The sequence below is a fragment of the Arvicanthis niloticus genome, chromosome 9, assembly GCF_011762505.2.
Source record: "Arvicanthis niloticus isolate mArvNil1 chromosome 9, mArvNil1.pat.X, whole genome shotgun sequence".
NCBI classification, from domain to species: Eukaryota; Metazoa; Chordata; class Mammalia; order Rodentia; family Muridae; genus Arvicanthis; species Arvicanthis niloticus.
The window spans coordinates 31,091,357-31,234,548 of record NC_047666.1 but is presented as its reverse complement, the minus strand read 5'-3'; the positions used below and the strand labels follow the sequence as shown (position 1 = coordinate 31,234,548).

Below are 143,192 nucleotides of genomic sequence, written 5' to 3'. Positions count from 1 at the left end.
CCGGGCGGTGGTGGCACACGCCTTTGATCCCAGCACTTGGGAGGCAAAGGCAGGCGGATTTCTGAGTTCAAGACCAGCCTGGTCTACAAAGTGAGTTCCAGGACAGCTAGGACTACACAGAGAAACCCTGTCTCGAAAAACCAAAAAACAAAACAAACAAACAAACAAAACAAAACAAAACAAACCAGAGATATGTCCAAATGAGTAATGGGCCATCTGGTGTTCTTCCACCTTTCCCCCTTTTGGGCCCGCTTGGCCTGCACAGCCTGCTGATGTTCAAAAATGTAAAGTAACCAATCATGTGTACCCATGTGAAAATCTCCCACTTCCCCCACCCCTTGCCTATAAAAGCCCTAATCCTTTGAACCTCGAGGTCAACTCCTCTGTCTCCTGAGTGAGATACGTTCTGACCCAGAGCTCTGATATTAAACTGCCTCATGTGTTTGCATCAAGCCAGTCTCTCGTGAGTCCTTGGGTGCCACCCGAGACTCATTTGGGAAAGCACATCGTGGTATAATTTATAGGTGGTGTCCAACAAGTAGGAAAGAATGAAGCCTAGAGGGCTTGCCCCAATAAGTGTGGTTTAAAGGGATTTTTCAGGAGATATAGTGACAGTGTTACCAGGGAAGCGGAAGTCTTTGTAAATGAGAATTTTAATTTTAATTCTGTAAACTATCTGCACATGATAATTTTAATATAAATGTATGTAGTGAAAGACCCCTGAGAGGGGAGACCCTCACTCAAGTCTCGGGATGTCATGGCCACCCAATAACTCACAAGACACTGATCTAGATGCAAACAGCAAGAGGTTTTAATCTGGGAACCAGCCGTCTGATGATCAACTCAAACTCATGCAGGAGCAGAGGAATTGACAAAGCGGCCCCAGGAGAGGAGGACTTTTTAAAGTCCTCACAAACCAGGAGGGTTGAGGGGGTAACCAAGGGAACATATCATAAAAATAGTGGAAAGTCCCAGCCCATAATTCAGTCAGTCATGTGGAAAACATCCTGTACACACATTTTTCTCAAGAATGCAATCTTACTCAACCATTCACCAGTGGTCAGCTAGTTCCTGGAACCACCCAGATGACTTGCATCTTTCTTTTGGTCAGTTAGTTCCTGGAATGTGTCTCTGTGCTTTGGACCTTCCCCACCCACAGGTGGGTTCTTTTCCATGAGGTCTGAGGAATGTTAATCAGCCTCTTCCTTCCTCTTCTGAATGTTAAGCCAGCAAGTGTCTCTGACTCAGGAATAATGTACTCCTCCCCAATGCAGAATGTATTCCGGAGCAATGAATTCTAAGACCCAAAAATCGCACATTTAGTCCTGCTTTCTTTGTGGAACTAGTGAACTGGCTGGCCTACATTTTTGGCTCAGGTCTAGGGGTCATAAAAACTTTCTATATTTTTTATAAGTTTTCTATATCTTTCATTAGTAAATTAATGCAGCAACTGTATTTCTTTTTTTTTCTTTTTCTTTTCTTTTTTTTTTCTTGAACTTACTCTGTAGACCAGGCTGCCTTTGAACTCAGAAATCCACCTGTCTCTGCTTCCCAAGTACTGGTATTAAAGGCATGCACCACCTCTACCTGGCTGCAACTGTATTTCTTTATCCTAGCTAGTTCCCAATAATGGCACTTACTTTTAAGCTTCAATACCTGGGCAGTCTATCTTAATCCCCTAAACTAATCTGACTACCTCCTAGCAAAATCTCCATTCTACTTGATGTAGGGCCTTCTGTTCTCCAGCTGAACTCTATTTACTCCTTCCTCTTTCCTCCTCATGCTCAATCTCCTCTTTCCTTCTCCTCTTATTCCTCCTCCTCTCTCTCCCTCTCCCCACCTCTCTCCTTCTTCCTCTAACCCCATTCTCTCTTCTGCTCAGTCGTTGGTGATCAGCTTTTATTCACAAGAATTGTTTATACAAACTTGAGACAGGAGATTCTTGACATAAGCATTACAATGCCATGTATGGCTGAAATGAAACAAGGACAGAGAAATCAGTACTTGAATAACACAAGGTTAACCTTTACACAGTGCACAAAAACATTATGTCTACACTATTCAGTAATAAAAAAAGTTAAAATGGAATTGGGAGAGATTCCCCAGAAAATAATTAAGTTTGAGAAAAAACAATAGGAGAAGCAAGTGGGAAACTCAGCAACTACCAGAAGGAGTAGAGATACAGAAAAATCCATGCCATTGACATCAGATATGGGGCCAGAGAATCAGTGAGGAAGCCTGGAATGCCAGGGGAAGTATGCATAGCCTCTTGGCTGATATCTGAAAAAGAGAAGAAAATGGAGAACATGTGCAGTGTAGGTCTGCAAGTTGAGTTCAGAGGTAAGCCATCCCAGGCTCATAAATCATGATGCAGAATAAAAGATAGTGCCAGGGACACAGGGTTAGAAACAAGTAGAGACAGTTTAATAAAAAGTAACTTTATTGTTTCTAGAACAGTGGGATAGTAAACTAAGTGGGGAAGCCCAAAAAGTGCTGGGCTCCAAGGGTGTGGCCCTCTACAGGACATTTACAGATCCACATTTGTTTTTCCTGGGCTTTTCTCAAACATGCTGTTCATTAGATGACACCCAAGTAAAGAAGGGCCTCCACTCTTTCTCTGCAAAGTGGCTTCTTTCATAGGTAAACCTTGATGTTTCAGCCTCTAGTTCCTATTCACAAGGAGAGTGCCTTCCTACCATGCTGCCCGTCTACTGGGAACACACAGTAAGCAGACAGACAAGCCTACTGAGAAGCAGGAAGGGCTGCTCAGCCTTCTAGGACAGTGTATCATAAGACTCGGACACAGCAAAGAAAAACAAATAAATAAAACCAACATGTCTTGAGAGCTGCCCAGGACCAACCTAAAGATTGTACAACTCTCTGCTTACCAAGGAAAACAAGTCACATCTGATAATTCAAGAAAGGTGTACCCTCCAGGGTGTTCTCTTCCCTTTTATAATAAGACCCTGGCCCAGAATAACCCTTTGAGTCACATGCTTGCTGCACTCCCACCAGAATATTCTATATTCTATGTTTGGTCTCTCTCTGTATGTGAGCATGGTGGCCAGAGGACAATCTCAGGTATCATTCTTCCTCGGTGCCAACAGTCTGGTTTTTGAAACACTAGCTTTCATTGGCCGGGAGGTTGGACCTTAGGGCTAGCCTGGCTACCTAGACTGGCACATTAAGGCTAGCCTGGCTATCCAGCAAGTCCAGAGATCTGTCTCCACATCCTTATAACAAGGGCTACCATTTTACAGGTTTCCTTTTGTGTGGTTTTGTTGTTGTTGTTGTTTTGAGAGAGAGAAAGAGAGAGAGAGAGAGAGAGAGAGAGAGAGAGAGAGAGAGAGAGAGAGAATTTAAAAAATGAACTCAGAAGAAAGCTTCAGGACTATCTTATTAGATCTAGAAAGAAAAACAGCAGGGCAAGTAAGCTTTTGGCTGGTATCTGAAAGAGAGGATGAGAAGGAAGACTCATGCTTGCAGGTAGGCTTAGCAGTGAAGATCTGTGAACAACTGCATGGAGGCCTTAGGGGATATAAGTCTATTTTCTCATAAGAGAGTAATTATTCCTCCTGGATGAGCATGTCCTCAAGTGAATCAGCATTCTTTAGGGGTGGCCCTGCTAGGATGATTGGCAGACCCACTTAAATTAACTCTTAAGGGAGGGACAATAGTATGCAATGTTTTGTGAAACAAAGAATGTCTTGTCTCCCCTCTGCCAGAGGTACAATTCAAAATGTATTCTTTTGCCCTGGAGAAGGTAACCTCTTGATGGCCCTCAACAAAGCCCTCATACTTCCACTTTTACACATGCCATTTTAAGGCCTTGGGAGGGGCAATTATGACGCTTCCTTTTCTAGTGTTACCAAGGAAACACAGAGTTGAATCCAAAATGGAGGTGGAGGGGTCAATTTTCAACAGCATCTAAGCCTATCTAGATGCCTTTATGTCTCCAGCTTTGGGTTACAACATGCAACATGGCAGTACTTTTTACATGACTTCTGGTCCTCATGCTTGTGTGAGAAACACTTTAGCAACTGAGGCACCTCCCCAGCCTTTGCTTCCATTTAATAAATCTTCACTTTCACTGTTACTATCCTGTGTCTTGCTCAATTCTTTGAGACATAAAGGTGTTGTAATATTATTTTCTTGGGGAGTGGTGTTGCCACACCCTATTTGCTTCTTAATATCTATTGGGAGTTTCTACTCCATTTTTGCCAATTAGTTCTCAGGAAAATGACACAGAGACATTATAATTTATTAACAAGCTGTTTTCATTATTCTAGGCATGTTCTAAGCTATTCTAATCCTTTCAAGATGTTAAAACCCAAATAAATGCTCTATCATTTCCCAATTAGTCCTGCCTGGCAGCTTCTGATATAGTTGTCTGTCCTTAGGATGAGTTTCTCTTGGTCATGTGTTCCTGGTTCATCTTGTCTAATGGTGACCTCCTTCTTCTGTCTTCTTCCTCCTTCTCCTTCGTGGTCTTTCCTGACACCTCATTCAACCCCAAGCTGGGGAGTATTCTTTAAAGCCCATTGGTCAAGACAATGCCCTTGTCCAGACTGTAACCTGATCTTAGGGTACAGAACCTAGCATCTGAATACACAGACACAAGACCTATCCCAAAATCCAATAAAAGACTCTTTTCTTACATTAATAATAAACTATATCCAATAAAAACAATTATAAAACAATTATGAAAATTATTATGTAATAGTTACACTTATAATGTCCAGTCCATTTGTATTTGTCAACTTAGGAAAAAGTATTATCTATCTTTTCTGTATCTGGATCATTTTTTTATTCTAACTTGCATTACCATCCTAAAAACATCATCTTAGACCTAAAAATACTTTCTTAAATCCTAAACAACTTCAGTTTAATGTGAGATTATAACTAGCTAGTCTTTAACCTCATCAGAGACTTGAGATGGAATAAATATTACCTGCATATGCAGAAAATGCAGATCAAGCAGATTCCAAAACTATAGAAAGGACAAAGCAGCTGGCTACCTGGACACTCCTCCCAGTAGTCTGCATTGTGGGAACATCTATCTTAAGCCTTCTGGCCTAGCATAACAGACTTTTTTGTGAAGCAGGAAATATGAAGGACTGCTTGCCTTGTCTTGATAAAACTCAGCAGTCAAATTCTCTGCCCCCAACACAAAGGACCTGAACTCTATAGGACAACCTTGAGTCTAGCAGCATATGTAGTAACCCAGCTAGGGGGTAAGTCTTCTCTCTCTAATCTCTTATCAACTCCAACTTCCCTCTTCTGTAACAAATTCAGGTCTCACCAGGAAACTTACTCCTTCCTTCCTTCCCTTACCCTTTTCAGTTGGAATTGGAGGGCAAGCTCCTGTGGGAGGGAGCTCTTAATATTCTTGGGTTACTGTCAGAGGCAGTCCTGCTTATACATTGAAGGCCTAAAAACAGCCATAGGCCTGACATACATGTCTGCTAACACAAAGCCTTGAGTCTCTGTGGAAAAAACACTGAGACAGATGGCTATAAGCTATTGTAAACAAGCAGCTTTGGTGGAAATTTCCCAGCCTGAGTCGTCATAGACCTTGTAGATAGGTAGCCTTGGTAGATAGTACCAACTTAGATAAGGACAAGTGAATCAAAGGCAGAGTCATAGTGATCTGTCTCCTGAACCTTCACCCAGCTGACACTCTGTTCTGTAAGATATCTGTACTCCCCCTGAACACCTATGCTCCTGCATCATCCCCTTTCCCACATCTTGCCTTTTTGTGTATATAACCCCTGTGTAAAAAAGTAAAAATTACAGTTCGATCAGCCTATGGACAAGCCATGATTCTTTGCATTCGCCTGTCCTCCATCTTCTCTTCTCCCCGGACACCTGTTTAATGCCCTGCTGGACAGGACAGGTTACCACATCTAAACCATCTCTTTCCCTCTCATTCCTTCTCTGGCTTTGTGAGCTGAGGGTGTTCTCGACTCTCTCATCCTAGTGGAATCATAGCTGAGTTTATGCCTAGGCTGAAATGTACATACTTCAACTGCACCTGCTCCAGGGTACAGCCCTGCCCTGGGAGTGTTATTCAGGATTCTCTAGAGAAACAGTATGTGGAATCGTTATAAATTGCAAAGGAGATGTGTTAGACTGCCTTATGAAAACTGATGGGTACTCCCACAATGGCTGTCCACACATGGAGCCTGGGAATTAGGTACCTGTTCAATCCCCAAAGTTTGGTTCCTGAGTAGTCCTAGTCTAGTATTGAGGGCCTGGAGGTGTCCTAGAACGCCACTGGCTGTCAGTCTATGCTTGAAGGGCCTAGAAGCTGGGTTATGGCAGAAGAGGTTGGTACAGGGCAGGCAAGGAGCAATAGCTTTCCTTTAGGACTCCCTGTATCGAGGCCACTACCTGAAGGTGCCACATACTTTGGGGGTGGGTCAACCCCACTCAGGTAATCATTTCAGGAAATACCCTCAGAGACGTTCCCAGAGGCAAGGCTCTTAGTTGATTCCATGTCCAGTCAAGATAGCCAAGAGACAGCACACTGGAGATAGCACCAGAGGCTCTGCTCTCCCAACAAAGGCAAACTAGTGGCCAGCAACAAAGCTCATCATATAAAACCACTTGCTTGCACAGGTCTAATAACCTCAGTTCAATTCCAGGAACTCACAGTGGGTGGAAAGATCTAATTCTTGTCTCTACACCCAAGCCATGGTGTATGCCTGCACACACACACACACACACACACACACACTCATGCACCAACAATAATAATAATAAAGTATTTATTAAATTATATGTAATATGTTAATGTGTTATATAATGTATGAATATTATTTTATAATATATTATATAATGTTAATATGATATAATATAGTAATATATACTATATTATTTATTACATAATGTTAATATTATATGATATTAATATACTTAATTATAAATTATATTGATATAATATATACTATATTATTATAAATTATGTTATAAATATCACATGGTATATAGTAGTATAGGGGAGGGGAGGGGAGGGGAGGGGAGGGGAGGCGAGGCGAGGCGAGGCGAGGCGAGAGGCGAGGCGAGAGGCGAGGCGAGAGGCGAGGCGAGAGGCGAGGCGAGAGGCGAGGCGAGAGGCGAGGCGAGAGGCGAGGCGAGAGGAGAGGCGAGGCGAGAGGCGAGGCGAGAGGCGAGGCGAGAGGCGAGGCGAGAGGCGAGAGGCGAGAGGCGAGGCGAGGCGAGGCGAGGCGAGGCGCACACAAAATAACAGCAGCAATGCCAGACTTCTCTTTCAGGCATTTGGTGAGACCAGATGAGAAATGAATGCATTTTAACACAAGGTTTCTAAATCTGCTATAAAGGGACTTAAATTCCTTACAGATTGGTTAATTGGTTACTATGTTGCAACCCAGCAGTGAGTGCAATCCCTCCCTAATGCTTGTGGATTTTCTCACCTCCCACTCTCTTCAGGCATCAGACTTAACCCTCCTCCCTGGAGGGTCAACGTTCTGGCAGACACAGATAAGTGGAGACGTCTCTATGCTCTATGATGGGTTTGATTTGAAATGTTACCACAGTCTTCCTGTGTTTATAAACAGTTGATCCCCAGCAGGTGGTGCTTGGGGACATTACAGAACCCTGGAAACTTTAGCTTAGAGAAGTGGGTTACTGGATGGAGTGTGGAACATAGTGTGACTGTCTCCTCAAGCAGCCACAGCCTCTTCCTTAAGCACCAATGGTTCCTACCACCATGTCTCCACTGCTCCCTCAAAGCACGAGTCCAAAGAATCTCTTCCTTTTCTAAGTTGCTTCTTTTCAGCTCTTGGCTCACAATAATGAGAAACCCAATATAGTCCTGTTGATGGGAAAGTGTGAAACCCTCTGTGGAGTGTGCCCTCTGTGTGGTGTGCCTGACTGAGATTGGCCCGTATTTTTGCTCTGACATTACATGGAGCCATTGTGTGTAATGTGAGGTCCCTGTTCATAAGAAGCAAGGGCTGCTGCTGGGTTTTACAGTTCAGACAGCTGTTAGTTGGAAAGTTGTGGACTTGGACATTGGCGATTTGTTGGATTTGACACTGATGCTCTGTTGGGCTTTGACGTAGTGAGTTTGTTTCCTGGCTTGTTGTTTTTGGTTTAGGGCTCAGTAGATAAATAGGTAATGGAGGTTTTTTGTTAATTTTTTTATATTTGTTTATTTTGATGTCTGTTTGTGCACATATGACAGCATGCATGTGGAGGCAGGAGGACAGCTTGTGGAAGTCAGTTCTCTCCTTTCATTGTGGATTCCAGGAATGGAACTATGGTTGTCAGGCTCAGTGGCATCTTTACTGTCTGAGCCACCTGGCCAGTCCTGCGTAGGTTTTTGCATAGTACATGCTCTCTAGTTCCACCCATTTTCCTGAAAATGACAGTTGTTCTTTATGGCTAAATGTCATTCTTGTCCTGATTCCATTGCTTCTCTTTCCAATCTGTCTTTCTTACTCTTTCTGTTTCTCACTCTGTGGTGTGTGTGTGTGTGTGTGTGTGTGTGTGTGTGTATCAATTCTTGTGTGTTGCAACATCCTTATTCTTGGATTAGTTGGTGACCTCATCTTGGTCATACAGTATGACCTACTTAATGTGTTGTTGAATTTGGTTTAAGTATTACATATTCTTATAAAGGATTTTCACATCTACATTTGTCCTGGAAATTGGCTTATACTTCCTCTTTGTGTCTCTATGTGGCTTTGATGTTAGGTCAGCCTGGCTGTGTGGGGTGATCTCTTTCCATTTTTGCTTTAGCGAATAGTTGGGTGTTGGTGTAATCCTTCTGTAAAAGGTCTTCAGATTCCTCAGTGAATCCATCTGGACCTGGGGTTTTCTTTGCTGGGAGATTGTTTAATCACTATTGATCTTGTTGCTTGTACATGATTGGGTGTTTTCTCTTGGTTTGATGTTGGTGGGCCACGTGTGTCTAGAAACTTAGTCCTTTCTTCTAGACTTTCCAGACTGCTGGTATGTAGGTTTTCAGAATAGTTCCACATATACTCTGAAGTATTGTCTGAAGGTTGTCTGAAGTATTGAGTATAATACTGTAGCCTTTCTTGACTCTCATTTTACTCACATTTCTGTGAGCTGGGGTCAGGCTTTCAGCTCTTCTCTCAGTTAACTCCCCAGCTCACCAATCCTTCACTTCCTTTATGTCCTGTGTCATTCATTCCTCCTGCTCTGTTCTGTTTTTCCTTTTTGTTTTTTTTTCTTTTTCACTCCATTGTTTTGGCACTTGGTTTTCTCAGTTTTCTGTGGCATCATTAAGTTGTCTCTTTGAGATATGTTTCTTTTAGGATAACTTGTTTGCCAGGCACACAGTGGATACAGCAGGCTGGGTGGTAGGTAGCAAGAGCACTGTCCACTCTGCCTTCCTGAAGTGGGAATTAGGGCCACTTTTCTCTCTGAGAACTGATTTCAATTATTTTAATTTTTAACCTAGCACTGTTAATTGCTGTGATAATGATGATATTGGACCTCAAGGTTATGGCTCCTGAAGAGGCACCCCTCAGAAATAGTTACAGGATCTTGAACACTATTTACCAAGGCAGCTTTGGCAAAATGAAGCTTGCCTGCCACCTTCTCACCCAGACTCAAGTGGCCTTAAAAGTCCTGCCAAGGAACTCCTGTTGTTGGGGTCCACACTAGCCCCACGTTGGGCCCCAAAATATGCTGGGAATCGCACTAGTCCCTGTTCGGGCAGCCAAAAATGTCGAGGCCTAAGCTGGCCCACTTTGGGCGGCCAAAACTGTTGCGGCCCGTTCTGTCCACAGGTCGGGTTCTAGCAAGAGAGAGAGTGGGGGGAAGAAGGGAGAGAAACGCGAAGAATGGAAAACAACCCAGAGGATCTGTAGTCAAGTCTCCTTTACTGTCTTCAACACACACAATTCCTACTCTACTACACCACCACTACACCACACACTATACCACCCTACTCCACTACTACACCACACCTTACAAGGAAATCCTGGGTATTTATAAGCACAAATAAGAGAACACAGGTGAAAACATTTTACCATGTACACCATACAGCTGAGGTCACTAAACAGCAAAACAAGCTATGTGGGATAAACAATATACTTATCAGAGTGTGCTTCAGCTGTTATAGGCTTTTGAAAACTAAGTCTTTCATCAGGGTATATGGTTCCAGATGGCTGCAAAGTTGATCTAGCCGCTTTCTGCTTAAAGTCAGCTCCCAACAAACTCCTACATTTTCATGTCAGAAATTGACATCATGAAATCCCTCAATTATTCCAATACCACCCAACTGTACCAGATAATCAACACTACTGTCAAAACCTACCTTGTAATGAAGCATATGATGGGGGGGGGGGGGGCTGTTGGACAGGATACAGAAGGATTTTCGGAGGAGGAAGCCCACCAACTTTTCCAGCAGGTTGGGCATGCTGTGCATTAAATTCATTCATAAGATATGGTGCACAGAGACCTGAAGCCAGAAGATATCCTGGTGGGTGGCAAGGGTAACATCAAACTCAGTGACTTTGGGTTTGGTGTTCAGGTGAGCCCTGGAAGAAGCTGCACTCTTTCTTTTGCAGCCTCTCATTTTGTGTCCCAGAGCTCCTGAAGGGAAAAGACTATGATGTGCCCTCAGCTGCCATGTGGAGATGGGAGTCCTCCTCACTTTGTAACCATTGGCTGCTTCCTTTTTTATGCACTTACCAATCTTGGTATAAAGTAGAAGATACTGAGTGGGAAATACTACAGCCCATCTAATCTTTCTGCAAACGTGCTAAATGTAATCAGCCAGTTACTCACTCTGGACTCCAGCAAGAGGGTCATTAGGTACTGCATCATGCACTGCCCATGACTCTTGCTAAGTGAGAAGCAATCCCTTGAGTTTTCCTTGGAGGTGTTCCCCAGTCTCCCACACCCCATCATCATGATCATCATGGCTGATTTAGGGTATGACCCGTATGAGGTCCTGGGATCTTTAAAAGCAGAAACCTTCAAAGAAACAATGGTTACATATTTGGTATTACAACACAAGAGCTCCTGGAAGAATAGCCAGGAGAACCAAGTGAAACCTGCAGTCAGGTGTTACACCTTGTAAGAACTCTGGAGATCTTTCTACCTTCCCTCAACCCCATGAACAGGAGAGACAGTGAGCCTGTCCTTCACAACTTCCCCCATAAATATCAGCTTCTTGATAATAAACAGTTAAGGATGAGCAGGAGGGTTATTATGTCTTCTGTTCTCCAGTGCTCCCTGCCGAAGAGGACCATCTCTTATTTCAGGGCAGCCTGGCAGCATGGTGATGAGGCTACCCTCTGCACTCACTCCAAGGGTAGTTGTGAAGCTGAGCCAGAGAGCCATGTGGGCTCTCAGGACACACAACCAGAAAACAACTCACTTCCCAGGGAGAAACTTCAGGCTCTGACCACCAAATGTGCTTGTACAACAGACAACAGCTCATGCTGTGGGGATGTATCACCAGAACCAGTATTCTTGTCCAGGGACCAGCCCGAGAATGTGATGATGATACCTGGATTCAAAGATACTGCCCAGTCTGGAATAGGGTGAGGATGGTGGTGAACTGTGCAACAAAACGGTGCTGCTGTGTGTCTGTCCAGAGGAAAAGTCAGGTCTCTAGCATCAAAGTGGTTCCAGTCAAAGGGGAGGAGAGTGGCAAGACACTCAAAGCCAGGAGGTGAGGCAGAGATGTACTTGTGCATTGACTTCATATGCACTGTTTTTCTGTGCTTTTCAACTGACATCAGATGCTGTGCACCTGCATGGGGTGTGTGACTTTATGTGTTTGTCACCTCAAGAAAACAAGTCCTCAGGACTCACTCATGTAGAACTTGGAACACACGCAGACATGAAGGGTAGTGTTTAGGGCTGGGGTCAGAGTTGGAGGCAGCGAGAAATGGTGGTAAAGGAGACAAAGGTCCAGACCCAAGGAATCGTTTGGGCAGCTATCACACAGTGAGGAGTAAGCTCTCTGGGTCTCTAAGTCACTAAAGGATTCTCTCTCCTGTTTCTTTGCTTTTAAGTAGTGAGAAGGCAACGTCAAGTATGACGAACTGAAGGGTGAATTCAGCCTGGCAAGGATTGAGATCACCTCAGCAGTGTGTAAGGCTGGGAGTGCAGGCTGCTGTGTGCCCAGGTGTACAGCCCTGAGGTCACTGAGGCAGGCCTGTGCAGGTAAGTTCCAGTTAGTAATGGGGAAATATGTTCTGACCCTAGCCTTTCACAGCATCCAGTGTGGGACATTGTGCTTCTTGGGGCTGAAAAGGTTGGGTCCTCCTGGCAGAAGGTTAGACTGCCTTGCCCTGCCCTCACTTGCTTGTCTATCCTTCTATTCAAGTTTCTGGGCTTAGGGTGGGTGGTGTTCAGTAAACAATCTCTATCACCTGAAGTGGAAATTTCTGGTTTCTTAACAAGTCAGTTGTGTCATGTGATGTTTTTCTGGAAGCAGTCTTGTGAGAGGGCATGTGATGTTTTGCAGAGAACAAACACTTGAAAGGGCTAATGATGTTTAGAAAGAATATAAATAGAACTCCACAAACAGTGAGAGGATGCTCTTGCATTGCTACTGAAGACCCCCATACTCGGGAGACCCTTCCTCAAGCCTCCGGAAATCGCGACCACCCAAAGATCACAAGAAACCATACCTGGATGCAATCAGCAGAGGTTTATTAGGGAAAAGAGCCGGCGGTCAAAACGACAAGCTCTTTAGCTCCAAGAGCAGGGTTTTGGCCCCAAGTGGTGGGTTAAAGAGTCTTTTATAGCGTGGGGTGGGGGAAGGAAGGCATTTTCCCGCGCTTACACATGATTGGTTGTTTTACAAATTTTGAACATAGCACTGGGAAGACCAAGGGAGGGGTAACCAAGAACAGTGGAACATTTCAGAGAATCTAGCCCAAATGATCTAGAGTCATATGGAAATCATTCTGCACACTCATTCTTCTCAAAAATGTGGTTTTTACCATGCTATTGTGTCCTATCCTGCCATTTACCAACTATTTCAGATGAACTATCTTCTGGCTATAGACCCACCTAGGTGGCAGCATCTTTATCTGTAGTCAGGAATGCCTTCCTGCCTTGGGCGAGGCTTGGGGAATGTAATCCAGCAAGTGTCCTTCACCTGGAATGTGAAGGCCTGAAATCTTATTTTCAGTTCCGAGTTCTGTAAAGCGAAAAATATACACATATTTCATAAAATGGCCTTTATAATTTTTCACTCTACACTACACCTTGCAATGCTTTGCTTCTTCACTGGTCTTCATAATTGGTCTTCACCCATCTTTGCTTTGTAGAGAAAACCACACCAAAGGTATTCCAGCTAATTCTGGCTGCTTCCAGTGATTCGTGCTAATTTGGTGGAGCCTTGCTGTTTCTGCTGGATTGTACTGCTGCTACAGATTCATGTTTGGTGTTTGTTATTGAACTGGACTGCTGACAATGAAGAGTGGAATCTCCCCAAGGAACTACTTTTAAACAGGTCCACGAACACCCTTTTCCTATTAACTTTTTTTCCCTACTGCTGGTCGGTGGGTTATAAGAGAGATCAAAATGTTTAAGAACCCTAAATAATGTAGGTTTTGAAAAAAAAATTAAGTCTACAGTCACCTCCAGATAATTAAAGGTCAGGCTAGTCTGCTTGTGTTAAGGCTGAGTTCATGAGAATGAGTCTTGCAAGGCCCCAGCAGCAGACCTGTGGGATTCCTCTGTAGGACAGCCAACTGCTATTCTGTATTCAAAGTAGAATGCATGCGGGTGAGTCCTGGGAACCAATGAAGCACAAAGCTTGGGACTCATCTGGACACTGGAGTACTTGTGTTCCCTCTCCCAATACTCTCCTCCCTATCTGCCTCCTGTGTCTCTGTTTTTGCTCCATTTTGGATCCTTCCATCAACCTCGTCACACTGGGATCCCAGCTCCCATGGCTAGAATCAACAGCTGCAGCATCTCACAGTGACCAACAGACAGATGTTTGAGGCCACGTATGGTGTATGTTCTAGATCAGCCTGGCTGTGAGGGGACTGAAGCCTGATCAATTTACAGGGAGAAGCTTTTCCAAGGCCCTGCTGACATATTAGACCTAGCTGCTGAAGCTACACCCAAAATTCAGGGCACCTCCATGTGGACAGGCTGCCCTGAGGACACTGGTCAGTTGAAGTAGTAGAGCTGAGTGTTTGAGGTGGGACACTGGTTGTAGACAAGCAGGATCTGAATAAAGACCCTGAACAAGCAAGGTCTGGAGAGGCTTGGGGTGTGGCCAGCTAGTGCAGAGAAGAGAGTGTTCCAGGGTAGAGGCCCAGCTGTGTCTGAGAATCTGATCTGGGGGCAGAGCAGCAACACATAGCAGCAGAAGGAGGAATAGACAGATGGCCTCATCCTGGTGTGGAGTCTCTGTGTCTCCTCTATCTCCTGCCTGAGCCTCCTCAGGCAGCTCTGCCTCCATCTGTGTCTTTGTATCCCACAGCCTGCTTCCTTCAGACCTGAGTGGTGTCCTCTCTTCCCATCCTATGCTCCTGTCATTGCTCAGAAGTCACAGGTAGATTCTTGTCCTTGATGTTATAGTCACACCAGCAGTTCCAGAACATCTACTAAGGTTCTGGAAAAATTAAGTTGGAGTAAAAGTCAACCATGGCCTCAACTAAGCTCACAGGCTCCTGGGAACAGTCTGGAGGAATGTAGGATTTGGAGAGAGGGTAATGGTTAGGGGATATCTGACTTTGGTGACTTAACATTCTGGATGACATTCCTTTCTACAGTGCTCCTTCTCACATTTTCTGAGCCTCTTTCAGATCTGGCCCAATGTCTTCCCACATAAGGTGTAGAGGTCATGGATATGTTACAACAGTGTCGGGTGAGGCTGGAAGGGGCTGGGAAATGGAGTGGAGCTGAGAATGGCTTCATGCCATTCTGATCATCATTCTAATGAACAGAATCTACAGGGTCTATGTTTTACCTTCCAGGAGCTGGTACTGAGCAGGGAATGAATATATGAACACAAACTGGGCAAATGAACTTATGGAAACACATCTCAGCAGAGTGGAGGGGACCCCACCCAGGCTGAGGCATAGAAACTGAGGCACACAGGGGAAATGTAGAGATGCCTCCTAAGAGTCTCTGTAACTTTTACATTCATACTCACCTACACTTGTGTTGGGTGAGAAGTGGGGTGGTATGTATGACTAGGGATTTGACTTCAGGGCCTGGCCTATGGGAGGCATAGCTCTACCACTGGGCTCCATCATTATCTCTTGAAGGATTTGTTTTGAGTCAGTCTCACTCTAGCCCAGGCTACATGAGAACTTGTGACCTTTATGTCAACTCCCAGGGCCTCCTGATGGTTTGCATCACTGCTCCCAGGCTGTGAGGATTTTGAGATGCCCAGGAACTTTAGAAATACACACCTGACTGTGTGCAGTATAATACGTTATTTTCCAGGGGTATCCATTCACATTTTGACATTGTAATTGACAGTATATACAGATGTGTTGGATAATACTCATAGATCCTGTTAATCCTGTGGGCCCTGAGTTACAGGCTATATACACCTGTTTAGGGTGATTGTCAAATAGCAGCACTATTAAAAGTAGGTCTACTTGCTAAAGAATGTTAATAGGGTGTGAATTATATGGGTATGTTTTGATCTTGGTCCCTTCCTTCTCTCTGCTTTCTGTCCACCTTAAGACCAGTCACTCTGCTCACCAGTCACCAAGATGTTCTGCTTCATCACAAGCCCAGCCATAAGGGAGCTGGAGTCCTTGGACAGAAACCTGAAGCATGCATGAGTCCAGGTGTGACTGTGGAGACCTTGGGAAGAGGGATTGCTGATGTACATCTAGAGGCAGTAAGGTACACAGATGCCACCTCTGTAATGAGGGCGTCAAGAAGAAGAGATGGGGCTCTCGAATCTGACAGATTGTGGGCTGTCCTTGTTCAGCAGTCACGAGCACATCTCTATGCCAGGAATTGAAGGGCCATGGGGACTCAGGACACATGTGACTCCTGACAGTTGACCACCAACGTGGGACAGACTGGAAGCCACATCATTCTCTAGGCCATGAGTGTAGACAAGCATAGATACAGAATCTTATCCAAACAGTAGCTTCATGTTCCAGGTCCTTCCTGATCCTTTCAGCTGCTTCCTGAGATGAACTGGATCACAGGGTAGAGGAGACCCAGCACACTTCACGGGATACCAAAGACAGAGCAGAGAGGTGTGGATTGTCGACCCAGGTGAACTCAAGTTGGTCTGATGTCCCCTGGGTTTGTTCCCTCCCATGCAAGACAGGGGAGCCTATGTGTGTGACAGGAGAAACAGCTTCTGTAGGGAGCGGTTATCTGCACGCACACAATGACTGACAGTTTTCTGTTTAGTACAGTCCCTGTGCGCTGTGAGAAAACAGAAGAGATGATGGACCTGAGGATAGCCTCTGGATTATCACAAGGGAGTAAGCAATCACTAGACCTGGCAATGTATATGGAAATCCCATCACAAGCTACAGATAAGGAAACGGACGAAACACCTAGAGTCAAGCCTCCTGCACCAGGAGATGAACGGGGGTCGGGTGGGGTGGCGGGTAGGAGCCTAATTCTGAAGCCTATGAGGACTGTTTCTGCCATGGCAGAAATATGCCTGTACGCTTTCCCTTTCCATTTGATACTTATTACCACGATGGAAGTTATTTTTCCACACATATTCACTTATTAAGCCGTTTTCCTTCTCCAGATCTCAGGTAGAAGACAGTGAAGCATCGCAGTGTGAAGAGCTGCGGGAGCCGTCAGCACCGACGAAGGAAGGGTCGGAAGACTGTGCCTCGGGGAACCACGGCAAGGAAGGGGCGCAAACGGATGACGCTACTGGCCAGCGCCTCCTGATGACGCCATGTAACTGCGCCGTCGCCGCTACAGCACTTGAGGCTCCGCCCAGCCAGACCTGTAGCCTTCTCCACTGCGCATGCTCCAGGCTAGCTGGCGTTTCATATCCGGGTGAAAGTGGCTATTTGAACACTATTTCTTGAGAACTGTATTCTCATTTCCGTAGCCCATCTCTTGACTTATAGTTATTCATTTTTTCGAGTCTGTGTATATTCTAGACATTAACCCTGTCGTGTTTAGCTAGCAAGGTTCTGTACTGTAGTCTTGTACTGCGCCGTCTAAACTCGCCCTCCCAGGACGCCCAGCCCGTATTGACCTCCAGCCCTCAGTCTACTTCCTCAGATTTTGCAGGGTTAGTGAGGAGGCCCTGTAGCACCAACTCCTGGAACCAGAGTATATGGAACCAGATGAGTGTGAACTCGAAAATTGCAAAACAGTTGGTTTTACATCTGTGATACATCTTTTAGTATGTTTAAGAGCTAATCCCATTTATTTGTAATTTTGATAGTAAACTTTGGATAAGATTTTTTCCTGAAGAAACACTGGCATATGCTATGTGATTGAGGGAGTGTCCGCTGAGAGAGCGGGTATTCAGCATGAACTCCATTTTTTTCTAAAGCATTTAATATTCTTTAAAATTCTTCAAGATCTTTAATATAGATCGACAATTGCCCTATTTTATATATAAAGAGAGGAGAGCAATGTATTTAATGTGAAATTAAAATATAACTTCCCTGATTTTATATATATATATATATATATATATATATATATATATGAACATGTACTATTTCAAATCAGTAATAAAGATGAGTACTGCTCTTGCCTATTAAGGAAAGTCATCTTATTAAAAACCAAACAGCTGAAATGAATTTTTCTCATGACACAAATGGACTAATTATATAGGTCTCAAAAATGTTTTTAAAAGTACCCTAAGAAGAAAGTTTTCTCATTGGACTACATAGAAGCCATCATCTGTGGGGAGAGTGTGAGCATGGAGGGATGGGGGCAGCTGATAGGGCTGGTAGCCTCTCCTGAAAACCTCACCTAGAGTTTAATCTGTCTCCTTTCATAACTTGCCCAGGACTGTGCCACATCTGAAGGAATAGGAACTCCTGCACAGCACCTGTCAAGTCATGGACTCAGTGTAGGTGTCTGTCACTGGATGAATGGAAAAAAAGTCACAAACACACATACCCTAACTCCCCGTGGCACACATCCAATCATTCTTTCAGTCTGATCCTAGTATCCTGTCCCTCACATTTATTCTCTAAGACTGATCCCTAGCTTAAGTCAACTGAAATCTATTTTATGGTGAATGATGCCTCTCCTATCTGGTGAGACTCTTGGTATTTCCTGTGAGATTGAAGTAGGCTCAAAGGTCCTCTCCCTATTCATGACAGGAGTCCCCCGCCCCTGATCCATTCTCACATGCAGATTTGGTTTATAGGTGTTATTGATTGTGTTTCCCATGATTGCCAAGTTGTGAATTGTGCAGCTTCTGAGCTGCAAGTCAGATCTAAATGTGAGCTTAAAAGAAGTCAAAATCAATTTGGAAAGAGGGGCTGGGCATGGCTTTCAGTGGTGGAGTGTTTGTCCGGTGCATAGTGTGGCCCTGGATTCTAGTCCTGAAAATGAAAGGGACAAAGAAGGAAGTGGAAAGAAATGGAACCAAGTCACAAACTTCGTGGTTTAAACAAGGTCCACATGTAGATTTGTTTTGTTTGTTTGTTTGTTTTTGGTTTTTCGAGGCAGGGATTCTCTGTGTAGCCCTGGCTGTCCTGGAACTCACTCTGTAGACCAGGCCAGCCTCGAACTCAGAAATCCACCTGCCTCTGCCTCCCAAGTGCTGGGATTAAAGGCGTGCGCCACCACTGCCCGACTCGCATATAGATTTGTGACACTGGATTTGTACCCTAGAAAGAAGAAAGATCTAGTGTCAGTAATTTAAACTTCCTCCTGAGAATATTAGAAAACAAACAGTGAAGTAATAGAAAGAAACAGAGGAAAATCATTTAAAAATTGGAAACAATATCAACAGGGGAAAAAATGGGAATCAAATTCTAGTTTCCAACAATGTGTTATCCTTTTAGGAGGACAAGAGGGATTACCACTGTTGATAACATGACTTTCTAGGAATATGAAAAGGGACACAGAGAAGCTTCTAAGACTGCTAATCATGTGCCAGCACTGACTGGCTCTTACAGTATTTTACATCTAAACAATAAAAATATATGTATTCTTTAAAAAAATAGCATTTGTTTCAATGCGTTGTCGTTTTGTATTGACTAGGACATTTCCTTAAAACACTGAGTGTACAAACACTTTCCAACAATTAAACTGGAAAATGCTTTCTAAAGAAAGTTTTGGGAGAAAATTGTCTTAGCTGTTTATTTCTACATTGTTAATACATGAAATAAATAAAAAGTTTCTATTTAATGATTAGATGGCAAATGAAAATGAATATTTAATTAGTACCTATTAAACAATCATTAATCAAGAATATCAGAGGATTCTGTTGGGCAATGTGGAACATAATATATATATATATATATATATATATATATATATATATATATATATATTTGTCATAATGTTTTAACAAAAAGTGGCAGTGGGGCAATATTATTCTCTGGAAGGCTTTCAATGTGACTGGATTGATTTTTGTTTTCGAATAGTTAGAGAAAACATTTGTAAATTAACTGGTATTTTTGCTCTCTTTGTAAACTTTTAATTAAAAGTTAATTTGTTAGTAAAAAAAAAAAAGACTGTTAATCAAAGGCTTAGATGAAGCTGATCAATTCCTTCAGACACTGAAACTACTGAGACATAGAGAGTATAACGGAATCATATCACTGAAAAATTGAGTGAATGAATAATGTAAAAAAAACCAACCTATCACCAAATGGTTTCTCTGATGAATTTTACCAAACATTTAAAGAAGCAGTATTGTCAGTTTGTTACCAACTTTTTCAGACGATAAAGGCAGAGAGAAGTTCTGCTCATTTTAGGGAAGAATCACCCTGACAGTGAAACCAGAGAAGACATTACAAGAAGGGAAGACTGTAGAACAAGACACAGGGCCAGAGGGCTTCAGGAGATCCCAGCAAGGTGAGTTAGCAGTGTGTTAATGGACTCCAAACCTTGTGCAAGCGTGAGTCACTCCAGGTGTTTAAGCTGGCTGGAAGGCGAAAGTCAATGAATAGAATCCATCTCAGCAGCTCAAGGAAAATATAGAATTGTATCAGCTGATGCAGAAAAAGCATTTGGTAAAATCCAGGACCCATTTATGAGAAAACAAGCAATAGAGGAGAACTACCTCAGCCTGCTAAAGAACACTTAGGAAACTCCAGGGAGCCAATGCCATGGTAAACAACGGGAAGCCAAGTGCGTTGCTGAAGGTCACGGATGTAGCAAGCTGTCCCTCCGTATAGGCCCTATTCAATGCCAAGCTAGAACCTTATCTAGCGCAATAACAAGTTTCCTTCCTTCCTTCCTTCCTTCCTTCCTTCCTTCCTTCCTTCCTTCCTTCCCATCTTTCATTATTTTTTTCTCTAAACATGCCACAATACAAACATGGAAATCTGAGGACAAGTCATAAGAACTTTCCTTCTACTCTTTCTTTGAGATGTTTTGTAGAAAGAATAAGCCAGTGGGACAGAACAGAGAACCCAAAAAGTGACCTATATCTGGCTGTACTTAGTCTTTGCTAAAGGAGCAGAGACAACCAAAGGAGAAAGGAGTTTTCAGATTTCAGAGCTGGAAGAATCAACATTCTTACCTACAAAATGAATGTAGACACGCCAACTTGCAAACTTTCACAAAAATTAATTATAACTTTTAACGTTCATATTGTAAAAAACGATAGGATTTCAAAAATGATAACATGAAGGAAAATCTAGGTAACCTTGGCTTCACAGAGGGGCTGTAGATTCAGCCACAAAACCACAATCTCAAAAAAATTCTATATTACACTGCATTAAAATTTAAAAGTTCATGAATGATACTGTGAATCATAGCAGACAGGGAGAGACTATTTACAAACAATGTGTTTGTATCCAAAATGCAAAACCCTTAACACTCAACAAGAAGAAAACAAGAGAAATGGCTGATGAAGAATCTGAATACACCCCTGGCCAAAGAAGTTACCAGAAGGCCCATGGCACATGGAAAACGCTGAGCACATACGATCGCAGTGATGCACAACATTTACTGGGTGCTCTGGATCACCTGGGATGTTGTTCTGAAGCTATTGCTAATACTGTTTGAAAGGACTGAGAGTTCTACGAGGATACACATGCACACCAGAGAAGAATGAGCAGGACGCTGAAGGTCAGAAATGCTAGATCCCAATATGGGCTTCTCCAGCACTAGCACTTGGTGCATATTGCCAGCACGGCTCTTTGTTTCGATTAACTTTTTCCATACTTTACATTTTTAATGTTCTTGTCTGTGGAAGAAGCTGGAACCCCCTGAATTTCCACAGGCAGGCAATTTCTTGGGGAACTGTCATAAACTTCTGCTTTTTGTCTTTGATGAAAGGTTCTAACTGAAATGCCAGCTGCTTATGACTGCTGAACTCTACCATGTCTAATCATTTCTGAACATAGTGAACTCCTGGCTTCTGTATCTGTCACTATCATGAGTCTCACAGGTTCTATCTGTCCTCTAAGAATCCCCAGAAAGTCTGTAGCCAGCAGTCTTTCACTGGATTTTAGGCTGTGCCAGTAATTGCAAGGAACTCTCTTGTCTGACTATCCTCCGTGTTCTGACCTTGTGTGACTTCCAAGCTCTTTAATGGGATAAGGACCCACACAATCAGAGAGAGAAGGTACCTCCAAATAAATAGTATTGTTGAAACACACTGTCTTCCTCATTGATAGGCAGGGATCATGAACACCTCTATTTCACAGTGGTGGAATACGCTATGGTGAGGCTCGGTGATAAAGTGAGCTTTAGCACGTTCAAGGCCCTGAGTCTAATCCCAGGAACATACACTGGTATAAATAAAAGAATAGAAGAAAAAGTGTTGGAGATTGGTTCTAATGCTTTGATTCAATTGGGAATCTGTGTGTCCAAATGCTAAAGGTCCTTGTCCCCGATTAGTTTTTGATAGATCAATAAAGATGCCAATGACCAATGGCTGAGCACCGAGTAAGGACCCTTAGAGTTGCACAGGCTAGAACACAGAAAGGAACAGAGGAGAATCTATGGCTTGAGGAAGAAGGATGGGATGCAGGAGCTGCAAAAGAGAATTTGTGAGAATTTGTGAGAATTTGGGTGGGTGGCCACTGGCCACTTCCAAGATAGGGCCTGTGGTATCAGGGAAAGCTTTAGGAATGCCCACCCAGCCTTTGAGATATCAAGGCACTTAAAATTAAGTGGTGTGTGTGTGTGTGTGTGTGTGTGTGTGTGTTTTCCATTCACGAATCCAAAGAGTTCCTAGGCAGGTGGCTGGAAGCATTCGACCCACCAGGAGCACAAAGCAGTGTAGCCAAAACTTACCATTACAAGAACGGGAGGAAATGTATACCTGAGTAGATCACAATCAGAGCTCACGTGCTCCACTGTGGTTTGTATTCTTTTGAGTGTAATCCCTAAGTCCATGGGCTGGAAGCTTTATCCTACATATGGTGGTATTAAGACATGGTACATACTTAACAAGGTGACAACTTAGTGAGTGATTAGGGTAAGAGGGCCACCATTCTTGGAAGGAATAAGTGTTGTTTTTACATGAGGGGCTGATGTAAAAGAACAAGTCTGGCCCTGAACCACTCTGGCTCCCCTGCCATCTCTCATATTCACATGTATTCCCACGATGTCAGTCTTTACAATGAAACACATCCAAGTGGGCATCATCAAAGTCAAAAAGAAGCCACCACCATGCTCTTGGAGCTTCAAACTGTGAGCTAAATAAATCTTCCCTTTGTAAAGTACCAGCCTCGGGCATTTTGTTAGAGTAACATTTAAGATGGAAATAGACACAGTCAAAGCCAGAGCACAGCAGAGCTAAAAATCCCATTCTACATTTCCTCTTCACAGTCCTTATACTGACATAACCAGACACCCACTCACCATCACTTTAGTTGTTACTGTGTTCTCCTCTCTCCAGGAAAGAAGGGAGAAGACACCAAAACAGAAATAGTGTCCCCCACTTGCAGAATAGTCGACTGATTATATCTGCCTAGACAGGGTAATCAGCCCTTAATAATTCTGCATCACTAAGGTCTGTCAGATGATCCTGGGCCAGAAGGCTGAAGATCAGATGCTCCAACGTTCTGTAGTATAGGGACTGTCCAGGTGTTCAGTGGTCTCTATAAATTGGCTATGTTTTAGAAGCTATGCTTTGTGCTTCCCATAATTTCAGTTAACTCAGTCATTCTGGATTTCTGATGGGGTTGAAAACTTATAGTCTCATACCAATCCTGGCTATTTACTTTGAGAGAAAAGATTTGAGTGGATGGTTTTCAGCTGAAAAACATTCATTCTAAAGCCAAGAAAAAAGCCAGGTTCAGAACTAAGTGTTTAGTTAGGAGAGATGACAGAGGTTCTGGTTAGTCAACAAAACGATGGACTGGGTATTAGGACTATCTATTTGTACCTCACTGGTACAAATAGGCATAATTATGCTCTAATTGTATTTTGAGAGAAAAGTTTTCTTTTAACAGGAAGGGTGATGTGTAGGAGGAGCTAAGGTGAGAGGAGTACTGAGAGGAAGAGAAGGAGTAAGAAGAGGAGGAGAAGAAGGAGAGGAGAAGCTAGGTGATGAGAGAGAGAAAGAGAGAGAAAGGGAAGGGGTGGACATGGAGGGAGATGTTCACCTGTCTCCACCAGTCAAAGATAGTTGATATATCTAGGTTGGGTACTGGATTACACTTCTGATTGAGCATTACCAAACTCATAAAGCCTTTGATTAACATTTTAAAAAATTGTATAAAAGCAAAAAGGAAAAGGGGGCATGGGATAGGGGTTTTCTAGGGAGGGGAAATGGGGAAGAGGATGGCATCTGAAATGTAAATAAAATATCTAATAAAAAAAGAAATAGTGTCCCCACTTCCCCTCCCCAATCTGGGTAACAACTGCCTGTTAACTCTTGATGAATAGCCGGTAGATTTTCTCTTATTCTGAAAGATCTCTCCTCCTTGTGCTTTGGTGTTCTTTTGTTGTGCTGAAGATTTTCAATTTAACACACACTCATGCATCAGTTCTTCTCATTATTTCTTGAGCAATTGGATATCAATTCAGGAAGCCTATGTCTGCACTTAAATTTCAAAAGGTTTCCCGAGGGCTTTTCTCTATCAGATCCAAGGTTTCAGATGCTACAGTAAAGTTTTTGGTCCATTTGGGGTTGATTTTTGCACATGGTGTGCGAGAGAAAAGGATCTAGTTTTCGTCTTCCACATGAGGACATTCAGTTTTCCCAGGTTAAAGTTTTTGCATTTTGCAATTTGTGTGATCTGTAGTTGTTGGGTGTTTTATTTATTTATTTTTTTGGTTGTTGTTGTTATCGCTGTTGTCTTTTTAAAGCAATGACAGAAGAAGAAGGAGAAGGAGAAGGAGAAGGAAAAGGAAAAGGAAAAGGAGAGGAGGAGGAGAAGGAGGAGCAGGAGCAGGAGGAGGAGGAGAAAGAGAAAGAGGAAGAGGAAATGAGGAAGAGGAGGAAGAGGAGGAAGAGGAAGATTGTTACTGTCTTAGTTAGGGCTACTATTGTGACAAAACATCATGACCAAATAAATTTTGGGAGGAAAGGGTTTATTTGGCTTACACTTCCACCTCACTGTTCATCACTGAAGGCACTCAGAACAGGAATCTAAACAGGGTAGGAACCTGGAGGCAAGAGCTGATGCAGAAGCCATAGAAGGGTACTGCTTACTGTTTTGCTTCCATGACTTTGCTCTGCCTGCTTTCTTATAGACCCAGACCCATCAGCCCAGGGATGGCACCACTCAAATAGGCTGAGCCTTTCCCATCAATCACTAATTAAGAAAATGCTATACACATGGGTCTTTTTAAAAATTTATTTTTATTGGATATTATACTTACATTTCAGATTTTTATCCCCTAACCTCCTTTCCCCCCACCACCCAGGAACCTCCTATCCCATCCACCCTCCTCATGCTTTTATGAGGATGTGACCCCACCTACTCCCCCACTTCCACCTCCCCACCCTCAAGTCCCCCCCGACTCTGTGTTCATCCTTCATGGGACCAAGAATCTCCTCTCCCACCTATGCCGGACAAGGCCATCCTCCCCTTCATGTACAGATGGAGTCATGGGTCCCTCCCCATGTGCTCCCAGGCTGGTGGTTTAGACCTTGGGGAGCTCTGGTTGGTTGGTATTGTTGCTCTCCTCATGGGGCCACAAACCCTTTCTGCTCCTTCAGTCTTCTCTCTAACTTCTCCATTGGGAAACCTTGATCAGATCAGTGGTTAGCTGTGAGCATCGGCCTCTGAATGTGTCAGCCTTTCGTAGACCTCTAAGGAGACAGCTATATCAGGCTCTTGTCAGCATGCATTTCCTGCCATCCACATCAGTGTCTACCTTTGGTGACTGTACCTGGGATGGATACCCAGGTGGAATGGTCTCCAGGTGGCTCCTCCTTCAGTTTCTGTCCCACACTTTGTTTCCATATTTGCTCCCTTGAGTATTTTTGTTACTCCTCCTAAGTAGGACCAAGGCATCCACACTTTGTCTTCCTTCTTCATGACCCTCATGTGATCTGTGTGTTGAGTCTTGGCTAATCCAAGCTTTTGGGTTAACATCCGCTTATCAGTGAGTAAATACCATGTGTGTTCTTTTGTGACTGGGTTAACTCACTCAGGATGATAATTTCTAGTTCCATCCATTTACCTAAGAATTTATCTAATTCATTATTTTTAATAGCTGAGTAATACTCCATTGTGTAAATGTACCACATTTTTTGTATCCATTCCTCTGTTGAAGGACATCTGGGTTCTTTCCAGCTTCTGGCTATTATAAATAAGGCTGCTATGAACATACTGGAGCATATGTCCTTGTTATATGTTGGAGAATCTTCTGGGTATATGCCCAGGAGTGGTACAGCTGGATCCTCAGGTAATGCTATGTCCAATTTTCTGAGGAACTGCCAGGCTGATTTCCAGAGTGGTTATACCAGCTTGCAATCCCACCAACAATGGAGGAGTGTTCCTTTTTCTCCACATCCTTGCCAGCATCTACTATCCCCTGAGTTTTTGATCTTAGCCATTCTGACTGGTGTGAGGTGGTATCTCAGGGTTGAGATAGAAAGAGCAATTTGCAAATTCATTTGGAACAACAACAACAACAACAACAAAAACTCAGGATAGTGAGAACTATTCTCAACAATAAAAGAACTTCTGGGGGAATCACCGTCCCTGACCTCAAACTGTACTACAGAGCAATAATGATAAAAACTGCATGGTATTGGTACAGAGACAGGCAGGAAGATCAATGGAATAGAATTGAAGATCCAGAAATGAACCCACACACCTATGGTCACGTGATCTTTGACAATGAAGCTAAAACCACCCAGTGGAAAAAGGACAGCATTTTAGCAAATGGTGCTGGTTCAACTGGAGGTCAGCATGTAGAAGGATGCAAATTAATCCATTCTTATCTCCTCGTATAAAGCTCAAGTCCAAGTGGATAAAGGACCTCCACATAAAACCAGATACACTGAAACTAATAGAAGAGAAGGTGGGGAAGACCCTTGAATACTTAGGCACAGGGGGAAAGTTCCTGAACAGAACACCAATGGCTTATGCTCTAAGATCAAGAATTGACAAATGGGACCTCATCAAATTGCAAAGCTTCTGTAAGGCAAAGGACATTGTCAATAAAACAAAACAGCAACCAACAGAGTGGGAAAAGATCTTTACCAATCCTACATCCAATAGAGGGCTAATATCCAAAGAACTCAAGAAATTATACTCCAGACAACCAAATAACCCTATCAAAAATGAGGTACAGAGCTAAACAAAGAATTCTCAACTGAGGAAACTCGAATGGCCAAGAAGCACCTTAAGAAATGCTCAACATCCTTAGTCATCAGGAAAATGCAAATCTATACACATGGATCATATGGAGGGATTTTTCTCAATTGAGAGTCTCTCCTTTTTAGATGACTCTATCTTATATCAAGTTGACATGAAACTACCCAGGACAATTATTTATATGGTTTGTGGAAGGAGTTGTATAGTCATTTCCTAGGAGATTTAAAACACTCTCTCCTACAGGGAAGGTCCTTAAGACAGAAAGAAAACAACTTGAAATAGCTTTAGGAAGTCCCTGAAGCTAACTAGATTAACTAAACTCCTCCCTCCCCAAGAGTAAATAGTTAAGACTGCTGAAAGTCACTTTCAGATGCATTAAGCTGCAAAAAAGACTGAGACAAGCTGAGCTGCCTGGAAGAGGTTCAGACCAACTGAGTCACCTGGAAAGGTCAGTCTCCAACATGCTGAGCTGCCTGCAGGCTGTGCAGTGTGCTCCATGTTCTCAGTTTTTGTGAGCTATCAGCTATGCTGGGTGGGTTTTGGTAATACAACTGTCTTTGAATAATTTCTGCTCCTTCAAGTAACCCCTCACCCATATTCCTGTAAGCAACTCTAATCAAACTCATTGATTCATCAAATTGTACTTTGATGATATTTGTCTGTTGTGGCCTTCCTGTGTAGCATGTGCTTCATCTCTAAAGGTGTGTCATTCAACAGGGTGCACATACCAAGGCATGCACATAAAGACCAGAGGACAACACTGTGGACTTAATTCTCTCTTTTCACCTTTATATGGGTTCCAGGAATAGAACTTGGGTCTTTGGGCTTGCTGAGCCCTCTTACAGGCTTCCTGGTTTTGCTCTTTTGTTTCTTGTTTCCTGCTCCTTTGGGGTGATTTGGGTGGAATTGTTATTGTTCATCTGAGACCCACTTCAGACATCAGATTTCACTCAGTGGAGGGAGGTTCCAGACATAGCTGTGTTTGTGTTAGTTAATCATCGCAACTAAAATGCAATTTCAGTTCCTTTTTATTTAAAATCATGAAACTGAGACCCAGCAAGGTGTCTCATTTGTCTCATCTACTGTAGATGCCACACACATCTACAGTAGAACCAGTGTGTTCGGACCTCACTGGTTCCTCCAGAGAAACATTTTTGGCTTTCTAAAAAAAAAAAAAAAAAAAAAAAAAAAGCAGCCCCATCTCTGCCATACCATCCCCAGTGCCTTTCAGGGGCTGTCTGGGAGGGGACACTGTACCTGGCTATCAACGGGTGATCATTGGGTCATGTCATGCCAGACATGGGCAGAAGGCAGAGGAGTGTTGGGTCTGGGATGAAGTGAACTGTGTGCATGGTGATTGTCATCTGTCAACTTGCTTTGAAGGTCACTGTAGCTCTTCCACAGTCTCCGATTCTCACTGGAATTTGAGGCTGGAAATATATAGCTTAAAGTTCCTCTATTTCTGCTGAGTTCCTTCTAGGTTTCTGGTTCTCTCTGATGTTACTAACCTTTTGATCCTTATATCTGTATAAATTTCTAACACTGACAATGGTTGTCTTACAGTATGCTTTCCAATTCTAATACCTGAACTACTTGTGAGTCAACCGAATAACTGTTTATTTCTATGAAGTCTTGTTGTGCCAGGAAGTCTTCATGAACTGCAAAAGACCACCAGGGACAGTTTGGTGAAGTAGCCCTAAATGCTCATTGGGACAAAGTTTTATAGGAGACGGAAGTAAGTAGTAGAGGGTGTCCAGCCTGGCAAGCATCTGGTTGAATGTCTATTGTAAACTGACAGGTGGGTACTCTGAAGCAAGGCCATGAACAATCACAAACAGTCTGAAAGTACATCTGAAACAATCAGACTAAGCTTTGATTAACTGTTGCTAAGAAGTAGCTAGGGAGTAACTCTGGCCAAGGAGAAGCTGTGGGGTCCTTCCTGGTACTTGGGTTTAGCTGCAGTTCAAGTTCTCAGGCTTGCTTCTTTTTTTTCTCTCTCTTAAGATGGAAGCTGGTTTCAAGAAGGAGTAGGTTTGGCCACTCAGTCTTGAACACATATCCTTGGGTCTCTACCTCCCAAATGCCAGGACCACAGGCGTTGCCACCTGACTGTAAGTACAGGCCACTGGGCTCTATTTTATCACCAGGTTCCTAGTGCCTTGTACAACTCCATATAATGCCATGAAACACTGGAGAGCACTTGCGGGAGTTTCTGTCACCTCAGGAGTGTGACTTTTGGCTGCATCAGTGAGGACAAGGCTGGTCACTCAGGGTTCTCTGAGACTGGGGTCCAGCATGGGCTTGGCCTTGGCCTCAGCCACTTTCACTTGCCTGTGATGACATCACCACCAGCCCCCAGCTCTGTCTCTTTCTCTACGTCTTCATTTTATGTTCATTTAAATTTACATGTAAACATTATTCCCAGCTCAAATCCTGAAGCTGAGAGTATGGAAACTGAGTCACAGAGAGCCAACACTACATAGAAACCAGGTTCTCCACATGCCTGTTAACACTGGAGGGTGAGAGCCTCAGAGCCATAGGAAATCATGGGAGGCCCAGGAGTCTCTCACCCCAGAGCATATCTCAAAGTATGAAATGGTTTGGAATTGATTACATCTGAGGTTCAAAATGAGCAAAGTTATGTTGTTTACATAATGAGGCCAACTGCTCCCTCCTACAGATGTGGCAGATAAAAGTTTGTGCCCAGCCCTCCCCAGATGGCTGTTATCCAGATCACAGGGAGTAAGAACAAAGGCATGGAAGATGCTCCACTGGGATCCCAGGTCTCCGTGCTCCAGTGAGAACTTGTCACGTTCTACAAACACTAAAATTGCAAACTGCAGGGATGCATTAAAAACTCTCTTCACCAAAGCCTGTGCAGGATCTCCTCAGGCTAAGTCCTCCCCTGCCTTGTCCATCTGGGTAAGTGCTCTGCAGAACCAGAAGTGCAGAATCAGAAGGTGGTCAGGTCCTGGGCAGGCTGAAGGAGGAAGAGCTCAGGAACTGCAGGGGGATTTTCAGCATCTGCAGAGGAGATGCTGAACTCTGACACCCCCTCAGCACAGGGGACTGTGTTCTTCATGGGCAACAAATGTATTTTCTTCTTAAGATATCATTTCTTTAAAGACTTTCAAAATCAATTTAGAATTAACATTTATACCTACAGACTAAATAACTCACAATGAATAGCTGAATAAACTGTCAAGTTACATACAGTTTACTGATTTACTTGTTCCTAGGACAAATTAGAGAATTGAAAGGTCTGGAGGCCCCACTTTAATTAAACATCCTCAGTTGTGTATCTATCATTTCAGTACACACAGCAGAACTGTTTTGATATAAGTTCTTCTGCTGCTTAAGTTATTAGAACTTATAAAATCTCTGTAAGAAATGGAAGCTGCTGCAGAGGGCGACCTCACAGGACTGCATTTTGCCCTCTAGAGTTTGGTCATGGTCACTATTCTTCCCAATCAATTTCAGAAATCACAAATGAGTGCTGTTGTACCCTAGCCTCTGTCGGCCTGGTAGGAACTGTCACTGAACGGCCATGATGGTTAGGTTGCTAGGGCACTAAGGATTAAGTCACAGTGAACAGTGGCAGGTTCCCTTCCCTGACTCACTGAGACCAGGAACAGGATGTCTTGATAAGAGCCAGTTGCATGTTTTGTCTTTCTCTTTGTTCTCCCATGTACTGTGTATTATGCTTTCTAATTAAAAAAAAAAAAACAACTGAATCTCATTTTGTTTGAAGAAACTTTTGGACAAAGGACCCCGCTTTGTCCTGATATCTTTACTTGATTTTCAGTTTTTTCCCCCAAACCTCATCTCTGAACTTTTGTGAAGAGATAGACAGGAATGGACTCACTCCTCTTGTTACTGATGCAGTGAACGCATGGGAAGGAGGTCAGAACTGCTTAGCAGCAAAGCCCAGCCTCTCAGGAGTCATCACTGGGTGGTGAGGGAAGCAGGTTGTGCTGCAGCACTGACTGTGTGGGGTCCATGTTGATGGCTGGGGTCTGTGGCATGCTGTTCTTCTGGGGTACCTGTTTCTGCTGTTTCTGGAGGCTTATTTAGAAACACCAGGTAACATTCCCACTGCCAGTCTGAGCCTGAAGACACAGCCACAGGCTTTAAGATTTAAAAATACAATTCTTACACAGTCTTTCACAAAGAGCTGCCATCCCTCAGCCCAAGGGCTCTTCATGGTTTTCCAGTCACACTCTCACAGTTCATTTATTTCTGGTGTCTCTGGAAACAGTGCTGGCATCTGCTGGGTGATGGTTTTGCCTTCCCTGATGTACCAGCCATTTCTCCCTAGTATCTAGATCCACTCGCTTCAGCCTTCCAAGTGCTGGGATCAAAGGCATGCACCACCACTGCCCAGCACTTATTCTTATGCTATAAAACGGTATAGAATTCTATGGTCTAGGAAATTCAGAAGTAACAGAATAACTAGAGAAATGTCATCTGTATCTTTCCTGGTAAGCTAGTGTTTGTGATGGCTAGCAATCATGTCACTGTAAGTTTTCCTTTGCTACTGTGAAATTCTACCTCCAGAAAGATAAGGTTTCACAATGCTTTCAAGGCCAAAATCCCTGAAGCCATGATGTTGAGAATACCACTGAGGAGTCACAGCCTCTGTGCTTGCCTGACTTTCCTAAGAGCTTCAAGTTTGCAGGGCTGAGGTTTCTGAAATGACCCGGACACTAGCACAGCCTGCACCTGCTCTGCAGAGCTGATAGCACACTGCCTGGGTGGTCTAACAACGCAATGTGTTCATAAATACCAAGTTTCATTTCATTTCTTTTCTTTTCCGGTTAGCTCAGTGTAATTAAATAAAAACATACATTTTCAGAAACAATGTGAGAGAAAGCATTTTAGAATTCTTAGTCAGTGCCAAGATGCATACCATGCCAGCTACTACTTTAAACTCTACAGGTGTGTTTTCCTTCCATGAAGTAAGGGTGTAACACATGCTCCTGCTGCTCAGTGCACACAGATCATAAAATGACATCCGGAGCATACGCTCCTGGTGACATTTTCCCCGTTCATGCTTGGAGACAATGGAGCCCTGTTACTCTCTCCTCTGTTTTCTGGGTTATTGCAGCATAACTCAAATGTCTGAGTTGTCCAAAGAAAACTACCATTTTCCCTGATCACTGGAAAACAGAACTGTCTCTTTCTCCCCCATATACTGTGTTCTGATTCTTGTGACTGGGATTTGGAAAACAAACCTATAAACTTCACAATGCAATGGGAGTAATTAAACACCACTCATTTAATCAATACTCCACTGCTGTCTGGAATACATGATCTATAATCTTATAAAGAATTGACCGTTTCTAATCATGCTACAGAATTTTTATTTCAGGATGCCTGCTCTGTTACATGTTTACACCAACTATCTGCCTCAAGCCTAAAGGTACCCTGTACTTGTGAATTACATCCCCTTTGCTTCTTCTCTTTTTAAAATTAATTATTAATTAATTAATTAGCTTTACATCCTGATGGCAGCCCCCTCTCCTTCCACTGCCTCTCTCACAATGCCCATCCCTCCCACCCCTCAAGTCACTGTAGCACTAGGCACATCCGTTCCCTGAGGCCTGACAAGGTGGACTGGTTAGGAGAACAGGACCTACAGGCAAGTAACAGGGTAAGCTGCCTCCTTTGCCTCTTCTTAATATCTTTCATTATGATGTCATATGGTCTAAAGAAGTATAAAACAATAAAACCCCACACCTTTGACTTTCAGTGATAATTTTTTACTATGTAATGAATTTCTTTATAATATTACATGGCCTGCATATGAGGTGTCTAACTAAAAAAATATAAACATTCAACAACATATATAGCATATTTCCTGTCTGAGTTACTGTTCTCCTGAAGTAAAGAGATACCATGGCCAAGGCAACTTATAAAAGAAAGCATTAAATTCAGTGAAGACAATTCCTCATGCTACGGTGACCCCAAAACACATATTATTCCATTGCTGCTTCATAACTCACTCTATAGATTTTGCCACTGTTAGGAATTGTAATGTAAGTATCTGATATGCAGGATATCTAATATGTGACCTTTGTGAAAGGATCATTTAACCCCCAAAGGGGTCATGACCCACAGGTTGAGAACCACTGATTTAATTGGGGGCTTGCAGTTTCAGAGGGTGAGTCCATAACCACCGTGGCAAACAGAGTGGAGACATGCAGGCATGGTGCTGGAGCAGTACCTGAGGGCTTATATCTGATCTACACACAGGGGGAGAGAGAGAGACAGAGAGAGAGAGAGAGAGAGAGAGAGAGAGAGAGAGAGAGAGACCCCAGCCAGCTCAAGAACACTTGGTGTAGGCCTTTTGAAGTTCAAAGCCACCCCCCCAGTGACACACTTTTACCAACAAGGCCACACCTCCTCATCTTTCCTGAACAGATCTACCAACTGAGGACCAAGAATTCAAATATATGAGCCTATGGGGGCCATTCTCATTCAAACTACCTCATTTCATAAAATAAATTTAGGGCTGGTATATCAGAGTCTGGAGACGTATCACAGCTCTATTATGGAGAGGAAACTTAGATCCCTATGGAGCTCATCTTTCGAGACTGAGTTGGACCATTTTCCTTTAATTAATTCTATAATACTGGGTACACCCAACTCTGTTTTAATTGTAGTTCTGTTTTCCCCTGACTTCACATCCTGAAGGAAGACATGGAGTATGCTCCTGCTGACATTTGCCCACTTTGCTCGTCTCTTGGAGGATGCTCTGGACTGAGAGTAGAAACATGGAAGATGCACTTACAGAGTATCACTCAAAGCCTGAATTGTCCATGAAAGTTCTCTGGAAAGGACTCTGTTCCAATGTTCTTCTGTTTTCTAATTTATTTATCTTTTATCATCTGTTTCAGGCAGGGACAGAGCTGGCCAATCACTAAGATCTGCCTTAAGTCCCCCAGAGCACAAACATAAGGCACTGCATGAGAGAACCTGCAGGCGAAATATCCACAGAGACCATCATCCCGTGCTGGACCACTGCCATGTTTGGTGTGTAAACAGCATGTTCTTGTATACCTAGTGTCCACCTGACACAGGCATGTGATGGTGTATATGTTTAGGAGGAGGGGACTGGATCTCAGCCTAAGAGTATTCAAGGTCACAGTTGGAAGAAACAGCAGATTTTGTGTGGAATGAGAAATGTCTGGATTCACAGATCACAATTGCCAACATTTGATATATAAATATATTAAGAAATTTGGTTTTACAATCAGTAAATAGAGTAAAGATAGCCCCAAATAGAATAAGTGCATACCCAAATCATGGGACGTCTTTCATTGGGAAGAATGGTTTCTTTCACATAATCCTCCTCATTCAAACACATCGGAAATAGTAAAAATTTCTCCTCAATGTTCCTGGCAATCAAGATGCTGTGGATAAAGACCAGGTAAGATGTTGTTCCTGCTGCAGGAAAACCCAAACATGTGAAATAAGAAAAGACATCATCTATGATGTGTGCAGTATTTAATGTTGAAGGAGCTCACACACTGACACAGCCACCATAGGACACATGATCTAGCCATGGCTCATCTTAGGACAGATGAGATGGTCTGTGGGGTGTGAGGTGGATCTGAGATCTTCAGTGGACTATGATGAGGGGAGCAGAGTTGCCAAGGAGGGATGAGTGACATTCTGTTCTTTTCTCCTCAGCCACTATTCTCACATATGGTGAATAAGAGCAGCAAACTCCACACAGATTCTAACATAAGAAACACCTTTTTCTCTGAAATTGGCATTGGGATCTCAGCCAACAGCTTCCTTCTTCTCTTCCACATCCTGTAGTTCATTCATGGGCACAGGTCCAGACTCACTGACCTGCCCATTGGTCTCTTGTTCCTAATCCACCTACTGATGCTACTGGTCATGGCATTCATAGCCACAGGCATTTTTATTTCTTGGAGGAGATGGGATGACATCATATGTAAACTCTTTGTCTAACTGTAGAGAATTTTTAGGGGTCTCTCCCTGTGTACCACCCGCCTGCTAGTTGCTCTCCAGGCCATTACTCTCAGCCTCAGAGATCTTATTTAGCAAAGTTCAAACACCACGATCTGTGTTTCTTCCTTTTTTTTTTTTTTTTGAGTGTCTTCTATATATCTTCTAGCAGTCACCTCTTAATAACAATTGTTGCCATTACTAATTTGACCTCAGATAACTTGATGTATGTTACAAATTCTTCCTCTTTTTTACCCATGGACTTGATGCAACACATATTTTCTGTACTGCTGACCTTCAGGGAAGCCATTCTTATTAGTCTCATGGTTCTGTCCAGTGGGTACATGGTGATTCTTTTATATAGACATAAGAAGCAGGCCTGGCACCTTGACAGTACCAGCCTTTCTCCAAAAGCATCCCCAGATCAAAGGGCCAGCAGGACCATCCTGCTGCTCATGAGCTTCTTTGTGGCCATGCCCATCTTGGACAGCATCATTTCCTACTCAAGCACCACAATGAATGATCATCCTATATTTTATTGTATCCGGATTGTTGTGACCCACAGCTATGGGCACTCAGTCCTCTAGTGTTCCTCAGCATTGAAATACGTGCAATTGACTTTTCAGGGTCCATGTGTGGGAGGACAGTAGATACCTAATTAGTGAACATAAGTTTTTAAAAGGTGAATCCATGTACTGATGTCACAACGATTAATAATGGATAATATATATGCTCTGTGGTTTAAGTGAGAATATGAAGCTGTGTGTTTTATGTTAAAGCTATTTAGTTTGATACATGTGCATGACAGATGAAGCCATGTAAGGTCATGCTTATAGCATGGGTTAATCCATGCTACCTTTAGATTTCTTATAGCTTTATACACTTTTTAAATAATATTTTTTATGTTTGAAAGTTTATTAATGTATACATTTATAAAATCTATATTGATCATTTCCCCACCACCACTACCTCCCTTTAGCTTCCTCCAGTGTCCTCCATCTCCCTCTCAAATTCATATCTCCTTTCTTGTTTTTTAAAAATAGTTATTAGTAGTCTTTCTTTTGGTCAGTTTCATTGTCAAGTTGACATAACCTTGAGTCAGCTGGGAAGTGGGGACCTCAGTTTAAGAGTTGTCTTGATCAGACTGGTCAAGTCTGTGAGAGATTCTCTTGACTGATGGTTGATGTGGTCCATCTCAGCTCACCATGGGTGGCATCATCCCTACGCATACATGCCTGGTCTGTATAGCAAAGCAAGGGGAGCATGAGCCTGAGACCAAGCCAGTAGACAGTGTTCCTCTATAGCTTCTGCTTCTGTTCTTGCTGAGTTCACATCCTGACCTACCTCAGTAATGAATTGTGACCTGTAAGATGAATCAATCCTTTCCCTCTCCAAGTTGCTTTTGGTTGTATTGAAAAACACTTTCTTAGAACAGAAAAGCAGACTAGACAAGTCCAGTAAGTGCTACCCATTTGAGCATATGTGTGTCCATGTTGCAGCCCAAGCTGTCCCACGTTTGGGGGTCAAAATGTCTTGGACCGCTCTATCAATGTTTGAACCCGCACTGCCAAAAGCCTTGGGGGCTAAGTTGTTAGAGCCCACACTGCTCCAAGCTGCTTCAATCCGAGGGTCAGGGTTCAGCAAGAGAGAGAGTGAAGATGGACTCGAAGAATAGAGACCAGACAGAGTGTGATTCAATCCCGTTTATTCTTCAGTCTCTCCTCCTAATCCAAGTCCCAAGTCTTGAGTTCCTAGTCCCTAGTTCCTAGACCCTAATGCCTCCAAGTTCCAAGTTCTAGCCTTGAGTCTCATCCAAGTACAAGTGTCTAATTCCTAGTTCCTGTCTCTCATGTCTCAAGTGCCTACTCCAAGTGCCTAATACTTAATAATAATTTCTTCTGTCTGCCTCTCACCTTTTATATGTCTCACTTCTAAGCCACACCTTTAAGTCATGCCCTTAGGTCTTGTCTCTAAATCTGATCTCTAAGTCATGCCCTTAAATCACACACCTTTAAGTCTCACACACCCAAGGGAAAATCCTGGGTATCTAAAACAAGATGTTATTAGAGTGTACTCAGCTGTTTCAGGCTGATGTAATCAAGTCTCTTGTCAGGGTATATGGCTCAAGATGGCTGCAAGGATGATAGCCGCCTTCTGTCGGCTCCCCACATGTCCATGTACTGGGGCATGAACAGCCTACCAGTCAGTGGCCAGGTCCCCAGAATAGAGTGATTCTCCTTCAACAGACATCACTGATAACATCTCCTTTGATAGGGGTGATGCTTTAGGGCTTCCTCTCCAATCCATGCTGGGATTGTGGCAAGCTTGATCTGTTCAGATAAGCATAAATGCTGTGAGTTGATGCATACACCCGCGATGCCATATCCAGAAGTCAGCATTTGTTTCCCAGCTTGTCTTCTCATTTGCCAGTTCTTATACTCTTTCCACTTGCTCTTTCATGATGCTTCCTGTGATCTGAATGTTGGGCATTCAGTGTTACTTATACTTGGCACTTTGACCATCTAAAGCAACACTTTTCACATTTCAATTATCTCCATTTTGCCAAAGTAGACAAGTATACATTTCTTAGCATAAATAATAACATGATGCAGAACACACACACACACACACACACACACACACACACACACACACACACGCACGCACAGAGAGAGAGAGAGAGAGAGAGAGAGAGAGAGAGAGAGAGAGAATCACAGAGTGAGTGGGGAGGCAGAGAGAACTATATGTAGGAAACCACATGGCACAGTCTTTTGTACAGTAGTGCTTATAATATGAAGGCTTAAAATATTCAAACATGAATGCCAGGTGGTGGTTCACGACCATAACCCCAGCACTTTGGAATCAGGAATATCTCTGTGAGTTTGAGGGCACCTGATCCACAGAGTGAGTTCCAGGACAGCCAGATCTATAGAGAGAAACTCTATCTTGAAAAAAAAAAAAAAAAAACAACCAATGAACAAACCAAACAATCAAACAAACAAATAAATTCAAGTGTGGAAACAACCTAATGCCTGGAACTTTCAGAATACATGAACAGAACAGATGGCAGTTCCAGTACATGGTGCAACTGATGCAACTCAGACAAACCTTGAAGCTGCAACTTTGAGTACAATAAGTCAGTGACAGACAGGTATTGCATGAGTCACTTTATAGAAAGCCACACATACTGTAGTTAGAGTCATTGAGACAAAATCTGTCATCTGGAGGCCTGAGAGAGTGGGTAATGGAGATTTTTTTTTGCTCAATGAACAAAGGTTTGGTTCACAAATTAGAGGAAGAGAGATGGTTATTATGGTCACACAAAACAGGCCTGTGTCTTGCTGCCCCACTGCAGTTAGAATGTTCAGAATGGCAATCATGTGTGTTTTGAGAGCTTTGTTATACTAAAAGTATGTTTGACTCAGTTGTCAAAACATTCACCCTAGTACCTTGTGTGACTCTGTGGATAAAGCAGCTGGTGTGCTTACAGGAGGACCTGAGTTCAGATCCCCAAGACACATGCGTGGGCACATGCAAACAGCAGCACACATCCATCACCCTATCAGTCTTACAGCGAGATGGAAGGTGGAGACCCAAGAACTCCCAGGTTTCTGGTCAGCTACCCTGGTACACAAAGTGGAGAGCAACAAGTGATCCTGTCCCAAACAAGGGAAGGCTGACATCTAAAGTTGTCTTCTGCTCTCCCCAGGTACTCCTCAGTATGTATGTACCCCCCCCACACACACTCATGTAGAAACACATATATGCACATGTGCATACACATGAACACACATGTGCATGAATGTACACACGTGAGCACACACACACAAATTTAAAGTATTCCTCCTATAGTGAAATAATGATAAGACTCTGAGAACACCAGAATGTAATTTTTTTTATAATAAAACATTACGACAAATGTGTACCAAACACAGATTTGAAGACCACTGTCTGCTTGTCTGAATTTTGTTCGCAGTCTCTCCTGGGAAAGCGGAGCTCTTACTGGGGTCGGTCCTGCCAGCGCAGTGCTCACTTCTAGCACTTAGCTGCAAAGACAGCTCCAGTGTTGTGTCTCCTGGATGAGTTTCCTGTGAGTGCAAAAGTCCAATGTAAATAGCAGATTAGACATTCGAGTCTTTGGTGTTAGCTAATGACATAAAAGTATGGGCTTTACATATACTTTTACATTAGAAATGAGATATCACAGCTTGTCATGTATGTTTTCACATAGGTGACAATACCCTGTGTCAGTTGATGTTTCGAAAGAACAATTCACAGAAATGTGTCAGTGTTAAGCACACATTCCAGACCTGGCAAATTCACTATTTTTACTTGAATGTCACCAGCTTTTAGGGTTTTTTTTTACAGAAGGAAATAACTCAAACCTTGGGTGATGGGTGATTTACAAGCTGGTAAAAAATTAGGTTACATGTACTGTCTTCATTTTTAATAAGTCACACTGCATGACAAAGGGTCACATGTCAATAAAATGGAATGGAATTTAACCACTACAAGTAATAAAATGTTAAGAGTGATTCTAAGGACAGGAAAATGAAGAGGACTGAAGGCCCAGGGGCTTCATCCTAGTTAGCACTGGCCAGATCACTCATGCCTCCTCTGGCCTGCAAAGGATATTGGGAAATGTAGTTTTTATGCTCAGCAGCTCTTTCATCACTGTAGCTGATATTTTTCACCACAGCTTTGTCTACAGTGACAACAGCCACAGCACTCTCTTAGAGATAATGTTTGCAGTGCCTACCGTGGGCCAGCCACACAGATGGTGTCCTCTGGTGAGGCTGCACAGGGTCAGGACCCCCCCCCCCCAAGGATTACTTAGGAAGCACTCACTGGGCACAAAGCACCTACTATCTACTATTTCCTTAATCCCACAATACTCTGGGAAGTAATCCCACTGCCCTTCCCATCTGACAGATGAGTAATGGGGTCTCTGACAGGCTGCAGATCTGTTCCTGGATCCATCATTATGTAACAGAGGAGATGTCATATCCATGCTGACTGACTCCAGAGCTCAGACTGTTAACAAGTCTAATGGATACATTCTAGGAGCTCACTGAAAGCCTCAGTATATGTGAGCTACTTACTTCCTGCAGCTACTTACAATATATATGGGCTACTTACTTTCTTATTTAGTCTAGTGGTGGTAGGGTCCGGGACCAGTGTACTGTGTCCTCCATTTTGCTTCCTTTCTGTCACTGTTAATGGACATGGAGGGATTTTCATGTATTAACGTTAGGGAGCCAGTAGGGAGATGACTTCCTGGATAAAGTGATTGCTGTCCATGAATAAGCTTCAGATGTCAAATCTGCAACACTCCATCAAAAGTCGTGGATGTATGTACATGGCTGTAATTCAAGTAACGTGAACCTCACTGCCTCACCAGTCTGGATGAAATGGTGCCCTTCAGGTTCAGTGAGAGACTCTGTCTCAACAACTGAGATGGAGAAAAATAGCTGGCTTCTGAATATGGCCTCTTTTTTACATGCACACAAGAAGAAATCCCATGTACATGAGCACACATATGCCTCCTCTCTCTCTCTCTCTACACACACACACACACACACACACACACACACACACACACACACACACAGAGACAGAGAGACAGAGAGACAGAGAGACAGAGAGAGACAGAGAAAGACACACAAACACACACTCACACACAGAGAGAAAGACACACACACACACACACACACACACACACACACACAGAGAGAGAGAGAGAGAGAGAGAGAGAGAGAGAGAGAGAGAGAGAGAGAGAGAAATGAGGACCTGGAAAGGTGGGCTCTCCTGCCTGCAATCACAGCAAGTCACAGTAGAACTGGCATGTACACTCAGACCTCTCCAGCTTCTCCAAAGAACAAGTCTTGGTTCCTCCAAACAGCAGTCTCACCTGCACGCCCCCATCTCCACAGCTTTTCAGAAATTGTGTGTGGGGACAGAGTACCAGATGTGGTCAATGTGACATGCCATGCCAGAGTGTAAGGCAGAGTCTGATCTGTGACAGGCGGAAGAGGGCAAGGTCCAGGATGAGGCTGGACTGTTGAGACCTTCTTTCCCCAATAATAACAGGCTGTGGGCTTCCTCCTCCCTGGATGAGCCCCGCCTGGTTACAAGTGTTCAAAGGCTTAGTCAACCACTTACCCTCATTTCATATTCAAAGCCTTTTACTTCTCCCTTCCTGACCATGGGTACTTGCCACCTTGTTTAAAGTTCTCTGTAGCTCTCTTCCAGGTTCCATCGATCCCAGGCACATCCCTGGACAATTTTAAACTGTAATTGTACAGTCATCGATCTTCATATTTCCCCTTGTTTCATCTAGATTTGAAAGTCTGAAAGTTACTATTTTTCTTTTTTCTTTTGGTTTTTTGAGACAGGGTTTCTCTGTATAGCCCTGGCTGTCCTGGAACTCACTCTGTAGACCAGGCTGGCCTCAAACTCAGAAATCCGCCTGCTTCTGCCTCCCAAGTGCTGGGATTAAAGGCGTGCGCCACCACTGCCCAACCACTATTTTTCATCCATTGTATATTCATTAATTCAATTGTTTTCTAATTCTAATACCTATTTGAGGGTCTCCCTAAAATGACTGCTTTTCTTGATAAGGTCTCTGTGCATCACCCAGGCTGCTCTTGAACAAAATATTCCCTGCCTTTCCCTCCTGAGTCCTGGGTGCAGGTGTGTGCACCATGCCAGGCAGGAGATTGAAGCACAGCACATATAGTTCCACTCAGACAAAGCACAGCCTCTTTCTGACATGATCAGTGAGGATGAGGTGGCCATTTCTGCTCCTCAGAGGCTGGAGTCTAGTCAGACTTGGCCTCAGCTATGTTCCATTTGCCTGTGACCACCTCAGCTCTGAGCTTTGCCTGCCTTTTAGATTCTTTTTTTTTTCCTAAAGAATTTTACTTCTCTTTAGATACATGTTTAAAATGTACTCATGTCTTGAAACAGATTTCCAAAACCAGGGAACACAGAATCAACACTAAATTGAAACCACATGATCCACAGGTGAGGGGGAGGCGGGAAGTATTGCCTATCACACAGTATAAGGAAAAACACCCTCAGAACCATGGGAAGTCATGGGAGGTCCATGAGTCCTCATCCCAGAATAGAAGCATCACAGTGGATAAAATTGATTTGAATTAAGTCTAAGGAGTAAAGCGAGAAAAGTTAGAGTTGTCTATATGACATAAACTTTCTGATCCCTCCCACAGGTGTGGCAAGGGAACTCAAAGTTGTCCTCAGCCCTCCACAGATAGCTGTCATCCAGGACAGAGTGAGTGCAATCAACAGGCTCCCCCAGGTAGGACGCTCCCCTGGGATGCCATGCTTCCATGCTCCCCAGCAGGAACTTGTCATCCTCAATAGACATGAAAGTTGCATGCTGCAGGAATGTGTTAAAGGCCATCTTCACCTAAGCCTGTGCAGGATCTCCTCAGGCGTAGAGTCTCCCTCTGTCCCCACCAAGTCCATCTGGGTAGGTGCCCTGCACCAAGTGCAGAATCAGAAGATGCAGGCTGTGAGAGGAGGAGCTCGGGGCTTCAGGGAGGTTTTCAGCATCTGCAGGGGAGACGCTGAGCTCTGGTGGCATTTCAGCACAGGGGACTGTACTCTGCAGAGCAACAAGGGTATTTTTAGGATATTTCCTGAAACTCCTAAAATTAGTTTCTCTTTAAGTTGGAAAGATCGGTGTTTTATATTTACATTTGTCTGAATTAAATGGCTCACAATGAGGCACTATATCCAATGTTCTTCATATGTAGTGTATTTTAGTGATTTAAACTTACTTATTGATATAGCTGCTATAAAAGTTGGTAAGTTTTCCATTTCATATTTTCATTAAAAATCTTTACCATTACTTCTGTCATATTGTTACAGAAGTGTTTATGATGTGACTCCTGTAATTTGAGTAATTGAAAACAATTCCAGTGTGTTTGGGAGGAAACGTCCTCCATGTATCAGCATCACCTAGTATGGACAACCTCACATTACTTCAAGGTTTTCACCAATATTCTCTCCTGAAGTGATTTTATCCAGATTCAGTTCCAAAAATTACACACCAATGCTCTTGGTTCACTGTCTGTGCACTACACATGTTCTCTGAGGGTACTCCTCACTGAGCTGAAAAGGCAAGCAGAGTCTGCTGCAGGCTGTGGTCTCCCAGGCTGACAGCTGGGTCAGGGCTGAGGCTTCTCTGCAGCCTCCTGAGTCTATATTTCAAAAGAGCACTTAACTCTGCTGCTGCTTCTGGGTACGTGTGTAAATATTGGTCGGCATCCTAGCTGCAAGTATGAACCCCAAGAGGTACCCACAATGGTTTTAGTTTAAAAAAAGATGACAGAGATTAATTGTCAAGATACTTTTCAGAAGTAGCCGTCATTTCTTAGCCCAGATGTTCTCCGGGCATCTGCCACAGCGTTCCTGCAGTTTCTGTTCTTCATGGCTTCTCTAGACACAGCACTGACACCTGCTTGCTGGTGGCTTTCTTCCTTGATGCATCAGCATCTCCCTGAGTCTTCTTAGTTTTCCAGACAGAATTGTGCAACAAGAGAGCACACTGTTCAGTTCCACCCCATCCCAGTCCCATGAGCAGATGGAAGAGTCTGTTCTGAGTCCAAACCCCTGTGTCCATCTCACGTTAGCTCACAGAGGGGATGAGGGGATGAGGGGATGAGGGGATGAGGGGATGAGGGGATGAGGGGATGAGGGGATGAGGGGATGAGGGGATGAGGGGATGAGGGGATGAGGGGATGAGGGGATGAGGGGATGAGGGGATGAGGGGATGAGGGGATGAGGGGATGAGGGGATGAGGGGATGAGGGGATGAGGGGATGAGAACGTGGTAAACATGAGCTGTGTGATGGTGAGAACACAATTCACTGATTCATGAATGTGAGAGTGGACAGGTGCCGATCGCCCTGACAGAAACCGTGCGCTTCTCACACCCCCTCCACACCAGGACATGGGCAGGCTGACTTCATGTTGAGGAGGAGGAAACAGATGTGTCTGTCCTTCCTACTTCTCCCTGGATCAGTGCACACACAGGGTCATAAGCACCATCCTGCAGGGCATCTGCAGAGGGGTTTCCCCCTCCCATTTCACTCTCTATCTTCCTCCAGATCATAAGTTCAGGTCTCTGTCCTGAGCACTTGTCATCTGTGTGAGGCTTATTTGGTTATGCCAGGCACTACAGGGTTCTCCCTGATTGAGGTAACTGCAGGATGGCACTGAGTCTGCAGTCCTGGCTTCCTTGAACACTGCAGTGTAGGGCAAGCTAACTCTGTCATCCTGCAGGGACAAAGAAAGCCTCAGTTTTTTTCCAGGTCGTTTCTCCCATCATGAGTATTCTGTTTTCCTGGTGTGTTCATTAAAACTTTTTATTTCTACTCTCTTCTTGTGGGACAAATTTCCCAAACTCATGTCACTTTCCCTGTGACTTATTTCTTTATATATAGAATGCCAAGAGTTTCTGACTCAATCTGTGTTTTTGACTGTGCAAAAGGTAATTTGGGTTCATGATACAACAGGTTGCCACAGTGGCAACCTAAGGGCATTAACTCCTACCTTTGTAAGACATTCGTTGACTGTTGAAAATCCATGTCGATATGGAGACTCACAGCTTATATTAAGTATAAATTTATAATTTTCAGGAAAATGTAATATCAAAGTTCTTATACCCGTTTTCTAAATTGAAGATTAAAATCTCAAGAATCACCCTTTGTCATATAAAATTATATGTGTTTTAAAAAACATATACTCATGTTCCTGTATCCCTATCAAATATAGAATAGGCCATCACCTTGAGATTTCCCAACTGTACCTCCTTTGATCAACCCACCCATTCCTACCTGATCTTCTTGTCATTCATCATCTATTCTACAATGTTCCTCATAAAGAATGTTCTGTGACAGAAACAATTAACCCACAGCCTGTGCAGTTCGTCTCCTCTCACTGAGTGCGTGGAGATGCACATTGTTTTATAGGTAGTCAATGACAACTCCCTCTGCCTGTGCATTCCTGTTCTGAAGTGCCATTATTCCTCACACTTGACAGTGGCTGTGAAGAAAGCTGCTGACAACTCGTGCATGCAGGTGTCACGCATGCATGCGTGTAGGCAAGTGTCTTCAGAGACTGCAGGTGCAACCTAGACCATCTGTGCATTTATTGGTTAGCCAGAGAAGCCATTAGATTATTGATTCTAATAATAATTAATTTGCTGCCCAGGTACACTGGCCCAAGCCTGTAATCTTAGCACTCAGAGGCAGAGACAGGAAGATCCAGAGTTCAAGGCCATCCTTGACTACACAGGAAGTCTGTGCCAGCTGAGCTACTTGAAACACTGTCTAAAAACAAGGTAAGCAAGCCAACAGCCAAGATCTTGCTGCTGAGAGTGCAGTTTATATGCAACTTCACACTGTCCTTCGCCTTTGGCCTTATTGTTTTCACAAAAAGAAACCTCTTGCTAAAGATTCTTTATTTTTTAAGAGTTTATAAATGCTGAAGTTAACCCTTTGTGATATGAAATTCTATGGATTTAGACAAATATAAAGTTATGGACCCATCTCCCTGTCAAATACAGAACAGTCCTTCACCTTGAAAGCCCCCAGATGCACAGCCTTACTTCCATCCACACGCCACCCTTGCAGCAGCCATCGATACCCACTTGTCTGCTGCCTGCCTGCCAACATTGCTTTTAAGTACTGTTTTAGGAAGTGAACCAGTAAACACTGCCTTTGCGGTCTCCTTCCACTTAACACGATGCATTTAAGGTGTGTGTGTGTTGATTTATCACTAGCCCACTCTTCCCTCTTGCTGCACAGGAATTCATTGTATGGAAGTCCATCTGTCCATCCATGTCTTTGTTGGGACATTGTCACTCTTCATGCTTTATGGCAACCATGAAGAACGGTGCTGGAGACACTGGCCTGAAGGACTGTGTGGATGCATGTTTTCACGAGATTTACGTGGAACCAGGAGTGTGGTTGCGGGTCATATGGTGAGTGTGCGATGAAGCAGGATCTACCACAGTTTTCTCAAAAGCATTTGGATTTGTCCTTCCCTCTGAGGGTCAGTGACTTATGGCAGACAAGTATCCCTTTGTGGCTCTAACATTATGCACCTCATTCAGTGAACTCTTATTTGCAGCTTGGATATCTTATTTTTGAAGGGCCTGTCCATGTCTTCTCTTTTTGAGACATTGTAGTCAATGCTGGAATAGATTGTATTATGTAGCCAAGGCTGGCCTTGAATTTGTGACCCTTGGACTTCAGCCTGCTGAATGCTAGGACAATAGACATGCACACAGAGATCTTACTCTCTTCTTGAATTTTCTACATGTATCAGCTGTATCACTTCCTTTGTTTCCTCTTGTTTTCCTGACCTCTTAAGAGTTGCAAATATCTTTGTGTGTCAACTGAGTATTTAAAAAGTCATTTTGTTAACATTTGACTCAAAATGTAGAAAGTTTACATAGCTTAATATTTTTCCAAATTATCTACTTCCATCACCCAGTTTTAATTTTATTTTTGTTTGTTTGTTTGTTTCAATACAAGGTTTCACTAGTTCTGGCTGTCCTGGATCTCACTATATAGAACTAGGTTGGCCTTGAACTCAAAGAGATCCACCTGCCTCTGCCTCTCTCAAGTGCTGGGATTAAAGGCATATATCACTATACACACCTCATCACCCAGTTTGAAAGCTGTTTCTTTTAAAATATCCTAAAATCAAAATTATGAAAGTGAAGAGCGTGGCTGTCACTAGGTTACTAGGTCACTAGGTCAGGAAAATTATTAAATGACTTTCTTGAGTTGCTCTTCTGAAATATTGAGTGACACATAATTCTATCACATACATAAGATACACCTGTGGCAGAACTTGATCTTTTATTGGGTTTTGTAATCAAACAAACATGACAAGCATATTGTTTCCATGGCATTGACTGCTGTCACTGGCAGGTGACTTTCATGTCTGATTTATACTGAATTTCAGAGTTTAACTTTCTAAGAAATGCTTGATCCAGAAAGTCAGAGCCCTGGAGCTAAGAGGAGGCTGAGAGCTTTTGAAAATTAAGTTTTGTTGCTTTTGAGACTGGTTATCATATAGCCTAGGCTGGCCTAACTTCCCTGTAGCCCAGGCTGACAGGCCTGAAGATCTCTTAAAGGCTGAGCACAGGCAATGGTGTCCCCTGGGTCTTAGGGAGACCTTCTCTGCTTGCTCTGAGAAACCAAGACTCAGACCGTTAGAAAAAGACTAAGGCTAGCACTATTGGAAAACGCTCATTGTTCGAGAAAAACCTGTTACGTTTTAAAACTTGAGAAAATATGTTTTGACACTTTGAGTCTTTTCCACATTAAAAAAAATAATTTTAATATTTTTATTTTGTATGTATGAATGCACACCTGGTGCCTACAGAGACCAGAAACTGTCAGGTCCCCTTGAATTGGAGTTACAGAGAGCTGTGAACCTTCATGTGGGTGCTGGGGATTGAACATGGGTCCTCTGCAAGGGCAGTCAGTGCTCTTAACCCCCGAGCCATCTCTCCAGTCACCTTTCTACTTTCTTATTTCAGGGAGAATATTCTGCACGGCTGGGCTGCGGTAACTGAACACATTTTTACTATGACGAAGCACACATACAAAAGCATTCTCCATCGTAAGCATGCTGCTTGGGGTCATTTACAGTTTTGCCACCGTCTGCACCACCCCCTCCTCCTGCACAGCATCTGGCCTGCCCCCCCCCCCCCCCCCCCCAGCACGCTGCCATGGACTTCCAGCCTGAGCTGAGCACTGCAGTCTGCTTTTGTGTCTTCCCATGCGAGTCTCTATGCTCTTCATCCTCCAAGACGTCCATACAGACCCCATTCTGCATGACTCTCACATCAGTCAGCACGGCAGCTTCATGCTCATCCATGTGGTACCATGTGCAGAATCCTTTTCTCTTTTAAAGCTGAATAACAGTCTAGTGTATTCAATTTAGAAAACGGGTATAAAAACTTTGATATTACATTTTCATGAAAATTATAAATTTATACTTAATATAAGCTGTGAGTCTCCATGGATTTTCAACAGTCAACGAGTGTCTTACAAAGGTAGGAGTTAATGCCCTTAGGTTGCCACTGTGGTTGAATAATAGGTTGTGCGTGGCAGGAACGTGAGAACCCGTTGGAGAGTGGAAGCAAAGAGAAAAGTTTAAAATCCCATTGTCCTGCACTATAATCGGAGGTATAAATATGAAATCAGCTTGACTTAATAAAGATATACATGGATAAGTAGGGAAATCATTTAGATATGTATGCATTAGTGTTGTTTAACAAAATATCAATTGTTCCATTTTACCAGTGAAGACTTGGGAGCCAGATGCTGGGGTGAAAGCCTCCTAGCTCAGAGAAGCAGAGAAAACACCTAGCTGATCGTCCTCCTCAGTTGACATCCCAGAATGAATCCCTCTCTCTCCTCCAAAAGACCCTCCTTCAAACTGAATATCCCTTGCTTCTACTTCCTGTTCCTCTCTATCCATCCTCCTGACTCTCCCTCTTAGTCTCTATGGTTTTTTCTTAATGATCCTATGTTCATTTCCTGTCAGCTGGTTGCTTGCTTCGCCTCTTGACTTATGGTTGGCTTTATCCAATCCTGTTTACAATATTCAAGCAGAAAAATCTTGGATTAAAGGTGTGTGGTAGGGCTGAGTCACACCACAACTACAAACAAGCTTTTTTCAGTAAATAATACAATCCCAGGGTTCACAGTGTGATCAAACATCCTGCAACACATCAGAACTGGGTGTGGGCAATATGAATATAAACATGATTCTGCTCTATTTGTTGAGATACGCTAGAGAAACAATAGCTAGTAATATCCAGATTTGAAAAATAGATTTTTCAGGACTTTTATCATGAAGGGATGTTGGATTTTGTCAAAGGCCTTTTGCATTTGATGAGATGAGTTTGTGGTTTCTCTCCTTGAATCAAATTATGTGGTGGATTATGTTTACTGACTTACATATGTTGAGGCACTACTGTACCTCTGGGATGATGATGACTTGGTCATGGTAGATAGTCTTTTTTATGTGTTCTTGAATTCAGTTTGCAAGTATTTTATCAAGAACTTTTGGGTTCATGTTCATGATAGATATTGGCCTATAATTTTTTTGGTTGGGCTGTTATCTGGTTTTACTCTCAGGGTTCTATTGCTGGCTTTGTAAAAGTGTTTTGGAAATGTGCTTTTGTTTTCTATTTATGGAACAACTTGAGGTGTATTTCTCTTTGAAGATCTAATAGAATTCTACACTGAATCCCCTTGGCCCTAAGCTTTGTTTAACCAAGAGACTTTTAGTCACTGCTTCTGTTTCATTGGATGTTGTGAGTCTATTTAAATTATATATTTCCTCTTAGTTTATCTTCAGTAGGCCATATAGATCTAGGAATTCATCTGTTTCTCTTAGATTTTCCAGTTTGGTGAAATACAGTTTTAAAAATTTCATTTTAAATAAAATGTTGTTTAATGTGTATAGCTGTTTTGCCTGCATGGATATCTGTGTAGTGTGTGCATGCCTGATACCTGCCAAGGCCAGAAGAGGGTGTCTTGTCCCTTCGAACTGGAGTTATAGACAGTTGTGAGCCACCATGTATGTGCTAGAAAGCGAACCCATGTCCTCTGGAAGAGCAGCCTCTTCTCTTAACCGTGGAGCCATCTCTCTAGCTCTATCTTTTTGTTGTTGTTGTTGTTAATTTGGCTAAAAGCTCATCTAAAGTCTTTCCAAAGAACCAACTCTTTGTTTCATTGACTGTTTGAACTGTTTTTTTGTTGTTGTTTCTATTTTATTAATCTCAGCCTTGATTTTTGTTGACTTTTCCTGTCTCCTTTGGGGGGGGGGCAGTTTGCTTGTTTTGTTTTTCCAAGTTCTTCAGGTACATCAGATGGCTCAGAGGTTAAGAGCACTGTGTGTTCTTTCAGAGGTCCATGAGTTCAATTCCCAGCAACCACATGGTGGCTCACAACAAGATATAATTAAATCTGGTGACCTCTTCTGGCCTACAGACTACATGTAGACAGAAAACTGTGTATATAATAAATAAATCTTTTTAAAATGTTATTAAGCTGAGATCTCTCAATTGTTTTTTTTAATGTAGGTACTTAATAGGCATGTTCTTCTTCTCATTGCCTTCATTTTGTCCCATAGATTTTGATATGCTGTGCTTTCATTTGCATCCAGTTCTAGGAATTTTAAATTTTCCTTCTTGATTTCTCCCATGACCCAATTATCATTCAGTAGTGTGTTGTTTAGCTTCTATGTATTTGTGTACATTCTGTAGCTTTTACTGTTGTCAATTTCCAGCTTTATTTCATTGTGCTAAGATAGAATACAGACTGTGATTTCCGTGTGTGTGTGTGTGTGTGTGTGTGTGTGTGTGTGTGTGTGTGTGCGCGCACAGTGTTCTATGTGGTCAGTTTTGAAGAAAAGTTCTATAAGCTGCCGGGAAGAATGTGTATTCTTTAGTGTTTGGCTGGAATATCTGTTAGGTCCTTTGGTTCATGATGTCATTTAACTCCAGAGTTTGTGAGTTATTTCTGGACGGCCTGTCTATGGGTGAGAGTCTGGTGCTGACATCACCACTATCACTGTGTTGAGATCAATCTGTGGTTGTAAATCTACTACTGCTTCTTTTATGTATTTGGTTACCCTTGTATTTGGCACATGTATAATGTTTAGGGTAGCGTTAGATATAGTGAAAATTAAGGCTGAAATTAATAAAATAGAAGCAACACAGAGGAGCTGTGGATGCGGGTCGAGGGAAACACTTATCCACTGCTGGTGCAAACTGGCCCAACCACTATGACAATTATTGTCGAGGCTTCTAGAAAATCTAGAAATGGCTGGGCAATGGTGCCATACATGTTTAATTGTAGCATTCTGGACTCAGAGACAAGTGAATCTCTATGAGTTTGTGGCTAGTCTGATTTACACAGTAAGTTTCCACCCATCTAGAAACTTTGTCTCTAAGAAAGCTAGAAATAGATCTATTACCTGGTACAGTTGTACATCTATTAGCATATACACAAAGGTCCTATGTCATACTGTAAAGGTACGAGCCCATCCACATTCATTCACTGCCTCCACTCACGCTAGCCAGGAACTGGAAACAGCTTTGATGTCCATTAACTGATGGATGAATAATAACAACATGGCACATTTACAGAGTGGAGTATTATTCATCTGTTAAGGAAAACAAAATTGTGAAACTTTCGGGCAATGGATGGAGCTGGAAATAACCATTTTAAATCAGTCTCAGAAAGACAAACGTCATGTGTTATCTTTCCTATGTGGATCTTAGCTTTGAATTTTCAGATATGTGTGTTCTTTTTGTAATACTGTCTTAGGGTTTTACTGCTGCAAACAGACACCATGACCAAGGCAACTCTTATAAGAGACAACATTTAATTGGGGCTGGTTTACAGTTCAGAGGTTTAGTCCACTATCATCAAGGTGGGAGCATGGCAGCATCCAGGCAGATGTGGGGCTAGAGGAGCTGAGAGTTCTGCATCTTCAACTAAAGGCAGACAGGAGAAGACTGTTTTCAGGCAGCTAGGAGCCCACACCCACACACTTCCTCCAGCCAGGCCACACCTACTCCAACAAGGCCACACCTCCTAGTAGTGCCATTCCCTGGGCCAAGCATATACAAACCACTACAAATAACCATAGAGATTGGACAATTAATAAGGAGAAATAGATGTATTTCAAGAAAATGTAGAAAGAACTCAGTAGTTTAAAAAGGTTAAAGGGGAAATAATGGAACAGGGAGGGTTAAGTGGTCTGGAGGATGGGAAGAGAGGGGAGACAAGGGAAGATGGAGAAGGATAACTAACATCAAAGACGTTTTGAAAAAGACATGGAAACTTATTACTCTAGAAGCGCACACACACACACACACACACACACACGCACACACACACACGCACACACAATTTAAATGGAGTCTTACTCTAACAGGGCAACAGTGTCCGTGTGTGTGTGTGTGTGTGTTCCTATATACATACCACAGTGTAACAAATAAAATATCCCTGTTCCAGGAATGGATGATCTCTTTTGGAGCTGTTGGCCAGTGGTGTCTTATAGACTCTCAGACATTACAGGATGTCACCAATGCTCTTGGTCACCCTCACTAAACTTGGTGGTAAGACCCCCATTGCTGAGGACACCACATAGCTAAGTCAGAGAATGTGAAGAAATCAATCTAGTACTCACCTGGAAGCGTCATTACTACTGGCTAGCCTTGTATAGTGCCGCAAAGGACCACGCACATTATTGGAGGAGAAAAGTGATCACTAATCTCACCCAGCTGTGAACCTTGTTAACACAGCAGTGGCAGACCCGGTAAGACATGCCTACCGGTGCAGTGGTGCAGTGACCAACTATTATCTGATTGAATTTAAGACACACTCTACTAGTTAAAAACTATATCTGCCACCATCAGGAACAAGAACCTGTGGCCAGATTAAGTCATAGGCTTTAGAGGAGAACCTACCATTACTTCTCTAAAGGGGCAAAGGACTAGACACTCTTAAAGACGTCTCACTCTGCTCATAGGTCGGGGCATCTCTCAACCCGAATCATTCTTTTTTTGCACGAGACAGAGATTCACAGAGAGACACACAGCTGGTAAAGGTGCAGAGAACAAGGGAGTACTGAACACTCACTCCTAAGTGGGACATCTATCTCACACCCCTTCCTGCTAGAGTTTAGGGATCATTACAGAAGCAGGTGCAGAAAGATTGTAAGAGCCAGAGGCAGCAGATGAGTACAAGCTTTCTGGGCATAGCTGGGCAGTTGTGTATATGAACCCACAGAAGTTGTAAAACTATGCACAAGGCCTGTGTGAGCTCAGGTCACACAAATTCCCAGCATGTCCAGGGAAGCTGATGTGAAGTCCCATCTCTAGTTAAGGAGTCATTGGCTAATGGTAGCTGCTGGGAGAGGGAGAGTCGGTTTTAAGGGTGTGGCTCCTGGTAGGCTGACCATGTTCTAGTGAAAGGCCATCCATCCAATCCATCCATCCATTTTGATATGGACATCAAAATAAGAAAGGGGGTATATTCCCATATATCACAAATTTATTTAAATTGTGTTCTTTTTATTTAAAATTAAAAAAAAATTCGGATGCCAAGGAACTTTCTGCTGAATGTCTATGGCACCTTACAACTAGACATACTTATGCCTAGGTGGAAGGGAAGGATCCACTTACTGACACATGGCATGATCCCAATAAGGTATTTAATATGGGGAAGAGGGCATGTTTGTGTTTTTTTTTTCTGCAGGATGCTGAAGGAGCATAGTGGCTGCCAGAGTGATGGCTGAGACATGCTGATGCTGGGACAAAGAATTATGCTGACCTGAGAGCTTGCTCAGTGCCCTGACAGTGGTGACTGGGAAGTTGTATTGGACATATGTTCCTGACCCACCTTTGCTTGCCTATATCCCAGATGGGACAAGCTGCCTTGCCTCAAGTTTTTAGACCTTGTGGAACAGAGAATCAAAAAGAGAAGTTATAATGATTCTTGTATTTTTCTTAAATGTTACCAGTTATTCAGACTCAATCATGGACTGGTCTAGAAATAAATTCAATATTGGAAATGACAGTCTTCACTTGGAAGGCTGGTTCTGGACATTTTCAGAGACATATTTGGCAGTTAGCTGCAGTTCTCTATGATGTTATGTTAACAAGAGATAAAGTTGGGACAGGATCTGGATTTCAAACAAGTGTTAGTATATGTGTTAAGGATCTTTTGTCAAATTAAAATTACTTTTGTTTCTTATACAGTACTTAATGTAAGTTACATTGATTGTACACTTTCTAATTGTGTTAGTGTGTTAAAACCTGGCAGGTCTGTAACGGAGGTCTATTAACCAGCTTTTGTTTTATTGCCCTGAGTATTACAGAACCTCTGTCTTCTGAAAAAAGCTTGCAAGTACTGGAAGAAGTGAGTCAGGCTTTAAGCAGAAGCAAGAGGTAGTGGGCTTGATTATTGCTGGTATAACAGCTTTAATTACATTAATTTCTAGCACCACTGCTTCTGCAATTGCTTTGACACAAGAAGTTAAGACAGATACTTTTGTTAATCATTTAGCAAAATATATTACTAATGTGTTGTGTATATAGGAGGCTTTATATAGGCACTTGGAACATCAGATTGATGCTCTTTATCCTATTCAAATTATTGGAAGGAGGTTCAGAGTTTAAGAGTAAGGAGCTACTCCAAGTGTCATGCCAAATACCATTAGAATTGTGTTACTTCTAAAATTTACAATGATAATCATCATAATTAGGAAAAAGTTTAAGACACCTGTAGGGTATTTGGCATAATTCTAACACCTCTCTGGATGTTTTAACTTTACCTAGTGAGCTTATGAATTTAAAAAATGCTGCTCTGCTGAGTGTTGATGCTGCTGAAAAAATTACCCATGGCCTGAGGTCAGTATTTCCATTTTGGTCAAGTGTCAAGAATGGCATATATAGCTTGATCATGCTGGCCCTTTATGTCCTGGGGATACAAGGACAAAAATTATTCCTGCCCATTGTGTTAAAGCTTGTCTTTAATAACATCAACATGTTGGCAGCCAAAGTACATGGCTTGAACCTGAAAATGGACCCCCAGACAGAGTTATTAATTTAACAGGTTGGTAAGCCAAGGACAGGTAAGATTATACACAGAGCCTTACCAACCTCAGACAGAAGTGCATTACTTTGGATAATGCATATTCCATGATGGTTAAGGAAGGTATTCTTGGCAGAACAACCTGAGACAGGATCGGTCTTGTTTATGAAATTAAAAAGGAGGGAAAGCAGAGAGCTTTTGGGGCTGCTTGGCAAGAATCTGACATTGGCCAAGGACAAGGAATTGAGCTTCAGGCAGGAATCTGACACTGGCCAAGGACAAGGAAGTAGGCTTCAGGCAGGAATCTGACATTGGCCAAGGACAAGGAAGTAGGCTTCAGGCAGGAATCTGACATTAAGCTAGAACAAAGAAGTGATTTCAGGCAGGAATCTAAATCTTAGGCTAGAACAAAGAAGTAGGCTTCAGGCATAAAAGTGACTTTGCACTAGGACAGGGAAGTAGGCTCAGATATTTTGGTCTTCTTCACAAGCCCTTAGAAACAGTGATCATGGGAGTGACTACAGAACTTTGTTTATGGCTTTGCTTTTTCTTTGACTATTTGTGTTTATTGTCCTGCTTTTATCTTGACTATTTGCACCTAGTGTATTGCTAGTTCCTCAACCTAGAACTGACCTTAATTCTTGCATGTAATTAAAACGGTATAAAAGCAAAACGGAGGAGGGGGAGGGAGTAGGGAAAGGGGATGACATCTGAAATGTAAATAAATACAATATCTAATTAAAAAAAGAAAACAGCACAAAGTTGGATGTGGAGTTGATGGGGGACAGATCTAAGAGGAGTAAGAGAAGTAGATCAAATGAGAGAATACGATCAAAACAAGTTCTTAAAGAGACAATAAAATATGAGAAAACTAGTAAAATGAAAAAGTAAAACAATAGACTAGGAAAAATACTCAAGATTACCGCAAAATTGAGGAGGGAAGAGAAACAGTTACAAAACCTAGTGCCTCAAGTCACAAATAGGTATCGGACAACATTATCCTAGATAGGTTTACAGATATAAATATGGAAGGAAGAAAGGAAAGAAGGGTAAGAAGAAATGGAGAAGGGCGAGGGTAAGAGGAAGACAGAAAGGCAGGTGGGAGACAGGAAGAAAAAGAAAAAGCATCCAAAGGTCACAGTGAGTGTGCTGGTTTTAAATTAAATGTGTGGAACTTCTTCTCACTCAAACCTAATACAAGATAAACAACCGTGAGTGGACTCAACGGTTACTAACTTGACACAGGGTTTGTTACCCAGCCGCACGCCTGTCACAGATCTCAAGATGATGGGCACTAAGAGCTGATCCTCTTTGTTCTTGAGTCCCATGTTCTAGTGGATCTTAGCACTTTCTCTCTGTGCAGGAGAATTTGGAGATCCAGCCCCTCTTGCCTCTTCCATGCCCCACCATACTACTGCTGGCCTGTGGCCATGCCCAGCTCTGCCATGCTTCCCATGCACCCCATGGATGAGCATCTTGGTCCTAGTTTATTTGATGGCACCGTCACCAGCCTGACCTCGACCTTTCCCTGTCTGAGCTCTTTGCTTGAATCTCTTTCTGTTGCACAACTCTGACTCATAGACGGGAAGCAGAAAGCCTGCTCCATGTCCTGCTGCCCCCGGCGAATCAGAGCAGCGTGGAGATGCTGAGCAGCATTTGATGGATCTAGAGACAGTGCTCAGGAGAGCCCCAGAAGCCCGGGGTCCTGGGCTTGGGCATTGGTACCTAGAGGAGAGGTTCTGCATGTGAGCCTTCTGAAGAGGCCAGAGCAGCCTGGACAGGGCTCAGGAGAGGGCAGGACAGGTGTAGTGCCTATATCCTAGCCGCAGAAGGGAATTAGTGAGACAGGCTGTTGGTCCTCTGGGCTTAGATTTTTTTTTCCATAGTCCAGGGACTAGGAAATATATACCAGTGCTCAGTGTCTTTTCACTAAGAAACAAACAGATACAACCAAACTGAACAATTTTCCTTTCCCCTGGAAAACCAAGCCCCAACGTGAGCAGTGTGGACTGCAATGGTTCTCACTAGGCCATCATGGACCAGAGTCTTCCTGTTTCCTTTTCACAATTTCACTCAGAAAGCTCACAAGAGCAGGGGAAGAAGGCTAACCCCAAAGTTGTCCTTTATATGATCTGCCACCAGAATAATCTGAAGAAGAAAAATCCCTCACAGGAATGCCCAGTGCTTGCATTTTCATTAATTCCAGATGCAGTCACATTGACAACTAAAATTAGCCATTATGGCATCTTGTGCTACTCTCGAATCGGCAGAAGAAAGTACGATCAATGCACAAAGACAGACTCATCCACGGAAGTGCTTGGAAGGGGTGCTGGGTTTGTGTCCATCTGAAAGCAAGAGTGCTTTAAAGTCTGATTTCTGGGGACTTGAGCATTTATTTTCCAAAACACAGCACTTCGGGGAGAGCCAAACTCAGCACCAACATGCCAAGCTCCATTCTGAGTTAGAGAGATGAGGACTAGCAAGGGACTGAGGGCCTGCTCTCCTTCATCTTCTGATGTCACCTGTAAGAGGACAAACTGTTCCCAAGCCACTTGTGTCCCCTGTGCAAGAAGGTGACCATGGACTGCAGCAGGCTGCTCTCCCCAACGACAGCAGTGAGTGGAAGTGGGAGCCCTTCCCTCACTTATCCAAGTGGAGGATCCTAGTTTGGATTGTAGCTGTCCCCAAAGGCTTGGTCCCCAGCTTGAGGCAATACTGGGAGGTAACTGGACCTTCTAGAAGTAAGGCCCAGTGGAATGATGTTAAGTCATTGGGGGCAAAGCCTTGAAGAAGAGAAGAGAACCTCAGTTTCTTCATGTTTCTCTCTTGCTTCCTGGATGTCATGAGGGGAGTGTTTTTCTCCAACAGCCTTTTGCTGTGATGAGCTGCCTAGCAACAGGGCTAAACAACCATGGACCTAAACCTCTGATACCAAACAAAGCCTTCTTCCTTTAAGCTAAAGGCTGGGGAGGGTAATTTGTCACGTGACTGGCAGCTGACTGTCATGGGACTCTGGGTTCCTGCTGTCCCCCAGTTATGGGAATGGGGTCTTCAGGCCTCATCATCCCTTCCCACCTGCTCTCACCCTGGGAGACAGGACCTGTAGGCAAGAGCTCCAGGACAGGGGGCCCAATGCTTTCATAAGAGAGACCGGCAGCCCTCCCAGCAGATATGCAGTGGGGCTGTCCACATGGAGGTGGTCACAATGAGGTGGGATGCAGAGACTCACTTCACCTATACAGTCCCTTATAGGACATTGCCACAGTCCTGCTCAGAACCCTTGGGTGTCACTTGCAGGAGGAAGCCCTCAGCCCCTCACAGTAGAGCGCAGGGCAACTCCTGTCACTTCTGACTGCTTCTTTCCAATCGTCATTCTCCATGGGCTGGGTGCTTCGAGCTCTTGAGAGTATTACCTGGGTGTCACATCCATCTCTTTGGTGGATGCTTGTGACTCAGGCCAAGCTAGTGCAGCATAACAGCCACTGTGACGGGAAGAAGTGTCCTGGTTGGAGGTCTTCAGGGTGGGCCATGGGTGCTTCTCATTACCCTGTACCAGCACAGATCTCCCTGTGAGAGGCCTTCTTTGCAGCTAGTGGAGGTTCTCCACAAGCCACTCAGTCACATCAGCCATGCTTTCCCTCTGAGTACCAGTGTACTTTTCATTTACTCTTTGTCAGTAGTCTGCCTAGCACAGGACCCCAGCAGCTCGCCACTTCATTAATAAAAGGGTTTCTGCAGCCTACGATAGTTTGCTTTATGCCTCTTCTTTTCTCTGTGTGTGTGTGTGTGTGTGTGTGTGTGTGTGTGTGTGTGTGTGTTATGGGGGGTAGTGTGTGCATGAGAGTTTATTGGTGTGTTCACCTGTGTGTGGGCTACAGAGGTTAAAGGAGGATGTTGAGTATCTTACTCTGTTTTGCTCTGCCTTATTCTCTTGAGACCAGGCACCTCTTAGTAGCAATTGTTACTGTGGTTCTGGGACTGGGCTGGTTATTTCTTCTGCATCCAACAGGTGGCGACAAAGCACAGAGTGTGCGCCTGCCTAGGTATGCTTGGTTTGCCTGAACAAGAAACCCAGGGGGACAACTCTTTCGATGATCCAAGGAGTGGTTGCAAACAGAGAGCCCTGGACTAACAGGAATTTGATATTTTGCAGAAAAAAAAAACCAGAACCAGTTAGTTCTCGTTAGTTGATCTGGGACTCAGGACTTTGGGATGCTTTAAAGTTTCTCCTTCAGAACTTCCCCCCCCTCTAATGAGTAAGTGACCTGGAAGTTACTAGCTGCAGAGCATACCCAACAAACAAGCAAATGAAAAACTGTCTTGGACCATGAATTTAATAAGTGACAGAACTGGTACCAAACTCCAGGCTTAGCTGACCCCAAAATGTGTGTTCTCTTCAACAAGCCATGGTTTGGGTTTGACATAAGGCCTGTGCAGTCATTATGAGGAGATTGTATTCTAGTGAGAGGCCCCCTGGTGTGAGCCTGGATATCCTTTAGGATGGAAAGGGCTCTGCCAAGACAAGCCCAGGGGCAGTGGAAGCCCAAGGAAGAATTATAATAAAATACGCTATCTTCAAATACAGACCTGGTCCTATGTAGAGATATGTGTCTGACTCACTCAAAGATCTGTAGAGAATATCTGACCCTCTATATCTCCAACGACCATAGAGGCTGGAACACTTTAATCTTTGGTGAATATTTGACAAAGGGATGAAGAAGAAACCAAGAACCATGGGTAGAAGCCAGGTGGGTCAAGACAAACTTTTCAGGTGAATGGGGATGTGGGTGGACCTTGGAGGGTGAGTTACAAATTTACCAGGTGGAAGGAGAGCTAAAGGCATTCGAGTTACACCAAGAGGAAGGATGGGGTGCACCTTTGAGTAAATCACAGCACGTGTTCAACGTGCATCTAATACCTCTAACACACACACACACACACACACACACACACACACACTACACCCACCAGTGAGGATTGGGGAAGAGGAGAGAGAGAGGGAAGGAGGGAAGGAGAGGGGAGGGGAGAGCTCCCTCCACCTTTACTGGCTTCCTTCCCCGGCATTTGTCAATCAGGCTAAGGTATCAAGGTTCTGGGCAACATGTTCCCCATTGATCTTAGGTACTGAGGTGTCCTACCTATATTTGATTTGATTTATGGCCCACTCCTGTCACTGAGACCTCAGTTGCTTTTGATAACTCAGATACTGTGCCACAGTTGGGATCCTGAAATGTACCCAAAGACCGACACTTGTCACACTATTGAGGGGCTGTAGAAACATTTATGTTTTGTTTTTTAAGACAGGGTCTCACAACGTAGATCAGGCTGACCTTAAACTCATGATCACCTTAAGATCACCTTCCTCTGCCTCCCAAGTGCTGGAAGGTAGTAGATCCTTTTAGAGATGGTATCTAATGGGAAGAAATCAAGTTATTACAGGACTTTCAGTCTCTTCCTGCCTCTCTCTGCATCTCTGCTTTCCAGCTGCCACAATCCCAACATCCCCCTGTGCTTAGTGGGCTTCTTAGATGCACACAGCTACCACAGGCCCAAAAGTAGTAGAAGCAAATGACCATGGGCTGAGACACTGGAAGCTAAGCTAAACAAGAACCTTTTATCTGAGATATTTATCTGAGATTAACTAACACAGCCATCTTAGTTCCCAACACAGTCTCTTCTATTGTGGTGGTCTTGGTTTTTTTTTTTTTTCTTCTGTAAGTTAATACCACAAAGGAAGCATAAGAGTTGTCCTAGTCCTTGAGAGGTAGAGGCACGAGGATCAGTTCAAGTCATCTTTGGCTACACAGTGAGTTCAGGCCATCTTAGACTACACGAGACCCTGCCTTTAAGTGCACACACACACACAAACACACACACACACACACACACACACACACGAATAAAGGGGTAGCATAGGAGCTATGAAGCTATGGCTAGAGACAAATTCAAATCTTATTTGTGACAAATATATTGTGAGGATATGGGGATATTTAATCCTCCGTGATCACATTCCTCATATACACAGGGATGTGATAATGAGAACAGGGGCTGTCAGAGGGCCCTGAGGTGACATGCTGCAGCTCTGAGGGCAGTGCAGGCATGGGGCAGTGCTGCCTCTGGGCTTGACCATTCCGTCATTCTCAGGCTCCTTGCTGGAGAAGGGCAGAGACTGGGTTTTTCCCACTCACTCTTCTGACTCAGCATGTTCTCCAATCAATTCTTCTTCCTCTTCTTCCTCCTCCCCGATTCCTACCAGGTGCCTTCAGCATTTGCCAGGTCTGCTGCTGTCACCACAATTGCCATAGGACTTCCAGGTCATGAGTGTCCCAACATCCGTGACATGCACGACTTGGCTCTAAGATGACAATGGTGCATATTGGAAGTGACACACCAGAGAGATGATCTGGAGGAGACCTCAGATGATGGATGCTTTGTCTAAAGATGACGAGAGAGAGGAGGAATACAAGAGCATGTGATAAGGCACCCAGAGCAACGCATGGGTCACTGTCCACAATGCCTCACCTGGGCAAACCTGAAGTCAGGAAGACTGAGTGGACGGCTGGTGGTATCTGAAGGGCCTTCAATGACCTGTGTTAGCAATCAGGATGGATAACACCAGTCAAGGACACAATTAGGACTGTGGGCTGCAATGGCTCTCCATTTCCTGGCTTCTTCACAGAACAACGGTTAGGGTGAGTCAGGGCTCCTGTATGCATCCGTTTACCATCACCTGCATCATTACCTTTTCCTGGCATTGAGGAAGCCATCACAGGCCTGCCTAGCGGCGAGCCAGGAAGACACAGAGAACTCCTTGCAATGGAAAATGTTGAACAATGTATTGGCCATGTTCTGAAAGCACCCCCAGGCTGGGGGGGGGGCAATATAGCTTAGTTGAAAAAGTACTGGCTTAGCACTAGAAAACAACTAGGTTCAATCCCCGACATCCCATAAACCAGGGCAGGAGCACGCAGTCTGTAATGCCAGCACTCCTGAGCTGGAAGCTGGAGGATTAGGAGGTCAAGGCTATTCTCCACTTCAACCAGCTCCATGCCAAAATGGCAATAAAAGTTCTCCAGCCCAAATATCCCATCTGTCCCTGAACCCATGTTGGAGTCTCTCTAGTCTACCAGGCTCCCCTGTGGTCAGTTTCCTTCCCAGTCCCCATCAGTGTCTCCACGGGTCACCCAGAAAGTGCTTTGTGATACACAGACAAAAATGAGTCACTTGCTTCACTCTTCAGTGTCTCCACTGGACTCTAAACTCTTCTATGACTACAGTCCCCAACTCTTCCACATTATTGGCTTTCTTTCTCTTCATCCTAGCTCCTCCTTCGCCCACCTCCTAGCTTCTACCATAATGGGTGCCCAAATCCTGTGACCTGCTTTCTAAAATCTATCTCCCCACTGTCCCCATACAAAGATCCCCCGTGTTCCTTGAATCCATCGTTGTCACCATGGCTGGCGCCAGTAGCCCGTGGATGCATTCGTGAACAGCTGCTTCCACAGAAGAAGGCTGTACGTGAATGTATGTGAATGTGTACATGAAGAACTGCAGTCTGGAAGGCTAAGCAGGCCTGAAGGGGAGAGAAGAGTAGAGTTCACTACAGTTGTGACTACCTTGTTCCAATCTGGCTATTCACCAGTTAGTGACTTTGAGTTTGACTTCACCTCCATGAGCTTCAATTTCTCCAACTGAAACTTGGGGTCAGTGTCTCTGATTAGATAGACAGAAGGCCAGAATGCACCACCTGCCGCACCCAGCAGGTGTCGCCGTGAGCGCGCACTGAGTTTTCACCTGCGCGCACTCTCAGGTTCTGCTACTGGTCATTGGGCTTCAGTCCAATTCCAAGTCTTCACCGGTAGCGAGATTCCGGAGGATCCTGTCACGTCTCGCCCTCGGTGCAGTCAGCCCCTCGCACAGGCGAGGGTGAGGAGAGAATGTGTGGGGTAGTAGTTCTGCAGGAGTCGCCACCCCAGCTCCCTGTTTCTGGCCCGTGTGACAGAGCTCTAACAAGGCGCGAGGGTTCTGGAATGAGCCAGAGGATCATCCTCTACACCCAGAGGATGGCCCTTGGGCACCTGCTGGTCTCAACCTGCGAGTTAGCGAAGGATGCTAGGCAGGCAGGATTCCACCGCCCTCCACCCCCAACCCCGCTCCACGCCCCCGCCTCCCACCGCCGCGAGCTCGGAGGAGCGCCGCGGGAGCGCGCTCGGGGCAGACATCCTCGACCCGCGGGCGCTTGGGCGCGGGGCGGGCGCTCCGGGAGGCGGGCGGGGGAAGGGCGGAGAGGGAGGGGCGGGGGCGGGAGGCAGCAGCGCCCCGCAGTCCCCGCGCCTCAAACACTTGCCGCGATCGCTGGCGCACAGCGTCGCCCCGCGTTGCGCGCTCGTTCCCCCCTCCTTCGGATCCGCGGCTCCCGCGCTCTGGGACAGTCTCCAGTGCCCAGCGCGGACCGACGCACCGACGGACCGCCCAGGGAGCCTCGGCCCGCGCCCCCTGCGCAGGCTATGTGGATTGCCCCGCCGGGCCCGGCTGGCGGGATCAGCACAGCCCGGTCCGCAGCACCCGCCACCAGCGGGGACTATGACCCGGAAAGCGCGGCGCTGTCTGGGCCACCTCTTTCTCAGCCTGGGCATAGTCTACCTCCGGATCGGGTAAGCGCCGCGCGCGTTCTTTCCGCGCGTGCGGCCGAGGCAAAGTTGGCTGGGCCCGGGAGGGAGGCGCGCTGCCCAACTTAGCTCAGGAGAGGCAGTGGGCGGTGCAGGAGCCCTGAGGGCACAAAGGCTCCCCGCAAGCAGACAACCCAGGGGCGCACACAGTTCCACAGACTGGGGCAGGGGATCGGCCATCCCAAGGATCTCAGAGTCAGGGATATCTCCAGAAACAGATAATTCGGGGATTCTGGAGGCGAATAGCTGCTCCATGGGGTCCCCAGGGACCGTCCCCACCCCCCATCCCTGTGCGCAAGCCACAAGCACAGTAGATCAGGCAGGACCACAGCCACCCCAAGAGAGCTCAATTCCCAGCGGGAATTCTACAAACGATATTGTGGGTGCAGCCCTTTTGCAGACAGGACTTCCCAGGTAGCAAACGGGAGCCCAGGGGTGGGGATGTTCCCTGGCAAAAGCATAAACCACCTCTCAGAGCTCTAGCACCGCCTTATTTCCAGTGACCCTCAGACCCCCTTCCCAAGCTAGGAGGACAGCACCTTTAACAATCAGAAGCAAATAGTAAGACCAGAGATAGTTAATAGGTGGTCGGAGACACCAAGGAGAGATGCTCCCTAGTCGCCACCCAAGAACAGCAACACAACCCGACCCTGGGGTCGCTGGGGTGGGAGCCAAAGAACCCAGGCGTGTCAGGAGGTGGGGCAGGCGACACTCTTATTGGAAAGTGGAAGCAGGTGGCTCCAGACGCTGCTTGCGCTGCGTTGCGCGGTCTCTCTCTTTGTACTTAGGAAGTGACTTGTGTACAGCACAGTTCGGGGGACGTGGGAGGCTTTAATCATGGACAGAGGTCCTAGCGCCAAAGGGCCACCTTGGTAGGCTTCACACCTGCCTTTCTACACCCTCACCCTCCCCCCCCCTCCACTACCTGTGAACCTCCTGTCGCTGCTTTGGGGAGGACTGGACCCAAGGCCAGGGGGCGTGCGTGGCAGACCCTTTGTGTTTCTCCGCCGACACCCTCAGGCTTCTCACTTCCCCAACCCCACCTCTCTGAAACGGGATTTCAAAACCAAGTGTGCTCTGAGTGGACTAGGCGGCCTCCAGCCCAACCGCGGATCGAGAGGCGGCTTCTGGGCTCGCGCGCTGCCTGCCTGCGGGTGTGTTTTAAGTGTTATTGATTCGTCCGCGTCTGGATGGCTTTTCTTTTTTTCTCACTTGCTTTAATCTTCATCTTGGCCCGCGCACTACCGCCCTGCGCTCATCCACTCATCCAGCATCCAGGAAGCGAGGTCGGGGCCCATTGGTTCTGGCCGCGTTAGGTATTATCTTCTTTTTAATTAGAAACGAGGGGGCGGAGACACTGAAGACTAGAGAAGGGGAAAAAAGCGGCAGAGAATAAACCTCCCTGATTTCCCCGGGACTGGACACCTCATTGGCTCACTAAGGGCCCAGCTACCCTAGGGGAGGAGGCAGAGGTCAGGGGGCGTGGCCTTCTCTCCAGGGCAGTTGGAGGGAAGTCCTAGTTAAGAGTTGCAGTGACTTTGAACCGCTCTGCTGGGTCCGAGGGTTAAGGTCCCCAAGTCCCTTGAGGTTTCTCAGTCTGGTAGGTAAGACTTGCTCCGGTGTCACCTACTCTGTGTGGCACATTTGTGGCATTCTAATTTTACCGGGGTTGTTCAGGTGACTCCAGCATTAGCCCTGCGAACCGTTAGTTCCAAAAGTAATAAAAATGGCACCTCGATGTGGTTCCTGTCGACCCTCCGAGGTGCAGACTGCCTCTCAGAAGCTCTTGTTTAAGCAGTGCAGGCTCCGAGATACATACAGGGGGTGTGAACTTGCTCCAGGTTGGAAAGTGAAGGAAGGCTTTGATGGAAAAGAGGCCTGCCCCCTTGGGCACTAGAAAATTTCTCTGAAATTCAGGTCTCATGGTGTCATGGCTCTCAGCAGGAACAGGCATTTCCTGGCCATCAGCTAGGCATTTAGAGGTCTCCTAGCCAAAATCCTCCCTACCCTACCTTGGCTCTGTGGGAGGTCCTCTGTAGTAGCTGAGAGGACATCATCCCCCTCCAGCACCTGCCACTCAGAGCCTTCCTCCAGGTCTCACCCCCTGTCTCTGTGTCCCCTCCAGTGGCTTCTCTTCGGTGGTAGCTCTGGGTGCGAGCATCATCTGTAACAAGATCCCAGGCCTGGCTCCCAGACAGCGGGCAATCTGCCAGAGCCGGCCGGACGCCATCATCGTCATAGGAGAAGGCTCCCAAATGGGCCTGGACGAGTGTCAGTTTCAGTTCCGCAATGGTCGTTGGAACTGCTCAGCGCTGGGAGAACGCACTGTCTTCGGGAAGGAGCTCAAAGTGGGTATGTGATCATCAGACACCCTGCACAGGGTCTTCTGAGCTATAAAGTCAGTACCCTTGGGAGCCCGCAGTGATCCCTTCACTTGCACTAGGTCCGGTACCCTTGCCTGTGTATCTTGTGCATGTATGGCTCAGATTAAGGTCTCCCACTGAAGTCCAGGATTGCAGCTGGAAGCCATGCCACTTTGTTGGTTACAGGCAAAGCTCCGCGCAACAACTATTGACCTAAATGCTCGCTGGCAGAGCTAACACGTTTTCAAATGAGGCCTGAATTTAAATGTGTGATGTTTTACCCACAGTAGGAGTTGCAGCCTCTTTTGGGAAATGGGCTGATCTATGGGTTGCTTAATGTGTGCAGGGCATTGTTGTGATGGTTAAAGCTGAGATACAGTCCCCGCCCCCCAGGTTAGGGTATGAGTGACCTATTCTCTGCCACAGTCTCCACCACTCCCTACTGTGGTCCAGCATGCGCAGTCCTGTGACACAATCCACCTGATTCCTACGGCAGTGCTTGGGGGGAGGAGGGTTGGCATGTGCAGACGTGTATGTATGCCTGAGCACGTACACACATGCATTCAACATGTAAGGCGATCTTGATGTTTGTGATAGAGAATGTCACTGATCTTCAGGAGATCCTGGACTGTAGGCGAGGATGTGGAGACTTCTTCATACTTGCAGGTGTCCGGACTAGGGGCCAAGATGTCAACAGACTCACTTCTGCACTGTGACCTTCCTGGAGGCATAGGGCAAGACAGGTCCCTCTGGGCGGGGCTTATCCACACAGCTCCGCTGCTAAGGCCCCATTTGAATGCTCTCCTCAGCCCTAGCACCAATACTCCAGCAGGATGCCCCAAAATCCCCAGTTCAATTGGGCATCTTCCACATTCCAGTGGCTTCCCCAGCCTCCCTCTGTCATCTGGGCTCCCAGGCTAGCCCACCTCCCCATTGCTCCCAGCAGGAAGGAACAATTTCTAAGTAAAAACCAGATCACAGTGTTACTCTAGGAAAGACCCATTAAAGGGCCACTCATTCCAGCCAGCAGGAAACCATTGCCCACCTGCTGTTGAGACCTTGGGCTCTTCATGACCACCCAGCCCCATCCTCTTTTCTAAACACTCCTTACTCCTTACCGGCTTCTCTTAAGGGCCTCACTGCTTCTTCTCTAGAGATTGGTACCACAGTCCAAATCCTCCATGTGCACTCGAGTCTCTTGGACCTTCCCCTGCTTGCTCCCTTGGCTCTGCATCAGCCAGCGTCTCATGCTATCTCAGTGCATTCTGCCTACTCCAGGAGAGCAGGCGCTCTGACCAGCTCACAGTGACTACATCCTTCCCTGCCTCCAGGCAATCTTGCTACAGGTCTACTTTGGTCACCAGACTGTACTGACTACAGAACGGGGCCCTGTGGTCAATGTGACATGGACAGGCAGGTCCCCTCCTGCAGAGCCCCTTTCTCAGCACTGCCTCTCTGGATCTTGGCTACATGAAGTTCTTTCTCTCCTATCCTTTCCTTCCCCTCAATATCGGAATCAGATTTTTTGTTTGTTTGTTTGTTTTCATTTTTGTTTTTGGCTTTTGTTTTTGTTTTGGATGAGAGAGGAGTGGACCAACCTAGCTTGGGCAACAGGATGGTGTCGACGCCAAGATCGCAGTTGAGGCCTCTGAAATCCCAGTCTCCTAAGTCTTCTGCTTGTTCCCTTTCAGCTTTGTCCTTCACAAATATTCCATCCCTCTTCAAATTCCAACGCCCAGGATGGCGCTCTGACAATGTTCTAAACCTAATGACCTTGCTGGGACATAATGAGTAAACCTGCCACAGATGAGTAAACTGAGGCTCAGAAGGGACTTGGCCAAAGTGTCCCAGAACAGAGTTTATCTCTTACAGCTTGTTGTTTTAGAATGGGTATAGCCGCCCCATGGCCACACTGTGATAATGCCCATTGGGCTGTGGTAGAGGAGACCAGGATGGAGGCGCCCCTGGATCATAGCACCCTACACACCTGGCTGCATACCGTGGGAATAACCTCAACACAGTCTAAGGAGGAGGGATACCACCAGTATCCTGGGAAGCAACAAAGGACTGGGCTAGAATCATGCCAGTTGGGACAGGAGTGACATATGACATAGTGATGTTGGGGTACCCAGGGAGGAAGTAGAAGATAGAGCCAGAAGATAAGGTAGCCCAGGCTAAGAAGCTTGAATTTCTAGAACTTGGGATTTGTTGGAGAATTCTGACCATAGCCACAACTACCAAAGTATGGGCGGAGCCTTAATCAATGTCACTATTCCATGGTTATTGATCCACCACTGACTTCATATGAGTCAAACCTTTCTCTTACAGTAACAAGTATCCTGTTATCTCTCAAGTTTGGGATTTTTGGGCCCCTCAACCAAGACCCCCCCCCCCAACTGATTGCCTCAGCTGACTAGAGCTGTCTCACAGGGGTGAGGATCAGGAGTAAAGTCTCTGACATATGGAGTCCCTTCTTCTGGCACTCTAAACCATAGGAAATGCATGTTATCTTTGAAGGGACTTCTCGGAAGCCCCACCCTCTGTATCTTCAAAGATACCATTGTTTAGAACTTAGTCACATGGCTTCACCTAGCTGCAAGTGAAGCTGTGAAAGGAAGTCTTGCATGGAGAGCAGCCATGTCATCAGCTCAGGATGTTAGGAATTTGCATGTAGATTGTGAGGTAGGGTAAGTAGCTTCTACTTCTCTGTGACAAGGTTTGAAGACTTTCTCCCACCTGCTCACGCCCATCCCAACTGTGGTTCTTCGTTCTGCCTGAGCTTCTCGGCTCTGCCTTCCCTTCTGGGTGTCTGGATTTTCATATAGAGATCTGAGAAGGCTGTGAGCATGTCCAGACAAGGCCTATTGGAAGTAGAAATTGAAACTAAGTCTAACACACCCAGGTGAAAAGGGGACTGTTGAAATGCCTAAGGAACTAGAAAACTAGGGACAGTGCTGGTTGCAGAACAGCTGGACCAGAGGTTGTGTTGTTTTCTAACAACACCAGGGGGACAGACAGGTGGCCATGTTAGTCTCAGGACCACAACAAGTTCAAGACCTCAGGAAAGACCTTGGGCTATCTCCAGCCACACTGTGAAAGTCCCAATGCTTCCTCTGCTTATTTCGGTTTAATGAGGCTGGACTTCCAATTATGCCCATCCCAAGGGCAAGATGCTTTGCTGGCCATCATGAGAACTCCACTCTGTCTGTCTCTCATGGAGAAGAAGCAAAATGCCAAATCTGGAGCTTAAACAGCAGAGGTTATTCCCATCAAAGGCTGAGTTTCAAGATCAAGGCCTGGCAGGGTTGCTTTCTCCTGAGGCCTCTCTCTTGGGCTTGCATAAGGCTTTCCCCACCAGGTTTCCTCTCCTGGTGCTGGAGATCCAACCCGGGGCCTTGAACTTCCTAGGAAAGCACTCTACCACCCACAGTAAAGCTGCTTCGTGGATGTGTCCTCACATGGTTGTTCCTTTCCCTCATGTAAACTCTCGTGGTTCTTTTAAAAAGACACCAGTCTCATGGGATCTGGCCCACAATTGACCTCATTTTAACCTAACCACCTCTTTAAAGACCTCTCCAATTGCAACCACATTCTGGAGAGCTAGGGGTCAGAGCTTCAGTATGAGTTATGGGGGACATGACTGAGCCTGTAGCAGCAAGCAATGGCATAGTCTATGACTTCATACAGGGGCTAGAGGGCTGAGGGGGCTCATAGATGGGACCCCCAAGGTGGTACAGTGGTCCAGGTCTAAGAGCAAGGGAAGAGACAGGCTGTGACTATGAAAAACCAAGGGAAATATGAATAGGGCTCTAGGAGACAGGGAGAGGTCCCAGGTAAGAGAGTTCTAGACAGTGAGCCTCTCCTGAGAGGCCAGCAATTCTGTGCGGTGTATGACATGATATGTTTAGTCAGCTGAGACCTGTCCCAGGAAGACCCCCTGGGGGCCTAAGAAGGCCTTTAGCCCCTCCCATCTCATCTCTTTCTTCTGTGCTGGGGATTGAACTCTGAGCCTTAATCAAGCTAGGAAAGTCCTCTGCTGCTGAACTACTTCTCCAGCCCCTATCTTCTTAAAAAGTGTGTCTCTTCCTCAAACCCAATGCATGAGTGATGGTCCTTCATCATGGGACCTGTCCCTTCCATGAGTGCAGAGGGTGGGAGGTTTCCATGTTCCTTCTGGAGTATATTTTATTCATCATAACACACACACATCCCCATGAAGTTATTTCATTTCAGTCCTAGTTAATGATGACTGTGGCAGATTCCACCTCTGTCATTCCACTCACAGCCTCCCCAACAGAACTTCTCAGACCTCCACATTCCTGCCAGGTTGAGTGGGTGCCCCACATGGAGCTCCCTGCCACCTGCCACCATGGTTTATATTTCCTACCGAAGGGAAAACGTTGTAGTTACTTACCCACAAGCTGCCTCTTCATGCCTTTTGCCCATTTCCCCATTGCCTTGCAGGTTTCCCCATTGGGCCAGGATGACATGGTACAGGGATCCAGGGCTTGCTTTAGCAGTGCCCGGTGGGGAGCTTCACTCTCTGCTCTGCTTCACTGAGGTTCAAATATGGCCCAGAACTGGGACACCCCTTTCTCATGCCCTGTCCTTCCAGTATAACAGTGAGGCAAGAGTCAGCTGCATCCTGTGGCTGCTTTATGCCAGGACAGAGACTCGGTAGTGAGTTTCCTATTGCTGGAGGGATTTGTCTGTGTGCAGGAGTCAGACTTGGGACCTTCAGTCTCAAGTCGTGTGTTTTAAGAGTTTTGGTGCTGAGCTGTGCAGAGCAGTTAGATGTGCTGTAGAATTGGAGTCACACATCCAAGTTTCCATTCTGCTCCACCCATGATGTTGGGAGGGCATACGACCTTTCTCCTCTCACTATGCCTGTCCAAAATGGTCCACCATGCCAGGTGGCAGAAGCACCACATGATACAGAATGTAAAACCCTGGCACCTGGTTTTTACATTTTTACAAAAGAGGATCTCCTTTCCCTCTTGAAGGAGTCTGTGCCAATCTGATAGAGACACAGCTCAGGAGTTCTATTCTTTGTATGGCAGAAACTGTTGGTATTGTGACTCATACAAGATCCTGCATTCTAGAAAGAATGGGGCAGCAGGATGCTGGGGGTGATGAACAGGGCTACTGATATGAATTCTTTACATTGACTTCAAATTGTGTTCCCAAATCTGCCCGCTTCTCATCACCTCCTGGTTCAAACCATCTTCACATAGTCATTGCTTGGACATCACTTTCCTGATAGCCCCCACTCGGGTTGGATCTCCAGTTCATGTGGTAGGGGTTTGGTTTCATGGTTGGTGATTGGGGAAACTCAGCATGTAACACTCTTTGCTCTGAGAGGGTCAGTGTGTCTACCAGTGTACTAAAGGCACTAGAAACAACTTGAGCAGCCTCCACACCAAGGTCCCAGCTGTTCCAAGATACAGCGTTGCAGAGCCCCACATCCTGGGAATGGCTACTCTTCGATACCCTCGAAAGCAAGTAAACTCAGAGTGTGATTTGGGGCCAACACTCAAGTCCAACATCTTTTCTATGGGTCCAGAACAGGGGCCTTCCTAGCATCTGATGTGGTTGTGTGTGTGTGTGTGTGGGGGGGGTGTTAATGAGATCTGTTTCAGTCAGCATTCCTCAGCAATTCCCGGAAGGCACCCAGGAAACTCAGATGCCAGACGTCTCACACAAGGGGAATAAAACCTCACAGACATGTCTGACATGTATCCAGGAATGCATGACACAGAATGAAGAGCTCAGACCCAAAGCCTAAGTCCAGGACATTTTACTGCTTCTGAGGAGTGTTTGGTTAAATCCAGGGCTGTTAAATGCTTATGAGCTAAGATTCCCTCGGACCTATTTGCACACCCTACACTCGCTCACCTGTCTGACAGATAGAATCTCTGAGCAATACGTGCTGGTGAGCAGCACACTAGCCAGCCACAGGCTCTGACCTGGTACTCTCCCCGTCTGATGGGAACAGATAAAGCCAGGGTCAAAGTACAGTGTTAGTGGAGGGCCACATAGACTGTAACACAGAGCTGCCTGCAAGGCTTCCTGAAGTAGGGACAGGATGTAACGAGGTGGCAGGGATGACTGAGCAGTGGTATTGTGACTCAGGATCCTGGATTCTAGAGAGGATGCAGGATGCTGGGGTGATGGACAGGGATGGCCAGGAGGCTTCAGAAAGAAGGGAGAACAAGGAATCCCAGGTGGTGCTTTGTTTTGTTTTCCTTTATTTTTGAGACATGGTCTCATTTAGCCCAGGCTGGCCTCAAACACACTATGTAGCTTAGGATGGTGTTAAACTTCTCCCCACTCCCAAGAGCTATGGTTACAAGCATGTTCTGTCATTCCCAGCCTTTCCATGGAAAGGTTCTGCACATCACATCCAAAGGTTTTGCTCTGGCAGGGAGCTGTCCAAGAGATTCGATCAGGATGTTGGGTGGTAATCACATTCTTTGTACACACAGAAATTTGCTATGTCACCAGCATTATCAACAAAGAGTTGGTGATTTCCCATCATGTGCTCAGGGATTGCTACATTCCTTTCCAAATGCTCACGGCCTCTGATTTGGTACCCTTCTGCAGAATTTTTCCAGGGATGGGCACACATAACCTACAATTCAGCCTCAGGTCCACCCGCCTCTGTCTAGCTCTTGGGAAACTCTGATGCATTGCTACCAAGTGTGTGTCATCCTTTCTCCCTGGGGCAGTTGTTTGAGTCTTGCACTCCTTTACTTGAGGGAACTATCTGGGTGCACATCCCTTGCCTGAGAACCCCTACAGGTCCCCGAAATGCTGTCTTTTTACCCACAGCCTGTGAAAGTGGAGCAGTGTTTGGCTGCTTGGCAGGATGGATGGGAAGTCCTTTCCAGGGAGGGAGATAGAGCGAGGGGCGGCCAGCTCCACTTTCTCTCTGCCTTTCTTAACAATGCGCCATCTTGCCCAAGCAAAAGCCCTTTTCTTTCCCCATTCTCGCTTAGAACACAGCCAACAAAGGGCTTTTTGTCTCGTTTGCATTTTTTTTTTTTTTTTTTTTTTTGCAAGCCTCAGTTCATCCTGGATTTTCGCTCTCCTGACACTATTCTTTGAGATGAGCTTTTTGTTACATGGTCTTTCCAGCTTCCCTATGCTAGATAGTCCAACACACACACACACACACACACACACACACACACACACACACACACTCGCACTTGCGCACTCATGCAATTACTTTCATACATTCATTCAACCTGGAGATTTCATAGGTCGATAATCTAGGTCCCCACAACCTCATGGGGGAAAGAAAACTCAAGTCAGTAAAAAAATGCAGATGGATAAAGTGCTGACCACAAATGGAGGGAGAGGACATCAGGAAGACCCTCCGAAGTGGGGACATCTCAGCCACGTCATGGCAGATACCAGGCTAACCAACAGTGCCTCTGCTTTGAGGCATTTACTGATTCCTGCCAGGTGTAGGTCAGGCTCCTAACAACCTCTTCAGAAAGATTGTTCATAATTCCTAGTACAGAAGTGAAAAGTTTACTTTCCCAGGATCTTGCTATACTGGAAAGCAGAGCCAGGCCGTGACCCCAGGTTACCCAGGCTGTGGGTCCTGCTTTGAAACCACCTGGATACAGTTATGGTGCCTCATAGAGTGGCAGAAAGGGCATTTCTAAACTTAGGGAAGAGTCACAATGAATGGATGGTGGCCACTGGGGGACAGTTAGCAGTGTGCCGTGGCCTGACTCTGTAGAAAGAGGAGCCCACGGACAGAGTCTCCTTCCCTCGATTGGGTTTAGAACAGCAGGTTAGAGTAGGGTGAATGGTACATCCTTTCCCCATTTCTGTCTCCTGTCTCTTCACCTGACTCAGCCTCCCCCTCCCACCATGATTCCTAACCCTTAAATCTCCTGGCTATGCACACAGCCTCTCCTAACTACCGTGTGGCAGAATACTGGACTGTGAGCAGCTACCACACCAGTCTGGCGAGAGCAACCGTTTTCCATCTGTCTGTTTTCCCAATCACCGGACATTTCTGCTGGTGTCACTGTAGACCGCTCATTCTCTGACCCATTGGCTTTAAATAGCAAAAGAGAAAAAAAAAAAAAGTCTACAATGCACTCTGTGGTTTCCAGTGAGATACCGTAAATACACCCAGATAATATTCCGGTGCAAACCACGGGCAGCGATCGCAAAGGGCGGAGGATGGAATCTTTGGGGCCAGCCTGGACAGGGCTCATTTCCTCTGTCCCCTTGGGACTGCTATGGAGCCGAACATAGAGGGCGTCAACCAGGCTCTGGCTTCACCTCAGCACGAGCACTTACCCCGCCCATCCCCATCTCCGTCTCATCCCTCAGGAGCCTCACTGGTTTTCAGGGCAGCCTGGCAGTGGCCTCCTGGGTTCTAAGTTTGCAGATGGGAATGTTGAGGCTCAGGGACTCAGAGTGTGGGCTCAGAGTCACCCAGCTAAATGAGGGGTAGTGGGAGTGGATGGCTAGCACCCTGTCACCCAGACTGAGCTGAAGACACTTGTGGTTGGTTCTCTGGGTTTCTGTGTAGAAACCCCTGATATGTGGCTAGTGAGATTTGAGGCTAAGGTGGAGGGGAGGGAGGGGATCTCTCACTGGAGGTCTGGGGGCTGGTTCTAGTCTAGTCTCTGGAATTACAGGTGACCTCAGGCGGGCCTTCCTTCTGTCTGTGGCTCTGGAAATCCCTTCTTTGACAGAAGACAGGATTCTGACTCCCTGTGTTAGCTACTCAGTCTCCCTTCTAATCTCTGGCTTACCTGACCCACACCAGCCAAAGACATGGTCTGAGCGCCCCTGTTTAGGAGACTCTTCTCCTCACAGAATCTTCAAACTCTGACACTCCCAGCTCCCATCACAGAAGAGTTTTTTTTTTTTTTTTCCCTCAGAGTCCTCAGCTAAGGACTCATCCCCAGTGATATAATCTGCTTTCTGTCTCCTTGCAAAGGCGGAGCCACACCTGAATTCCACATCTTAGTTCATCCAGCCTGCAGCACAGTACCTAGCACACAGTAGGTGCTCAGGAAATGCTCACTGAGAGCAGGGGCTGGGCACATGCTTGGCTGAAGTGACAGAGGTCAAAATTTGGATGAAGACTTTTCTTCTGCCCCTGGTACTTCAGGTCAGCCAAGCTGGCATCCACTCACCAAATGAGCAGAAGATCTGGTGGAGAGGTGGGCTGTGAATTGGTGGGGTGGAATAAGAGTCATGAGCTATGGGAGAGTGGGTCGTACCCTGGAGCCCAGCTGTCAGGGCTTGTGTCTAGGACTCATGGTCTACCTTTTGTGAAGGGGTGACAAAGGTCATTCTGCCTCTCAGAGATTGGTTGTCTCAGTTTGCCTCTTTTGGCAAGGTGTTCAGACCCAGCCTCACCAGCAGCCCATTTCTGCAGACTTGGCACATTCTGTATGAATGAGGTGACATCCGGCCCCACCCACCACTGTTGCAGGAGCTGAAGGAACCTCTCAGAACTTCTTTGCAGATATTTTACAAGCGCAGTGAGATACGCTCAGTAAGTGTCCCAGTGAGGGCTTCTGCAGGTTGTGCTGGGAAGAATGTGGACCATCGGGATTTGGGAATGGCTCAGGTCATGGATAGAGACACCCTGTGACCTCTCAATGCCTCTGGATGTGCCTGTGAAATCTTTTGGTGAGCCCCATTCCCCTACTCCCAATCCAGGGAATGCAGCCTCAGAATGCTGGGTGGCTTCTTGAGAATGAGACTTGGGATCTAGGGTTCTTCCCTGCTGGATCTGCCAGGGTGCCAGGGTCTGACCTTATTGACAAGTATTAACTGATAACTAGATGCCATCTCTTGACAGAAATAATGCATTCTGGGAAGAGCTGATGCCTCCCTCTCTAACCATGACACACACAATGACAAGGCAGGGCCTAAGGGACAATGCTGTCCAACAAAGGCTTTGATTCCCAGCTCTAGTCTATCTATATAGGAAACCTTCATTGCCAGCAAATTTGTGCATTGTCTTACATTGGGGGCTGTTGCAAAATATAGCACAGAGACCCAGGTGTGTGTCTGGCACTTAGTAGATGCACAAAAATAATTCCTCCTTGTCCACCTTTGTCCCTCCAAGTCTGCAGAGCCCAGGGATGACTGTGCTGGCTCCCTGGTTGTGGTTTACAGGATGGGCTAAGAGGCACATAGCCTGTTCACCATAGTCTCCAGCCCTGCCTGGGTAGACATTCCTGAGCCTCAGTCTCTTCATCTGCAAAGTGGGGTGCTGTCACTAACTCACTTGATGGGATGTTTATTTATTTATTTTACTTTATTCTATTTTACCTGTATGAATGTTTTACCTGCATGTACATATGTGTACCGTGTGCATGTTTGATGCCTGGGGAGGTCATCGGATCGCCTGGAATTAGAGTTACAGGTGGTTGTGGGTGCTGGGAACTGAACCTGGGTCCCCTGCAAGAGCAACAAGCACTCTTGACTCTTTAGCCACCTCTCCAGCTGAGGGGCTGTTCTTGAGGACGGCATCCCGTGTGCATGAGCGGTGAGCGAGCAGTATTCGGTACACCCGAGGCTGCGGCTACTGTTGTAGCTGGTCTCCATTCCTCCTTCTCCAGGCAGACATTCATGACAGACAGAGTGCTACACTGAAGGAAAGTATATTCTCTAGGGACAGTGGGGATGAGTGACCTTGATCAGATGGAGTGAGAAGGGCTATGAGGAAACTAAGGTGGGAGTGGGAGAGGGGAGCCTGCGATTGCACCAGTTACAAATCTGGTGTTACTCTTGATCCTTACTGAGGTGTGTACTGTGGGCTAGACGATGCCTACCTCGCACCACCTGTTTGGGTTAGAGGTATTTACAGAGAAAGGACTAAACAAGGCACAGCAAGGTTAGGTGAATTTCTTGAGGTCACACAGCCTCTGGGAGGTTTGAAGAGGCCCTCAGATCTATCTTATTCTGTCAACAGCAGCTCTTCAGCATCCAGAGGGCTGAACATGGGTACACACAGTACCTGGCTCTGTGAGCACCCATACTAAGCGAGGGTAGCTGTCCCCCCTTGCTTCTCAGAGCAGGGGTGCTAAGCGTCATCTTGTCAGGGAAGTAGACACCTTACATGGCCCAGGATCAGACTCCATGATGGTCAAGTACACCTTTAACTAGAAGCATGGCTACCCTTCCCTCTTTTCAGGGAGTGTGAGGGACAGAAGCCATGGCCATAGCTGGAGCCGTCATTCTCAGCAGCTGACTATTACAATCTACATCATTCTGCGACTCAGGAGACCCAAGAGAAGTAGAGATGCCCCCAAGCTGGGTGGCAGGCAGTCACACAGTTACCACAGGAAGCGTAGGGCTCACAGGGAGAAGACTGAAAAGGCTGAGGCTGAGGGCCTGGGGCTCCTGGTCTCCCCTCAGTTTGCATATTGTCTGCTCAAGGGAACATCGCTCCTTCCACCTGCTGGAGTCTGGCAGCAATGACTATTCTGAAGTGATTTAATCCCAGGACAGCTTTTGTTCATATGAGGTAGCCAGGGGAAGGCGTGACACTCTGCTCTGGGTGCCCTGAATGAGCCAGATGCTCTACTGGCTTCATCAAATGTAGGCAAAAGAGACTGAAGTGTAGGCAAAAGAGACCCTTTCCCTTCAGTTCTGCGAGGCCCAGCTAAGCTGTGCATGCTGTACATGTACATGCTGTAAGGCTGGTGCTTGGCATGCTTTCTCCTGCTTTCACATTGGTAACCATTTTCTCTTCCTCACAATCTCATTGGAAAGCAGTTATAACCCATTTAATAGTGGAGGAGTTGGGCACAGAGATACCGCTGGCTCACCTGGGGTCACACAGCTGGAAAGCCGCGGAACAGTCACCTCTGATCTCCCCTTCCTCCAAAACCCTTGAGGGTCTGACACTGATGTCAGTGCTTTTTTTCCTAGAGTTTTATTTCGTGTGTTTGGTTTTCTGGAGTGAACTGGTTCCCAGGTTGGGAGGCTTTCTCTTTGCCTCTCTCTGGTCCTGGGGGACTCAGTAGGTACTTTAAGTGTCTTCTTCAAGCCACAGTGCTGAGCTGCAGTTTTGAAGGACAGGGGCTCCACTCTTAGGACCCCAGTTGTTAAGTCAGGCTCTGGGCTAAACATTTTTCATGGGACTCACATTCCCCTCTTGGGTAGGCACTGGCATTATTCCAGGCTCACAGATGGAAAGACCAGGGTCTTGGAGATGAGAGACTATCCCATAGTAGTCAGTAATTGGCAGAAATGAAACCAGACACAAGCCTGTCTTGATAGAAATGCCGTGGTGGGTTTCATGAAAGGCAGAGCAATACTGGCTCTGTTCAACCAAGAGGGCACCAGAGCAGCAATGGTTGGGGGCAGGACAGGTGGTGTGTGAAGCAGGCCGGAGGGAACCCCAGGTGGAGGCCAAGGGCTAGGTTACTTGCAGGTTTGTCGCCGCTTCCTCAGTGTCCCCAGCAGCCCCTGGCCAACTCTGCCCCAGCTCTAGAACACATCCTTCGGAGGTGCGCTCCCCGCCCTGTGCTCCTGCTCCAGCTCCAGCTGCTTCCTTAGCGCCTCAGACTGTAAGAGGCCAGGGCTCATTCAGGGATCGCCATGGGAAAGTCCTGCTCTCCTTCACCCCACAGTGCACACACATCCCTTGAACCTAGTTGGCAAAGGGGAGACTGAGGCCCAGAGAAGCTAAGTAGCACCACGATACTTGCACCCACTCAGCATTTTTATCGGCTACATCCTGATGCTCAGACCCCTCCACCCCTTACAGTGGACCGATGCCACTTGCTGAGAACTGGCTAAAGCTTTGTCTAACTCTTTTTTGGGGGGGAGGGGGGTTCAAGACAGGGTTTCAGGTATAGCCCTGGCTGTCCTGAAACTCATTCTGTAGACCAGGCTGGCCTCGAACTCAGAAATCTGCCTGCCTCTGCCTCCCAAGTGCTGGGATTAAAGGCGTGCGCCACCACCGCCCAGTCTGAAGACACACTCTTAATGCTACTAGTCATTGCCACAGCTGAGGAGACTGAAGCACAGGGCAGGGGTGGTCACTGATTAAGTCATGGAGGCAGGGATTAATGGCCCCGGCTTCCGCCTTCAGCCTGAGCACTCCACAGGTGTTCCATGAATGTTACTTTCCTGTGATCTGAACACGTACAAGTGACATGATCCTGTCAAGCTTGCAGGGAGAGGCAGTGGGTGGACATGGGATAGAAGCTCCCCACCCTCAAGTCCAGTTTTGCCAAGGGCCAGGGATTGCAGGAGAGTGGGTGTGTACTTGATTGTGGTCCTGGGTAGTGTCACCACCCTAAGGAGCTCTCTGCACAGTCAGATGAGACTTCTGCTTGAGTTTTGGAAAGCTGATGCACTGTACTCAGCCTCTCTCCCGAGCTGGACCTCACCTTCTCCCTAGTTGCCCTTAGTGGAGGGTCTCCCAGATCAGCTCTTACAAAGCTCTCTCCACTCTTCTGCCCCCAGGGAGTCGGGAGGCTGCCTTCACCTATGCGATTATTGCTGCAGGTGTGGCACACGCCATCACCGCTGCCTGCACCCAAGGCAACCTGAGCGACTGTGGCTGCGACAAGGAGAAGCAAGGCCAGTACCACCGGGACGAGGGCTGGAAGTGGGGTGGCTGTTCTGCCGACATCCGCTACGGCATCGGCTTCGCCAAGGTCTTCGTGGATGCCCGGGAGATCAAGCAGAATGCCCGGACCCTCATGAACTTACACAATAACGAGGCGGGCCGGAAGGTAGGCTGCAGGGAGGACACTGCAGTGAGGTCCTTGGTGACAGGGGTGGGGTCTGAAAAAGCCCAACTTGGCACCTAGCTTCCTTCTGCTCTACTCTAATGCCATGGGTGTACAATATGAAGCTTATCGGCTGAATACTAAACATTCACATAACCAAAATGGGTGCTTCTCAGCAAGGGGGGAGGTGGAAGGCTTGTGAGGTCTTCAGGGCTCCAGGACCAGCTGTATAAATGGACTATGGGGAAGGACTGAGGCAATTGCTGGAGGCATCCACACGGACCAGCTCTCAGAGCAGCTACCCGTCTCCTGTCTTCTCAACCAAGATCTGTATCTATCCTAGAAGAATAGGACAGGATATCTCCTATTTCCAGCAGCCTGGCTCGGAAGAGAAGGGAACTGGGTGGCCCATTCCATGAGGAGAACCATATGGGACTGAAGGTCCAGAAAATAAATCCAAGGAGCCATGAGATGAGGACAGAGGAAGGTGGGTCCTGCCTAATGAAAGGACCCACCATGACTATTGAAATGCATGAAGGGATCAAAACAATGCTGGGAACCCTATTCCAGGAGTATCCACACATCAGCAGCCTGACCAGACATTGAGAGATACCTAGGCCAATGCTACCTGCGTGGGCAGTGCCCCTGGTTTAGGCCTGAGTCTGGGCTGGGTCCCTGAAGGCCTATGAGGCATTCTAAGTGGAAGGGAGTTTGTGCTCTGCTCCATGAGGTATCAGTGAGTGTGGATAGGGAATTCACAGACACAGAGCGTGGTAAAGTGGGGATCGGGGCCCATCCTCAGGTCTGACTGACTAGCTGGGTGGGTGCTGGGAGCAAGATAGCCAGGCCTTGGGGATAAGTCTCTGGTTTTCTTTGCCATCTCTTCATCTTTAGAGATGCTCTTAAAATTAGGGAGAAGCAAGGAGCAAAGATAGCTTCCAGAAGGGCTCAGATACAAGAGTCTGCTGTTTGGCCTGGTGATGGTGACAGTGTCTTGTTCCGGTGGAGCAGGTCCCACTGGGCTACACATCTTCTGGCCTGAATGTTTCAGTTAATAAAATCCCCATGAGTTGGTGTCACTTGAACCCTCCTTTACAGGTAAAGAAACTGAGGCACAGACAGGAAGTCATATGTTAAAGAACCCCTGTCACTGGGCAGGCATGTCTGGCCACAGTGTTTATATTCCCTGCACAGATGTGTATATGGCTGCAGTGACTGAGAAGGTGACATGGTTACTTGGGTTCAATCTGGCTCTGTCATTCATTCCTGTACTGCCAGGGCTGAGGTGAGAAGGGAAGGCCACCCACCTAGGACCTGACCCACCATCCTCGGTGCTCAGCCAGGGTAGGCATGAGTCCATGTTGCAGACATGTGAAGCACCCAGAGGAAGCCAGTCAGGAGTGTGGCTGGGGGCTTACATACTGTGAGAGCATAGACAGGCTTGTATCCAGAAGTGTGAGAGGGAGTGCCCTCTTTCTAGTGTCTCTCCCCCATCATAGGCCTCTGAGCTGCCTTGGTGAGTAAAAGACACCTTGTCTGCCCCAGAGTGATATCCAGGTAAATTAGGTAGACTCAGGGACCATCTGTCCAAACAGGTCATCTCAGATGTTTGTTCCTTTTCACTGCTATAGTACAAGTCCCAGGGGACACTGGTGGTCATAAATGCTACCCCTCCCCAAAGGGCTCACTCCTTGGAGGCTGGCATGAGGTAGCAACTACCCTTCATCTCCAGTTTCCTTAGCACAGATGCCTGCTTGGCCTATTGTGAGGCGAAGTGTGAGGCTAGCCTATGGATCAAAGTGAAGCTGGCTAGCAGCTCTGGTAAGAGAGCTTCATAAGCTGCACAGTTGGTTCTAGTCACAGGATTGTGGCTTCTGCTCAGTCATGCTATTCTGGGCCTGTGGGTACTGCATGGTCATAGGAAAGCCTCAGTGAGCTTCTTGGAAGAGGTAGGCCCAAAGACAGCTGCTGAGTTTGGCTGAGAAGAAAAAGAGGTGAAGGCCCAGAATGATGAGACCTATGCCTGGTACATAGTGTATTCTAGTTGGTCTGTGGGTTCCTACAGGATCCTCAGATTGACAGGATGTCTTGTGTGGCTTCTCCTCGTCTAAGTTTCAGCCATGACATTCACCCCCCCCTCAGAGAGCCTTCCTTCTTGTTCCTTTCTCACCTCTTCTGGGATGCAGCTGTGTTCCATAGCTTTCTCACTCAGGACAGGCTGGGGTGCCCCTTACAGCTGCACCCCAGCCCCTGGAGATGGCAATGCTGCGTGTGGAACATTGATCAGGGCCTATGGCAGCTAGGTAGAGGTACTTTGGTTCTAGGGCAGAGAAGGGTAGAGGTCATAGAAACGGGCTGTGAAGATAGCAAGGTCCAGGTAGACATTGGGTAGGGATGGAGCACAGGCTGGGCCTGCCTGAGGTGTGGGAAGCACAGAAGAGGAGATTTTCCATACTTGCTGGTGAAGAGCTGTCTTAGTTACTGTTCTATTGCTGTGAAGAGATACCAGGATCAAGGTAACTCTTATGAAAGAAAACATTTAGGGCTGGCTTACATTTTTAGAGGTCTAGTCCATTTTCCTCATGATGCCAGAGCAGTAGCTGAGAGCTATATTGTGATCTGTAGGTAGAGAAAGAGACAGAAACAGAGAGAGAGAGAGAGAGAGAGAGAGAGAGAGAGAGAGAGAGAGAGAGAGAGAAACTGGACCTGGCATGGACTTTTGAAACCTCAAAGCCAATGACTGCACAAAGGCCACACCCTGTAATCCTTCTAATCCTTTCAAATACTTCCTGATGACTAAGCGTTCAAATATGTAAGCCTGTGGGGGCAACTCTCATTCAAATCACTGCAGGACCCTTTAGTGCAGTTCATCTAGGGACCATTTACTATCATGAGTGTGACAGTTAGTTAGGGACCCTGTCCAAGGTCTGGATCCCAGAAAATACTACTAATTATAAAGCAAACCCCTTCTCAGGATGCACCAGGCTGCATTGGAGTCTGCATGGGTGGTGTGGAAAGGTCTATAGCAGCTGGGCAGAGATGGGTAGTGAAGCTTGGGGCCATGGTCTTGTTGATCATTCATTGCCTCATGGAAACCAGATTCAACCTGACCACAGGCTCTGGGTCTTGTCAGCAGTCAGTTTGAGAGAAAGGCAGGGCAGGATAGCCAGGAGAAAGGCCATACATGCCTTCTACAGGCTCCCGAGTGTCCTTTGCTACAGGGGTACCCTGTGAACCCTGCAAAGGGAGGGAACCAGTATGATGCTTTTGCCCTCAGCAGACTCCAGAGCCAGGCTATGGTGGCCAGAGCATGGCAGCCGATGTGCTTCAGCATTGGGCATGGTGGGAGTCGTCACAAAAAGGCAGTCCAGAGACTGTAGATGCCTCTGGGAAAGGTGACTGGCAACTAAAGTCTCTCCTGTTGGTTTTTGGGAGGCCACATTATTTCTAGTCTGATGCCACAGGCCACTCCACTTAGGTTGGTAGAATGCTAAGCTCGCTCATTCTGGTTGGTGGCTCGAGTCACAGGATACTGGAGGAAAAAGAGACATCTGGAGCACAGTCCTGAAATCCTCATAGTAACCCTTGTGCTCATTGAATGATCTCTTTCCTGTCCCTTGTGTGGCAGGGAGAGAACTAATTACTCCATGACCCGTGCCCCAAGGTACCCAAGTTAGTTGAGGAGCTAAATGGTTGACGTTGGAGGAGAACTGTGGCTCTGACATAGCAACAGTTCCCTACAAGAGATGGCTGAGAGAAGAAAGCGATCTTTAGCCAGGCCATGGTGGATAACCAGAAGCACCCCAGGAAGAAGGCAGTCAGCATAAATAGGCCTGGGATTCAGTGGTGGTTCAATGTCAGCATTCACAATGCCCTACACTTGATACCAAGCTTTAATAAAAGAAGGGAGGGGTTGGCAAATCCTAAAAAAGCAGTAGAGACTCCCTGGTCTGAGGCTGGTAAAGGGTAGTGAGGTTGATGAGGAGGCTGGAGTCAAATACAGGCCTTATGTGTCAGGAGTGGCCAGAAGCAGCTTAATGGGGTGAGCTTTGGGTGAGTCCCTCTCCCTCCCTGGCACAGAGTGCAGGGGAGAAAGGTCTTAGAGGTAGCAGGTGGGAAGTATAATAAGCAGCCTTTGGGCTAAGCTTGGAGGTGTGCCCTCTCACTGGGTTGAGCAGAGGAGACAGGTCTTAAAGAGCACAGCAGGGTGCTCCTTGACCTAGGGGGTGGTGCTGGGGTTCTGGTACCTTGCTGATATGGAGCAGGCCTAGGAACCAAAGCGGGAGACAAGGGTAGGAACTGCTTAGGACACTAGGCCTCTGGGGGTGGGGGTGGGGTGCAGGGAAGGAGGGCTCTAGGGAGGGAGGGGCTGGCAGGGAGGTGACCAGAACAGGGACAACCTGGGACCCCACTCAACTGCACAGGAAACATTCCCTGGTCCTCATTTTAAAGTGGCTTCTGCTACCTCTTGGCTTGGTGACAATATGTCCAAGTCCCCAGGAGGACATTGTACCTTTCCACTGCCTGTGGAGGCCTTGCTGTACCTGTAGGGTGAAGTGTGTTGAGTGCTCTGGAGGATCCTAGGGAAGGATGTGCTGTCAGCAGCCCCTGTTGGCAGTGAGGAGTGAGACCAGACTGGACAGGCAGCCTGAGGACAGGGCCCCCCACTGGGACAGGCCAGCCCTGCTGGAATGTGACTAGCTCCAGGGAGGTGAGCTAAGGGGGATGGAATTCCACCTGAGCATGGAGTCACCTCTTGCTCACAAGGGGTGTTGGTCTTGTCCCTTCCTGCCCTGCCCTGTCTGGTCTGGGTGCTCCTGGGGGCTGGCTTTCTATTCTGGGCCTGGCTGCAGGGCTGCCAGCTTATGGGGGACAACAGGGACCCAGCCCCAGGCACGGAGGGCGAGGCCCAGATAAGACTTGCTCCACTTAGTGGCTGCTTAAGCCACTTACATACTTGACTAAAGAGAGTGGACAGTGTGGCATGCCAAGGGCCCCCAAGAGGCCAGGCCCCACCTTCCCGGAAACCAGCCAGCAGTCTTCATGCTACTGTGCTTAAGTCCTGGCCCTCAGTTAGGGTAGATGTGGGGTCTTACCATCAAAATGCAGGAAAAGCCTGCATCCTGGGTTCAAGAGACCACAAGGGATTTGGGCTTCAAATAGAAGAAGACACAAACCTTCCAGAGACCTTGCCTTCCCCGGCTCTAGTCCTGAACTCCTGGGACAACCGTCTTTGCACATGCTGTTCATTAGGGTGGCACTTAGCCTTTTCTCAGGAGGACTTCTCTCCCCAGTGTCCACCTAGCCTCAGTATACCACGCTGCTTTTATTTTTCCACCATTTGAACACCTACCATTTGAAAGCACTCTCTTTGCCCAGCCCTTTGAGTCTTAATTGTCTATCCCATTACAAGGTCAGCGCCATAAAGGTCAGGACAGCGGAATCCCCTACGCCTAGAATGGTACCAGGCACACAGTAGGGTTCAAGAAAGGTTTGTAGAGAGCATGAGTGAATAACAAGACTCTTTCCTGGAAGTGTCCTGGGAATAGGATACCAGATATAATTAGAGATTCCCAGTTAAATTTGTTTCAAACCTACAAGTTATTGTTTTTACAATTAATTAAAATTAATTTAAAATTAATTATTTTAAAAACACCTAATCTAAGGCTTTCCACTTCAATCAAGCTTATGTACATGATTAAGCAGTTCAAGGTCCATTAGTACTGTGAAACATCACCATGTCTAAGCACAGGCTCCGTCACACTTGTCCAGGGGCCACACACCCATCACACCTGTGCATAAAACATCCCCACACCTGTACCAGGGCCTCCATCCCCACACCTGTACCAGGGCCTCCATCCCCACACCTATACCAGGGCCTCCATCCCCACACCTGTATCAGGGCCTCTATCCCCACACCTGTGCCAGGACTTCCATCCCCACACCTGTGCCAGGGCCTCTATCCCCACACCTGTACCATGGCCTCCATCCCCACACCTGTACCATGGCCTCCATCCCCACACCTGTACCAGGGCCTCCACTACCACACCTGTACCAGGGCCTCTATCCTCACACCTGTACCAGGGCCTCCATCCCACACCTGTGCCCAAGCCTCTGTCCCACACCTGTACCATGGCCTCCATCCCCACACCTGTACCAGGGCCTCCACTCCCACACCTGTACCAGGGCCTCTATCCTCACACCTGTACCAGGGCCTCCATCTCACACCTGTGCCCAAGCTTCTGTCCCACACCTGTACTAGGGCCTCTATCCCACACCTGTACCAGGGCCTCCATCCCACACCTGTGCCCAAGCCTCTGTCCCACACCTGTACTAGGGCCTCCATCAAATTCTCTGATGTTAGCAACTTGGAAGCCTCAGCCTCAGCCTCAGCCTCAGCCTCAGCCTCAGCCTCAGCCTCAGCCTCAGCCTCAGCCTCAGCCTCAGCCTCAGCCTCAGCCTCAGCCTCAGCCTCAGCCTCAGCCCTAACATCCCAACCCAAGCCCTTAGTCGCTCTACTGAAAATAAAGCCACAATGCAGACTCTCCACTTCCTATCACAGCTCAGTGACATAATTTTCTTCTCTACTTCCATGAGCTTGACCAATCTGGGTACTTCACATAAGCTAAATCGAAGTGTTTTCCTTCTGTGTCTGTCTAGAATTGGCCCCATGTCTCATGCTGTAGGTGTGACTTGTATGTCAGCAGCCCTAGTTCTACCTGGTCCTCATGGTGGCTCAGTCCGGTTCCTCTGCCCAGCACTAGTGCTCAGACGAGGAGTGCAGCTTCTGGGTTGGGCCAGGAAAAGGATCTAGTTCTCTTCTGGATTTAGAGACTCTCCTTCAGAGGGCTCATGGGTAGAGAAGCAGAAAAGGATGAGCCCTCAGGCCCAGCTTAGACCCCATCAGCTCTGTGGTAGAACAGGCTGTGTGAGAGACTGGGACCTGGGATCATGATGAAGATGAGAGTCTAGGAAGAGAATGAGGTTGTTGATACCAAGGGAGCTGAGGACAGGTCAGGAGGGGCTGTGGTCAGGGTGGAGGGTGCTCGTGCTGAGGACTGGCCATGGTCAGGGTGGAGGGTGCTCGTGCTATGGTTTTTCCCCTTCATCGAGTGACATAGCTGGGACTGTGCCCGGCTGGCTCCTGTCACTGATGTCATAGTGATAACCATGACCAGCATCCAGGGAAAGAGGGATAAGATAAGAGAGGAGTGGAAAGCAGTGACAGGACAGGGCAGCTCTTCCTGGAGAGACTGGCAATGCCTGTGGGTCCCCAGCTTCCACACTGCTCTGGGCTGCCAAGACCACCTCGGTTTAATCCCATGCAGACATGACAGCCTAGGCTTAGTCTGGAGAATGGCTGGACACCAGGGCCTGGAAGGAACTTGGGCTATTCATCCAGGATGAAGGTGACATTGGTGAGCTGTTGCTGTTCCTCAGGCCCTCAGGTTCAAGCTCAGGTGAAGCAGTCACAAGGCCCTTGTCAGGGGAGTTGATACAGGTGGACACAAGGTCCTCTGTTAAGGGACACGGGCAAGCCAAATATCAGCACCAAAAGTACAATCCCGATTAAATCCCCACAACTAATAGTCTCATGCCTGGTCACAGGTCTGCCTTAACTAGTTTACACATGAGGAAATGGAGGGGAAGAGAGGTAACAGAGCCCAAGGCTGCACAGCTCACGGCTTCCCTGGAATCTGAATTCAAGCCGGGTCCAGACTCATCAGTGTCTGGGGCTGTCCTTGCTCAATCCTGACATCCCACGAATGATTCCACAATATTATCCAAAAGTTCTGGAACCTTCTAAAGTGCCTTAGAAGCTTTGGTCCTCAGTCCCCAAGACCCCACTCTCTAATAACCTGGAGATTGAGGGTCATTTGCATACTGTGTCCTGTCTTGCTCTGTTCATGGGGCCCTCCTGGACATTGTCTGCTGCCGAGAAGAGGTCACTTCCCTTGAAGCAGAGTTCTGTTGCTTGTGCTGGACAGAGGGCAGGCTGGGAGCCATGAGCCCTCACCTGCAGTGTCCTTCTTATTCTCCTAGGCAAGCATGAGCTTCAACTTAGCCTCTGCCAGAGCCCAGCCTGGCATATTCTTGATGTCCTGGCACAATCCAAGGGCTAGTGCGAGCTGCAGGGTTGGGATTGCTGGTCTCATTCCTATTCACAGCATGTGCTGGGTGCGTTCATCTGGACCTGGCCTTGCTGCTTCTGGCCAGGGTACCCTTAAGGCTGTCACTCCCAGTCTCTTTCCATCTGTGAACCTGGGGGCTCGTCTCATAGAGTGACATTAACAAAAGGATCAAATGAACTGAAAGTGTTTACGGTCACGCTGTTAAATGGTCTCCATAAGTCACACGTGACTATTTGAACAGACCGCAATTAAATATGCTGAAAATTCAGTTCTTTGGCCTAGGTTTCTAGTGTGTGGTGGCTGCATGTGGCTCATGGTTAGCATATGACTTCCCTGGTACAGGAGGTCACCTAGATAGCTAGTGGTCATGGGGCATTCAGAACAGCATTATTAGAGAAACTTGGGAAGGCCTCGGTAGCAGGCCACCTTCCTGGCCTCCAGGACCAGCCATGTGATTTCCACCAGAAAGAATCCCCCATGTGGCTGGTCCTGGCAGGAGCTTACTGGAAAGTAACCAGGGGAGGGGAGGGGCAGCATGGGGAGGCTCTGTCACGCCACAGTGAGACCAAGTCAAAATGTGCTCACTGGACATACAGTTGTCTTCTTTGTCCTCAGGAGGGGGACTCGAACTCAGGGTGTTATCAAGTAAGTGAAGGGGGGGCATTCAGCAGAAGAGGATTTGAGAGAGCTAAGAGGCGTGGCATAGTCTGGGAGGGTTGGAAGAAGTGGCTCCTAGGAGCCCAGCTGCCACCTCTCCTGATCCTGGACACTTGCATCCTTTGTAGAAAAATTCAAGTATCATAACATCACTGAAGAAGACTTTCTGCCTAGCCAAGGGAAACTCGCCTGTAGTTTGCATCTTGAACCAAGAGAGATAGCTCAGGGAGTGTCTGCCATGCAGAGGGACAGCTTTTTCTGCTCCCCATGGGATGATATGTCACTTGCGTATTTCGTGGTTGTAGGGGAGATCCAGGCAGCAGACGGAGGAGCACAGCAGACCCCCTGGGGGTGGGGGTCTCCTGATACCAGAGCCTCCAAGGACAGCATGGCCTGGGCATTAACTGTGCACAGTGCCAATCTCAGCTGCTCACTGCATGGTACCGTATGTCCCTCTCAAGACTGGGAATACCACATGTGTGCTTGTCCCAATCCACACATACCTCACAGCGACTCTCTCATCACGAGAGAGGGCCAGTTGTTATCCTGCCACAGGAGGAAACTGAGGCATTGAATGACTGAGTGGCAAGCTTGAGGTAGCCCAGTCACCTACCTTAGCAGGCCACATTCTGCCCATCTCCCGTATACCTGTTTCTCAGCCCTCTACTGTGTTGTGTGCATGTATGGTGTTTAGATGGTGGGGTTGGTATGTTGCCGTCACAATGACTTACAAGTTGCACACACCTTACTCCTGCAAGACCTTCATTGTTTACAGCATCATTTCCTGGCCAAGCTTTAAAGCTCCATGTGAAGTGTCACTGGGCCCCTGTTGTAAACAGGTATGACCACTGAGGCTCTGGGGGGCCTCTGTGCCCACCAGAGGGTTGCAGCGCTGCAGGGAGCTGTTCTCCTCTGGGCAGGTGGGGATGCTGGCCACATCCCACTCTAACTCAAGAATTCCAGTTGGGCCTTTGTTCTGAGCTGACAGTAGAAAATAGCCTGGGTGTGGGAAGAGCTTCCTCCCAGCCCTGATAATGCTGCTTGTTGGCTGTATGATCTTGACATACAGCCTATCTCTGAGGCTCTGTGTCCCCACACACACCCCAAGGGGGAAGACACCAATAATAGACTTCTTAGACCCACAGTGCAAGTTCATTGCCTGGAAAGTCCTAGATGGCCAGTCTTACACTGTGGAACGTCTGGCTCCCTGAGCAGCTGCCCTGAAACTGCATGGATCTTAGCAGCAGGGGTTGCAGACATAACATAAAAGCCAGAGTCCTGTTCTAGGCTCTGTGTGGTTTTGGTTGGGATGAGGATGAATCAGGGTCTCACTCTGCAGCCCTAGCTGTCGTGGAACTCAGGCCCACCTGCCTCCGTCTCCAAGTGCTGGGATCAAAGGTCTCATGCACTATGACACTTGGCTAGACTCTATGTTCCGCTCCTGAGGTCTTGCTAGCTCTGAGATCCACCACCTTTGAAGCCCTGTCCATACATGTTGAAATTATCTGCGAGGGGTGGGGGGTGGGGGGTGGCTGTCTGAAAGCTCTTGAGATTTGTAACTTCTGAACAGGGAGAACCACAGGGGACCAAGCCATTGTGTGACACTGAGTTTCCTGGGATGGGTCTCTAGGTCAATCAGCCATATTTGAGCAGCATCTCTGTAGAAAGCCCCATTCTTGTCCTCTCCTGCTGCCCCTGTTCACATACATCCATGTTCCAGGACCTGCAAACTTGCCCACAAAGCCCTGTCTACACCCAGACCTTCTGTCTAGGCCCCTGGCTGCTGCATCCAGCCTCTGTCTTCCTCCTGGCTTCTGGCTGACTGAACATCCCCTCCTGCTTCATGTCCCTGCGTCATCTTCAGAATGCATCATCCTACCCTAGGACAGAGCCTTGCCTCTGCCTCTAGCTACACACTTCCTTTCATGCCCCCCAGGAGGGACTTCACCTACTGCCCTACTTCTGCCTTACTACAGCTACCCAGGATTCACCTGGCCATCAGATCCTAAGTTCAAATCTTCTGCAAACAGATTCTGCCCCTGCCTGCCAGGTGTTTCAGTTCAACAACATCTCTTTCTGGGGGCAGTATGGCAGCCCTGGCTTGGGGCTGTACTCTTTCCAAATGTAACCTGTGTAAATGTATCTTTCCTCTTGTGTCCACAACTTCACACTGGTTCTCTTCCATCTCAGTGTAGATGGGGAAACATTCAAAATAGCCAACAAGACTCACTATGATCTCCGTCCTCCTCTGTTTTCACCCCCTCACTCCCCCTTTGCCGATCCCCTTCCTTCTCTGCTGCTCTCCTCTCTGCTCTCAAACATGCTGGGTATTCCTCTGCCTCAGGCCCTTTGCACTTGCCAACTTTTCTACTGCAGCAGGGAAAGCCTGCTGCACCCCCCAAAACTCAGCCCATTATACCGCCTCAAGTCTCTGCTCAAATATCACCTAAGGAGGATTTTCCTGACCACCCTGCTGGAAACTGCTCCCATCTGTCTCCCCACTTCCTGTTCCCGCCCATGTTTTGTTTTCCCACATAGCGCTTTTGACCACCTGACATAATATTGGGAATTTGCCAGAGATCCCAACATGACTGGGAAAAGTCAGAACGCTTGCTGTGGAAGGCCTTCTGCGGAGGGCTTGAGCTTAAAGCTTCTCCAACACATTCAAGAGTCCGTTCCCTCCATGCCTTGTCCCACTGAGCCAGTGAAAAGGATTTGTTCCAATACAGTTCTCCTCATATGTCAGGCATTATCCTAAGTTCTCTGTACATATTGTCTCACACAGCACTAAGAGCCCAGGAGGTGACCACTCTCACGATCGTCTTTTATACATACAGAAAGGGAGGCACAGGTTCAGTGATTTGCTCAAGATCACATGGCCAATAGATCAAGAGCCTGTATCCATGAATCACATGGCCAAAACCTGTGTCCACTATACCTACTTCTCACTGGACCTGCTCACTCCTTCATTTGTTAAACATGTGTCTACTTATGGTAAATATAAATTTTGGAGATGAACATAAAAATAGATGACTTTAAAAAAAATGGTGCCCTTAATCAAGGAGTTCACAGTTCAGTAAGAAATACTGAATGAGTCAAGATACAGATGGGAGAAGGTCCCCATTCAGTAAGCACGTGCTGACACCTGCACTGTGTCAGCTCTGGACTCCAGAGACGAAGCATAGCTGCTGGCTTTGAGGGCTGCTCACTGTGACGATATAGGGGAGAGGTGAATTAATGCATAGAGAGTAACTGACAGCAGAAACTGAATCTGACAAAGAGGAACATAGGGCATTGTGGGAACCCAGAAGAGGAGGTCTCTGCTTGGGGATTGGTTGAAATGAACAGATGGCTGAGTGGTAGCATAGCTGCCTAGGAGTGTGGGAAGATGGTTGTGCAGGTGAATGGAAGGATGGGAAGATGGATAGGTATGTGGGTGGTGGGGATGGGTGGATAGAAGAATGGTTAGATGGATAATGAGGGGGTGGATATAAAGGTAGGTGAATGGAGAGATATAGGAGTATTTTGCTATATAGGTAGAAAAAGATTTGGAAAGAGTGGATGAATATGTGGATGGATGGATGGATGAATGGATGGATGGATGGATGGATGGATGGATAAAAATGTGAATGAATGGGTGGGAAAGTTGTTGGATGGATGAATAAGCATGAGGGCAAATGAATAGACAGATCTATAGGTATGTGGCTGCATGTATATATAAATATTTGAAATATGGACAAGTAAGATTTGAATGGATGGCTGGATGCATGGGTGGGTGGGTGGTTGGAGAGTTGTTTGGAAGGATAGTTAGTTGACTGAATGAATGAGTAAAAAGCTGAGCTCATTGCTAGGAAGTTGGACACTTTCCCAGTGAGATCACCCGACCAGCTGAAAGAAAGGGTTGCAAAGCCACATATTCATTCACTCAACAAATACCAGTAAGCACCTATTTGTGTGTCCGGTACTGTGTTAGGCTCTGGGATTAGGTGTGGCACTTGCCTTTATAGAGCTGGCATTCCAGGGGGAAGTCAGACAACAAATAGTCAGATGGAGAGAGACCCATTGTCAAAGAGTAATGAATGCTAGGGCAGAAAACTAAAGCAGGGGGCGGGTAGAGATGCTGCTATTGGGGGTAGGTGGAAGAGGCCTTTCTGAGAGGGTGAGGTGTGAGTAGAAGGTGAAGCAGAGCATTCAATAGCCCAGAGGCCAGCATGGCCCCACCAAGTGAACAGTGAGGAAAGGGGTGACAAGGTCATGGTAGGAGTGTTGGGAGCAAGGGTGCACTGGGGGACACATGTGAGGGGTCTGCTTGGCATAGGCACACCTGGGAGATGAGCAGTACCTCTTGGGCCAGAAGGGTTTCAAGGGCAGTTGTGTCTGGTAGTCCCAGAAGCCAGTGGAGACCACTGAATCTGGGTTGGTTTGCCTAGAGAGGCCCCCTCCCTGCGCCCCTGGAAAGGTTCCCAGTTGGGAGGCCAGCAGCATTTTAATTACAGCTCCCAGTTCTCAATGGTTTGCAGCCCAACCGTGAAACAGGCCCTGGGCAACATGTGGCACTTTGGTGATTTATTCCCTCACCGTGTCTATATTTAGTGGCCCTGGGTGCTGTTGGCCAAGTTTTCAGGGAGCAAGAGAAAGTGGAATGGGGTGGGGTGGGGGTTAAGTCTGGGATTTTAAGTGCATATTTCCATTTTTTAGTTGTCCTCCCAGATAAGATTCCCCAGTCTGCCCAGAGTTACTGGTATCCAGTGACATAGGGCACAACTGTCCAGTGTCTTGATTATCTTCTCTCTGAGAGTATGCATGCTTTCTGCCAAATGGTGGCTTTGGAGGCCACCACAGATCAAGTATATCTACAGGCTTGGGATCCCATTCTGTCTGAGGCTGTACCCCACCCCACCCCAGCCCCATCAACCCAAAGCCCAGGACCCTACAGGGTTGCGCAGACTTCACACACCCATTAAACACCTGTGGAGTAGAAATGAGTGGAAACGGCCTCTGACTCCATGACAGGTTTGGGCAGGGCCTCATCCTCCACATCTCCAGTAACCTCCCCAGGTACCCCTACAGCTGAGTGTTGTGGCTGGAATATGCCTCCCAAAAGCTTGGGTGCTGGAAACTTAGTCTCCAAACCAAGTGAGATCTGGAGGCAAGGCCCTTGGAATAGGCCTTTGCCTATTTTTTTGTGATTGATTAGGGATAGATAAAGTCTTGAGGCCAGCCCTCAGGGTGGCATCAGTGGCTTTATAAGAAGAGGAGGAAAGACCTGAGCTCTCACACTGTTCTGCCTCCCATGTGACACCCTCTGCCATGTTGTAACATGGCACAAGGTCCTTCTAGATGTGAGTGTCATGCATTTAGGATTTCAGCCTCTGGAGCTAAGCCGGATCAAAAAGAATGCTTTTCTTTAGAAGCTACCTACTCTCATATTCTGTTATAGCCATGGAAAACAGGCTGGGACATTGGCTTTAGGACTACAACTGGGTAGCAAGGATCTTGACCTGTACCATCCAATAGAAATCTATTATAAGCCACATGGCTAACATGTTCTAGTGACCACATCAAAAAGGCCTGGGGATATGGGTCATCGCCATTGCTAAGGAATACCCAACTTCTCTCCTGTATCTCCCTGATCCTTTGGTCTTTGCAGCCTTTGGGCTTCTGCCTGGTTACTTCTGCTACTAGTGATGCCCTGGCTTTGCTTCTTTGCTTGCTTCAAAATCTACAAGTCCCTTCTTCCAGGAAGCCTCCCAGGCACATCATTTGCCTGGTGCATGCAGAATGCAAAAGCTTTTGTGGGGGCCAGATCTAAGGAAGAAAGATTCACTGGCTTGTTTTTCTCCCCAACTATGCAGAGTCTCCTAAGAAGAGAGACCTTGATTGACCAGCCTCATGCCACCAGCACCTGACATAGGTCTTAGCAGAGGGTAGCTCCCAAGTGGTCCTGGAAGGACAGAGTGGGGTTCTCTCCCCTGCACGTGTATTAAAAGCACCTGAAGAGCTTTGAATGCTCTCCCACACCTTTCCAGAGCTGAGATCAAGTCAGAACGTATGAGAGCCTGGGCCAGGCTTCTGGAAATCCACCCACTGACTCTGCAGGGCTGGAAAGACCAACCTGGGAGGAGAAGCAGGTGCCAGCCATACACCAGGCCAGAGCCATACTTTGCACACCCATTGCATCAGCAGCTATGCTCAGAGCTGCAGGCCCCACAGGTTTTTGAGGCAGCTTTATTGAGCCATCCATGTGTCACACAATCACCCAATGTCAGTGGTCCCTAACAGGTTCATAGAGACAAACACCCACCATCAAAACAAAATTAAATCTTCAACATCCAAAAGAAACTTTTTGGTAACCACATAGTTGTAGACCAAAAGGCAAGCAAACTAACTGGTATCCCAGTAGAGAGGAAGTGTAAGCAGGAGGGTCATGGGTTCAAGGCTAGCCTGGACTACATGAGACCCTGTCTCAGAAAAACAAAAAGCCAACAAATCAGCCACCATCCTGCTAGTTAGTCCCTATTCCCCCAGTTTCCTGATAACTACTGATGTATCTTCTATTTCTGTGAATTTGCCTTTCTAGACGTGCAAATGGGATCACACTGTGTGTGGTTCAGGGACGGGCTTTGTACTTTATTCTAGGATGTGTGCAGGGCACATCCATGATGTAGCACGCTGCTTAGACCTGGAACATCCCCTAATGCCCATTTGCTAAAGGCTTAGTTGCCAGCTTATTGAGGGGTCACTAGGAGTCTGGCAGCATGTCTTTGAAGGAGAGAGTGAGGCCTCTACCTATCCAGTCTCTAGCCCTGCCCATTGCTTCCTGGTTGCCAGGAGGTGAGCAGCTTTCCACCTAGCACTTCTACCATGATGCACTGTGACATCACAGCCCCAAAGCAGTAGGGCCAAGCAAGCATGGAAAGAGTAGGGAACCATGGGTCAAAGTTAGCACCGACAACCTTAGGGCTTCTGCCATGGTGACAGAAGTCTGAGTAGCAACACTTCTTCCCTTTTCATGGCAGAAGACTATCCCATTATATGGAGAGTTTGTAGTGTCAATGCCAGACAAAATGGACAAAATGCAGAGATAAATCTCCAGTTCAGATCTTAAGTAGGAGAAGTAAACTAAGGATAGGAATGGAATCTGGAGCACATAGGCTCCTGCCTTAGAGGCCTCTGATGTTGGGGAAAACAAAAGAACATTGGGAACTTTAGGAGACAGAAATCTACATGGCTTGTTTTGAGGTCAGGTCTGATGGCACACTGGGTGCCTGCCGGAGCTCTGAATGTCACATGGTAGCATTGCCTATATAAAACTAGTCTTTAGGTCACAGTGGCTATTTTGTGGTTGACTACTTAGTGAAAATAGCTCTAAGGATTGATGGGCCCTGGTGGAATATCCCCCAGTTTCATGGCCCCTTGACTATGTGTTAGTGGAATATGACAAGATGCCTCCATTTGCAAGAAGTTATCAAAACCTATTTGTCTAGTGAGGCCCTTGGGAGTTGTTCCACTTGAACTTTCATGGTTGTTGCTGCAAAGAACACATGTAGACTTGAGCTTCTGGCCTGACTTCTGTGCTGTCAATGTGCCTCGGCACTGCCACCTTAGAGCTGTTTCTAAAAGTGTATATGTATAGGGCCAAAAGAGGAAGAGGAACTGGTAGACTTCAGGCCTTAGAGAGAGCTACATAGACCAGCCATATCCCGGATCTCTAAGGGCTGCCAGAGCATCAGGTTGGTAGGTGCTGGGAATACTAACTATCTTACTTTTTTTGCATGTTGCCTTGGTCCCGACCTCCTAATTGAAAAGTTGAGGAGAAATCCATTGTTCTATCCACAATCTCTTTGTGATAGTAAGGGCTTTTGAGAGTTTAACCCCAGCACTATTAATAGCCTGAGTGAGGTGAGCCATGGCCTAAGGCTGCTAACACCTCATTCTTATATATTGGTGTGTGTGTGTGTGTGTGTGTGTGTGTGTGTGTGTGTGTGTGTGTGTGTATGTGTGTATGTGTGTGTGTGTGAGAGAGAGAGAGAGAGACAGAGACAGAGACAGAGAGAGAGACAGAGACAGAGACAGAGACAGAGACACACACACAAATCACACAAAGAGAGGTGATGAGAGAGAGAATAAGTGTGTTCTATTACTGGAGATTGAACCTAGAACCTCATGCATGCTGCTCAAGTGCTTTGCCACTGAGAGTCAACCCCAAAAGTAGATTATTCCACTCTTACAAATATCCTCCAGACTGGTTATAACTACAACAGTGGAGTCTATTTCCTTCAGAGTTACCACTGCTAGAAGCTGGCATCTACCTATTGCCAGTGTGACTGTTGATGTGTGACTACTTCCCAGTCCAGAGTATAAGTCTCTCACTGCACACCTGGCTGCCCACCTCTAATCCTGGCCCAAGAAATAAATCATCATGTGGTGCAAAGATGGAGGAGAATGAACAAAAGAGGAGAGGAGGCAGGAGTCCACTCATGGATGCCTCAGAGATGGCTGGAAGCACATAAGCTTGTTGACTCCATATCCTTCTATCACAGACAGGACCACCCAGCTGTCTCACTCAAAGCCATAGTTCATAGTCTCCACTCAGCTTGGACCATGGGAGAGTCTCAAAGTCACCCGGGTCTATTTATCATCTCAGGAGAGATGACAGGCAGGAGTATGTACTGTGAGCAGCTACTGTCCTCAGGGCTTAGCCACTTCCCTTTGAAAATGGCTCCAAGTGTCCATGAAAGCCCTTTGAAGTGATTACAGCAGCCTCAGCTTGCAATGAGAGAACCTGAGGCCTGGCCCAGGCCCACGGCCATGCAGGAACCTATGTGCTGTCATCTGGGCTCACACCATGTCCAAGGGTGTGCATATGTGCAAGTATGTAGGGGAAGATGAATGTGTGTGTGTGTGTGTGTGTGTGTGTGTGTGTGTGTGGTGGCCAGGCAGTGGTGGTGCATGTTTTTAATACCAGCACTCCAGAGGTAGAGGTAGAAGGACTCCTATGAATTCAAGGCCATCCTGGTCTACAGAGTGAGTTCCAGGACAGCCAAAGTTACACAGAGAACCCTTTCTCAGAGAGAGAGAAAGAGAGAGAGAGCACAAGTGTGTCTTGTGTGTGGTGTACTAAGGTATGTGAACATGGATCACATGATTTTGAGGAACAGTGTGAATATATGTGCAGATGAGACCTGGCACTGCTTGTGTGGTAATGAGTGCAAGGGTGTGTAGCCTGTGGAGCTGTGTCACTCATAGGAGGGGCTGTTGTGGGTTTGTAAGCATTCATTGCTTCTGGCTCTTTGACCTCAGCGGACCTGTGCCAGGCATACAGGAATACCGAAGGAGCATGAACCTAAGAGGAGACAGTACTGGGGCCATTTATGAAGTGCAAGTTCCTGTAACACCCCAGAGTTAGAGGACAAGTTCCAGACAAATCCATAACTCAAGGACAGCAGGGAGTCACGGTGTCCAAGCCTTTGTGACCCAATTGACAGTGGTTTCTAGAGGCCTCTAGTCTACACTAGAAAACCTCTCTGGCTGGGATCCAAACCCCTTTCCTGGCCATGTCTTCTGTGTTCAGGTCTGTAACCCTTGTGCTGCAGTGGCCCCAGTCTGTGGAATGCAGCTGTACCTGCACCCACCTGAGCCAGGTAGGGACACTGGCTTCAAGTGAGTGCACTCTGTATGGCTTAAAGAATGCGACCAAAGAGAAAATACCCCAAGTATTTACAGAAAAAGCTGTTTCCCTCTTTCATCTGAGTTGCCCAAAGGAATACAGCTGCAGTTAAGTGCAAGGCAGCTTTTGGCTCATGATGGATGGGCCGAAGGATGAAGGGAGGGGAACAGAAGGGGAGGAGTAAGATGGAGAGGAGCTGTAAAGGATGGGGATCAAGAGGAGGAGGAGGAGCAGGAGGAGGAAGAGCAGCAGCAGCAGAAGCAGCAGTGGGTAAAAGAGCAGAGGGGAGGAGCAGCAGCATGAGGAGGAGTGATGGAGAAAAGCAAATGGTCCCTGCCTCAGGATGTTTTGTTACAGTATACTATCACAAAGAATCTAATCACCTGGATCCCTGCCCACCACCTGAAGTACAAACGGCCCAGAACTGATGCCTCAGAGAGGACCAGGAAAGGAAGCAGCAATGTCAGCTTACTCAGATTCTCAGCCTTCAGCCCCCAGGGTCCTGACCTCCTCATGCACTTTGAACTTATAGTTTAGTGTGGTGGTTGTGGTGGTGGTTGTGGTGTGTGTGTCTCTCTCTGTATGTGTTGTATATATGTGTGCTTGGTGTATACAAGTGTGTGTACAGGTGCACATGTGCTATGGAGTGCTTGTGTGAAGGTCAGAAGGTCTTCCACTGTCTTTGAGACAGGGTCTCTTTGCTCTTCCTTGTGACATACACCAGGCTAGTGGCCTGCTAGCTTCTGGGTAGTCTCCTGATTCTGCTTCCTACCTTGCTAAAAGAGCATGCAGACTCAGATGCACATGTGACTATGCACAGTGGGTTCTGGGATTCCAGAATTGTCCTTCTCTCCTACAGCAAGGGTTTCACCCACTGGCATCTCACCTGCCCCAAGTCCTTTTTAATATGCAAACCAGTCCTCAGTAACTGAGGCCATGTTGCCTGTGTTCTCAGACCTATCAACTAGAGACTGTTACACACACACGCACACACACACGCACACGCACACACACACACACACCTCCTGCACAGATGGAAGGATTTCTGTAGCAGTCAGGGTCCTTTACAGTGTATTAACACAACCCAAACTGGATCAATGACAGAGAACTCACTGTTTGGAACTGAAGGGTCCTATGACATTGAATCCCAGCCCAGCCAGATCCTGGGCACAAACACTGTTGCCAGGAACCAGCACACATCCTTACTTCTTAGCTCACTTTCTCAGTCAGCATCGGACTCAGTTTTTCAAGCTGACAAGTTGTCTGACCGCTGCAGCTGTGGGCTTCACTTTCCCTTTTGTTTCTCTCTTGCTCTGGTTAGCTGTGATGGGCTCAAGTCACCAGGTGCTCCTTACCAATGACTGGTGGGAATTGGGAGAGGTGGCTGGAGGGAACTGGGGCCAGGGGTGACTTTGGGAACTAGGAGGGATGACTGGTGGGAACTGGGAGGATTACTGCTGGGAAGTGGGGAGGTGACTGACTGGTGGGAACTGGGGAGATAACTAGGGAGAACTGGAGAATTCACTGTGGGAACTAGGAGTGATGCCAGGTGAGAACAGGAAAAGGGAAGCGGCTGGAGGGGAACTGAAGAAATGGCCATTGGCAGATGGAATCAGTAACCAGTGGGGTGACTTTCATTTTGGTGACTGAGGAGCCAGTGTCAGCCATATCAGCCTTGATAGAAAACGGAGTACCAAAAAGAGTGTCCTGACGGGGTAAGCCAGATCTATGCAGGAGACGAATAGACCCAGGATCCCGGAGGGGGGTACATTCCTGGACTGAGACACATTCCTGAGGAGGGCTCAGCAGAGGTGATCCATCCCAGGAATCAGGAAGTCCTGATCATGCTGAGAAGCTCAGATAGCTTCAGTGTGGCTCCAGGCCGGGGCTCCTGGACAGAACAGGGATGCTCAGCATAGGGAAACAACGGAGACTGAGATGGCCCTCTGGATGCTGTGGGGTATGGCCCACACTTTGGTGATGGGTGCCCTGTGGGAGCGGGAGCCAGAGGTCATGTCCAAACTCTCTCCTCTCACCTCCCCTCCTTTCCCCCCCCCCCCCATCCTCCAGGTCACTGCCACTGTGAGGGTTTGGGGCAGGCTCAGCAGTCCGACTTTGATGGTATCTGCTTGGCATTATGTATGAGTCAAGGAATTTTCGGGAGCCAAATTTCTCCCCAGACCTTCCCAGACCTGAGCACCCCACCCTGAGGAGTTCTGGGCTCTGGGCAGCACCTGGTACATTGTCTGCACTTCCTGGAGGACTTGTCAGAAAGAGATTGATGTCTCTCCCTCCGGCAGTGCGGAAAATCCTTGCTTCCTTAGACAGGTTTGGGGCACTGCTGGGAGACACAGAAGGAACTCAGCTGCAACCCCACCCTCTGGGTGGAGGAAGCCCCACCCCCCAAAGAGTTAGTTGCTCCAAGACAAGGAGCTCACTCTCACAAGAGCCTCCTCCCACCGGGGATGGGTTTGGTAGAGAAGGCTAGCCTCTCAAGGAGCAGTATTCTGCTGCCCAGGAAGACCCCTCCTACTAGGGTCCAAGTTCTGTTCTTTAGTCATGTTTCCCTTCCTGCTTACCTGTCCCAGATATTGCAGAGCCTGTGGGGCAGCACTCAAGGGGCCTGGACATTGCTTCTCTAGGCTGGGCTGGGCTGACCCCTCCTCCAGTGGGTCCTGCCCCATTCTCATTTCTTTTGAGCAGATAGGACCTCGCTAGGTAGCAATTCTTTTAACCCAGCATTGCAAGCGCTAGTGTTACAGGTGAGCGCTACGAGGCTTGGCTGCTCTTCTTCCGTTCAAGAAATCACAAAGGATGGCCATCCTCTCTGTGGGTGCATTAAGGCATCCCTCAACATGACCTCAGACCACTGGCTTTTTAGCACTTTTTAGCAAATCCTGGGTTCGTGGCCATCAAAGCACTCAGTCTTTCTCAGTCTCCCATTCTGTGGTTTTGTGACCAATTTTAATATAAAAATTCTTGAGTGTTGGCCTCTCTTCTGGCTGTACTTACTAATGTGATAGTCTGGAGAGGGAACGATATTCTTCCTGGGGCTCCACATGACCCCCACTAGGCATGCCAGGTGATGGGAGCCAGGGTCCAGTTGCACCACAAGATCCTCCTTCTCCGTAGAGGCCCCTGCGTCCTGGCCACTAGCTCAACTGAATGTGCTCCCTATGTTCTACACACAAACTCCTCTTCTTTAAGCCCAACTTCCAACCTCCTGCCTCAGTGCACAGATTCCCCACCCAGCAGTCCCCATGGCTGGTTCACTCCTGATCACGATGAATTTTGCTGCTTCCTTTCTCCCATGGCTGCTGCCTGCATTCGAGCTACATCACCTCTGGTCTGGGCACTGAGGACAGTATCTCTCCAGGCTTCTCTCCTGCCATTCTCACCTGCAGCCTAATCTCTACTTCATCCAGAATGAGCTCTGGCCACCAGCAGTGTACACAGATGCTTCCCTGCTTTGAAGAGTCAACCCTGCTGGCTCCCGAGCCCTGTCACCTGAGCCTCTGCCCTCCATCCATGGGGCCTCCTTCCTGTTCCTTTCAGGGGCTGCATCCCATCCATGCAGACACAGGCAATGCTGTTCTAGTCAGTCCTCCTTATTCCCTGGCTGCTGTGAGGCTCTTGCCTCCCTGTAACCCGCCCCAACCCTTCTCCCAGCGTCCTTTGCTACTCCTACAGCACACAATGCTCACCAGCTTCTGTGAGCTCCATGGTTACCTTGGGCCTGGAACCCTAAATGCAGAGATGGAAGAGGGTGCACCTCAGAGCAGTCAAGACCAGTGTCTGTTGTCAGCAGGCCTCCCAGAGGACCCCCACCCAAGCCCCTGGCCATAACACAGGTGATACAGCAGCACAGAGTATGTGTTCTTTGCAAAATTAACAAGTGAATGAAAGAATGCACCTGGGGCCAAGCAGCCCTCCATTATCCCTGCAAACAGAAGTGAGCACTTTTGCTACATTAGGCCAGTTGTCACCAACTGATAACTGTCCAGAAAAGGAAGTCGAGTAAGATTCAGATCTGAGCTCTGTAGGTGACAGGTGGACTCTAAGTCTTGGAGTGGGTGCTACCCACCTGCATCACTGCCTCTGTTGGAGTAGCCAGGCACTTGTTCCCCTGGCTCTAAGTACCCTGAGACAGGCCACTAGGGCAGAGCTTCTGTGTGTCCCAAAGAGCCTTACTGGAGAACACCAATATATGGATAACTCAAAACTGCCCAGGAGATAGATGAAGTGGGGGACTGACAGGTGGATGAACCCTACCTTGGTAATCAGGGGAAGCTTCCTGGAGGAGACAGCATTCTTCTGGCATATGAGCTGTATCAGAATGGAACTATTCAAACGGGTTTCTTAATCCATAGGATGAAATCAGTGTGTCTAAAAGGTGGCACACTTCCTGGGACTGGAGGCCTGATGGAATCCAGACAGGTTGTCCAGCAGGAGCTGGGACTTTTGATAGTAAGAACAAAACCTCCCATGGGGTCCAATGGGAATCTGACAGGGACAGTGACTCCTCAGCATCTTCCAGAAGCCGGTCTACTGAGGCTAGACTCAGATGTGTATTTATTTCCTCCTGGGTTTCCCTTTGGCCTTGTGAGGTGTTGCTGTGAGTAGCAGACCCTAGCATGCCCATACAACTCTCCTTTAACCTGAGACCCAGAGGTGTGACCTGATAGGGAATAGTTCAGGTGTTTCTCTGGTGAACTCCCTTTGGGCATGTTCTGAGTACCTGGTGGGGATGAGCCCTCGGAAGGTGCTGGAAACCAGTCACTACAGGGGCTCAAAGCCTCAACTTGTCTGACCTGAAGCACGGAAGAGGGCTAGGAATCCTGACAGCTCAGAAACCAGAATCTGGCCTCAAGGTGTGGAGCTAGGATGAAAAGATCTGATTCTTCTGCTGCTGTTGGTGCCTCGGAACGGCTGCTGGCTGCCCGATAGGTGACCAGTCCTGGCCAGGGCTGATGTGACTGTGCTGAATACAGCGAGATCTCTGAGACTTTCATTCAGAATGCAGAGTTAGCAGAGCTAGGCTGGATGTCACCCGATTAAGGGCCCATTCAAGGTCACCATGGCTCCAGGCCAACAGTGGCTGCAGTGGAAGAGGAGAGGCCTAGAGGGAGAGGCAAATTGCATGAGGTAGGGGTAGCCATTATACCTCTAGAGCTGTGGAGCCTAGTTCAGCTCAGGGACTCACTGCCACAGGCTCCTGGCCAGTGTCTAAGCCACAGTTGCTATGTCTACACCGTAGACAGCTTTGCTAACTTTAGGCCAACTTCTACACCAGCCCAGCTGAATCGGGACTTTGGTCCTCACCCAGTGTTGACAGATGCCACAAGCTGGTAAGGAATCTGGAAAGCCCATCTTCTAAGCTCAACCCTCCTGTGTTGTAAACAAGGTTCAAAACCAATCTTAGATCCACTCAGACCAAAGAGAATGAACATGCATTTGGAATGAGCTGGGCTGGTCTCACCAAACCTGGAGAGCAGAAGAGAAGAGAGTTGAGAGTAAGCAGAGTATACTCATTAAGGGAGGGCATTGCCTCGAGGCTCTGGAGACAGAGGAACTAGAGCCCAGGCCCATGTTGCCTGGACTGAAGAAGAGAATGAAAGCCATAGCTGGCTCACAGGGCCTAGAGGATAGGGCTGGGCCTGCACTTGGCCGGGAGCCACGGTGACGGTTGCTGTGCTTTTCCCTGTCTTCCCTGCAGATCCTGGAGGAGAACATGAAACTGGAGTGTAAGTGTCATGGTGTGTCAGGCTCCTGTACCACTAAGACGTGCTGGACCACATTGCCACAATTCAGAGAGCTTGGCTACGTGCTCAAGGACAAGTACAACGAGGCTGTCCATGTGGAGCCTGTACGTGCCAGTCGAAACAAGCGGCCCACCTTTCTGAAGATCAAAAAGCCCCTGTCCTACCGTAAGCCCATGGACACTGACCTGGTGTACATCGAGAAGTCACCCAATTACTGTGAAGAGGACCCAGTGACAGGCAGTGTGGGGACACAGGGCCGTGCCTGCAATAAGACAGCCCCTCAGGCTAGTGGCTGTGACCTCATGTGCTGCGGCCGTGGTTACAACACGCACCAGTATGCCCGGGTGTGGCAGTGCAACTGCAAATTCCACTGGTGTTGCTACGTCAAGTGTAACACGTGCAGCGAGCGCACAGAGATGTACACGTGCAAGTGAATGAGGTCACAGGTCAGATCTCAGGCAGGATACAGTCTCCCTGCAGGCCACTGCCGGGATGCTCACAGGGAACCACAGAAGCACTGTCCTTGTCTTTTCTGCTGAGGGGGAGGGGTATTCTGGGTTTCCTTCAGACTCCTGTGGGAAGCATCTCTCAGAGGCCCGCCCATTCTACTCCCCATGGATGCTGCTCGGCCACCCTCCCCCAGACACCGCCCAAGCCCCTCCGTGGCTGGAACAAAGTTTTTCTACAGCAGGAGCTCTGGAGCTTCGGGCTTCGTCATAGCAATATTTAACAGTTTATTCTGATAAGAAATAATATTAATTTATTTAATTAAAGAGAATTCTTCCACTTCGTCGGGATCCGTTTTCTGCAATCAAAGTGGACTGCTTGCAGTCCTGGTGAGATGACTTGCTAGGACTGGGAGCTGAGAACAACTGTACATAATTATTCTTTATGCAGATGTTTCTACTAGTTGATTTCACAAGTACCCTTCTGCAGCGCTAGGTGTTAAGTACAAAGAGAAGACAGTCTTTATACACATATAGATACATATGCATACACATTTGTATTTTTTTTTTGTTTTGTTTTTGCTGTTTGCTGCTACCTATCCAGAATCTAAGCTGGTCCAGATCTGGAATTGTTTTTTCTCCAGGACATGCCCCTATCCTTTTGCCCTCCACAGTTCAAACCTCACTGGTAGAAAAGTTCCATTGGGAATGGTGTGTGTGTGAGGGGACGTGAATCACAAATTCCCAACAGTTTCCATCCTGGAAAGTGAACCACTGGATAAGAGGCTTTCTAAGAGACTATTTTTCTATGAATATTTTATTTATATGGAGTCTGCCTGTGTTGCCCCATGGCCCATGCCTCTTCTTAACACTGGTACTCACTCAGGGGCAGGAAGACAAGGCCAGGTGTGTGGGCAGGTCCCCCGGGGACCCTCACATAGCTGGGGTCTGGAGTTCCATTTGCCAAGGGGGCCACAGCAGTTACTAGATGCCTGGGCTGGGATATTGTCTGTGTTGAATGAGAGGGAATCATCCCCCGGCTTTAGCCTGCTAAGCTCAGGTCTTGGAATGGGGTCACTGGATGGTTATCTTGGGAGGTGACCTCAGGATGAGCTACAGTGGTGGATCAGTCAGCGTCTTACATACTTTGAGAAGTATGGGACCTGGCATTCATCATCAGGCAGAGGCCAGCCCAGGGATGCTGACATCCCATCAGGACAGCTCAGGCACTGCCTACAGGTGAGGTGTAGTCCTAAGAGAAGGGGTCAGAAAGGAGAAGGAAGGAGGAAGAAGCCAAGGATTGTTGGCCAACCTCAGTGAAAGCGATGGGCATGGTCCCTCTGCAGCAGAGACCCAGCTGCACCTGTACCTCTCTCAACCAGGAAACCCCTCCAGAAGGCTGGGGATATTTTTATGTGTGTCCACATGCATTTCCACCTGTGTGCATGTAAGCACATGCACACACTCCTGTGCCAGCACTTTGAGGCACCTCCAGAGTGCTCACATGTGCATGTGCTTGCATGTATATCTCTGTGCCTGGGATCAGATCATGTGTATGGAGCTATATGCCTGAGCATTTGTGGTCCCAGGGGGTATTTCCAGGCATCTGCATTTGTAGGTGGGGTGCAAGGTAGACAGCAGGGAACTAATTTGATTGTGTTGAGCCACAAAGAGACTGCAACTCTGAACTCTGTGTCCACGGCTGCTGGTGAAACTCAGATGCCTGTGAGACCACAGCCCTGAGCCTCGTGGCCTGTGTGCTTGGAGCCCCTCAGTGCCTAGGTCATGTTCAGTTCCCTACTTGGGTTACATTACGACAAATAAACATGGCTGTTTGGCTGATTTCTTCCCTTGAATATGTTTTTAATTTCTCCTTTTATGTAGGTGTTTGGATGTATGGGCATGGAACTGGAAAGATGGAGTGGATGAACGGATGTGTGGATAAATAGAAGGAAGCATGGATGGATAGATGGATGGGGTGAGGGTGGGCACATGATGGGCAGACAGATGACAGATGATATGTGAGCTTTGGCAAGTGGGTGAGTAGATGTGTCTGTAGATGTGTAGGGGATAGACAGAAGGATGGGTGCCTAGATAAATGTGTGAATGGATAGGTATGTATTTGGTAAGGAGAAAACTCCAGCATTTCTCAAATTTCCATGTCACGTCCTCTTGCCGCATATCTGTAGGATCTCCACCGAGCATGGGCTTTCCCAGATGTCAGTCTCTCTGTTTCTGGCCTCACTTGTACCTGAACATGAGGGAGCTCCAACTAGCCTCACCAGGTGACTATTTAATTAATAATAGCAACATAATCACAACTCAGATGATGCCCTGCTTCAGCAGCCCTGTCAGAACAACACAGGACTTGGCTGCTAGCCTGTCAGCTGATCCCATAATGCACTGCAGACATCCAGCCTTGGGGCCTGTCCTCTCTTTGAACGCCCAGCATGACTGTGCTCTGAGCCTCAGTTTCTCCATCAGGGAAACTAACACCCTCCTCTTAGACTACTGGAGGATCCTCCCACGTGGCATTCGGAGTGGTAAGACAGCCCACGAAGGCTAGAACATGCTACTGTCAGTCATAATCAGGATGTCCACTCAGGGCCCTGGGGCAAAAGGAGTCTTCTAGCCCAGATTCACACTTTTGGCTCTGTGCTGGCAAAGCCACCCCTGTCCCATCTGTCGCACCCCACAGTGGTTTTCCAGAAAAACTAATGCTTAAAAGACTAGAATCTTAAGTCACTCCATTAAAACATCAGCCAGATATCAGCACACATCAGGTAGGCAGTTCCACACAGGTTCTTCCTGCCACATGACAAGGTGGGCTTATGAGGCCAAATTCACAGCTCTGGACCCAGGTCTGATTCGCCGAGCAAAGCTGGCCGTCTGGTTTCTAAATACAACCTCCACTTGGAGGCACCCTGGCACGCACGATGTTCAGTGTGAAGCAAGATAAGACTGTGGACGGACTTGGACTTGGCATGGGGAAACTAAAGCCAAGAGAGGAGCAGGAAACCTCTCAACAGGATCTCGGTCAGGAGGGTCCTGAGCAAAGCTTCTCCCCTGGGGGGATAGAGTCTCCGCTACACACTTACAAGGAGATCTGTACTGTAACCTGAGCTTCCAGGAAGTCTTTCCCCCACTTGACAGGTGAAAGCATCTTATAGACCAGAAATCTCACATCAGGAAGGGAGAACAAAGGCTGCAGCCTATGTGACCTCACATCAGCACCCAGGCCCCAGCCTTCTGCTTGAGGCTTGAGGGAGATGAAGACAAAGAATCACACAAGCTTCTGAGGCTCAAATAGGCTGTTAATGTTAACTCCTCCTCTCCAATAGAACACATCCCACAAACAAGGAACTGTCATGACCTCCCAGGGCACGCCATGGGTCCCCTGACTGGCCTCTCCACCTGCCTCTGTTTCTTTTCCTGCTACTTGGATGGGCGACCCTAGAAACAGTAACTTTGGGAGAAAGGGTTTATCTTAGCACACAGTTCAATGTACAGTCCATGTGGCAAGGAACTCAAGACAGCAGGAGCTTGAAGCAACTGGTCATGTTAAGTCTTCAGTCAGAAGACGAGACAATGGTCACATGCTTGCCAATACTCATGATGCTTGTTCCACATACACAGCCTAGGTCCTACCACATACACAGCCTAGGTCCTGCCACACTTATGATGACTTTCCTCACATCAGGTACATAATCAAGACAACTCCCTACATGCATGCACAGATACCTGTCGGCCAGGTGATTCTACACAAGTTGGTGATTTACACGTGCCATCAGACCACCTCACTGTCAACACCCAGATCTCCTTGATTCTATGTGTCACACTAAGCCACCAAGCTCTAGCCAAACCAGAACACACCTGGCTCACCCATGACCAAAGTAGATAAAGATAGGAACTCCTCTCACTCTCCACACACCCGGCACAAGGTTTTGTGCAGAGCAGGTACAACAATGCCATTTACAAAGCGCGCTGTGATGGGTGAGGTTCTGGCAGTCTGCATGCCTCCCCACTACCACACCAGTTTGCAGCATGGCAGCTACTGGGTCTTCACATGCTCCTGCATACCCCATACATGACTGTTCCCTCTACCTGGAGTGCATGCCTGCCTTTCTCCATCTGGCCCTTCTGCTCTGCAGAGGACTCTCTCCAAGATGCTTCAGGGAGGATGAGACCAAAGTCATTCACATGTAGCACTGGCCCTTGCCTCTTCCCAGGTCACCACCATAGAATGTGCTCCCTGATGGGACTCCAGAGCCAGCTAGAAGCAGAGGAAAAAAGTAAAACACATGACAAACCACCAGTGGACACAGACTTGGAATTCATCTCCTGGGCTCCAAAGCCAGGGTTTTCCTCTTTCTCGGAGAAGTGTATTAGTCAGATATTGCTGAGTAACAAATCATCCCCATGGCTCACTGTCTCAACACAGTAAAGACAATCACATGGCCCTCAACAATAGGAACACATCCTGGACACAACATCCGTAAGTGAGTCCATCAGTATATGGACATCACAGAGTGCACGGATGCAGGACACATGGTACAGTACACTGTACATGGACTCAATGGCTCAACACCTATTCTAGACTACAGATCTGTCCAGCAAGTTACTGACTGCTAACTACAGGGACTGTATGAATAACAAACAGGTGGTAAGCACCTGCAACATGATGGAAAATATTCACGTCTATAATCAGAAAACATTCATTAGCAAGCTAGATGTGGTGGTAATGACACACATCTATAATCCTGGAATTGTACTCAGGAGGCTGAGAACAGGAGAGCCAGAGGTCCAAGACCAACCTAGGCTACACAGTGAATCTGGGGCTAGCCTATATTATATAGTGTGCACCTGTCTCAAAGGAAAACACACACACACACACACACACACACAAAATGAAGAAAAAAAAACACAGTAAAAATACTAGGCAAAATTAAGTCCCATTATAATTTTATGGAACCACCATGATGTATGGCTAGACTCTAACCAAAACATCATGGTGTGGCACATGACAGCAGATAGTTGCTCATGAGTCTTGGGTGTGTCAGACAGTTCGGAGCTTGGAGGGGCTGGGAGGGTTCCCTCATGCGTCCATGTCAGCCAGGGGTCACGCAGGCATACACTGATCAGGACAGAACTCTTTCATGTTTGGGGTCAGCTCACCATGAGTGGGTTTAGCACAGCTTCTCCTAACAGGTCAGCTTTTCTTCCACTCACCTTCCAACAAGCTTGCCTAACTGTCTCCAATGAACCCACAGGTGTCAGAGCCCCTGAATGGCCACTTAGAGAAGCACACAGGAAGAGATCAGTGACTACCATGGAATTGACAAGGCCCACTAGGCTCCACCCACCATGGCCGACCTTCTCAGTAAGATTACCTCCACCCTGCCCAGACCCCTAAGTACAGTGTTCCTCCAACCTTCCAGCTGCTCCTTCCTAACTTGATTCAAACCCCAGCTCTTTGCCATCTCTGTCCTGGCTCCCCATGCCTCTCATCCACTATCTTTTTGTCCCCTCACAGCAGTTACCACTAGATTAAATGAGAGCTCCTATATCTTAGGGGCTGTAAAGAATAGTCATCAGGAACATAGAGCACTTGGGAGGTGGAAACAGGGGTTTAAGGTTATCCTTGGCTACACTGTGAGTTCAAAACCAGCCTGAGAGACATGAGACCTTGTCTCCAAACAAACAAACAAATTAAGTAAGTAAATGAAGTGAGAGCATGGGTCACAAAGCTGAACTTCCTGGGTGCAAAACTGACTGTGTGCTCTAGAGCAACCTGCTTAACCTTTCTGTACCTATCTTTCTCTATTGGTCAAGCAGAAGCTGTGACATGATGACAGTGACCCAGTGTAGCCCACACAGTGCAGGCCACGAGGAGCCAAAAGCGGGAGGCTATGGAGCAGAGACATGTGAGGCTGATGCTGGGTCCCCAGTGCCCAGCACATGGTTAGGATAATAAGCACTTGGTGACTAAGAATGAATGCCTGGAGGGCTCAGGAGGGCATCAGAGGTGAGGGCCTGGAGACAGGAGGATGGCTTGTTTTGTGGGTTGCAGCACACTGGAGCTGGCTGGTGCCTATGGATACAACCACAGATACAGCTTCACCACCGACAGCCAGTACTGGTTACCACAGCAACGCTCATGGATCCAGAAGAACGAACTGAAGACAACAGGAGCGCTCACTAGCCACCCCAGCTCAGCGCTGAGACAGCAGAGAAAGAATCTGCAGCGCATGCGCAACACTGTCCCACAAAGACACTGAGCTGGAGAGCCAGAGAGCCCTCACAGCCAAGGGAGAGGACAGACTGATGCTCGAGAGCCATGTAGCTCCAGGCAGACCTTTACAAGCAGCTACAACACACACGCACGCGCACGCGCATGCGCATGCTAACCATTTTTAGCCATACTTGGGTGCCTACCAAGGTAGCAGAGGCTTAGAATCCCAGTGTTCAGGAAGCCAAGGCAAGAAGATGATGAGTTCCTCTCTCTAAAAGATGCGTGGGCAGTGCCATATTCATAAGGTGCAAGATGCACACACCCAAGGACAGGCCACAGATAGGACATGGAGAATGCTGCAAACTGTTTTGGGGAGCCATGCCTTGGATTTTACTCTCTCACTGTGGCCTCTGGTACCTACTTAGACACAGACCCTCAGTGCTCATGCATGTGTACATGGTTAAGTGAGGGTCCTCATGTGAGATTAGGGAACTGGTGCCACCTGCCACGGAAGGCTACACTCAGGCTGGAGGCACCGGGGTCTGAAGGGCCAACAGTACTTCTAAAGCTTAGCATCTGTGCTCCCCAGAGCCCCAGCTCACAGCCCAAGCATGAGCTCCAATCACAGGTCCCCCCTTTCTTGGTCTGGAAAGGCTGATGTGCAAGTCAGCTCTCCAGTACTGTGATGGAACAGCCAAGATCATGGCTAGAAAGGAGGAAGGTGCCACTGGATTTTGTCTCCTTTGCTTTGAGCCTATGGTGAGGCAATGCATCACCGTGGGAGCCAGTGGTAGGAGCGGGTGGTGGAATACAGCGTGAAGCATGTGGTGGAGTGATGTGGGAGCACATGATGGGAGCACGTGATGGAGTATGGCATGGAGCATGTGGTGGGAACAATGTTGGGGACATGTGCAGGAGCACATACACGATGAAGCAAAGCTGCCCACGGCACTGCCTTCCATTTACATGAAGGGCTGTAACAGCTTTCAGCCCAGTGGCCAGAGGCCTTCAGAGGGTATGGCTCTGCTTAGTGTCTCTGGAACCTTGCTTAGCTTACCTGAGCTTCTTGGCTCAACGACTCAATACTCATCCTACCCTCCATTGTTCCAGGCAGGCACTCTCTCTCATCACTACCTGAAATGCCAGCTCACTGCCTGCCCCACATGATACTCCAATTCCTGCCCAGTTCCATCTGTCTTCCTGGCCCTCACCAAGCTGACTGGCAGATCATCTATGCTTGTTGACTAGCTTTTAGAGGTGGGGACACTGATCAATGCCAAACACCCAGCTGGGATCCCAGAAGAGAGAACAGAGACCATATGCAGCCTTCCCAACCCTTCCTATAAGAAACTCCAAGGTAGTTAACTCTGGGTGATCCTGGCATTTCTGAGAGTTTGTCTCACTTCTTTCCAGAGCCCTACTGACTGCTCATAATCAGGAGAAAGGACATAGGTTGTACAAAAGAGGAAGAAAGGGCACTGTGCTTGGGCTTTTTCAGATCAGAACCATTTCTTATGGGTCTTAGCACCCATTCCCTGTGCTGCTGGGAGACAGTTCAGTAGGAGTGTCTCCCCAAAGGAATGATGGGTAGGAGCAGAAACCTGCCATATCCACACCTGGATGAGTAGAAGCAAGTGCCTTCCTCTCTCTAACGGCTGTCCCGGGAGAGGGCTGCCAGGTGGCAGAAGCCTGGATCTGTAGAGCCCTGGGTGTCCCTCACTCTGTCCCTCACTAGTGCTGAAATGCAAGGAGTCAGTGATACCAAGTCACCAAAAGCCAAGTTTTAGCTACCCGAGCAAGCAGAATGACCAACTAAATCAGGGACACCACCATGTCATTAGCTAGGAGGAAGGAGGGAAAGCAGAGGCTACTGATGCTGAGTCAGCATCTCAGGGAAGGAAAGGACTGCAGGGTTGGTTACAGTAGCTTCCCCTCTCTATGCTCTCAGGGGTGTGGGGGAGCAGACATCCTTTATACTTGTTAGTGGCAGGTGCCCCCAGTTTAAAAAAGGCACCAAAGTGTTTAAAGTAAAAGATGAAAATACACACGATCCCTCTGAGTTTCTTGTGCCCAGAAATGGCTACTGTTGCCAGACTTAACTGTGGGAATAGAAACCTATCCATGTTACAGAAGACACAAATGTGACCCCCAGGCTACTTTCTGCCCTCCTTGGCCAACACAAGTCACAGCTCCTCGTTGTCCTGTTGGTTTCAGTGGGATCTGTGACTGCTGGGGAGAGTCATCTGTCTAGCAATGTCTTTCTGTGCAAGCATGCAGACCAGCACAGTGCTAGGACCAGGTCAAGTGGGACTTCTGGGTCAATTGATGCTAGGCCCTTTTGTTAATTCCTCCACTAGACTCTGCCTGATAGGAACCCATGGCAGGGGGTGGGGCATAACCCTGCAGAGCCCTTGGAGCATGAGTTTGCCTCTGCTGGAGGTTGCAGTTGTCATCCACCAGGCTACCACAGATAGGTTCCCTTTACCAGTTCTGGATTGTCCATGTAACCTTTTCGCTTGTCCCCACCAGCTGATCTTGTTTTCATACAAGATGTCTGGCAGCTGAGTCCAGCTTCATCTCACAACTGTTAACTGAAATCTCCAAATAATCAGTAAGCAGATGATGGTCCCATCCTGCCCAGGGACTCCAGCAAAATGTGTAAACGAGCACAAAAGAAACACAATTTTTGAGAATCTGTGCCACTGTTTGTTACCACAGACCAGAGGCGGGGGTGCTAACGTGTGCAAGCTAGCAGGGAGGCAGGGGAGCATGCGGAGATCAAAAGGTGAAGGGCAACTGGAACCAGCTGCAAAGGACTGTTCCAGCCAGGACACAGAAGCACCACCACACTGGGGAGACAAGGTGACAAGCCTGGAGCTGAAGGCTACAGAGACGATAGGTGAAGGGCCCTGCACTCCAAGGGTCTCTTCTGATATGAACGTGTGGTGAGAGTAAAAACATGAGGACTTGTTGCCAGCACCTATAACACAGGTATGACTCAATCATCTGGTGCTGGTCCTCACACTTCTACTCTGAGATGTTCAGTCAGGAAGCTGCCACTTTAAGGCTGCTCTAGCATCAGGCTGCTTCCCTGGGGAAATGGACTAGGGCCAGCATGCTTTGTGCCTCCAATTTCACAGTGGTACATGGGGGCTAGCACTGTGGTCTTGCATGTATGTGACTCAAAGTACAGAGCTTCATGGACTCTCGGAAGGGGCCTGGCATGCAATAAGCCACCACCTATGGTGGCTTTGGTGGCTCTGCCCTTGACTTTAGCATTGGGGAGTCCAAGAGCAGATTTTGAGATATCCCAGATGCTTCTTCAAGTCGGGATCCAGAGCCACCCAGGGCTTGGAGGCTCAGGGCCACCAGGTGGCCAACCCTTTGCAGCAGGCAGTAGCTAGAAAGCAAAGCAAACACATGGAGGGCAGGAAGCTCCCGGGCTGCAGGAAAGCAAACACACTACTTCCTCCTGCCACATGCTGCAGTCGCCAACCTTTCCCAGGGCCCATCCTTGGGAGACCTCCTCAGGCGCCTGGCCTGTGTTTGGACAGCTTGTTGGAGAGTCTGGGTGGAGAAAGGGAAGAGGCAGGTCCAGGCCCATGCTTGCTGAGACCCCCATCTTGTGCCCTAGCCTCCCAGCTGCTCCTCAGGGCACTGTGTGGGACCACTCCCCTACCCCCATCCATGGCCTATGCTGGGCCACAGGCCTTCTTGTCTGTGTGTGGTGTCAAGAAAGAGCCATGGAAATAAAAATTAGTCCTAACGAGTGAGGGCAAAGTACTCCCTGGAGGCCTAGCACAAGTCTCCATGCCACCTGCAGGCTGCCAAAGACCAGGAGTCCCTGCTGGGTCTCTTGGTGACCCTGGAAGGCTGAGTCTTTTCTTTTGGTGCTGGAGATAAAACCCAGGGCCACAGACAAGTCAGGCTTCTGCTACTAAACTGTACTCCGGCTTCACTAGTCCACTTTCCAGACAAGTAAAGGAAGCAAAGAGAAATGAGGCCACTTGCTCAAGGTTATCCAGTTGGAAAAACAAGTTTCCATCCCGTACCCAAATTTATAATTTTAATCTCTTCACAAATGTATAAGTTTCCTCTTGCTGCTGAAACAAACTCACCTACTTGGTATCTTGGCACAGCGTACACCTGCTTGCCTAGTGGTGAGAAGTCTGTAATCAGATTCCCCACAATGAGGTGAAGTGGAAATTTTAAGAGTTCTTTGGGAAGTCAGTTGTGTTGCTGGGGCAAACACACGAAGGAGTGTTTCTCTGAAGTGGACACAGGGGAAAGACTAAGGAGACTTGTGAATGAATGTTTAGCTGAAGCAGATATAGGTGAAACGTTGTTCTGCTAAAGCAAGCACATGAAAGGACACGTGACAAAGGATTCTTTGTTACCGACACACCTACATTGGTCCACCTTACATGGTGTAGTTGAGCTGCAGTTGTTGAGACTCCATAGAGAAATGCACCAATAAACTTCTGGTAGTGTGATGTGGTTTCTCAGCCTTGGGATGATTGACAGAGTGATGTCAGCTGAGACAGACACATGCTGAGACAAGACCTGTGGAGGACATGATGTTTGGAGGGTATTAAAAAAAAGCCCAATGGAAAGTGACAGAGGCTGACCTATGCTTGCTTATAGAGCTAGCTGTGCAATGCTTGCTGGTCTCAGTCTTTGTTTTGCTAAGATAGGCACAGACAGCCGAGAACTTCTCCTGGCACTCCTGCTTGTCCTTCCTGCTGACTTGTGCTGAGGCTGAGGCCTGGCTGTCTCTGTTAGGTAGTGCCACCACTGCTGATTTGTGTTTGCTATCCCCACTCTGCAGAACTGGACTGCTGGTGTATCCATAAAGTGATTGCGAATGGATCAAGCTGCCTGCTGACCTGTGAACTGAACTGCCGATTTCCAGACAACACAGATGGGAGTTGTTCCAAAGAATCTTTCTAAACATGTCCACTTCCCCATATCCTTTCTTTTCCACTACCTCTGGTGGATGGTGGGCTAAAAGGGAGGTTAAGTGTTTAAGAACCATCATTAAAAATAGGCTTTAAAAACATTAAAGTTACACTGAAGTGTGGATGAGGGCAGTGGCTCTTTCCAGAGGCACTGAGAGGAGAAACCCTTTCCTGCCTTGGTTGGCTCCCAGAGGCCACTTGCATCCCTTAGCTGCAACTGTAAAGCATATACACTCCAGCCTCTGCCTCTGGCCTTGTGTGTCCCTCAGCAAGGACCCTCATGATGAATTGGTTTACATGACCAACCGAGGACAGCTGACTTGTTTTCTTCTATGTATGCATACGTGATTTTATGTGCCTATACATTCTAGGAGCTGCAAATGAGAGAAAGCATGTGTTTTTTTCTGAGACTGGCTTAGCTCACACACTGCAGTTGGCTTCATTTACATTCGTGTTCTGGCAAAGGACATAGTTCTCTTCTCTCAGCTGTAAAGAACTGCACTGTGTGCGAGCGTTCACGGTTTCTCTATCTTTCCCTCTGCTGTAGTCTGCACACATTATCTACTGTGACTTGGGCTGCAATGAGCATGACTGCACAGTGTCTCTAAGGTTCTGACTCGGAGTCCTTCAGGTAGATACCCATGGTGGCACGCTGTGACATAGGGTAGACCATACCGACTTCTACAATGACTGGACTGGTTCACACTCTGACCAGCAGTGAATAGGCCTCCCTTTTGCACATGTCTTCACCAGCATTTGCTGTTTTCTTAATGACTATCACTGTCGTATGTTCTCTATTCACATAGCCAAAGACCCTTTGGTCACAGGTGGCAGTGGGCAGGACATAAATATACCAGGTGGGCTGTTAACCCAGCGTGTGAGCACATGGCCACCCACCGAACATCCTGGCTCATCACTCTGAGATCATACCTTGCAAACTTGAAATTTGCTCTCAGCTCACCTTGCACCTTTCTGGGTAAAGAGAAGGGAGCCTCGCTGTGCCGATCAGAGTTTGTTCTCACCAGGCTTTAGCATGCGGCATGCCTCAGAGACCCAGGATTGGCATGTTGCATTGTGTACCATGCCTCACTGCTGTCTTGAGCTGAGGGAAAAGCCCCACCTCCCTCCAGCATTGACCCACAGTCATGCCTCATACAGGTGCTTGCAGAGAGCGAGTAGCAGAAACAGAGTGTGGCTGTCACATCCATGGGCACTGCAGGCAGAGCACAACAGCTAATCCTTACCAGGCTCTCAAGAACTTTCTGAGGGGACACCTCACAGCCAAGCTGCTACCATGGTTTGAGGGAGAGTTGAGTGAGAACTCCAAGGTTCATGTGCTGGAGGCTTGATCTTCCCTTGGTGGTGGGTAGAAGGATGGGATGCTGGAGTGGTTAGATCACCGGAGAAGGTGGTAGGTCATTGGAGGGAAGTAGGTAGGTCATCGAAGCATTGCCTTTGGAAGGGCTAAAGGTAGTTTTCCTGGGAGTTAGTTTTCTGGGGAGTTATTACAAAGAGGCACACCTAGCCTCAAATCCCCTTGACCTTCTCTGTTGAGGTATGCATGATCTCCTGCTATTATGATGCCATCCACCTGGGCCCAGAGCAGAGGCTGAGCATCCTGGTCTCGCCTGTCTAGCCTTTAAAATTATAAGCCTGTTTTATTCATTCTCTCTCTCTCTCTCTCTCTCTCTCTCTCTCTCTCTCTCTCTCTCTCTCTCTCTCCTAGTTAGGGTTGCTATTGCTGTGCTGAAACACATGACCAAGCAATTCATGAAGGAAAGGGTTTATTTGGCTTATACCTCCAAATTACTGTTCATCACTGAAGGAAGTCGGGACAGGAACTCAAACAGGACAGGAACATGGAGGCAGGAACAAGAGTGTTGTTTACTAGCTTGTTCCTCGTGGCTTGTTCAGCCTGTTTTCTTATAGAACCTAGGACCACCAGCCCAGTGTGGTACCATCCACAACAGGCTGGAACCTTTCTCATTCACCCCTAATTGAAAAATGCCTTACAACCAGATCTTATGTAGGTATTTCATTAACTGAAGCTCCTTCTTTCAGAGGACTCTGAAAGAGGTTGTATCAAGTTGACATAAAACTAGTCAGGATGACTCTGAACTTCTGATTTTCTTCCTGCTTTCACCTCCTGGGTGCTTGGAATTCATACATGCACCGCCACACTTGGTTTAAGCCTATTTTATAACTTCCAGCCTCAGATACCTTGTTCCAGCAACACTAAACAGACTACCACAGCTGTCCCGTGTGATAGCCAGCAGGCACTGTGTTTGCTGAGCTCTTGGAAAGCGGCTCACCAAGGGAAAGACTTGCATGATAAAAGCTTCAAGTCTTTGAACAAAGAAGCCAAAGAAGCCATCGGAAGATGGAAAGATCTTGCACACTCATGGATCAGCAGGATTAACATAGTAAAAATGGTCATCTTACCAAAAGCAGTCTACAGAGTCAGTGCAATCCCCATCAAAATTCCAACACAATTCTTCACAGACATTGAAAGAACAATTTGCAACTTCATATGGTTAAACAAAAACCTCGAGATATCTAAAATAATCCTGAACAGAAAAGGAACTGCCTGAGGTCTCACCATTCCTAATGTCTAGTTTTACTACAAAACTACAGTAATAAAAAAAAGTCTGATGTCGGCATAAAAACAGACATGTTGATTAATGGGATCAAATTGAAGACCCAGACATAAATCTCAACACATACGGACACCCGATTTTTAATAAAGAAGCCAGAAATACACAGTGGAAAAAAAACCAACATCGTCAACTAATGGTGCTGGTCAAACTGGATGTCAACACGATGTCAACACATAGAAGAATCTAAATAGATCCATTCTTATCACTCTGCACAAAACTCAACTCCAAATGAAACAAAGACCTGAGCATAAAAGCAGATACACTGACCCTGACAGAAGAGAAAGTGAGGACTAGCCTTGTACTCACTGGCACACGAGACAACTTCCTGAACAGAACACTAATAGCACAGTCACAAAAACTGATGATTAATAAATTAGACATCATAAAACTGAAAAGCTCTGTAAGACAAAGGACATTGTCATTTGGGCAAAGTGGCAGCCTACAGAATGAGATTTTTTTTCTTTTCTTTCTTTTTTTTTTTTTTTTAACCAATTCCACATCCAATAGAGGACTAATATCAAAATATATAAAGAACTCAAGAAACTAGATATCAAAAACAAACAAACAAAAACAAAACCCAAAATAATCCAATTTTAAAGTGGGCTACAAATATAAACAGAGAATTCTCAATAAAGGAACCTCAAATTGCTGAGAAGGACTGAAAAAAAATGTTAAACATCCTTAGTCATCAGAGAAATGCAAATCAAAACTACTTTGAGATTCCATCTTACACCTGTCAGAATGGCTACGATCAATAACACAAGGGACAATTCATGCTTGTGAGGATGTGGAGCAAAGGGAACACTCCTCCACTGCTGGTGGGAGTGCAAACTTTTACAGCCACTATGAAAATCAATATATCAGTTCCTCAGAAAACTGGAAACTGATCTACTTCAAGATCTATTCCACTCTTAGGCATATACCCAAAGGATGCTTCATCCCTCTACAAGGGCACTTGCTCAACCATGTTCATTGCTGCTCTGTTTATAATAGCCAGAAGCTAAAAACAACCTACATATTCCGCAACAGAAGAATAGATAAAGAAAACGTGGTATATTTACACAGTAGTGCATTACTCAGCTGTTTAAAAAATATGACATCATAAAATTTGCAGGCAAATGGATAGAACTAGAAAAAAAAATTATCCAGAGTGAGCAGCCAGTGAGAAAAATACGGTATGCATCCACTTATATGTGAATATTAACTGTTAAATACATGATAACCAAACTATAATCTGTAAATTCAGAGGGGTTAGGTATAGAGGAGGGGACTAGGCAGGACACATTAATCTCCTTCAGAGGGGGAAGTAGAATACATTTTATGGGTGGACTGGAGGCAGATGAGGATGGGAATGGGAGAATCAGGTGTGGAGGGGGAGAGGAGATGGAGTTGAGGGAGGAAACCATTTGAGGGATGATATGGAAACCTAGTGCAGTGGAAACTTCCTACAGTATATGGAGGTGATCCTAAAGAGGTCTCCTAATGATGGGGAAATGAAAAGTCCCAACTGGTCATCTCTTGTCACCAAATGAGGCCTCCAGTAGTAGAACTGGGTTGCATTCAATTGAGTTGTTGGCCAAGGGGGTCCCATGGAAATCTCCAAACAACCCAGGCTGCTGCTAAGACAATGGGATGCTCTCCACAAGATGACAGAGGGGCTCCTCCCCTCTGCTGAGAACAACATCCACACAACTTACTCAACATGGAAAAGTCAAGGTGGTGCCTACATGAAGCTTGCACTCCTACAGTCCAGAGTCTTCAGCACAGGAAGATACCCTGGAGGCTACCAAAGAAGAAGCATAAACACCAACTCAGCCACAGTCCGTCCTACAATCTGTCTTCCCTACAAGACAAACTAGAGCAACAGTGACACAGAACTATGAGAGCAGCCAATCCATGCCTGATTTGACCAAAGGCTTCCTCCATGAGATGGAATACATACCTGACACTGGATGACCAAGGACCAGAGATTAGATAGCCCAGGGACTTAGGGTAAAACCAAACATTACTGGAGATATATATATATATATATATATATATATATATATATATATATTTCTAATGATATTCTTCTATATTCATAGGTCATTGTCATCATCAGAGACGTTTTCCTCCTGCAGCAGACAAAAAGAGATGCAGAGACCCATTGCAAGACAGTATACGGAGAGAGAGTCCTTGAAACACACAGCTCTAAATGGGATATCTCCATCAAATCCCTCTCCTCAGAGTTCAGGGAACCCCGTGGAAGAGAGGAACCAAAGGAGACAGAACAGATCAGAACAAGGTCCCCTGAATCAACTAAGAAAGATATCTATCTATACACTCACAGAAACTGACGCGGCAAGCACGAGGCCTACATAGGGCTATACCAGATCTTCTCTGTACATATTATAGCTTTCAATTTAGTATTTCTATGGCACTTCTAAGTCTGAGAGCTAGTGGGCCTCTCTGTCCTTGGGATTCTTTTTCTTCTGTCGGGTTGTCTTGTCCAGCTTCTGTGTGGTAGCTTTTGGTTTACCTTACTATATTTTATTTTGTCATGCTTTGTTGTTGTCTTTTAGAAACGTGTTCTTCTCTAATGAGAGACAGAAAGGGAGTGGATCAGGAGGTGAGGGGAAGTGAGCAGGAACTGGGAGGAGTCGAGGGACAAGAAACTGTAAACAGGATGTGTTGTATGAGAAAAGAATCTACTTTCCATAAAAGAAACAAAATGAAGAAGGGGAAAAAAAAAAAGAAAAGAAAGGTGGTTTGTACAACTGAGAGAGTATCTTTTTATTTTTTTTAAATAAATAAACTTAAATAAACACAATCTCCAGGATCTCACACATGTAGTCTCTGTCTCAGTGGTGTGGTGGTTTGAATGAAAATAGCCCCCATAGGCTTGTAAGGAGTGACATTCTTTCAAGGGATTAGAATATATGGCCTTCTTGGGGTAGGTGTGGCTTTGTTGGAGGAAGTGTGTTGTGTGTGTGGGGGGGTGAGTTTTGAGGTTTCAGAAGCTCAAGACAGGTGCAGTGTCACTCTTACTTCCTGCTGCTGCTGCTACAAATGTAGGACTCCCAGCTCCTTCTCCAGCACCATGTCTGCCTGTGTGCCGCCATGCTTCCTGCCATGAATATAATAGACTAAACCTCTGATGAGCAAGCCAGTAAGCAGCATCCCTCCATGTCTTCTGCATCAGCTTCTACCTCCAGGTTCCTTCCCTGACTGAGTTCCTGTCCTGACTCTCTTCAATGAAGAACAACAACATGAAGGCAAAACCCAAATTAACCCTTTCCCCCTCGATTTGCTTTTTTTGGTCATGGTGTTTCCTCACAGCAATAGAAACCCTAACTAAGATAAATGGTTAGCCCAGAATTATCTCTCAAACTTCCCAGATCCCCATTTGAAATGGGGACTTTTTAGCTTCTCCCATCTGTCCTTTCTGTTAGCCATATCTATAATGGTCTCAACCCCAAGTTTTGAAGCTGTGTCCCATCCCTGTCTTGCCATCCAGTTCTGCCAGATCTGCCACCACTAAGATCAGCATTCATGGGGCTACTATGTAGGGGAGCCTGGTGTTGCCAGATGAGGGAGAGCATCAGCGTGGGAAAATTTCTCCAGCCATAATAATAAAGCCTCTTTGGAGCTGCTGCAAAGAAATTTCTAGAACAAGACAGCGAAGCATTTGGAAACAAAAAGCAACTCTCAGGATTACCTGCCTTGAGAGTAGCATACTCATCCCCTCAGCCAGTATGTTACCTAACACCTGGACCAGCACTGGTTCCTGAGAGTGGCCAAGGGTCTGAGCATCTACCCAAGGGGAGATGGCTACTTTGGCAGAAGCTGGGCAGCCAGGGAACAAAGGGCTTTCATGGGGTGTAATCCAGGCTGAGAGAGGAAAAATGGTCAGGTGCTTAGAGAGGCAGGTTCACATGAAGGGAAGGGGCGAGCCTCGCAGAACTGGCTGGCACGGGGGCCCAGGTTCCGGCCCACATTCCCAGGGCGGCAGACGGTCCCTGGCAATGGCTGAAGGCTCCATTTGTGTGATATGTCAGCAGGGAGGGTAGGCCTTTTAAGGGGTGAGATCCTGAGGCCTGATAGCATGCTGGGGGCCTCTCCCTTGGGAAGCCTGGCCCTTGTGAGGACTGTCAGCCATTGTTAACTGTGTCCCGGTGTGAAGGAAAACGGGGCACTGGCAGTCACTGATACCTGTGCGATCTGGCCACCAGGACTCGGCCACACCGCCACAGCTCCAGTTACAGGCCGGATGGGCAAGGGGGCCTGCAGCCCTCTAGCATACCCATGGCAGGCAAAAGGCAGTGGGAAGGTGAGCAGCGAGAGGCCACGGGGATGGTGGCAAGTCACAGGGTCCTGAAGTCACACAATGTCAAGGGTTGCCTGTGTCTCGCTGTCAGAAAGAGGGCAATAAGAAGAATGTGGGGGGAATGAGGTTGTGAGAGAGCAGAGGATGGAGGGACCCCCCAGCCTTGTGTTGGTAACCAATGCTCTGGGCCAAAAGGCTTGCCAGTCTCTATGGATCGAATGCCAGAGTTGCCTGTCACTTTCCCTGAGGAACACAGCCTCACAAGAACTTGGTAAGAACATCAGGGTGATGGCCTGTGAAGCGCTGAGTACTTATTTGACATTTGTTACCTACTAGTATTCGCTGTTCCTGTGTTCAGTGGTGCTAAGAGACTTAGTCCTCAAGGCAAGCCCCTGTGATGGGCATTGTAGTTACTACAAGTGGGCCACAGAGAGGCAAAACAATTTCCCAAGGCCACATAGCTTTGGCAGGGCAGATCAGGATGTTAGAGCTGGGATTATATAGTCATCTAGCTCCAGAAGCCTACTTCTGGGAACCACTGAAAACTAACAGAAACTGAAGTCAACTACCAGAACGAGGCCAGGCTCAGGCCCTGGATGGGCAGGAGACAAACTAATGAAAACTGAAACAAGAGGCTCATGGAAATTGAGGGACAGCCACACACAGCCATTGCCACCCTGGGCAACAGGGACAGAGGAGAAATCACTGAGCTCAGATCTGGAGTTATGAGAAGGGACTCAGGGCAAAATCAAGGACTATGGATAGAAGAGGGAGGTAGAGGCAGGAGGCAGGCTCACTTCCCTGCTCCTCTACCAAGGGAGAAGCCCTGTGTGGGATGAGTGGCAGTCTCTTGAGTGGAGAGTAAGGTAGGGATGGTGTGGGAGGGAGGGGCTATAAAAACCAGCTGTTCCAGGGCACAGCTGAACAGCTCTAAAAGCCATTCACACCAGGCCTGGGTCAGGGCAGCTCCATCCTGCAGAGGGCTGCGTCCTAGCTGCTCCGTCCCAGGTACCTGAGGCTCCTGAGATGTCAGGGCAATAGTGACCAAAGGCCAGGATGTAACACAGCTACCAGGAAGCTGGGTACCTTTAGGACTGAGTTGCCACTATGCAATCACAGTAGACTAGCAGGAGGGAGCTGCTTCTTAGAGCTACTAAAGGATGGGATGAAGTTGGAGGTCTGAGATCATAGGGCTGAGGGGGATGGGCTTGGTTGTCACACCAAGGGACACATCTGACATTCTGGATGTTTGGTTAGTCACTGGTCATCATTACCAATCTGAGGGCTGCCAGGAGCTGTGAAGTGAGGGTGTGATGGGGGAAAAGGGGGAAATGGATGAATGAACAAATGAATGAATAAAGAGAGGATGTGTGAGGAAGAAATGAATGAATAAACGGACGGAGGAGAAAATGAGTGAGTTGAGCATAGACAGGAAAGAAGTCATGGAAGACAAAGGAGGAGAGGGAGCCTGCAGAGAGCCCTGGACTTAAATGATCCAGCTGCATCCTACTGCTGCTTAAGATGCTAGGCCTGCCGTCACCATGGTAATGGGAGAAAATCACAGAGCAATTTGTAATCAGCAGGAGGTGGGGGACTCCCGCTAGAGCACTCTGGGAAGGAAGGGCTCTGTGGGTCCCAGACCTGAGCTCCCACTCAAGCCTGAGGCCCTTTGCACCTCCTTCACTAGGGTCCCTCCCCCAGCATCTGTAGCTGGCTGAGTTCTGCCTGCTCAGATCTGAGGTGCTGCCTCCGTGCCTTCTGGGAGGCAGCATCCCTTCAGCAATCTGTAGCCTGTTTCTCTGTGTACCGCATGCTGGGGCCCAGTTCTACTTTGGGGGCCACAACCCCACTTTCTCCTCCTGCCTCAGGGAAGCCTTCAGAAACTGCCAGGAGCCACGCTCTCCAGATCGGAGGTCATTGCCCCCATTTACCATGTGACAGCTACAAACTCCTCCTGGCTCTAGTGAGCTCCTCTCCACCAGCCCCAGGGACAAGATTCAGGAATCATTTGGGCAGTAGAAACCACAGACCTTCCACTCTTGTTCTAGGCACAGACCTTAATGAATGAGACCTGAGTCTTAGTTGATTCAGGTTCTACAGTTCTGTTCACTGAACATCCCACAGTAAGATGTAGGGAAGGAGCTTGTGATCTAAAAAGCCATACACGCACAGAAGACTCCTAATGTAGCAGACTTGATCCTGGATCTTCAGGCTGCTGAGAGGGCTCCCAAGAGTTCCTGGTCTTGGGAAGAATGACCAGACCCTGCAGAGTTCACTTATCATCTGGCCTTAAATAAGCCACCATTGCATTCTGAGTTTCAGTCACCAACTCTGGAAAGTTTAGAAGGCCAAAGAAGTGCTCAACCAAGGAGAGAGTGGGTGAGAGAGAGTCTGTGGGGCAGGAAGACAGGTGTCCCGCAGCTCAGTGGCACTGGGGTCCAGCCTCCACTGTGTCTGCCCTTGCCTCCATGACTCCATAACTCAGTCTGTGGTCCATTACTGCCTTCCCCAAATCCGGCCCTGGAAACTGTCCAGCTGCAAATGGAGAAGAGCCGGGGGCTGGCAGAACAGGCTGGCCTATGGTTTAGGGGCAAGGAGACTGCTTTGATCAATGGAGTCTGGTCTGGGCAGGACAGCATAGAAGGGAGGAAGGAGCCTCAGCCAATCTCTGCTTGTGCTTTCCCCCTGTCCTGAACTACCCTCTGTAGCTCATGAGCGTGGACTCTGCCTTGCTGCGAGGATCATGCTGTGCCATGTACACACTAAGATACAGAGGCAAGAGATTTGACTCTGTATGTAAGTGGCTTCATGCATGGATACATGCACACCCACACACCATGTATGTGGCTTCTTAGCTTCCAGAGCTAGCTGCAAGCTAGAGCAAGCAATTCCCTTACCCAGGGGCTGTAAAAAGAGCCGTAGCATATATACAGTTCAAGGCAAATACTCAGGACCTCCCTTCCATAGGGTTACTGTTTTTCTCTCATTACTGTCAGCCAAGGCCCCGAGGGGGAAGCACCCATCCAGGACACACAGCAGGGCACCAGGACCAGCACCTTTGCCCAGGCTGAGTCTAAACACTGGTGGAAGGGGGTGAGGGAAGGAGAAAGGCAGTTAAACCCTGTGCAAGTGCCTCACACAATGGGGTCACTGGCCAGGCCAAAGAAGGTGGCAGAGGCGGGCTTGGCCCTGCTTAGCATATGAGCTGGAGGCCCCGCCCCTTCCTGAGAGGGTTCCAGGACCCACTATAATGTCCCAATTGTCGTACAATACCTTGATGGAGGGCCCTGTCACATTTTTGCCACCGTTACTGGGGTCCCCATTCATGGCCACTGTCACCATGCTTGGAACAAGCTGGCTAGGCAGCCTCCTTTGCATTAAAATGGGTGAGAACTAAGCCTCCCTACTGCTCAGCTGGGCAGAAAACAGGATTAGGCCAAGGACGGCTGAAGGCCCCTAGTGGGGGCGGCCCCAGAAGGCCAGTGTCGGCCACTGCCCTCTGGCCTGAGCCATGCATCAGTTCCCTGTAGCCCCAGTGAGGGTGATCAGCCCCTCCCTGTATCTCAGTGTCTCTAGCTCTCAGTGTGGGGTTAAGGGCCTGAGTGCTCTGGGTTTCATTCTGAAGGGAAGAAACGCCACATTTATGGGAAGAATGATGGAGAGAGCAGGCCAGAATGCTGTTGCTTTGAGGTGGACGGATGAGGGTGACTGTCCATCCTGGTGGCACCTCTGTTAGCTCTCAGTCACAGTAACAAAATACCTGAAAGGAGCCAGTTATAATGAGAAATATTTACTTTGGGGGTCAATGTTTCAGAGATCAGGGGCCGTGACTGGTGGCCATTGCTTTCAGGCTCCTGGTTGGGCAGCGTACCATAGTGGTGACAGATGTCAAAGCATAGCCGCTCTACTCACAGTGGAGAGGGGAAGAAACCAGTGAGAAGGGCCTGGGGTGCCATACGCCCCTTAAAGACATGCTCCAGTGACCTCGAAACATCTCACTATAGTGTCACTTGGGAACCAAGTCATGAACACTGGGGGACAGTCAGCACCCACAGGTCAGCAGCATCTGAGCACTCCTGGAGCCTCTGGTCCATGGGGAGAAGCCACAGCCTGGAGAAGGCAGCTGAGGACCAAATTTCTAGGTGAGGGTCCGCTGACATGAGAGCATGCTGTGTCGAAGGCTCAGCACCCAAACATGCCACCCTACAGACTCACACATGGATGAACAAAGCAGCTCACATACAAGGATTCAGAACCATCCCACATTTCCGCAGATGGGGGAGGGGCACTAAATACCTCATCCACACCTCAGAACTCATGCCACTCAAAATGAAGGCCTGGTGTGACATTGGAAGTGGCAGAATGTCCAAGACTACCAGCAAGTGAGCAGGACAGCTGTGGATAGGCGTGTCTGGGTCATTCACAGAGAATGACAGCTGCGTGTGAACCCATGGAAGAGGCCACGGTGAAGAACAAGGAACTAAGTAAGGTAGCTGCCTCTGGAAAACCCAAGGGGCTCAGCAGGAAATCTTGGCTTTGTGCCTTATGTGATTCTTTACCACTGTATGTCCCCAACTTGTGATGGTTCACTTTGGCTTTTGTCTTTAGAAACATTCAAAGTCTCATGTGTTCAGAAAAACAAACAAAAAGCCTCAGTACTAAGGATGTGCATATGTGTGCAGTGTTAAGGATGTGCATATGTGTGCAGTGCTAAGGATATGCATATGTGTGCACTGCTAAGGATGTGCATATGTGTGCAGTGCTAAGGATGTGCATATGTGTGCAGTGCTAAGGATATGCATATGTGTGCAGTGCTAAGCATGTGCATATGCGTGCAGTGCTAAGGATGTGCATATGTGTGCAGTGCTAAGCATGTGCATATGTGTGCAGTGCTAAGGATGTGCATATGTGTGCAGTGCTAAGCATGTGCATATGCGTGCAGTGCTAAGGATGTGCATATGTGTGCAGTGCTAAAGATATGCATATGTGTGCAGTGCTAAGGATATGCATATGTGTGTAGTGCTAAGGATATGCATATGTGTGCAGTGCTAAGGATGTGCATATGTGTGTAGTGCTAAGGATATGCATATGTGTGCAGTGCTAAGCATGTGCATATGCGTGCAGTGCTAAGGATGTGCATATGTGTGCAGTGCTAAAGATATGCATATGTGTGCAGTGCTAAGGATATGCATATGTGTGTAGTGCTAAGGATATGCATATGTGTGCAGTGCTAAGGATGTGCATATGTGTGTAGTGCTAAGGATATGCATATGTGTGCAGTGCTAAGGATGTGCACATGTGTGCAGTGCTAAGCATGTGCATATGTGTGCAGTGCTAAGGATGTGCATATGTGTGCAGTGCTAAGGATGTGCATATGTGTGCAGTGCTAAGGATGTGCATATGTGTGCAGTGCTAAGGATGTGCATATGTGTGCAGTGCTAAGGATGTGCATATGTGTGCAGTGCTAAGGATGTGCATATGTGTGCAGTGCTAAGGATGTGCATATGTGTGCAGTGCTAAGGATGTGCATATGTGTGCAGTGCTAAGGATGTGCATATGTGTGCAGTGCTAAGCATGTGCATATGTGTGCAGTGCTAAGGATGTGCATATGTGTGCAGTGCTAAGGATGTGCATATGTGTGCAGTGCTAAGCATGTGCATATGTGTGCAGTGCTAAGGATGTGCATATGTGTGCAGTGCTAAGGATGTGCATATGTGTGCAGTACTAAGGATGTGCATATGTGTGCAGTGCTAAAGATGTGCATATGTGTGCAGTGCTAAGGATGTGCATATGTGTGCAGTGCTAAGGATGTGCATATGTGTGCAGTGCTAAGGATGGGCATATGTGTGCAGTGCTAAGGATGTGCATATGTGTGCAGTGCTAAGGATGGGCATATGTGTGCAGTGCTAAGGATGTGCCTATGTGTGCAGTGCTAAGGATGGGGTCTGAGCCTCTAGTACTCCAGGCAAGGCTCTACAGGAGCCACAGTCAGCCCCCAAAACTTTATCCTGATTTCCATTCTGAAGCCTACAGTGCCCATTGCTCATCACCGACTTTGAGTACCCCTGCCTGCAGGCACACCTTTGCCATGCCTCCACAGGCTTCTTGCCCAGCCCTCTGAGGGGGACACTCCATTATTATGTAGGAAGACATCTTGCCAGATGCAAATTCAGGGTGCCCCAGGAGGCCACTGGACAAGACCTACAGTCTGTACCACAGCCCCACTGAGTGCTGACCACAGCCCTCTTGCCTGGGTACCCCACCTGAGCATCTTCTCTTGTCCACACATAGGAGATGTGCACAGAGATCCCTTCCTTGCCCACATCAGGACAAAGAGAGAATGTGCACATCCACAGCGCTGTCCTGCTCCAAGGTCCATGTCCCTCTGACCAGAGACTCTGTCTCTAGACCACACTGACAAATCAGACCACGGCCAGGCAGTGACAAGGTGACATGGAAGGAAGCGGCACCAGATGAGAGAACCAGAGGGGTAAGAAAGTATACAGCCTGCCCTAGGGCTTCCATTGTGTTCTTTGAGAGCTTGGTAAAGGGACAGTCACTGGTAAGACTCCCCCACAGGGACAGAATATCCATTCTCTCCGATCCCCCTAACCCCAACAGAACAGGCTCAGGCTGCATGACCCAAGTCAAATCCTTCTTGCTGTAGCCCAGCCTAGAGACTTGAGAACTCCATATGTCACAGTGGGTAGGAAGCACATGTCCCCCAGATTCCTGCCATTTATCTTGCTATATAGTATTTATTAAGAGTGCCCTGGAGAAGAGTGTACTCTGCCCTGGCATCACCTGAGCCTCAGACTCTAGCTGGAAAGTTCCATATTGCAGGAAACTGAGCACCACTGAGGGGGAGTACCCTGTAATTTGTATGCAGTTGCAGGTCATTACCAAAACGACAATGAAATGCAGGCTCCCTGTAATTAGATGCTTTTATGAATTGGGTTCCAAGGTATTAATGGCAGAGCTCTAAGATCTGCTCCTCCCTCCATTCCACTGCCCTTTCTCAGTCATCCTCAGGCAGACAGAGGCCCAAGGGCCACTTCTGAGCACCTTGGCTGGCTCTATCTTGAGGATCTGTCATGTTCTGGGTGGTAGGTTGTGACACCCAGGAGCAAGCCTCAGAACCAACCCAATTGTCTATAAATTGGAAGGTACGCCTCGAACTAAATCATGACCCGTGCAGATCTTGGAACATGCTCCATCGACGATTACTAGAGAGGCATCTGACAAAGTAAAACAGAAGGGTGCTGGAGACAATCCAGCGCAGGAACAGCGACTGAGATGAGCACTCCTGCAGAACTCAGTGGAAGTTTCTCTGCCTGCTCAGGCTATTGTGCCTGGTCCCGCCACACCTTGCCTCCCTTTCTCACATAAACACTGCTCCCTGGGAAACCCATCAACAGATCAACAGGAGAAGGGAGATCCTGAGAATCCTACTTGCCACCTTGGTACCATGCCTAGCTGAGCAGACAAGCTGGCACAGCCACACTCGGCCCAGTCTCATCTTACCTGCCTGTTCTAGGCACACTTCTGAGTAAACAGAACATGGCATTGAACCCAACCTAATGTGATTTCTTCTTTCTACTTTGGACACACCAAGCACATCCACTTCTGGGAATGAGACATGGCCCACGTCAGCTCATCTCCTCTGTGTCACATGCCCCCTTAGTGTCTACAGAATGAATGACAGGGTTCTCACATCCATTGCCACATTAGTAGGCTGGAAACAAAATGGGGGATAAGAGGTAATGGATTAATGTACAACTGCTTCTCTACATAAAACAAGCATTGAGCCAACACCCTCTCCCACACCCCACAACTTGAAAATACTCTAATATGGAGGCAAATTAAATGCATACAACACACTCTACCTCACAGCTCAGCAGCAGTCCACCAGAGTGATCACTTAACTGCCCAGTGTTTGAAAGAATGTCATACTGAACATTGCCAGGCTGGGAAAGAAAACCAAACATTAAAATTTAGAGGCACGATTTCTATGGACTGTATATTGACTTTTACATAGTCGTAAAGTTGCGGAACAGTAAGTTGAGCAGTCATTAGCCTGGGAACTGTCTACATACAAGAATTCCCCTGTGAGAAAGTAAAGCATGAGAGTCAACCCTATGGCTCCCTCTGTGGTCAGCCATGTGATGCTATCTGGCTAAGCAATGCCCCATAGGCCTGTATGCTTGGGTGTCCAGCTGGGGTTATAGATTTTTCAGAGTGTTGTGGTCCACTCGATGCTGCTCTTTCTCACTGTATTGCTGGCTAAGAGAGATGAGTGCTAACCAAGCCATAGCGTGAACTGAGTGTCTGGGAGGGATGGGCCTTGAGGTTTAAAGCTCAGTCCAGTTCATAAGTGCCTAACACAAGCATGCATACTGTCAGGTCTCGAGTGTCATATAACAGTGCATGGAATATGTACTGATAGTGACGGAGTGACCACAGAGAACAATGTCAGATCAGAGTATGGCTTCTAATGAGCTTGAGTGTCTTTCACACCATCCTGAAGTCAGGACATCAGAAGTTAGAAATAATAAGCACATGCATAGTGTGTAAAAAGGTTTTTTTCTCGGGGGTTGTGGTCCTCTCCACTCAAGGGGTTCTGAGTTCATGTATTGGCTCAGGTTAGGCTCCTGCCCTGCTGTTAGGCATGCAGCGTTGCATTCATCAAGCCACCTGCCCAGTCTCTTGTAAAATCCCAAGAATCACAGAGTCATCCACATATCACCCACGTGTTACACACACACACATTCCCAGCTCACACCATAGACACATGTTTGCACACTCAGTCATACATGGACAGCCCACACCCTGTGGCCCTGCAGGCAAACAGCTGCCCACTCCTATCCCTGCTGACTCAGCACCTTGCTGCACTCCTAAGTCCCTGTGGGACACACACACTCCTTTATTCAACCCCTTTCACCTTCCGTAACACTTGTCTAGTGCAGGCAGACTTCACCATCTGGTACCTCACATGTTGCACTAGACCAGTCCCTCCCGGAACACACTGCCCAAAAGCTGAGCAAACCTCCTCAAGACCTGCTTAATTCATACTCTGCCCTGCTCAACTCCCTGCTTCACTGGCACATGGCCTGGTCACACACCACCTGGATGCCTGGCCAAGACCTCAGTGCTCTACAACTCTCTCACCTCCCTCCCGGGGACAGCCAGGTTGCTATGGCCTCAGACAGGGTTTGCAAACTTCCAGTGGAGCTGGGAGACCCAATGAACGGCTGAATTGGGAAAACTCCAGTACCAGGTGCCCTAACAGGGTTGCAGTGAGAGCCCCCACCCCCCACTTTCCAGGTCTTCCTGGTTTGGCTCAATTTATTTGGAACCCAATAAAAGACTAAGATAAAAATAACTCCCAGGAAGTGATCACTAATTACATGCAGGTGCTAATGGCCCCTGGCTTACTGGCTGCCCCAATCCTGAGAGAGAGAGAGAGAGAGAGAGAGAGAGAGAGAGAGAGAGAGAGAGAGGAAGAAGGAGGAGGAGGAGGAAGAGGAGGAGAGGAGAGGAGGAGAGGAGAGGGAGAGGGGAGAGGGAAGGGGGAGAGGGAAGGGGGAGAGGGGAGGAGAGAGAAGAAGGGAGGGGAGGGGAGAGGGGAGAGCAGGGGAGAGGGGAAAGGGGAGAGGAGAGATTCCAGTTTAGCTGCCCCCTGATCTGCATAATGGTCCAGGTCTGCCCACTCACCTGCCTCCCTGATTGACCTACACTCAGACTCTGCTCACCAGACAGAAGGACACACCTCCAACAAGCCAAGGCCAGCTGGGCACTGAGACATCATCTGCAGGGCGGTACTTATGGCCCATAGAGGGAAACTCTGAGTGACTCAAACTCACTTCCTGGAGCAGGACACCGAGGCTGAATACAGGCTGACGCTCCCAGAGATGGTCCAAGGACATTCCTCCCTCTGGTCCTTCAGGGCAGGTTTTTGTCTCCCTTTGTATTTCCTGATGTGAAGGACAGAGATAGGCAGGGTTAGACAGAGACACAACCAGACCAGGGTGGGACTGTGAACTAAGCAACCAGGCAGCTTAGTTCATGGGGTCTCGTCCAAGATAATTGGGATTCTGTAACTGAGTCTGTGAAGGCAGAGCTGAGGTCTGAGTGGTCCAGGAGGTTACAGGAAGCCACCTTCAGGATCCACACAAACCCGGGCTCCCTGGAGGAAGGCTGGGAGGGATGGCTGTCCTCATATTGAACTCTTGTCCACTGCAGCGGCCCAGCACTCTCTGAGCACCCAGGTGAGTTGTGGCTAGCTGTCCTGGACCCTGTCAGGACACCTTACACCCTCCATGCCTCATAATCTTCTAGGTAATCAGTCCCTTCTGCTCTCCACTAATGACCCTCTTCTCTACCCCAGACACAGCATGCCAAGTTTTCTCAACATGGCCAGATCCCCAACAAGGCTTGTGCCAGCTGCCACCACTGCTCTGGGAAGCAGTGTCATAGCCTAGTGTCTTCTCAGGACATGGGAGTCCTCTGAGCCTCTGTCATCTCTCTTTCCCACCATTTCTGAAGACAATGTAGCACTTCTGTGCTATCTTAAAGCCCCTCTGGGATAGGTTTTCTGGGGCTACAGCAGAGAGCTGACAAGTCATATGCCCACTGTGGGGAGCTGGTATCCATGGAAAGACAGACACCAAGCAGATAGACATCTGGATGTGGCAGTGACTGAAAGTCAGGACAACAGAGGTGACAGTTCTGTAAGAGAGAAGCAGAACGGAACAGATGGAAGAAGCTCGGCCATGAGGCACCTCATTGGCTCAACCACCGCTGTGTTGACCTCACTCTACAGAGAAGACTGCCCCTGAGCTGGTGCGTTCTGGCTGGTGTCCTGATCTTCAAAGCTGTTTCCCACTTACAGTCAATCTCAAGTGTTCTGGAGGCACACGTGTCTGATGGATGCCTTAGGACAGTGGGAACAATGGGAAGTGGGTGTTTCTGATGTGAGAGGAGTCAGGGAGGGCCCCCGGAGCAGGCGACTTCTGAGCAGGATCGTAAGGACAAGGGAGAAGATGGAACAGCTAATTAGGGGAAGAGTTTCCAGACAGGGGGAACAGCCTGAGTCTGCAGCTAAGGCGCCATGACCAAGAGGAGAAGCGGCCAGACACACACTTGACCAGTCAGCTCTGCAGCCTTGGAAAAACTTTGGTTCTTCCTCTGAGAGGATGACGACAGACAGCAGGGCCCCAGCCTGGCTTGAGTTTTAAGGAAAGTGTACATTGTCACGGTATAGACCTTTATTCTAGACTGTTGGATGTGTGGCCTTGATTTTGCTGTTCACCAGGGTTATGACTTTAGGGACAACAGTTACAGCCATGTCTTGTCTGCCACAGAACTTATGGTTGGAAAGTCCTCTCAAAATGAAAGTTAACCAGTGGAAACTGGGCAGCACCTAAGAGGCTAATACAGGCCAGTCCCAGGACAGCCAGAGAAGAAAGAGAATGGAGGGAAGAGGGAAGGAAGGGAAGGAGGGAGGGAAACAGGGGACTCACATGTCACAGCCCAGTGCCAAGTCCTGGTTTCTCTGCTGTGGAAAAGAGCTGGCTGCCTGCTGCCACTGGTGGTCCCTTACCAACCCCTAGCTTGGCCCTCTCTCTCCACATTCCTCAGATAGCTGCAGGTGATGAATAGCCCCACAGAAAGGCTGCCTTCAGGCATCTTACTTGTCAGTTTCCACTTCTCTTGACTATGCAAGAAGGGCTGCTGGGAGGGACCTTCTGACCCTACCAGGAAGCCCTCTGCCAGGCATCCTGCCGCCACCTGAGCCCCAGACTCCCTACCTTCCCCCTCCGCCCAGCCTGGCTTCTCATATGGGACCATGTGCAAGGCCTTCTGCTCCCTGCTCATAGTTCTCCTTCTCCCTCTGAATCTACTCACTCGGCCATTCAGCAAACACGTAGACAAAGTCATCTTCCTGTCAGCCGGCATTTCCAATTTGGTGTCAGGGGAAACTTAGTATCCCCCAAGGCCTTATTTGTGGGTTATCCAGAACCCTGTCTTCTGAGAGGATGTCAGGAAAGAACCTGTTTTCTACCCCCAGGATGGCAGTTGCTCAGGACTTCTACCCACTCCGGGGGGCGTGGCCTATCATAAACCTCACCACAAAAAAAGGAATTGGTGTTAGATTCAGGGAGATTTTACTGATCTCTTGTGAAGGATAAACCCTGAAACTGGAAAAAAATAGAAAGATATTTAAAACCTCTGGTGTAAAGAAAAAGAAAGGAGGAAAGGCAGAGGGAGATGGACATGATAGGCAGCCCCATTTGTGAACAGCCCTACATCTTGGGGAAGCGGTGGAACCATGTAATGTTCTTTTGTCCAGCCCAGGCATATGTACCACACACATAAGGCTTTAAAAAGGAAAAGTCAAAAAGGGGTTCTACACTCTACACCCCCGTTTTAAAACCTGGCACCTCTCACAACTCCCTGGTGAATAGAGGCTGCCCTAAAGTTGGGATGGTGACCAGAGGAGGGAGTTCAGTTTGTGGGCAGAGAAAGCCACATGAGATAGAGCAGTCTGCAGAGGAGGCAAGGCCAGCAGCCCAGGGCTTCAGCTGGTCTTCAGGTCCTGGGGCACTGCTGGTGAGAACGGTGGTGTGTGGTTTGGGAATGACACTGAGGGATCTCCAGAGTCCTCTCTCACGCTCCTTTATGACAGGAGGACATTATGGCAGGACAGGTCTTTGCTCGCTGGGAATCTTCAGTCTTCTCTGAAAGGTAGGATGGTTCCGTTACTGTGAACGAGAGCCCACCAGTCCAGGTACAGACCCAGCTCTGAATCATGCCAGCCATACATGTATGCTCAGGCCCATCCTAAAACTGAACTTGGTCATAAAAGATCGCCTCGGGTGGTTGAGAGCATCTTCTGGGTTAACTGTCGAGTGTCTGAAGTACAGCAAGTGTTCATGGTAGCTTTGCCTCCACCCGTGCCAGCATGTTTAATGTCCTGGATTAACTTCACACCTCCTCAAGAGCATAGACAGCTTGGGCCATGCCTGACAAACAGATGCTGCCAGACTGTGAACCCAAGGAGTAAGCTGTCAGCCATTTCAGCTCCCTATAGGGGAACAGATCCATAGCACCTCACCACCTTGCTCAGGCCTTGCACGGGGTCATGAGAGAGCCCATGACAGAGCTACACCGTGGCTGCTTCTGCCTGTCCTTTCCTCTTCTCAGCAACCCTGGCAGCAGTCACTGCTTCCATTTCTGAGCCTGGCTCCGACCAAGCTAGCCATTTGAGCTAGGCTTAAACCTAGCATGGCTATTCTGTCTAAGGACCCTATAATGTCTCTCAAGGCCTGGCACGTGCAGGACACTTAGAAGGAATCTTCCTAGGCCAAAGAGATCCAATTGGAGAGTGCAGAGCCCAGGTTGGAATGATAGCGAGCTCTGGTTTCCCAGATGCTGCAGCTGGGGAAGAGCAGGTATGGGGCACCCTGGCTGAAGCCCAGCCTCCTTCCCCTCCCCCCCTCAGTGGGGGGCCTATGAGTGCTCACCTGGAGCCATAAACAAGATGGTTCTGAGCCCCACCTGTTGCCTGGCATGTATGCCAAGACCTGAGGGGGTGGGGTCCCCAAAAAGGAAGCATCATCCCTCCTAATGTGCCTATGCCAAACTTTTGAAGCCCTATGAAAGCTTCCAGACCATTGCTCTGCCAAACCTCACCTGTGTGCCAGGCAGCCACCCCCCTCCAGCCCAGCTGGGGCTGAAGCAGAAAACCCAGCTAACTCTGAGTAAGCCAAAGCCAGCTTCTGCAGCTTCAGTTTCTGCCTGAGGCAAGGGCAGGGGGGCATTCCAGTGCATTTCAAAGGATACCCCAGGGGTCTGAGGAGAAGCCTCTGAGCCACCATGTGGTCTCCCTGGTTAGCATGAGGAGCTTCTTAGGGTGCGGGGAAGTTGACATGCACTCCACCCAGGGCTCTCAGCTGTTCTGCTCTGAGCAGGAGTTTGCCCTGAAGCATCAGGCAGCCTGATTGGGTGGTCCCTAGGGAGGCAGCTGAGTTCCCAGGCCCAGACTACAGGCCTGCCTCCACCTGAGCTGTGAGGACTGTCTACCCTGTCCACGGTGGAAGGAAAGGCTGTAGGCTTCGCCTGTGGTGAACCTCTTCCATACCAATACACACATTCTGATGAGACACCGGCTGCATGACCAGGCTGTAGCCAAGGGTTTCTAGTCAGACCCGCAGGTAGATCTGAGGCCCAGGGCCCGCACAAGAGGAGTCCCTTTTCTGCAGGAGGCTAACAGACAGGACAGGGCTGTTTTTTTGAATAGTAGACAGAGCGCCTAGCTTCCAGCAGTTGGGTTTTTAGGGAACAGATATGAGGTGGAATGGAAGTAGACTGTGCTTTGGCAAGGAGAGAAGCGAAGGCTTGGATATTGACCTTCCCAAGAAAGGGCAAGCAAGAGCGGGTTTTTTTTTTTCTTCTTCTCTACTTCCCTTCTCACAACCACTCCCTCACACCCTCCCCGCTTTTTTAAATCTTCAAAGTGATTTGCAGAACCAAGCTAATTAATTTCCCATAGTGGTGGGGCCATCACCTGTCTCCCTCCTGAGTCCCGCCCCAGCCCCCAAGCATCTGGGGAAGGAGATGGCAGAAGGGATAACTCAGCTGGCAGAGGCAGAGGAGAAGGGAGGGTGGGCCGGCCTGCAGCAGCCCAGATGCAGGGAGAGGAGATTAGAGAAGGCAGGAGGCCAGTGGGCAGGCCTCCACCTGCCCTTCCAGGAGCAAGCTGCAGCCCAGCTCTGCAGTCAGCTCTGTCCCTGCAGCAGCCGCTGTGCCATGGAGAGAGGCTCCTGGCCTCCTCTGCCCTGGGTGAACATTTATTCATCCACTCACTCATCCACACCTCTCTCTCACTTAACTCTCCAAGACCAGCATTAACCTTGCTCTCAGCCCTTCTATCCCTGGATTAGGAACAGGGGTCACATAGAAATGGGACAAAGGCCTTGGATTAAAGAACCCAATGGATGACAAGACAGACTACCAGACAATGGGAAGAGTCATGGGCTGGACCAGAGACACACAGACGTATGCTGCAACTTCACTGCACAGGCATTTGGTCTCACACTGTGGTTTGATGGTGAAAAGGTGTTTGCCAGGGAGGAATGAGATAGCAGACAGGACATTTAGACAGAGATGACGTCAATCACAGAACAAGCAGGCAGAGGAGTCTGGGGAATCAAGTTCCTGATGACTGGGGAACGTAGAGCATTGAAGGTGCAAAACTGTCCACAGGGCTTGCAGGGTCTCAGTCAATGCCCTGGCCTTTACTCACCCCCTCCCTGGTGTATACAGACGACAGTGGAGTGGGATCCTGTGGGAAACAGAAGGTACTGAGTGAATCAGAGGCTACCTACCAGGGGCGTAGCCACCCGGCCCTTCCAGCTGCCTGAGGGCTGAGGGGATCAAAGCTCAGGACCTAGAACCTGAGTTTCATTGACAGATAGGAGGTTTTGCCTAAAACATTAGGGTGACTTCTCTGTTCCCATGATAAAAACGCCCCGACTAACATCAGCTCTGGGGTGAAAAGGGTTTATTTCGGCCTACAGGTCAGGAAATCACACAGGAGCCTGAAGCAGAAGTCATAGGGGAATGTTGCTGCTGGCCCACTTCAGGCTCACACTTAGCTAGCTTTCTTATCTGCCTAGGGAATGGTGCTACTCATAGTGGACTGGGGTATCATACATCCATAAGCAATCAAGATCGTCCCCCACAGACATGTCTATAGGCCAATCTGATCTAGGCGATCCCTCAACTGAGACTCCTTTCTCAGGTGACTCAGGCTACTGTCACATCGACAATCAAAGCTAACGAGCAACAGAAGTTCAGAGGTCATGTAGGTTACACTTTGAGCTGGCTGAAGGGCTCACTCTTTGCATGCTTTAACCTCTCTAGACAGTCACAGATAGCTGTCCTCACTCCAATACCACATCCAGTCATGGTAACCATCAAGCAAGAGAAAAGGAAGGTCTTGCTCCACGCATATTCCTTTCTGGGGAGAACCACACCAAGGAGCCCCCAGCAGTTTTTCCCTTAAATCCTCGAGGCCAAATGAAGTCACTCATCCTTCCCTGGGCCAGGCCTGGTCAAGGAGAGTAAGGTTATTCAAATTAGCTAAGCTCAATCTGAGCCTATCTCCTGAATTAAACACCACACTGTCACATTGAGGAGTCTGGGTTCTTTAAATAGGAAAAAGCAAGTAGAATCTATCTACTGTTAACATTCTAAATGCATTAAAAAAAAAAAAAAAGATACCAACCCTTCTTCCTCACATTGTGTCACTGGCCTTGAGGCATTTTTCTTAGCAGCTCTGAACCGCAGCAATCAGCTCGTTTTCAAGAGAATTAACTCCACAGGACCAAGCCACTCCACTCAGGCATGTGTGTATGAGCCCCGCCTGCATAACTGGGTACCTGGCAGATGACCCCAGAGAAGGATGGGTGTGGACTGTCACCCTGAACCCATAGTTGGTGGAGTCAAGACACCAAAGGCCAGAGTCCCATCATCCATCGTAGGTTCCATAAGGACTGAACCAGGAAGGTTGAGGAAGAGCTGGGGACCATTTTCTCTTGGAAAAAGAGAAAAAGTTGCTTTGCAAGGTAACTTGCAGCAGTAGGCCTCAGAGAAGCCAGACCCTGCTCCAGGCAGCAACATGGAGAAGAGCCAGACAATGGCAATCGTTCTAGACAAAGAGCAGCAGCAGCACTCAGAAACAGCATGAACACAGACAGCCCTGGAGTGAGAAGCAAGACAGGGCAGTGCTGTGCCAGACTCCATATTGCAGATTCTCAAATCTGAGATGAAGATGAAGCAAGAAAACTGTGATACACACATGTCTACACACAGAGGTTGAGAGGCTAGGCTTTGGAGTATAGGCTCAAGTTCAATTCTGACTCACCTGCCCACTGCCTGTGCCATGACCTGAAACAAGGAGACAGACTCTCTACCCCTTAATACCTGGTCTCAGGGTTGGGAGCCACAGAGCAGCCAGCACAACGATCATGGCTTATATGTTTGTGGCATTTTACACACAAGGACTCTCTGATGCAGGGCAACAGGCATCAATTGGTTTTTGATCCTCGTAAATGTTCTCAGGTGCATTGATGTGCCAAGTCCTATGCTGGGGCTGTGGGGACAGAGAGAAATCTCCCTCTGCCTTTAAGCCTCTACCCATCATACCCATCATGTCCAGGTACTAGGAACTCCTTGGTATGAGCCTGGGCCAAACAAATGTAAAGAAGTGATTTATTGGAAAAATCGAGAAGTGCTAAGAAGCTAGAAGGAGCCAGGACCTGGACATTTTGAAGGACCCCAAGCAGAATATTTTCCCTCTTTCTTTGTCTTGCTTGGAGCAGGGGCACTTAGGGTTTAAGTTCTGGGATCTGCCCTGGTTCTGCCACTGGCTGAATGGCTCATCCGTCTCTCTGGGCTTCAGAATCCTAAGCACCCAATGGGACCACAGTGAGAATTGCAAAGACCACAGGAGAATGGAATGAGCCCTGAGGTGGTGTAAAAATGATGGGGTCGAGAGGAGGGCCAGGAGTTCTGCAAGGCATAGTCCTGCCCTCCTCCTGTCAGGCCCTAGCTCCTGATTGGGAGGTAGGCTCTTGCCTAGAAGGCTAGAAGTTACGTCTCCTCACTCAGTCTAGCATGCCTGTAGATCGGCAGCCTCTGAAATCTCTGCATCAAGTGCTTCAAAATCCTCAGGGAGGAGTCTCTGGCTCAAGTGAAAACACAGAACCACTTCCTCCAACACTGCATGGTAGCAGCTCACCACGGTAAGTGTTCCCCACAACTGTTACTGGGAGAAATAAGGGTCTTGCAGCACACCTGCTGCCTAGCACTCTACAGCCCTGCCTCTGTCCCAGTGAAGACAAGCTTTGATAGCCACTAAACTCCACCCAGTCTGATGAAGGTCAGCAGACACAGAAGAGAGTGCTCCAGGCCACAGCAGAGAACCGGGGATCAGAGGTGCAGGATGATCTCACAGGCAGGCAGGCATCTTACTTAACTGGTATTTCCTTTGGCCCTCTTCCTTCTCCCTGCCTTCAAATTCACAGAATCAGAGGAATTTTAACCCTTGGTTGTATCCCCTCTGAGGATACAAATAAAATAAAACAAATAAATGACCTACAGATACATTTACTAAACTCAACACAAGAAATGAGAAAAATTACTGACAACATGCTGAGTAGAGACAATAGCATTATAGTACATGTGAACAAAAGGCATCCTGAAAGATCATCTTCTAACATCATCATACACCCAGGAAAATATGAAAATACAGACTACCTAGGAATTCACAGCCGATGTCAGCCCCAGAGAACTAAGTGTACTTTAGGATATCAGAAATGTTAACAATGGCCCAGTGTGGAAACAATTCATAGTCACAGGTAGGGCTATTTAATGTTGCATAAGTATTCATTCAACTCTAAATACAATTTGAAACAAAATCCCAACAAATTTACTTGGTGATTCTGACAGGTTAATTTTAAATTCTATTTGGTTAAAAAAATAAGAAAATTAGAGCTAATGTGATTAAGAAACTTTTTTTTTTTTTGATCAGCATATAAAACTCGGGTGTTCTCTTACACAGCAACAGGGCTCCAGTACAGGACACCAACCACACTTCCCTAGAACACACCAGGGTTGGGTTCCAGTCCCAAATGTTCCCTTCCCCTTCCAAAACACAGGAAGTCTAGAGACAATTCCATTTATTTAAAAAAAAAAAAAAAAAAAAAAAGAGTAAGCCACAAAAAGAAGAAGCCACACAGGAATGCCATGAACAGAAGGTGTTGAAGCTTACATCTGGGAACTGCAAACCATTGTCAAACAGGACTAGGAAAAGACAGCCTGTGGCCATAATGAAAAAATAAAATGGTGCTGTCACCATGGCAACAAAGCCAGATGCTCTATACTTTCAATGCAATCCAGATAAAAATATCTAGTTGCATCTTTTGCAGAAATTGACAAGCTGATTCTAAAATGTATCGGGAAAATGCAAGGGACCGAGTGCCTAGTGTGATCATGAAAAGAAACTGGTCTGGAAAGTTTCAAGATATATGTTCCCAGTGGTAGGTACACGGGGGCCAGCACAGCAGTGCAGGGCAGGATAGGAAAGTTCTGTGTCCATCACTAACGGGCTTCAAACAAGGACACCAAGACAGTCTGGTAATAAAGCAGCTTACAGCTGCTTTTCGAACAACTGCTATCCACACTGCAAGTGGACAGATATGGAGCCAACTGCATATCACACTAGAAAATGAACTCGGAATGGGGCAAAGCCATTAGTGTGCAAGTCAAATAAAAACCCTAAGAAGAACATTCAACAGAAGGGTTGTAGTCTTGGGTTAGCCACCAATAGTTCCTTTAGTACAGGTTACCCAAGGGAAACATCAATGAATTAGACTTGATTAAAAATTACAAACTTGTGCCTCAGAGGAGATTTGAGCCACAGCATTTACCTGATGGAGGGCTAACAACCAAAAACAGAGCTGTCACAATTCCACAGCAAAACAAACAAAAACAAGTAAGCAAAAATAAAATGTAAAAACAATTTGAATAGAAACTTCTCCAAAAACCAACCCCATAAACAAAAGATGCAGACCATCAGCCATAAGAGAACCATTAATTCAAACCCAGCACATTCACAAGGGTGACTGTCATCCCTGGACAGACAGCAGCACGTGCTGGCAAGGATGCAGTAATTAGAACCTTACACACTTCTTGTAGCAACATGAAGTAGTGCAGCCCACATGGAAGGTCAGGCAGTTCTTCAAAGCATAAAAGTTAAAGTTGTCACATGACCCAGCAATCCCACTCCTTGCTGTTCACTCAAGAGAATTGAAGACCCAGGTTCATAAAAAGCTTTTACATATGTGTTCAACACACCATTATCCTCAGTACCCAAAATGTACAAGTAAGTCAAATGTCCATCCACTGATGAATGGTTGAGTCACACAATGAAATATTATGCAGGCATGAAAAGGCATTAAGTATGGCACATGCCAAAACAAAGAATCTTGAGAACACTAAACTACATCAAAGCGTGGCACAAAGACCATATATATATATATATATATATATATATATATATATATATATATATATATATATATGTAAGTGTGTGAGTATGTATGTATATAATTTCATATGTATGAAATGTTGGCAACAGACAAATTTATCAATACACAGATCAGTTTATTGATAAAACAGTTTATTGATCTGTTTATTGATAAAACAGATCAGTGGTTGCTAGGGGCAACGAGGAGTACTGCTAATAGCAGAGTTACTTTAAGAGAAAACGTTCTCTGCCATGGCAGAATTATACAGAAATGGAACTGTACAATTTCAAATAAGTTGGATGGAATGTGGAGTGAATCATGATTTTTTTTTTAAATAAAACTGAAAAAGATACAAACTGTCTATGAATGAATGGAAGCCAAGGTCCAAGACATGCCAGAAGAGAATCCAGGCTTGCCTTGCCAGCTGCCAACATGCCCTCTCTCACGCTAATCTCAAGATGGGACACCTGGCTCCTTGCTAGCTTGGTGCTGCTACAATGTTACTGTGAATAGCTACTTAGTTAGTGAGGGGCCCCCTTAAAAACACCACTGGTAACATTCCGTAGATGTTTGCAGGTATCTCCATCCCCTGACCTACGAGGTGATAAATCATTCTGTCAGAGCACAGCAACATTAAAGCCCTGCCCCCAGACATTTAACAGGCCAAGGACACCCAACATGCAAGGAAATAGGCCGGAGCTAGCTGGTCCCAGATCTGTCTCTCAGAGTGTGGTCCTTGGGCTCTCTGGGAGACATAAGGCACACAGCAGTGCCTTGGCCCACTCTGAGTCCCTGTGTCTTGGATTCCCTGTATGTGTTTTTGAAAAGGGCTGAGAAGCATTGCTGCAAAGGTTATCACAGACAAGTGGAAAGTCAGGGCCACCCTAGATAGTAAGTTGACTCTTCTAGGGGGACCATTCAAGAAGAGGGGTGTACCTGGATGTCTTTTTTTAATTAATTAATTAATTAATTTATTTATTTATGTATTCACC

At 47.2% G+C, this 143,192-nt stretch overlaps 1 protein-coding gene and 1 pseudogene across 1 annotated transcript; both read left to right on the top strand.

Annotated features, from left to right (window-relative positions):
* Positions 1–34,571: 34,571 nt before the first annotated feature.
* On the top strand, positions 34,572–35,428 carry LOC117715707 (vomeronasal type-1 receptor 94-like; annotated as a pseudogene).
* A 27,400-nt stretch (positions 35,429–62,828) lies between these two features.
* On the top strand, positions 62,829–105,807 carry Wnt7a (Wnt family member 7A). Its single transcript, XM_034512502.2, has 4 exons — positions 62,829–63,164; positions 65,305–65,531; positions 79,016–79,287; positions 103,460–105,807. Exons 1-4 carry the CDS (start codon positions 63,094–63,096, stop codon positions 103,937–103,939), a joined length of 1,050 nt encoding a protein of 349 aa, XP_034368393.1. The 5' UTR covers positions 62,829–63,093; the 3' UTR covers positions 103,940–105,807.
* Positions 105,808–143,192: the final 37,385 nt, after the last annotated feature.

What these genes read in the sequence shown, in the direction of transcription:
- Wnt7a (XM_034512502.2), top strand. Translation starts at nt 63,094, where the DNA reads ATGACCCGGAAAGCGCGGCGCTGTCTGGGCCACCTCTTTCTCAGCCTG. An exon ending in ATAGTCTACCTCCGGATCGG is followed by an intron (nt 63,165 to 65,304) that starts GTAAGCGCCGCG and finishes TGTCCCCTCCAG; the next exon opens with TGGCTTCTCTTCGGTGGTAG. An exon ending in CGGGAAGGAGCTCAAAGTGG is followed by an intron (nt 65,532 to 79,015) that starts GTATGTGATCAT and finishes TTCTGCCCCCAG; the next exon opens with GGAGTCGGGAGGCTGCCTTC.